Source organism: Heliconius melpomene, chromosome 13 (assembly GCF_056956725.1).
Source record: "Heliconius melpomene rosina isolate 202511_hmr_F chromosome 13, ASM5695672v1, whole genome shotgun sequence".
NCBI classification, from domain to species: domain Eukaryota; kingdom Metazoa; phylum Arthropoda; class Insecta; order Lepidoptera; family Nymphalidae; genus Heliconius; species Heliconius melpomene.
In genome coordinates, this window is record NC_140401.1 from 16537531 (window position 1) to 16665934 (window position 128404).

Consider the following 128404-nt stretch of genomic DNA (forward strand, 5'->3'; position numbering starts at 1 on the left):
GTAAGTCACCGTTTTACATTACTTTTTTGTGTTTTAGGTTATTTGGGGTTAAAAAATAATAAAATTAAGGTAAAATAAAATTTTGTTTTTATGATGATTTTTATAGGAGTATAATTATTAGTTTTAATTTTATTTACTTAGATATTTATTAATGTAATTTTACATACAGATATTTTTTCATAGAAAAATAGATAACGAAGCAGACTTATTATTAGGTTTAATATATCTCCATGAAAATTCACAATGTTTGACTATATGGCCATTTTCTTCTTGCAGTCTTATTAGAGAAAGCATGGTTTAAAATTTCATAGCTTAACATAAAATATTCTATATTATACTCTGAATGAAATATTTATGTTCCATATTAAAATAAAAGTTAGTGAGACAACGTCTAAGAGTAAACGCTATGATTTTGGCTTCAATTCTGAAGAGGCATGGGTAGTTTTGCCACTGAATGATGTCTCGAATTGAGACGAAAAATCAAGACATGTCTTGACACTATAGGAAAAAGAACGCTCCCTACCTATCAATACAGAATTTTGAAACCTACGCTCAATAATAAAATATCATTAATATTATTCTTTTGCCGTCATTACCGATATTAATAAATATAGAGATAATAATTACATATTAGATAAGTAACGTATAAGTGGTTTATGGCTTATGGTGGGGTTCAGAGGGTAGATCGGTAATTAACAAAATTACCCAACGATAGCTTGCATAAAATTATTAATATCTTTATCTTGTATCTAAGACAATGGGGTCACTCCCTTTCCAGGTGTATACTTTACTTTAAACAGATGGTGTAGACTTTCAATTGTATAGAATAGAATATTATATATTTATGTTATTTTGTTGTTTTCTTGATGTTATTTTCTTTTATGAACCAAAACTTTACTTTTTGGTTGGATGTTGGATGGATTAATATTATTAATCCATTCTGATAAAAAAGTTAAATATTTTCATTTTAATTATATCATTGTTCTTATATATTTCCTTTTTTTATATCATTATTAAGCATTTGATAATGATTACAATATTTATTTGCGCGTATGGATTTCATAAATAAATTCAGCATACCGCGCTTGATTTAGGAGATGAATGAAACAAAAAAATATTGTAACCAAAAACAATATGAAAAATCAATGAAATTTAAGCCGTTCTTATTTACGATAATCGATTTCTTGTATTAATTAGTAAGTTATGCATTCTTTAATACATTCTGAACTCTACATGAAGGTGTCTTTATACGGTCTTCCGTACGGTATAGGGTTGAATGAAATTACCTTTTTTCCAATTAAATAACCACCTGGGCCGTGCTATACCAAGACGTTGGGGGCTCTCAATAAATTACAGCCCAACGATCTCTGACCACCTTTAGGGTAGACCATAAATTATAATTGTATATCCTTAAATCATAGTATTTGTTAGATTTTGATAGTACATCAAATATCTTAAATAGCTATACGATTATTCATAATCAATTTTTCATTTTGTCTGTCAGATAGGTATACACTGTATCCTGTGTGTACCAGGGTAGATATAGAGATCCTACTTTCAACTCTCTCTCTCCACTTTCGCTCGAATTCGATGCTTTATATTTTGAAACTCAATGCTGCCGCTTGTAGATTATTTATTTAATAAATAATTATTAATAAATCAGCTTCACGCTGTATCCCGCACACAGCAGGGCAGGTAGAGGAAACCTCGTGTTAAGACACTCTATTCCCCACTTTCCGCCGAATTCTGGAGATATTGCGTGTTGAGTGGCGGATCTCAACGCCGCGGTTTTGCTTCGACACCAGAGTGAAAAAATAAAAATATGAATTTCCCTTTCCTCAAGTTGGGATCGAACCCACATACGGCCGATTTTGCAGTACACTTCGTGCCCCTGTGCCACTACTTGCCTCTTTAAAGAAGTATATTACATTTTTTTTGTATATAACGCCATCTGTTATCGGGTAGTGAAATTATTAATTTTGATTGCATTAATCACTTACCAAGGTAGGATACGATGGTATCTTAATAAACTGATATATTAATATACTGACTTGAGCTTTGAAGTCATCTTTTTGTAAAAACAATTTTTATATAATTTTCAGGCTTAGTTTGTTCTGTAAGTAAATATTCAATTCTGTTATACATACATTGTGGGCACTAGATTATTATCGGATGGGCACAGACCGCCCAGCCTATCAATATCGATCAATATCGGTCGCTTCAATATCAACTTTTCCTTCATTTGGATGTTGTTTGCTTGGTAGCGTAATCTAATATGTTTGTCTAGTCAGCTCGGAGAAACATTTAACGAAAAAAATGATATAATAAGCCAGTCACGGTCCAGGGGCACAAGCGTGTAACTGTAAACGCGACAGGTTATGGGTTCGATTCCCACTCGAGGAAATTAAATATTTAATATTTTCATTTCCTCGCTCTGGTTACGAGACAAATTGCGGAGTTGAGTACCGACACTTACCACACAATCTTGCAGAATTCAGCGGAAAATGGGCAACGGAAGTGCCTTAACGGGATCGGAGGGTCTTAGCGCTTGGTTACCAAGCTAAAAAGAGTATTACCTCGCTAATTATAAGTGTAAAAAGATATTTAGTACTGGCTCGTAATCGTTCTAGTTTTAATCTATATATGTAAAATCGAAAGGTCACTCACTCATCACGAAATCTCAGAAACTACAAGTGCTAGGAATCCCAAATTTTGCATAGGAGTTACTTATAGGACGTAGGTGCTCGCTAAGACGGAAATTTGCAATATTCGACTTCTAAGGGGTTGTTTTTGGGGTCGAAAGTTTGTATGAAACTTCGTTACTACAAATGCTAGGAGTCTCAAATTTTGCATAGACGTAGTCATGGAGACATAAATTAATAATAACATAGTTCACGCGGGTGTAACCGCGAGCTGGCCGCTAGTAATTATATAAAAAAATACTATCACTTCTAAATTCTTCTAATAAATCAAGTAACTAACATAATAAACGATAAGCACCTTTAGAATATTCTTTTCAATACAAAATGAACAGACGAAGAGTGCAGATGTACGAGTACATACAAGCTGCTATGACAATGGTCAATCAGCGCGTGCTCACCCCAACTTAATTAAGCTTTTTGTTGACACGGCTATTATATTTATAAAAACAACTTTTGATACATATATTTTTCGTGCCTCTTAGATGTCTAAGAGATGCGGGTTCGAATCCCGATATGGTCATATTTTTATACGTTTTCTGAACCTACCTGCTGTTCATTTCATAGTACAGCATAACAATAGTGACTAGTGACATCAACTGTACCATTATTTATTTGTCATCTAATTTTACGTTTAAAATAATACATCCTAATATTTGACTTTATTTTTTAACTCTACATTGCATATATTATTAATACCTATACTAGAGGAAATAAAATAAATCATTCCGTTCCCCACGTTCCGAACAAATTGGGAGACAGAATTCATTGGTGGAACTCAACGCCGGAATTTCTCTTGTTATCAGAGCGAGGAAATATATATTTATAATTAAATGGTAGTGGAAATCGAACCTACAGCGCCTACAGTCAGACGGTTTGCCCTTGCGCTACAATGTTTTATTTTTAACTTTATCTTTTGTTATTTGCCAAAATTGCATACAATAGCATCATAAATTAACAAAATCAAGTTTTAAATAACTAAAAAGGATATTTTTTTGCCTGTTTTGCATATAAATGTGTTAAAAATGACTCCTAATTGGTCAATTGTTGTTTGTGGTTTTTTAAACACCTTTTGAGTAGTTGGCACGAGTGGTGCACAAACTTTGCTTTGTTAAAGAAAACATGTACAATTGTTCAAATAAAAAAATGAGTTCTACCACTCCACATGTTATGTCACGAAAAAATAAGCGGAAAGATACACTAATATTTAACACTTATATTAAAAACACTAATATTTAACTGTTAATTGTTAAGTTCCCTCTGCCTACCTTGCTTTGTGCGGGATAGAGCGTGAAGCTTGTTTATTTATTTTTTATAAATATATATAGATATAAAAAAAAATGATAGAATAATATTACTTAAATATAGAAAAAAAAATGTTAGTTTTTCTCATATAAAATGGGCTTACCAAATATTATTACAATTACTGGATAGTAATTATATCCTATCACTAGTATATGAACAAATAATAATTAAATCCTGTACAGATATTGATTGGTGCGCGTGGAGTGCGCCGAGATAAGAGTAAAGCTTAATAGCAAAACCTCTTTAACGCGAGTTGCATGTGTCATACATTTTATAGTACAGAAAAAATTATATATAATGAAAATTATATTTAATAGTAAGTCGCAATAATTTTTTTTTGTTAGTTATCGGCGTGGAGAAGGTAATTGCTTAATTGATAATAATTGGCTATTGTCTCTTTTGTATATTTATTGTTAGCTCATCAGTCTAAAAAGTTTCTGTCATATAGTGTATTGAGAACATGAAGAAGAATTTGATAAAAACTAAACGTGATTAACAATTATTATCGCAACTTGAAAATTACATTGATTTGTCGTAATTACAAAAACTTACCCTTCTGGAAAGATATGTGGGGTTGAATTTTGCTACTCAACACGAAGCATTTCGAAGTTGGGGTGGAAAATAGAGAATGTAGTAACTTTAACGAGTGAAGGGTGAAGCTCAAAAATTAACAAAATATTAATTTTTCAGCGCTTTTCATATGATGCTGCTGTCTTCTGTGCTGTGCTAAAAATTGGCTTCAATTAAAACATAAAGATAAAATAGAAGATGAATTATAAAAAAAATAACGGGTTACAATTATTTAATAATATATTTAGTCATTTTCTGGGGATGAATTAACCCAAAATAAAATTCATTGAAATATGATAATCCATATATAATTAATTGTTTTATTTAAAATTATATTTTAGTGCAAATATCTAACTGCGGAATATTGTAGTATAATACCTGCTATCTACTTATGATCCTACTACGCCTTAGTGAATTGTAAGTACTTCTACGTGAAAAATATCTTGCTAAGTTCTTAGCGCAAGGCGTTGCGTCGTTTACTTAAGAAATTATACTTGAGAAAGTTATAAGTTATAGTAGTTTTTATTTAGTTAGTTTTTATTTAAAGCTTTACTAAAAATGATCGTTGAAACTTTTCCAACATAGAAAAACGTTCTAACTAAATTTGAAATAATAATTTTATATTTTACTGTAATAAATAATAGAAAAAATATCTTATTTTACATTTATTTACGATATTGTTAAAACTTTTACCTTTCCGCTGGACTTACTCTAAAAAAATATGATAACTGAGGAGTATGTAGGTGTGTTAACTATAAGAAACATTACGCGTTGAATTACGGAACTTAACGCGGCGTTTTTTCTGTTACCAGATCCCGGCCACGTTAACAATCAGACTATATGCCATTGCCAACGCCGCGCTGACTGTCCACCAGAGCGAAGGATTGAAAATATTAACTCACCCTGTTGTGAGACTGAGCTACAGCTTTTAAGCTAAAAAATGTGTTACTAAGGGGAAAAAGCCAAACTTAAAGAAGGTAATTATAAAGACAAATGAGGTCGTGAGTCGTGATCACGATACTCGTAACTCATGCTTTCAAATAAAACATTAATTTATTAAAATTCTCCATTCTAAAGCTAAATAAAATTCGTGTATTTAAATGTTATAATCTAAATAATTCCCTCTAGCCAATAATATATAAATATTAACAGTAGATTTTAAATAGTGAAGCGAAAGCTTCCTAGGTTTGCCTGGGAACCACTTCCGTTCCCCACTTTCCGACGAACTTTGGAGGATTATGTGTTGAGTAACGGAACTCAACGCCACGCTTTGCCTCGTAAAAAGTTAAGATCATAATATATTATGAAACTGGCGAGAGAGCAATAAATTATATTTTAGGTTCAGTCACAAGATCGAGAAGCTTTTAAAACTTTTAACATTCTTTTGAGCTATAAAAAAATATGTAACTTTTTTATTTATTGCATATTTAATATCAATGTAGCTTTAAATGTTGGAGTTGTTGAAGTTTTGTTCATTATAAAAAATATATATGACGCCCCAATGGTATCTTATTACAAAAATATGAATTGATGGTTTTAAGTTCAATTTTTTTTTGTTTTTATTTGGTTGAGTAGTAATTATTTATGTAATAAAAAAGTCGAAATGGTCTGATGATGATATATGAAGACGGATGATTGAGCCTTGGACTGCCTATTACTAAATATAGCAAGTCGAGACATCTTTTTAATGTGATTTGTTGCAAAAGCAAGTTTTTAATTTTTTGAACTATTCATTATTTATATTGATTAATATGCATTAGAACAATATATGCCTAGATTTTGAAGCAGTGATTGCACAGTAGTAAATTCGTTATGAGTTTTATTTTATTCGGGGAAATAATTGTATTTATTCCCACTTTCTAGCTCTAGTAGACAAAGCCCGCTGTTGGACGCAAAGTAGGGCAATGCATGGAAACGGGGTATCTTAACACTAAATTTCCACTGACTAAACAGAAAACTATTTTACTTGATATAAAGATAAAAAGGTTCCCAGGCTCCGTTTACCTACCCTGTCATGTTAAAAATACATAAAAATGTATATATTTTTACTTAACTAACAAAAATTGAAACCAGAATTTATAATGCGTTAGTGAGTCATTGGGAACGGAATCCCTCCAGCAATCAGTACTGACTCACTCTTCCCGCTAACAGCTTGTTTGAGAAATGTTCGTTTTTCATTTTGGCAAATTGGCGTATCGTGACAAAGACTTAACTGTATTATGCAATTTGAAATGTGATTTTACTTCTCTTTAATGTGTAAAATATTGTTTCTTTTAGAGGAATTAACTATGTTTTCTACCTATTATTTTGTATTAGCTAAATGCTGCATCCCTCATATAGCCGGGTAGGCAGGGAGAACCTAGAATTGAGACATTCCGCTGTCCACATATTGATTAAATTTCAAGTCATTGCCAGTTGACTAGCGCAAGGCAACGCCACGCTTTGAATTGTGACGATAGCGAAGAAATGAAAATAATTTGATCCGAGTAGTAATTGAACCCACAACCGCTATTAACAGTTAAATGCCGTGCCACGATTACGCCACGATGCTCACGGATTCTATTTGTAAAGAATCCTACCCATTTATGGAAAATGATATTAAAATATCTTAATAACTTAAAGGGTTAAAAAACAAAACTATATTAATTATTAACAGGTTTTATTTACCTTTAAAAAGCGTATTCTTACATCAATATAGTATGTACTAGTATTACATATTAAAAACAAATCAATTAAAATAATATTGCTTGGCAGCATACATTTTTCATTTGACATTAAAATTAGAAAAAATGTTTATAAAATTAAATTACATTATCTGTTTTCTGGTAGTAGCTGCTCATGAGATCATTTATTATAAAAAAAGTAAATTAAAATCATACAAAAGTTTTACTAAATATGATAAAGTGAAATTAACGGTTGTATTAGAAGACATAGAATGAATGAAGGTATTTTCATATCCGATAGCACGGAAGTCCATACGAGTATAAACTATTAAAAATCTTAATAATGAAATTTTAAATAAAAACCCAAAAAGTTAATTTGGTGCAACACTGACGTATTTGCACTTTTTCATTATTTTTTTTATTAATTATCCAGTTTAAAAATCTTTATGTGAGACATTAAATTGTGTTTTCTTGAATAACTATTTTAAAATAAACATTTTTGTATTATTTATATAATATGCATTATCAACAAATGTAATTGTACTGAAAGTTAACATCGGTGGTTACAACTTAAGTAACTACTCCGGTGGTCTATTAATGATTATACATAAGTAATATATCAATAATATACTATTATAATGAAATTAAAATGTAATATAAAATCGTGATTCTAAACGAATGTACTTATTGAATTATATAATTATATGGCCCATAAAATACTTGACACAGATAAAAAAGGAATATAAAAATTGATAATTTTAGAAAAAAAAAATTATTTTAGAAAACATTTTAATCTATCTTAATTCTAAATATTAATAGGAAGCTTTCATTTTTCATAGCTGTACTTAGTTTAGGTTTAGGCTCTAAAGTCCAAAACCTAAGTCTAATTACGTAAACATTTAACATGCGAAGTTAAAAAAACATTATTGCCGAGATCACAGACTAGATTCTAAATGAAAACATCTTAATTATATAAAAAGCAGCTTCACGCCTTTTCTCGCATATCAGGCAGGATAGGCAAAGGGAACCTAGTGCTAAAACACTCCCACCTCCCCGCTTTCCGCCCAAAATTAAAGTCATTGCTCGAGAATTCAGCGGAAAATGGGGAAAAGAAGTGGTTTAATCCGAACAGAGTCTCTGAACAGTAAGTTCCCTCTGCCTACGGTGCTATGTAAGCGATGCAGCGATAAGCAATAAATTCGGCAAATAACAGTTTGAGGATCTGTTATTACTATTAATACAATATACTTCTATACGAAAATTCAATTTAAGTATAGAATACAATAAATGAATCAATTAATTGTATTATTGAAAAATATTTAGTATCTATAATTTTTTTAATATAATAAAATAACTTAATTTTAATTTTTTTGAACCAAATACGAATAATTTTGTTAGCCTCTAATAATTAAAAAAACATTAATTTTGACCTAAAACTAAATGAAAAGGCGTTATTTTAATAAATATCTGTGATAATATTATTTTTAAAGTAATAAGCTAGGTAAAAGATAAAAGATTTTTTTAATGTACCTTTTAGGGAAATCAAACCTACTAAATCTTTGCTAAACTATTTGAAATTATAAAATCCTTCAATGGAACTATTGAAGTCATTAGTCTACATATCTTCTCATATATATAAAAACCTACACTTTTAGAAGTACCAAACCCTATTTATATTAAAATTTAATAAATTGGTTCTTTTTAATAATTTAAATCTTGATATATGATATGCCATTTCATATCATTTTGTAATTTAAATTAATTTTCTTTGTCGCTCGACGCCGTGTCCGCGTGTTTCCTCAATGTCCAGTAATCTGTAATAAAATAAATAAATATTTAGAAAAAAATATATATTATAATAAAATAATCGATATACAATTTCAATTTTAATAACTACTAGTGGTCACCCGCAACGTTGTTTTCATGAACCATAAAAGGTAAGATTTACCCACAAAATACCTCCCCCCCCCCCCAAATTTTACTACCATAGGATTAGCCCAGAAAATACACAAACATATCTGTTCAAACTTATTATTCAAGTCCAGGCCTTATCAGAAAATATATCCAGATATTTCTAGATACTGCGCGGGAAAAAAAGAGATTTCCTAAATAAGAATTTAAGTAATAACTACCACTTTAAGCTTTTATAACTTTTAAATACCAAACAGTATACTGTATACCAAACACCCACGATCATATCACTAGGTTCTATTGATTTTACGTCTTATATTTCAATTGATGGAAATAAAACGAAATCTTCTAAATTTTAAGCTTTAAGCTCACTAATTTTATTGCCCACACAATTGTAATAAAAACAAAACGTTCCTTCGAATCCTTGACTTATCCGAAATCAGGTAACTTAATAACCTTTGTCATTTATCGATTTTTACGACGACATAAATATACGTGGATGTCAATGAAAATCGTAAAACTTTACTGCCCTGATTGCAATCTGCAGTTCATTTTTCAAGAACAATATCATTTACTTATTAGTAATTTAATAAAGCTTTTATATAAAAAGTGTTTATTTGTTTGAGCGCGCTACACTCTGGAAGTGATAGTTCGAATTAAAAAATATTTTTGTATTGAAAAGTATTTACCGAGGAACTCTATATATTTTTTTTAGCTTCATGCAGGAGGATCTAGGAACCTAGTGTTAAGACACTCCGTACCTATTAACACATATCCGTTCTCCATTTTCATTGTGCATTTGCATTGCGTGTCAAGTGGCGGAATTAAACGCTGTGCTCTTGTTTCATTACGTCAATTATTTAGATGTTACCCACCATGCCTAAGTTAAAAGTTAGCTGAGACAGTAGAATATGCCCTGTATCATATACAACTCTTAATATTATTGTCGTGACTAGAGTAACGAGCTGCAAGTAAAAGTTACATATTTAAATAAAAAATAAAGCTGGAATATAATGAGGATACTTTGAAACCAAATTATGAATTAATAAATTTTACGATGTGTCCGTAATCTCTAAAATTAATAAAAATTATCATAAATGTGCAGGACATTTACGATCTGGATGCTTTTTTGATATTTGATCTAGAAGTCTATATTTTATTTTAAACTCACACTGTCTTTAAACTTAAGTATAAATTACATTATTAAAGTTTGTATCTGTGTATATTATGAAATTAATAAGATTTTTATAAGGAACTTGCAAAAAAATGGTTATACTCGTAGGTTAAAAAGTCATAATTTTATCATTTTGGGCTTTACTCAAATTTTTTAGTCCCTTAATTTTATAGATAGGGTATTTCTATTTTTGTGATAAATAAAATATTGATATTGTAATAGTATGACTAATTATATTATTACATTAACAAAACAGTTATATCATTTATTTTGCAACATCTAAAAATCTATACTACTAAAGTTTTCTATTTGGTTCAGCCCGCGAATCTCAGTAACTATTGGCTCTAATTTAAAATTTCCTTTTGACTTAGATGGTCCATATATCTAGGAAGGCTATGTTATATATAACAACCCGGCTATCCCTCCAATGTTACTTATTAACTTGCATACCACCGCGCTGTCGAAGCCGCAGGTTTCAGCACTTGCAGCTAGCAACATAAAAGTACAAAATAAAAAAGCTTCTTAGAACTAAGGACGTCAGCTTAAATAGTTTCTCACTTTGATTCGCCGCAGGTTTTGTATTTATCTTTCAAATCGACCCGTTTTGATTTACACGTATTGTTACGAGACACGCCGTGGGTATTATTTCCTAGTAACGTTGCTAACAATTGTATTTTACGTGAGAATTACATACATTTTACATAAATTGTATAAAGCGTGAGTGCGTGTAATGGAAAACTGATAAGTAATCTTTTGAAGACGATACAGTTTTATATTTCAGATTTTTTATTATTAATATTCATATTACAGATACACTTTTGACTAGTATTATAGTTTAAAAATATTTTCGCCGAAATCTCGATGCATTGCGTGTTGAGTGGCGGAACTCAACACCGCGCTTCATTACCAGAGCAATAAAATATTATTTCATTCCCCCAGGTTGCATCGAACCCATAACCGTCACGTTTACAGTTACACCTTTGTGCCACCGGGCCTAAAGGGCCTAATAAAGAAGAAATATTTTATTCCTGAATTGTGAAAAAAACTATAATCTTTTAACATCTAATTAAAAATACAATAATCCTCATAACAAAGTGCCTTAAGAAAGTCACTCAGGTAGTGGGTTTGATTCTTCAACAATAGTCAACTACTTGAGCATTGAGCATACAAATATTTGTGTCAGCCACAAAAAATATTGAACCTGCTTTCTCAATATATTTTTTACTATTATATTAAAATAATAACTCACAGGTATATTTAGGTTTATGTCGAAAAAAGATTGATTTTGATTGATTCGAAGCTTTTTACCGCATAGCACCGGCCACTAGGGTTGAACAGGTTGTGGTTCGATTCAAAACCTTTCCCTCTAATGTACATAGAACCCACTACCTTCGCGCTCACAGTCAAACGCGGTCCCAATATTATAAGTACTGCTCCACCACAGCCACACAAATAAAAGAAAACGTCAATTTAATATACAATTGCAAGCTCTATTTGATTAAAGTATCTAACCGGGTTAGAACGAGACGAAAGCAAAACCTGTTCTGCCTGTTACAGAAAAAAGAACTAAAAGGAAAAAAAAGCGTCTTCGTATTTTATACTCGTATAGCGGCAGCTACCTGAGTTACGCATACATTGTTGAATTTGTTGGCGATGATCTTTTTTAGTGTGGTTTACCGTATTTTATTTTGTTCCTTTTCAAATTGAATTTAGTTTGAAATGTTTATCTGAGTGGCTTTAACTTTTGAGCCATTGTCAGAGTTTGTGGCTTTTAATACCTGTATTTTAATTCTGTTGTTCGATAACGGATTGAAAATTTAAAAAACTTTTGGACAATTTTTTTATGTTAATTTAAATTATTTGTTTTTATATAAAAAACAAAAGTTAAAAAATAAAAATAAATTTTAAATACCTGTTGATTGATTTTGTAATTCAGTGACAGTTTTATAAAGGTTTGAAATATCCAAATTACAATAAAAATAAAATTATTATAATATATTTTTTATTCGAGTACATTATGTATGTATGTCTCGAATAAAAAATATATTTACAGAATTATATTATTTTGTTTTATTTGTATTAAATATTTATCAATTAATTTCCGAGCCATTGCGTGTCGAGTTGCGGAACTCAACGACGCGCTTCCACGTGGACGAAGCCACACTTAAAAGCTAATATAACAAAAAATAAATGTCAATAGAAACTTAACCTGTACACTTGCAGCTACTTTCTCCATACTAAGCAGGTAGAAGAAGACCTTTTCGTATTGTTAAAAATATTATTGTTGAAATTTAATTAAGTCTTACATTTTTATTTGTATAGTAAATTGTTTTTTTATTTTATTTTGTGTATAGAAAATATTTATATCCAATTAGAAAAACACAATATGGCTACTTATAGTAGGTACTATTTATTTTACTTCAAATAGATACAATTTAATTAAGTATTTATATATTATGGATAGATAAAAATATACTCTATATCGCTTTAAACGTAGAAGCTTTAACTTTAAATAACACATTTTTTTTAGTTTCACGTTCAGTTCTACGCTGTATTTCGCAGCAGTACAGACCGAGGGTACCTAGAACACTCCGTGCGAATCTCAGGGACTTTTTCTTGTTACCAGAATGAGAAAATAATTCATCCCCCGGAGTAGGAATGGAATCCGCCGCCGTCGTGTTTACAGCCACACGCTGTCCCACTGCGCTACAGTGGCAACCTCCCGATTTCATCAGGTCAAAAACACAAAAAATACTTTAAAATCTAAAAGTTGCATTTTAAACAATAAAACGTATAAAAATCTAATTTCTCATGTCCTTGCTTCTTCCTCAAAGTGCTGGAGACAATTGAACAAAAAATATTGCAAGTAATATAAAACACCAATTCCAATTATACCAAATGCAATCAATTCAAAGTAATGTTGAAATGTAATTGTCGATTGTAACGATTACAGGTAGTTTATAGTAGGTTAGATTCTCCGAAGTGGCCTTCCGAGAACGCCCAAAGCGTTGTACTTCGCAAATCAGTGGTGAATTACGATCGGGACTTAATGAGCGCCCAGATTGCTACTTAGCATGCTATACACACGGACACGCGACATTTAAATACTTCTAATATATATATATATATATATACACACGCATATATTTATATAAAAGAAAGAAAGTGAAGAATGTGGAGAACATAATACTTATATCACTAGTTTGATACGAGAGAGTCAAGCGAGGTGCTTGAATTTTGGTAACACAGTGTTATGTTGATGATGTTGGAAGGTCACGTAAAATGCAAGGGCAGTCCTCATTCGGAGGGTATTCCTGATGATGTTGATGAAAGAGAACGAGGTGAAAGAGGTAAAGAGGGGCCGTAGCGTCTGTTGCTCCGTTCTCTGTGAATATCATACCAGGGTTATAGGTACGTAGGTTAGGTTATATATACATAATATAGGATTTAGATGTTATTCTTATGTAGCCATCTTATTTATTCAGTGATAGAGCCCTATATAGATACATAGAACTCAAAAAAATCGATAATCTTTTTCTACACAACATCGAGAAAAAATTTAAGCACTTAAAACAAAAAATCTACCTGTTATCCCTGTCCTTCTTGCTTTTATTTCATTTTCGCAAAATATTCTGGCTATTTAAGAAACCTTACAATATTTTAAAGTTTTCGTTTTTTTAACAATTTAAATTCAAATCTTCATGTGTAATAAAAAGTATCAAACTGTGCACTGTCCATTGGAAGGTCTTCTCCGAATAAAAAGCAATAATTAATTTGAACATTATTAACATTATAATGTGACTCGGGTCCTTTACTAAATTTATTGCAAGGGCTCATACTGTTTTTTAAATGATCCTCGATGATATTTTTGGCAAATGACAATTTCGGTCTCCTTAATGATATTATAAGTGTAGACTAGTTTTATTTTTTTTGTAAGTTAACCTTGTTTTTTTCATTAATGATTTCTCCTGGAATCTGGAGCCTGAGGGAATCGTCTCTATTTTACTAATAGTAAGTATTAAAAATTATCAATTATACATATGTAAACAGTATTGAAACACTGTTAGAGTAAACCAATAAAGACCAATATATTATATTCAAGATATATTCCATATAAAATAAATGAATGCCCTGAAACGTAAATACATAAAAAACAAAATACGAGTACACCTTTCCAAATCAAACCCACTGCCTATACAGAACCCATAAAAGTTATTTAAATCATAAGCTTTTTTATACCGGCCACGTGCAGGCTCTAACAAGATTAAGCTTTTCTTTTTTGATAAGCCTGACTTTATCGCACACGTACGCACTTGTTTAGCGAGCGTCGAAATAAAAAATGAAATAAACAATGAGATCTGGCTGTAAAATTAGTATTTATTATAGCTTTTGAGGATTATATTAAAAAATCTTGTTTCATGGTAAAACCTAAACTAAAAGTATTACTTTTATGAGCATAATAAATAGTATTTTTGTAAGGGAGTTGCTTTTAAGAATTATTGTTCTGTTACATATTTATTAACGAAATTAACATTTAACTACATTTAAGGACAATTACAAAGTTTGTGATGTAAATTTAACTCAAAACTAATTGACATTTCTGAGTGCGACTATAAATCTAAAGATTGTTTATATATATAATAGCATCACCATAAAAACGAGCTTAAGACATTTTTTGTCTTTTTCAATAAGTAAAAAACACATTAAAGAGTCAATGGCAAAATAATTTTATGTGAAACCAGTTGGTCTAATAACTATATATATTATACATATATAATGTCTGTATGGACGTATGTATATACAATTCTATGTACCTGACAAAGTTCCTTAACCTGTAACGGTATACGAAAGCCGAAGTCAACGCGAGCCGCTGTTAGTAAACAAATTTAAATGTTTTTAATAATACCAAAATATTTTTATTGCTCAAATATATTTATTTCCTCTATTCTTTTTGTAGGAGAACAGCGTCTGATTGTGAAGGCAATGGTCTTGGGTTCGATTCTTACTTATGGAAGTGATTATGATTAAATTATTTTCATTGGCTCTGATAGACGAAGTGGCGTTAAATTCCGCCATTTAACACCTAAATCATATATCATAATACTAGGATCCCTCTTTCTGCCCTGGTATATGCGTGATTCAGCGCGAAGTTGTTTTTAGTTTTTTTACCATTGACAGATATTGAAATACGTGCTCTATCGACTTGCTGACTACGTAGTTTATTTATTATACTTATCAGAACGAGATATGTTTTGGTGAACCATATTAAATATATGTTAAGTGACACTCGACAACTTATCACGCAAATATCAACGCATGGGTAGCGAACCCATGACCTCTATTAAACGACTTTAGAAGCTTTGAAAGAAATAACTTATATCTTCTTATGGCAGTTGTCAAATGCGATTAGCTCAATTGTTATAGATTAAAATTTAAAGTTTGTTTGTAAGTAAGTATTTACTAAGCGCGGTGTTGAGTTCCGCCACACAGATCGCAATTTCTCGAATCCAGACAAGGAGTGGAGATCTATGCTATGCTAGAAAAGAGCATGAAGCATATTTTTATATATCTACTATACAGGTGATATATATACGTACTATATTGATGATTCCTTAGTCTAAATATACCGGTACGGTGTACCTAATCATACATACAAAATCTTTAGAAAAATATCATATGAAAAATATTAAATTAACATTTTCCACAAGTCAAACTAGGTCGCAGTAATAGCATTGCGGTATGCAATTTCCCTACGTCTTAACTCTTATCCGATAAGCTTAAATCCTTATCAGGGCACGGGCGGTCGTTCACCGGTTTGCGTTGCATTATTCATTATGTGCACAGATTTTTGCATATTTTTGTAAAAAAACATATAAATATTTTATGTCTATGTTTTTTAAAATCACAGATTTAAATGATTTCATTGCGTTTAGTTCAGATATTAGATAAATGAAATAAAATATAAAAATAATTCTGTGATTGGTGGCACGGCTATCTAGCGTTTCTCTGTCAACGTTATGAGTTCTTGCTCAGGGGAATGAGTTAGTACATGTGCTCTCTCTGGTATAAAAAGAGCGCGGTGTTGAATTCCGCCATTCAAAAAGTTATCTCTGGAAAAGGGGGAAACAGAGTATCTTAACACTGGGCTTCTTCTCTTCACCAAAGATGCGTAAAACTACAGTAAAAGAAATGAAAAAACCAAGCTACAGCAACCATCTGTCAGCTCGTCTTCATATCAAAGTCAAAATCACACAACCACCTTGGCATTTCGAAACGGCACATTCAATTTATTTGTACGGCGAATAAAAAAGCTTTTCATTGCTTTCTTTATATGGAATGACACGAGAGTTATCAGTCAACGCGAGTAATGTATAGAGAGCTATCAAATGAAACAAAATGAATGACAGCGCTACTACATTATACCGGACATTACAATAAAACCATTTATTGAAATACTGTTCATGCAATTTTCAATCTTTCCGACTGAATATAAAGCTTAATTTAGATTGAAATTGGATGAAGTGTATTCTATTCTTTTTTTAAGGTACGTGTAATTAGGATTATTTTTTATTTTAATTTTCAATTCACAGTAGTGTAAACCGGCTTCATAAAAACACGTTTACACAAACAGCAACAAGGAAAGGCATATGTATTAAATATTGTTTCATCTTTTAATTCTTTTTATCTAAAAATATAATATTTTTTTATAATATGCAGTATAATATTGATGTTTTTCGTGGCAGAAGCCAATTTGGTATTCTATCTAAATATATAGGAGATTTATTTTAAGCAAAATATGTAACTTTAAACCTTTAGTAGCGTTTATTAAATTTGCTTACATTTTTGCAGTTTGTAATATAAAAAACGTACCATAAAATTATTTAATTTAAAAAGCACGAAAAAAAGACCATGAGTTATTTATTTAAATTTAGAATTAAATTACGAATCTTTACGCTGTGCAACATTTGCCAAAAACGTGTTTGGAAAAAAAAATAAAAGTCAAATTGAAGGGTCAATCCTCTTTAACCCAAACGGAGGTGCGCCATTACGGATGTGTCAAAAGACCATTGCATCCTTTGCCGTTTCATTTGATTTCTTTTTTAAACTTTATGCCTGTCTTATATTTCTTATTTGAGATAGGTATAGATAATCTGGTGTATAGATACTCCGTTCTGAACTTTTCACCGGTCAAAAAATCTACTGAGTGGGGGATTAAACACTTATTCGTACTGTACTCAATCAAAGAATTGTAATTTCAACTTTTTTTTAATAAGCAATTCTTACCTAATATACTAAAAATATATACTAAAAATATACTGATATTTTTCTATAAATAAATGCATTATATATAAAATATTTAAATGTTGATACCCTAATTATAAATAAACGATTAAATACAAGAAAGAAATCAAATAAAAAAACAATATTCTTTGAAGTGTACAAATTACTCTGAGTCATAAAATTAACTTAGCTATTGTTATTACATAAGCCAAAGCTCTTAAATAACAATTACTGAGGTAAAGTAAAATTTAACTATTATTATTATAAAACTACCTCGCCCATAAAAAGAGGAGATCAGCGAACCAGGACTATCCACGGTATTTTATCTAAGTCGTGATCTTTCGTACTAAAACGCATCGGCTCCCAAAGTTTTTTAAAAAAATGTTTTAAGAAAAATACTGCAACGCCATTCTAGTTTGAAATTGAAATACTGTTTGAAAGTCTTCTTATTTAATCATTTGTTATATTTGGGTAAAAATGTGAAACAAGATTAATTGATTTTTACACGATTGGTAATTGAAGGTTCCTTTAGTGACATTTAAAAAAAACAAATCAAAATTACACGAAGGACTTTATAAAATAAAAGAAATAGTGAAAATTACCTGAAGGGCATTTAAATTTTATGGCTTATAATGATATTGGTCACTTGTTTTTATTATTACTGTCGGTTAAATACATCAAGGATTCTCTTTTTACTTAAAAAACAAGAATATTATTATATTTTGTGTTCTTCTTTCTTCAACTTTTCATAAAATTAGTGACTAAATTCTTTAAAATTACTTCTAGACTGAAAGTTTGACTGGAATTTCTAAATCAAGTATTGTATGACATACATTTTCACCTCACTTTATTTGAACAATAATTGCAACTATTTAATAAAATGAATGAAATTTTAATAAAATAGTTTGAGAGTCCAAGACCTCCCATGAAATAATACTCCCATAGGCCGCGATCCCCCCGTCACGGATGTTGGTATTGGTTCCGCATCGTGTACTATGGGAATTTTAATGGAATATCATGGAGACTAGTCGTTCATTGCTTTACTTTAGATGAGCTTGAAAGCAAGAGTCTCTTTATTATATAACTAGGTTTTATCTAAGGCTTCGCTCGTATAGTCAAATGTAAATAACTGTATATACATATATATGTATGTATAAAAGATATATATTTTTATATTTACTTAGATCTGAGTATATTAATTTTTCAAATTGTTTTGCTTACAAACTACTTATCAGAGATATTTACATATATTCTAACCACACAATTTTTTATAAATTCTTACTTTTAAAACCATTTGAATATTAAAAACAAATTTCAAATAAGTTTATTTAATCAATCACCGTATTTAGATAACTAAAAATAAAACTTGAACGAGGAAACAATGGAACAATATAAGGAAGCTCAGCTCCGTCTGTCTGTACGCTATACAGCTTATTGGGGTGAGGTTACTGACATATTTAGTTAGCTATTGTGTAGAGATGAAATGTTTTATGTTGAGGAATATACTTATTTTTTTTGAGTGTAAGATTATGTTTTGGACGAGACTTTTTCGTTTAGTTTTTAAATATATAGTAAACTAATAGTTTTTTTTAAATGACTGTGGATCAGCTTTTACCCAATCCCGAAGAAATGAAAATAAATAATAATTCATTCCATCGAGTGGGGATCGAATTCACAACCGTCGCGTTACAGCCACACGATTGCGCCCCTACGCTACAACGGCCATCAAAAATTTTCTTCCTAGAAAATTACTGTATTGATATCTTATTCAATATCTGCAGAAATATCTATATATCAATGAAACAAGAACTCCTATAGTTCTTTTGAGTAGAAATCGAACTAACTACTAACCAATTCAGCTAGACACATTTTATTAAAGCTTTATATTAATATTCTTTTATAAAGTTCCCTAGGTAACTTCAGTGACGAATATTTATGTGGGAAAAAAAATATTTTTGCATAAGAACTAGTCAGTATTTGTTGAGTTGAATATTAAATAGTATATGTCCTTGAATTCACTTTACACTAGCAAACCTGTCAAATATACGTACGTGTTAATATAGAAGTGCAGTCTAGTAAGAAAATAATATATTTTTATAAGTTTCAAAATACTTTAATTATTAAGATTCTTGGCCTATCCAGAATATAGCAAGGTAGGTAAAGAGAACCTAGTGTTAAGACACTCCTATCTTCACATTTCGCCAAATTTTCAATGTATTGCGTATTGAGGCAATGAAATAAGTTCTTTCTTCCGAATGGAAATCGAACCCACAAACATTGCGTTTTCAATCACTTAGTAATTATTACACATCATTTAGTAATTATTATTTCGGGCGTCTTCTAGAAATCGTTAAAGTACAATTACGTCAGACCGTGGATACCTACATAATGATGACTGGCCAGTGTGTGACCGCGCCTCGATCGTTCACCGTCCTACAATGACTCATGTACAGGATTGAACCTGTACCTCTGAATCATACGTTTTTGTGAATACGTAATCTAATTGTAAGATGGACAGAAAAACTATTTGTTTTTAAGATATAGAAAAAAAAATAGAATTAGCTTCACATTTCATAGTAACACAGATAAGCGATACTAATATTATAAAGCTGAAGAGTTTGTTTGGTTGAACGTTCTAAACTCGGGAACTACCGGTTGGAATACTAATATTTTGATGATGGATACTCCAATTGTCGAGGAAGATTATAGACTAAATGATATGATGTCAATTTCCTATAATGCCAAAGATACTCCCCTCTTCCATTTCGAATGTGTCGTTAAATTTGACCATGCGGGCGAAGTCGCAAGCGAAGGCTAGTATAATGTAAAACCTGTTGCTGACACAATAAAGTAAACAAATCCGATATCGCAAACTTTTTATCACTGTCAAGAGCTTTCCATCGTAACATTTAAAGATTATTTTGACATATTTTAATCAGTAATCATTTTTCAGCGAGGCGCGTCGCCACACCCGTGTTTACAATTCACTATCGGAACCTAACCTAATATTATTATCAATTTAAATATTGTCACCATTTCAACAATACCTATTTATAATTCTTTTTTTTATATTAGTTTATATTTTTTCACCTAAACTTATTTTACGGTTAAACTAGTAATAATTGTATTTCTTTTTAAGTAAATATTTGTTCGATACGTAGACTCAAATAGAAGACTTCGTTTGTTTAACTATTCCCCTATGTTCTCTCTGCCTATCCTGGGCTGTGTGCGAAATACAGCGTGAAAATTATTTATATTTAATTAATTTATTACAAAAGCTTTAAAAAACCATGGTAACCCTATCCCTAGTCGTCTCGTTGTCTAGATTCCATCGGTATGTAGGTTATACAAACACGAACACGACGATATCCTGAAATTGTGCCAGTTTTGATACGAATGTATGCATTGAATAGTTTATGGTAGAATTTTTCCATAACATTTGATTTTTATTTGCGATATGGTGGTTACATATTAGAGAAATGAACCAATGTATATATAATGTGCTATAGTATTTTTTTTACTACAACTAGTGTTAAGACACTACGGAAGAGGGAACCTAGTATTAGGAAACTCCGTTCTCCACGTTTCACCCAATGTTCGAGACGTTATGTACACGAACTCGACTCTGGACTCTCTGGTATACGAATCACAGCATTGAATTATAGCACTCAAAACGCAATGTCTCGAAAAGTTCACGGAAATTGGGGAACTGAGTGAGCGTTAAGCACTACGTTCCCTCCTCCAAAGGTAGGGTTATTTTACCCTACTTTTTTATTATTATAATGGACTAACATAAATTATATTTTTCCATTATTTCCATAAAAAACCTCGGTGTAGGGGAAGATGATATAAGAGACAGGTTATAAGATTTTCAATTACCTGCAATAGACTTTTTATAACCACCTAAGTTGAAGCTAGTATTATAATTGATTTTAAAAAGAAATACAACATAATTGAATATTAAAATTAGCATAAAATTGAACGGAGTTAAAGCAAAGTTATATTTTTATTGTTTTAGTTTTATATGCTGTTATTATAATAATTAGTTTTTAATTCTATACGAAGCCAGTCATCAAAGTCAGGCTCAAAGTGTGACTGAAAACGCGAGTGGTTGTGGGTTCGATTCGTACTCGTAGAAATGTAATATTAATTTTAAATTTATTCTTATACATTTCTAGCTTCATGCACGATACACAAAGAAAGCTGAGTAAACGGAGGGAAAGGGAGGGAGGGGAGGTAAACAATAATTATTAAGGCATAAATTTAAAACTAGTACCATAAGCCATAGCTAGTGGTATTACTTAGCGGGCTAAACTGAGAGAATCTAGTGTCAAGACACTCTGATCTACGCATTCCTACCGATTTCGAGACATTGCATATTGAATAGAGGATTCAAACCTGTCTAACTGCATCGTGTTTGGTATCAATCATTTAATAAAAAAACATATATTAAATTACGATCAAAAATATCGATCCCAAGATCCTGAACCTGATAATAAACGTGCTAGCACTACAGTAGTGTTGGTTCTTTTTGTTATAAAATAATCTCGAACGTGCGTACCAAGTAAGTACTTACTCACGTAGTCAATTATAGGGAACCTGAACGTATTAGCTACTACAAGCAACTAACTATAAGTTGACAAGATTGAAAATAAATTGAATTGCTCTAAGCAAATGGGTAAGCTTTGAAAACGTTTTGGGTAATTTTAAGCTTTGTATTATTTTTACTAAATTTAATATATAAAAGTGGTTTGCATTCATATATGAATGTTGAACATTTGTGTACTTGGACAAATAATTTTAGAAAATGGATAAAGAAACCAGTCGTGGCGACAACGCGACAGATTGTATTATATTTTCATTTGAAAAGTAGTCAACGAAAGTGTCTTAATGGCAACGCAAATTTTAACATTAGGCTTTAAGGTTGAGTGAACTTGGGAAAGGAAAAAAGCTCAAAAAATGTAAAGTAAATATAAATTCGTTATTTGGAATTTACATACATATACTTTTTTGTGATAATTATAGTACACCTACGCTATGAGGTCATAGCAAGTAATATTTTACATATCATCTACAAGTTTTTTTCTAATATCTCAGTACATAAGACATAACTAACTTAGAAATGTAATAATAACTAAAAGAAACTCAAGCAATATTAACAAATAATATGGATACTAATATAAGAATGTTATTTTATATCACGTAATTGCCTCACGAGATTCCAACGCGCGACCGTCGTGCGTAATCGACAGTGGCTATTTGATACGCATTGAACTGTAAAAGATTTTTTTTTAACTTTGCTCATCTGATGTTTTTATATGGGATATGCTCTATAGGACGAGGAGTTCGCCTATTTTAAACTATTTTAGAAATATTACTTAAATTAATTTTATTTTATGTATGAAACTTATATTATTACGAGTATAATTTAATAAACCAAACGCAAATACTTGTAAAAGAAAAAATAGTTTTGAAAATTAACTGTATCTCTTTTGATCGAATTTGGACTTTTTCCTAAGTTGCAACATATTACATTTTAATCAAAAAAGATTTTATTAGAATAAAAATTTATGAATAAACATTTTCATACGAAATTTAGCACACGTGCTTAGAAAACTAAATATATATATATCATCATACAAAAATATGGTCCAGTCCCAACATCACAGACATACATCTCAAACCGATGCCCTTCTTTTTTTAAAGTCGGTTAATAAAACCCTATAATATAAAAGAAGCTAGTTTTAAACACGAATCCACGTGCTCAGATGGCTAAGCTATACCAAGCCGAGCTGAGATACATGCCGCATTCGTCTCGCGCGGTCCTCGACCTCGCAGTCGCTGCACGCTCTTACAACCAGAATAGAATATTATATAACTTCTATGCACCGGGATGAAGCCAGATTTTAGACTATATGTATATTACTTGGATATGTCTGGAAAATATCAAAGATTTCTCTTCTTGGTTTATAAATTATTGTTTTGTTGTATTGGAGTATAGATAGATAGGTTTTGAATGAACTTCATAACATCTAGACACCGGGATGAAGCGAGGTTTTAGTCTGTGCGTAGTATCTGACTTTGTCGGGGAAATATGAAATATCTCTTGGTTTTCTAATATAATATTTATTATTTAGAATTATTCTTAATCTTTTTGCATATATTTTATATACTTGTTTAAAATATTAGTGATTTATATAGGCGACTAGTATAAATATAAATTATAATAAATTTTAACGTCGATATAAATCAAATTCCTCCCAAAAAACACTTCAATAAAAAAAATCTAATTATCTTGAAGGCACGTGGTACCAATTATACATACATATTTTAAAAAACAAATGTAAATCGATAAATCAGTTCGTTCACCGAGGTCGTAACTAACGAATCTATAGTCTCATAATATAATGCCGTACGCTATAAGTTATGGAGTTTTTTTATAACATCTACCTATAGGTAGTTTATGTTTGTTAGCTTCACCTATCCTACATAGAACAGGGAAGGTAGAGAGACGTAGACTTTGCTTGTAGAGTTGTGGAACTCAACGCCGCATTATGTCTTGTTAGCATTGTAAGAAAATAAAATCCTTATTCCCTCGAGTTGAAATCGAACCCACAAACGCACTAGTAACGGTCTAATACTTCACTGAATCACGAATGCTGTTAAGGAAGAGCTTTTTTTAGATTCACTTCACACGTTTTTGAGATATTGCGTGTTGGATAATGGTACTCAACTCTAGACAGGGAAAATTAATTACCGATGCTATCTAAATTAAGGAATTTGTTTGGTCGAACGCGTTTAGCTCAGAAACTATAATAAAAAAATTAAAAAACATTTTGGACCTGGAAAGTTTATTTATGTCCTCCTAGCTAAGCTGCATGTAAAAGCTATAAAACATCATATATACATACCCACGAGCGGGTATCGAACCTACTATCATCACTGTGCCAGGATAGATTAAAAATGTTCTTAGTTGTATGAAGTTAGTTGTAATAAATGAGACACGACATTAGAAGTAACAAAAAACGCAATGGTGTACTAATGACGTAAGGGATCGTCGACCTTTCACTGAGTATCGAGTTTGGGCATTCATGGTTTGAATAACCAATCAATTTATATATAGATATAGAAATTAAGGAAGAGCTACTTCCTTCCCGTTTTTGTTGGTGAAATATTAATGTGGTTATATTGAATTTAAAATTTGGTGACATATCAAATTGGTAATATAATATGAATACTTACACTAATATATCAAAAATGCGAGGCTAGTAGCAGCGGTAAATGTGACTTAAAAGGCGATGTTAGTGGGTTCGATGCCCACTCGGGATAACTAATTATTTTCGTAGAATCTTAATAATAGATTCTCTCTGCCTATTCTCCTATGTTTGGGAAACAGCGTGAAGCAAAACTTACATATAGATGATCCCTAGGCAAATTATCGAGAGTGAAATATCGCAAATGTTTTTATTGCTCTTTTAAACTAAACAAAAATTAAAATAAAAAGCTTTTTGAAACGTATGTGTAATTAAACGTTTAAATTACAGCAATAAAAGAGATTTGAAAATTCTCACCTTCAATATATTTTAACTAATGGTGGTGGGGACCGTCGATACATTTTGTATGAAATGCAAGTGATATACAAACACTGTACAGTGTCTATATGCATTATCAATATTTACGCAACCTCTTGCCTGCACTTGTGCAAACAGAAGGTTATATGGCCTTGATATATTTAAATACTAGTCGCAGATATATGTATGACTAAGAACGTTGAACCTATCCCTGTATCCGTATAAACTTGGTTTAGCCTAATATTAAATAAATTTTCATATATATTGTTAAATTTTGACGCCGAAATTATCGCCGAATTTTATCTTTGTCTATTGGATCTTAATTTTTTCCCAGTGGGAATCGAACGGTCTTATAATTTGAGTAAATTAGTTCTGCATAACATTGCAGTCAAAAGACTAAAAAAAATTATGAGAAAAATATAAGTATCGTTTTGTATCAGAGTGGTTGATGGTCCATTTAAAACAAATACTAAAATACCCCATCACACCGGCCGTCCGTTCCCCTTTATCTAACAATGCATTACGCTCTATCTCTTCATGCCTCGTGGGTTTGGGAAGCAAACATGTAATTTGATGCCTTATTTTATCTCCCATTTAATACAAAACCTAAAACTTCTCATGGTTATACAATTATAGCTTTTTTAACGAAATATTTACTTCTATAGAAAATATTTAAGCGATCACAATCTTTTAAATATGGTGAAATCAAACGAATTACAATACATGTTTAACCTAATGTGACCTCATAAGCCGACAATAGGCCGATCAGCAAAGATACACGCCTATATGAATGCTAATGAACTGAAACGGAACGGGGGAACCACTGTCCATCTGGCCATATATGGTAGATAGACACGCAAATCCGGGTGACTGAATGAATTATTAAAAAGCAATAAATTATAATATAGAAAAATATTAAATTAAGTTAAATATACAGTTAAATTTATTGAATTAAAAGTGGTACAGCTTTGTACTACAATTGACTGTAGTGTAGCTTTCTATATAATTATGCACAATAAATATACAAGTTATATAACCTTTTAAATAAATAATAATTTAACTAACCTGTCATTTGCAATTGCCTTCTGGACGCTGGTGTGCGCGGGGTTTTCGGGGTCCTAGCAGCACGAGGGGTCCTAGGGGTCCTGGGGGTCCTTGTGGGTGTTCTTGGAGAGTTGCCAGCACTGCGTCTCGAAGGTGATCCGAGAACTCGCAAGTCGGTGTTCTCAACACACGCCAACGCCTCGGCACCTGTCCTAGGACTTTCATTCTCTTTATCTTCACAAAACTTCACTGGCGAGTCCAACTTGCTCGGGTTGTAAGGACACTCAGTTTCTACGTCGAAATTGAATCTTCTTATGAACCGTTTTCTATCCCTGGCGTACTGCTCCGCCATGAGTCGCCTGGTCTCATCCCTATCCGGGACTCCAAATAAACACTTGCAGCTTCCACGTCTCCGCCGCGGCGTGTTCACCCTGAGAGCCATGCTTGATGATATTTCGAACCTGCGTTGTTTCGGTGTACGTCCGCCAGCCGCCATGGTCAGGTGAGTTCAGAGAAACATCTGACTAATAATCTCGCGAGAAAACAGCTGTCGGCTGTGAGAGGGACGGAATGCGGGGGCGAATGGAGCACCTGGCGATCAAAGCCGCGCCAATTCTAACCTAAAAGTTATCGGCGTGCGCACGCGCATGCCTTCAGCGTACGACTGACGCTACGTTTCCCGCGCATCGGCCAGCTTCGATTTTGGCACTTGGCGCGCAAACCCCGGAGCCAAGGACGCTTTTTATACGTCTCGGGATACAGGTGGACGAAAAAGGGGCGAAATTTTGTGTAACAATAGTATAGATATATGGTATTATTTATAATAGTGCTTCTTTTTTGATTCGTGATGATTGTGTGACGTCATGCCCAATTTATGGTCAATTATTTTATGTTGTTATCGTACTATTTAGTTTGTATCAATTACAATCAATTTTTTAGTTGTAATCAAGAATTTTAGTTGTTTTTTTGTCAATTAACAGCGTGTTTATTGTGGGTGTAGATATCCTATCGTATAGGTTAACTTTGAAGCTAATTGACAATCTGATATTTCGTGTATCACTTACGTCACATGTTTTTAAGCATTTTACATGTTTTTTTTTCCTGTATTATGTAAAAATGAATAGGAGGCAATTAATTAAAAAACTTTTTATTTTGAATGTATAAATTGTAGAATAATAATGCCTATTTCTAAAGTTTATGTAGTTTTATACCTTAAATAGTGTATGTATGAGCATTTGTTTAGCTTCGCTATATCCCTTACATGGTAGGTAGGCAACGGGAACCTGGGAACTTAGTGTTAAGATATTCCGTCACACGTAGCGGAAAACAACGCCGCAGCTAGTCTTTCTTGACGGAGATAAGTGATCTTCTAAATATAAGCGTGTTAGGCTTTCAACTAATGACTGCACTTCGTAAAGCTTTATAAAAACATAAAAGTGCTTATAAATTATAATATTATTATAATAACACATTATTTGAGTCTGTACCTAAGTTCGTTATTAAGACATACGTAACGTTATTTGGGGCTTGTTTATGTTTATTGCTAGTACGGTCAGAATATATTTTAAATTACGTTGTGTCACTCAAAATCCTTGAACTTAAAAAGGTGAAGTCCAAAATTTAAGTACACATCTCTAAATGAAGACGAGTTAAGCAAAAAATATTAATTCCAATCAAAAAAAGCAATTTCTTAATATACGATACAAAAATTTATTTAACAAAAAAAAACTTGTACAGACGACGACTGACATCAAATGCAACTTTATATAAGAGGATAATCCGGTTACTAGATATTATTATAAAATGTATGTTTAAAAGTCATTTTTATGATCAACAATTTATTGGATGCAATATTCAATTTATTTTATTATGTGATCGAAATGCAATTCGAGATATTGCTGTCGTTAAATTTTATCGTAAATATTGATATGTGTTTTGTGCTTCTTTCTTTGGAATAGAATCTACAGGTTGAGTGGGAGTGGGTTTGAAGATTTAAATACAAATTTGCATCTATGGCCAAAGGCCAATCGTGGCGTAGTGGTACAAAGGTGTGACTCTAAGCACAATAGGTTGTGAGTTCGATCACGACTTGAGGAAATGAAACATTTATTTAAATGTATATTTCCATTTCTTCGCTCTTGTGTCGAGGCAAAGCGCGGGGTTGAGTTCCACCACTCAACGCGCAAGTTCTGTGACTGATAGACCCACAGGCGGATCTACTGAATCATTGAGAAAGGGGTTTTTCGAAATTCGGGAAAAACTAATAATTTTACGGCTTAAATTTTACACACGGACGACGACTAGTCTAATATATTTATAATATGGGTGAACCCACATTATAAGTTATTCCCAATTTTTTCTTGGAGATGAAATTAAAATGCTGAAATATAATATTCTAAGTTTTTTTTTTTTTTTATTGTTATTTATTTTAAAATAACATACCCAAATCTGGGAAGCACTAAAAATATTATTAGATACAATTTTAATAAAATAAAATACGATTATAACTCTATGAATGCAACTTTTAAAAAATTGATATTTTTGTATTATTGTATGGATTCATTCTTGTAAAATCTTTAGTACCATAGCTTAGTAAGAAGCTATAAAACGAAATACATTTAATTTACATCACCAGTTGATAATAAATTACCTAGTACGTAATTAGCTTTCGAAGCGTTTTCTAATATGATCTCGTTACTCTCGCCTGCCTTTTACCTTTTCTGACATCAGTTTACTTTTGCACTAACTTGAAACACCAAGAAGTTATTACTGCTGCAGGGAAGCATGCAAATACTTTTGAAATGTATTTAAAATAAACTTTAGAAAATCATGTTTTTTATGATGTTTCCCGTTATTTCTTTTTTTGTAAGGAAGTAAAGAAAATAAAATGTAATGAAAAAAAAAACGATTTTTTTGTTTTATTTCACAACTGATTTTATAGATTTAAATATTAGTCGTCGCTTGTTGCAATTTGGCAGTGTAACACTGTAAATCTAAAAGTTGTGTGGGTTGAATCCCCATTCGAACTTTAGAAGAGTGATTTATAATTAAATTATTTTAATTTTCAATGTCTCGAATATTAGGCGGAATGTTGGAGATGATGGTTGTTAACACAGATTTTCCTCTGCCGACCTCAGAATATGTGAGAAAGCGAAACCAATCATCTAAATGTATGTTTAATTTCATAGACATCATTACAAAAAGGAGTAGGTTCGACTGTAAGTTTTTTTTTGAAATAACATATCCTACGTAGTTATTTTCAAAGTAGTTTATACTAAACGATGCAAGTCGTCGTCTCAGGTAACATAACTTTACTGCCCATTGTTATTTTACTTACTTAGTAAAGTATCTCTAATTTAGCAAAGATTATACGTTTGACGTCGACTTACGCTGCCGCAAATTATAGGACTTAAGTTTAGTACTGGTCACTGGTAGTGAAGTCACTAAAAATGCAAGCCTTAAAAGATCTATTATTTCGAAAATATTTATATATACATACATTTGAGGTATTTAATATTTTCACGTCCTCGCTCTGGTAGCGAGGAAAAGCGCGGCGTTGAGTTACGCCTCTCAACACGCAATCACTTGTAAATTCGGAGGAAAGTTGGGAACTAAGTATCTTAACACTAGGTTGCCTATCCTGCTATAGGTAGGTATATCTTGAAATTAATTTATTAATCGTCTCAAAATGTTGGTTTAATCTCCTAAAAAATAGATTTTATAATTTAAACAGTGAAATACCTGCCAGTAAAATGCCCGTGCGCGCTAATTGCTTAAGCAAAGTTGACGTAGTGTGCTGCCCCTGCCAAATAACAAGGTACTAGCATATCAAAAATTGTAAATAGTTTTAGGCTATCGTCTCCAGAATTTGGCGAAAAATGGGCACGTAGTGTCTTATCACTAGGTTCCCTCTGCCTACCCTGATGTGTGGGATACAAGCTGATAGGTAATAGTTTTATAACATCTGGAAATCTTATTTTCAAGACACTTTCTATAAGTACAAATATAACAAATTAATAATTAATTTTTTTAACTTAAATTACAGCATTTAAGCCGAAAATCAGCTTTAACTTCAATTAATTCAAAGTTATCACACAGTAAACTCATAAGTAGTGCTCCGGATGTTATTAAGGGATTCCAAAATTTCAAATAATTGATTTTTTTTGGTTCTGTAGCTGTGGTCATATTAATTATGCATTCTTTATAATTAAATCTCCGACAATATCACAGAAGAGACTGGCAGAAGAAATTAATTACACTCTTTCAATTGTGGTCCAACAACCTGCTCTTAGTCATTAAATAAATATTTTTAGACGTCTGTAAAACGTAAACAAATTCAAGACGCTTTCCGAGCCATCGCTTGTTAAGTGGCGGAACTTAGCGCCACACTGGGTCATGTTACCAGAGTTTGGAATTGAAAATATTTCATTCCCCCATATGGGAACGAACCCACAATCATCAAGTTTACAGACCTTAACTGTTTTTTTTTACAATATTACGTATAGAATATAATTTTATTAGGATTACTACTGTATTACTATACAAGAATTCCCCACTTTCCAAGGTTCCCAAGCAGGTGAACGTGTCAATCGCATCTAAATAACGTTCTCAGCACGAAACAGTCATCTATATGCATCCACTCGTAACTCGTATGTAACAAACAATTGCAGTATGCTAATCTAATATGTTGTTGTTATTTCTCTTATTGCGTTTAAAACTTCATCTTTTACATTTAAAACATTTGATGTGAATTTGTGGTAATTTGGAAGAGGTTTAGATTAGGCTTAGGAGTTTTAAAGAATGAGGAAGTCCGAATGTATCTATTTTTTTCTTTCTTTTAGATTTAACTCTTAACCCTAGCGTGACTCTCCAAAGAAACGCTATGGTGTTTTAATACATGTATAATCCGTCAATACAGGTAATAATGATTATTTACACGTTTAGATAAGAAATACATAATTATTTTTGTTACTACAGCTACTTTTCTTTGCGACTGTTTAAAACAAACTGAGCTTTGCTATTTGATCAAATAATGAGTGGCGTCCACTGACAATGAAACTAGACTATGATTTAGATAAATATTCCCACATTTGAAAAGGATGTTTATAGAAACTATGAAAACGTATATACTCTGTTAATTTGTAACCCACAGTTACCTATTAAGTACCAAATTCAATTATAAAGTAAAAAATAAAAACATTGAACATGTCTTATTTTTTTTTTGTTTCACGCTTTGAGGATAAAGCGCATATACACGTAGCGGGGTAGGCAGAACGAACGAAAAGTGATGAGACACTTAATTCCCCACGCCCCGCTCAAATTTATTTTCATATTTAAATAATTTGTAACAAATTATTACGAAATTAACGTAAAGAAAAAGATTTTTAATATTCTTTTTTCATTTAAAATAAAATTGTAAGACTCAAATATAAAACATATTCTACATTAAACAAAAAACTGACGTTCGTGAAAGTATGTCTATTAAAATATTAGCATAATTTCTATGGAATATTTCACAATATAGCGTGATAAAATGGCCACTATACAAAAATTCGCTCGAGGTAGCGACTGCTCTTGAAGATGGAAGGTGGAAGGCTGTCAGTTTGAAAATTACTGTTTGCGTGATATACCTGCTTCCTCTCATTATTTTTGCTAAAATAAAACAACTGCTTAATCTTCATCCATGTATCCCGTTTTTGTTGAAAAACAGAATTTATAAGTGCATTCTCCACTATTCACTAACGGCACGTCGCGTTTTGGTTTCTTCTCAGATATATTAATAAAATGTATACTTTTTTTAGCATCTCACACATAGCAGGATAGGCAGAGGGAACCTTGGAACTAATGTTAAGTTCCGTTCCCATTTCGCTTCTGTGCCTACTTTCCACTGGACTCCGTGGAATTGTGGTACTCAACACCGGGCTTGGTCTCTTTAAAAAAGCAAGGATATGAAATCAATTTCATTCCTGCGAGTAAGAATCGAACCCACAACCGTCGCGATTACAGTCGTAATCTTGTAAGCTTGCGCCACGATTCAACGGCCTCTTACTTACTTAATATTTAAATAATAAGAAAAAACTAAATAGTTATAAGTATTTAGTGTTTATGTGCATGTCTAAGTATATTTTAGTTTCCATGTAGTTAAAAAAAATAAAACAAAAACCAGGAAATACTAGGACAATATATAATTTTTTCCAATTAAATTTCCAACTTCCTATAGCATCTGTTTCCCATAAGGCACGTGTGGATCATTACCACAGTTTGGAATTACTGTAAAATTGCCGGTAATCAATGGAACTGGTAATTGAAAGTGACACGAAATAAATATAAATCAAATATTTTTATAATACATTGCCGCTATTATTTTAAAATTTGATAGACATTTTTTTAATTTTTTTAAAGTTAAAATGTAATTCACAAACTAAGGTAGGGATAATATTTGGTCGGAACAGAAAATAAGTTGCAAGAAACGTGTAAGTAATTTTAGGTTAGCTCGATAAGAACGTATAGCTAATTAATTTGCTAGAGCGTTTCTAAGCGGCGCGGTTTCAAAACCCGATATTTTACAAGTTTTATACTCAATACTCTCCATTTTATATATGACAGAGAAAGCACAGCGAGGACGTCTCTACGCAAAGCCAAAGTGTCAAACCTCTTACAGATCATTGGGATCCCCAACGATTCGAATGGACACTACACTACCACTAACTTTTGTTGTAATAAAATTAAAAGAACTTTAAAATTAAAGCTTCTTGTATACAAAATGTTGTAATTCAATCACGCAATGCACACCATTGTTTCCGAGACGCAATATTGGTTATTAATTTTCGTAAACATATATCCCTTTGAAAACGAACTAACTGTATAGGAAATCATTACCAGCGAAATTAATAATTGAAAAATGGCAACCAATGTCTGAGGTTACGTACCGTGAAATTTGGAAATTAATTTTATGTTCGACATATTATAATGATATAGCGTTTATGTCTTTAAACATAAAGTTCACAATGTTGTCGTTTTTAATAGTCTTTTTTTGGATCAAATTGTGTACAGGCTTGATCGACACGTTTCCCTTTTTGAGGTTTTGTTATGGAATTACATACTTTAGGTGAGTTGTTTTGTTAATTATATATAAACAGATGTAATAAATGTATTAGCTTTATTAATGTCATGTAGATTTTTTGAAAAAGTTTTACTATGATAAGTACAATGATGAGACCGTCGTGGCGCGGAGGCACATCGTCTAAATAAACGCAACAGTTGTGGGTTTGGACAATTTCTTCTGTTGAAGGAATAATTAAATCGAGGGAATAAGATTAATTAAATTGTATTCGATCGCTCTGATAACAACCACGAAACAAAGCAAGGCTTTAGGTTCCGCAGTTCAACACGCAATCTTTTCTATATTGTACGGAAAGTAGAGGATGTGTCTAAAACTAAGTTCCTTCTGTCTACTCTGGTATAAAAGGGAAACAGCATGAATTTAAAAATATATATATAAGCTCAATAAGCTCGCAATTTTATTTGTGTGGGCTTTGTTTTATTTAGAATATTGTTTTCTCCCTATAATATATATATAATATATATTTATAATTTGTTTCTTATAATACTTAAAGCTATCGAAAAGTACAAACAATAAAGTACTTCAAGATATTAGATACGGCTATGAGGGCCTCGTAGAGCACTTGTGTTTTGCAACATAGAGTGCAGTGGGGCAGTTCTCTCATTCACGTGAGAATGGCGGAAACGGCCACAATGAGCACTTGCACTGGCGGTTTCCGGTACAGTTTAAAACAACATTTTAGTTTAACACCTGCTTTTCAAATTTTATATTCTCTATATTTACTGTAGAGACTTTAAGAAATTGAACGCAGCAGGATTCAAACCTGCGCAATTAATAAACTGTCTAAGTGCACAGATCACTACTTAAGATATATGATGTTATCATAATAAACGAAGAAATATTTTTTTATCTTTTAGTAATAGTACTAAAGCCTAAATAAATATTTCATTACTAGTTAGGTACTACTAATAGAATAGAATAACATCTTCAAAATATTATAATATCTTTGGGTACTGGAAATTTCGACGTAGGTAGTGCATGGTTTAATGGATAGAGAGCTAAAACAGTTTGCGATAGCCGCGGGTTCAATTCCCGCTACGTTCACATTTTTATATGTTTCCTAAAATATTTTTCTATCCTCAGAAATCCGTGCCATAAGTCTTTAAAAAATGGAAAAAATAGTCAAAACACTTGTCGTCTCGAGTGCCCCTACCTGTGTCTCGGAAGTGCCGGCGCATTGTCTCACGCCCTGTGACTCGAACACTAATGCGATTTTTTTTCGTCAGTTTGGTGCCTTTATTGTGATATCCTAGTCCTGTGTGCACGTGTACCACCTTCCTTCACTTTGTCTTCATTTAATTTTCTGAATTATTTTCTTGATTGAGCTTAAATGTACGAATAAAAGATTGAAAGATGATGCCGATGTGGCGCTGTGGTTTTGGGTTCGATTCCCATAAGTGTTCTTGAATTATTTCCGTTTACTATCTTTGATAAATAAAAGAGACTTCATGGAAAGCATACAATAAAATGCCTGGTCAGTAATGGAGAAATATAAAGCTCATTTTTAAATTACAAACAGAATCGCTACAGTTGGAACATTTATGACTGTATATGCAATGGATATGAGTTCTATATCGGTTGATAAACATGATTTAATATAACCTTCAGTACTTCAGTAGACTTTGAACTCACTCTCTGTGCCTAAAGGTTTTGGATTAATTCAAACGTTCAAAGGCCAAAACTATCAATTTTTCAATTATATCCAAGATGTATCATATATTTTATTGAAAAAACGAAATTAATTATATGTATTATGTATTATGTATTTTGAATAATATGATAATAGCGTTCTCAAGCAATATAACAATAAAGCATCTAAAATTTATGGAGTCCGTGATTAAAGATGACATTTCGAGGATTTGAAGTCATAAACATAAATCCTAAAATGAGATATGTCGCAGTTTATAACGAAGTCAAATTAAAATATGGTTTTATTTTATGGATTGTTATAAATAAAGGAGTATAATGCATTTTCTGTTGCTCTTAAGAAAATGGAATATTTTTTTATTTAATAATTACATATTTGATTTACGATGAATTCAATAATTCCGTATATAACAGGAAGAAGGAATGTAGCGTTAAGACTCTGTTTCCTCCACTCTTCAGCAAATTTTCGAGACATCACGTGTTGAGGAGCGGAACTCAGCGCCATGCTTTGTCTCTTGACAAAAACGAGTCAAAAAACCGAGTGTAGAAATAAATATATAGGGTCGAGAGTCTTCAAATACGTCACACTATAATAACACTATGATACTGTTGACTGTTCCTTGCTGTCGTGAGGACGACCATCATTTGTTTCAATTAATTAGTCTCGGTAAGTAATAATAAAATACTCATTACTGCAATTGAAATGCATCCAGTGTAATGTAATTATGCAATAAAATGTTAGACTAATTTAAATAACGTATTAAAGCTGATAAGTACAGTATTCTAATTAAATCATTTTATTAAATTAAATTAGGCGGAGAGCAGAGAATGGAAAATGTCTCCGAGAACAGAAACGGAAAATTACTTCATTGCTATATTTCGAACAAGAGAGTGAAACATATTATTAATAATGAGGACAGTCGTGGCGCTGGAGCACTGTAAATGTAGGACAGGTTGTAGGTTCGCTTCCTACTCGAGGAAATGTAATATTGAATATTTTCATTCCCCCGCTCTGTTATTTATTCGTATTATACTATCTAATCTAAAATTTACGTTTAAGATTTATATACCTTTTCTAAATGCAATTAAAAAATTGACACGATTGAAGAGATAAAATTGTGAAACGAGCGCATCGGCGTCGATTCATTTAGCAAAAAAATGTTACCTCTCATCTCAAATACTTGAAAAAGACATAAGAATCCCAACTTTTTGCGCTTCATTAAAAACTGTACCAAGTTTTTGCTCGAAGGCTGCGCACATACGAGTATTGTGTCGTTGGGTATTTCAAAAGAATATACCCTACTATTAAATTAACTACTACATTTTAAGTGCCAAATCTTCAATCTCTATGGCTAAAAGAGTATATGGATAGTAATAATTATATAGATATAAGGCCACATTAAAATAATTACTATTTATTATGAAATATTAAATCTAAATTAAAAAGGCAATTTTGTTTACAGTCAGCCTAACCGCCGGCCGACAGATGCCCGGATGCCAAGTTCCGTTCGAACCTCAACCAGCAGAGCTCTATCTCATAATTAGGCTCTACCTTGCAGTCTATTCGAATACAATATATTTAAATGTTACTAGAAATAAAATATTCATTAGTAAGGATAAAAACAAGCTTTGCAAATCTTTGAATTTCTTTCAATCACACAATTGTTATTGAAAATAATAATAATAATAATAGTATATTCTTAAAGTACTTAAAGTGTTATTCCACTTAAAAAAGATTTTTTTTTAGGAAAAGTACAGTTGGTGGACGGCTTACAATAGGCGCGGTTTCAAATCTTGCTACGTGCAAATTTTTATACGTTTTTCAGAGATAATAATAGTTTTCTTTATTACAAAAATGAACACCCATACACAAGACAATGATAATAATAGATTGATAGGTAAAGAGAAAACGGAACGGAAATGTACAAGAAACGACCTATTCCATGCAAACTTGAGGCATAGTATGTAAGGGAAGAAGGGTTGGGGGTGTGAACAATGATTAAATTCATAGATAATTTAAAATATATAAGTTACTATATTTGTCAACGTTGATATCTTTACCGTTTCGAAATATGAACTATTTAATAGTACAATTTTCTTTAGCCAAATTATCTATATTAATAATATTTATAATATAACTTAACAAACTTTAGGTTCACGCTGTGTTCGCACGTAAAGAAATATATTTTTTAATATTCTTGTTTCATATTTTAGAATTTGTAAGACAGAGTAATAATAATAATATTTTGCAATGCAAAACTGGCATAACCTATTGATTCCTTGTGTCCTTTTCATTTACCGCCTATTTCACAGACAATACTTTTGTCCGCAAACCGGATTCAAACTCACGACCATTACGTTCAACCAGGTATATCCCGAATACACGTATACCTATCAGTATTTTTATAATAATTAAGCCATTCATTTGCAATGTCGTATTGTTTGATGCGACAATGGTCGTTCGTGACGGACACCGCGGTAATACTTATAGTAACAGCTCTCTTAATGACGTTGTAGAGCACGAAATTTGTATGACAATATAAGTTTCAGTTAAGCTTTCGTTTGTTTTACGTTAATTCTTCTTGTATAGAATAGTTGAAATGACAGATTTTTGATAATGAAATAATAATAATTAGTGTTATTGTAAATGTGACAGGTAGGTTGGTTGGAATTTTACTCTAGAAAATGAAATATTCAATTATTTTTTATTTTCTAACTCTAGTAACGAGGCAAAAGCGTGTCGGTAAGTTCCTCAATATGCAGTGCTTCCAGAGTTTACCCGAAAGTGGGGAACAAAAGTGTCTTCCTGGGTAAGGAATATCACTAGGTTCCATGTTTAGCTTCGATTTGTTCTCAATTAAATTACGATTTCTTTAGAATATTAAAATGTATGGTGATGATGTATGGTTAAAACTCAACTGATTTGTGTTTCGTTGATATTACATATTTTTAGCTTCCTAAATAAATCTAAATCAGAAAGAACCTAATTCATCAATTGTTGTTCTACTGCTTTATAATCAAATCTACAACCACCGATTGTGTCACAGTTCACTACTACTATATATGAGCTGTATGTAACTTCTTATAGAGTTTTAAACTTTTATTATTTTATATCAAACACAATTTCCAATACACATCTGTCTATATAATTTATTGCTAAATCTTAGTAACAAAAAAAAACACTTAAGCATGTATATTGTACTAGGAACACGCGCCTCAATAATAATTCTGAAAATGTTTTCTCTACAAACGAACAACTTACCTACTACCGGTCGGATATATTATTTGTATTTTTAAGTACTTCCTAAGAGCAAGCGTTTATGCTATAGTTAATGTTAATTTATGGCATTTCGGCTTTGGCAATATTGACAGAAATCAGTTGAGTTTCAAAATAGGTTTGTGTTGAGTAGAGTCACCATAAATATTACTATTTAATTATGTTAAATTTTCAATTGAAGTAAAAATCATAATTCAAATTATAAGAAATCTAATCTCTATTACTTGCAACAGCAACAAATACTCTTTGTTAATAAATTAATTTATAAGATTTCCTCGTATTATATCCCAAAGTCATATGTCATTCTGTTTTGCTTTCTAACCCCCTCATCATCATCAGCTTGTAATTGTCCATTGGGTTTAAGAATTTTTAAATTAATAAAATTGTTGTACTACATTATGAAAACATAAATATTTTATTTGCAATCGGCATAAGTAATCGAACCCACGACCAATGAGATAATTATAGAGTATAGTATGACTGTAAAAACGTTATATTAATAAATTTATTAACCTTATAACATTTACCAAAATATGATATGGTAACACTAGCGTTAAGGGATTACACCCAGATGTCCAAAACACCTTGCGAGAAAGGTGTTCATAATAAATTTGTATACTATAGTATACTATAGTCTACTATACTATACTACAATACTGGTAGGTACCAGTATTGTTAACCGATTGTCATTCAAGCGCCGACAACGGACACGACGCGGCCTAATATGGCACAAGCACAAGGTGCATTGGGAATGTCAATACGTGAAACGAAAGGATTTTGTGGTTTTTTTGCTATATTGTATTCAAATGTATTAATTTTATTGAATTATTGTTATATTTGTATGTGTAGAATTATTTATACTTTGATTGATTTGAACTAGCTGTCGAAAATAAGAATTTTGAAACGTACATTATATAACCTACTTTTTTTTGTTAAGTTGGCTAAATCTAAGCTTTATATAATTTCTTATATAGTTATTAGCTTCTTTATATTTTTTACATTAATGCAGCAGCATACAATTTAAAATAAAAATCTACACGTGAAAATTCGAGGACAGACATTGGAGGAATGAAATAGTTATCTCTGCTGTGTTTGAGAAAGAAAAGAAGCCTAAGGCTTAAAAAAATATATTTTTCTCAGCTTCACACTGTATCCCGCATATAGCAGGATAGACAGAGAAAATTAAAATAATGCCTCCGAGTGGGAAACAAACTCTCAACCATCGCGTTTAGAATCACGCGTGCCTCTGTGTCACGACGACCTCACACATTTAATACACATTTTGACCATTTCCATATGGTATGGTATATATAAAGTAGCTGCAATATAATTACGGTGCAGGTGTCACCAAACATTGGCGCGTGTCATTAATACTTAGTGACAAAAGTAAATTAATATAAATTAAACTTTATTTCAGCGACCCTCAGTTACCGCCGTCGTCAGTCACGCGACATATTTTGATTAATAGAAAGTATGTAATAAATAGTATAGGAAATGGGATCGGCATTGTGTTTTATGGGGATATGTGAAATTATTATATTGCATGGCATTAATGATACTGCGTTGTGGTGTAGCGGCTGTCTGTAAATACGACGGTTGTGGGTTCGATTCTGACTCGGAGGAATTAATTATTTTCATTTTCTCGCTTTTTTTCTACCATTTAAAACGTAATGTCTCCGAAACATGTTGGAAATTGGAAAACGGATTCACTGTCACACATGTCACCACATGTGTTACAACACTAGGTTCCCTCTATCTACCCTGTTATACGCGGGATATAGCGTTTTAATTTTAAGTTTTTTTAGTTTTACCCCGTATTTCACACGAAGCAGGAAAGGCGAACGGAACGTGGGAACCTAGTGTTAAGACACTTTCCTAGTTTTACCGGAACTCAACGCCGCTTTGTCTTCTGAAAACCTGTTGCTTTTACAGATACACGCTTAGGTCCCTGCGCCACGACTGGGCTCAATAATTTTACTTATGTTTAAAAATATTTAAAGTATGGAGAATTAATATACTTATTATGTAATAGGTATATATATATATACATATATAGGTAAAAACCACATGACATATTGTTACTAAATTCTCGTAAACAACTTATAACAGTCGTTTGGGCAGATGTGGATCACTCTACTAGCCTTTTGTGGATATACACATTATACCCTACTACATAACAGGTATGTTTTTTATTTTATGAGTTATTGATAATAATAATTCGAAATTGTTTTAAATTTTGTTTAATAAAATAACGAATGTCATTCTGTTAGATTGGTTTTTATGGCAATATTTTCGGTGTATAATCTATGATTTTTGCGTCTCTACTAATGATATATTTTTGTTACAGGATTAAAATGTAATGAAAAATAGGATTAAAACATATAAATTAATAAATAAACTCTAATAATGTATGTAGGTATAGCAAAATCTATGAGATGAGGAATATATTTTTTAAAAATCCTTCGAAGCATATCCACACTAAGCCTACCTTTCATTCTCAAACAACAGGTGTTTCGATGACTGGAGCACGCATGATCTGCAGTGTATTGTGTTATATATGCATTTATTATTTACTGTTAACTTAACCAAAAAATATATTTTATAGCTTCACGCTGTATCTCGAAGGGAACCTACTGTTAGGACATTTCGTTCCCCATTTTCCGCCTAATTCTAAAAGCATTGTGTGTTGTCAACTCAATGAAAATATTAAACATTTAATTTTCTATGATTTATGAAATGCAACATTTTATTTTAAGCGTTAAAAAATGAAGTGGTAAGGATAAGAAAATGAGATTAAGCTCTATCATACAGCAGATTCACGCTTTTTTCAGCATAACAGAGTAAGCAGGTTGCCAGACATTTCGTTCGCCACTTTCCACTCAATTATCGAGACATTGGTTGCGAATGACAGAACTCCACGTAGTGCTTTGTCGTGTTACCAGAATTAGAATATGAAATCACTAAACAACTTCCTATAATCAACTGCTTGTAACTATAAACTAAGTATTACTTACATCATATTCTATAACATAAAGCGATAAATAATTGATTGGTGAAATAGATTTTATTTTTATCATAAAGAAACTGTTAAGTACCTCCGTACTTATTTAAGGTAGTGCTTATCTTAAAAATAGATTCCATCTGCCTACTCCTTGCTAAATATGGTATGTTACTGTATTTGGTATACATGGTGAAGCGAAATTTATGCATAAAGAAAACTACCCAACAAAATTTATTTAAAACATATTGTGTTCAAAATTTTTAACTTTATCTCAATTTATAAAGTATAATTATTTATAAGATCTCGAGGAACACCGAAAATATTTGAATTTAATATTGACACGGGAAATAATAATAAAACAAACCTTTACTATAAAAAAACATCGAGACATGTTTATTGTCAAATACAATTATTTAATAAACACTAAGCAAATATACATATATATATAACGACTATTTATTAATAATATATTTTAGTTGTTTTAATAATTTATCGATTTTATAATAATGCTACAGAAACAATATATAGGAAATGTCAAAATCAACAACGTGTTACAGATAAAAAAGGCGTCCACAAATCAAAAAATAATAATCTTATGTAAATGTTCCAAATATTGCCAAAGTAATCGTTTTTATGGATTTATTGTCATTTACACCGGTAAAGTTTTGCAATGTTCAAGTTGTTTGGTCAAAATCTATATTTTAATACATAAAGTTACATAAATATATAAGAAAAACTTCACAACTTTTTATATAATTTATCTCTTTCTTTATAACATCAAATTTGTAATTAAAAAGATTTATAAATATAAAAAAAATACACTTCTAAAAATTTACTCTTACGATATAGAAATATAAAGTAGGCGATATATTTAAACAAAAGATAAAGATATTTCCAAACCAATTTGAACCCACAGATTCAGTATTAAATTAGAATGCCATTTTTAACAGTGGTATCCTACATATTTTATATACTTTTTTATTTAAAACGTACAAAAACAGCACAGATTAAATAACGACTTATTAAACCATAGACAATAAATATGAATGAGAAATCTTATTAATAACTTTTAAACTATATTAAATTGTTTATTGTTTTATCACAATTATTTTATTATTTTGTATGCATATATTAATATTTATAATTATGTTTAAACAGCACCTATTTGAACAATCGGTAGAGCTAGCTGGAATGCATTTTCAATGTATTTTGAGCTATTTTCCGCCTGAAAATAAAGAGAAAACCTAGTGTTAAGTCACTCCGTCTCCCACTTTCTGCAGAATTTTGGGGGCATTGCGTGTTGAGTGGCAGAACTCAACGCCGCGCTTTGCCTGCCTGACACCAGAGCGAAGACGTAAATATTTTATTAAAATTATTTGTTATTAAATTTTAATAACCAATAACATACATACCTCCAAAAATATATTAGTCATATAGTTATTTATTTGTTCTTCATTACTAGAGGAGAATATACGGAGCTTATCTGAGAACTGAGTAGCTAGCTCACTAATATGTTTTGATATAACTACTGTCATCCTGAAAATAAAATCATTATATTTGTAATTATAAGAAGAATAAATATTTGACAGAGCTAAAAAATTAAATAGCCGTCATAAAATTGCAAATTTTACAAAATACATGAAAAGAGCCATTCACTGCACAAATCTTATTACTATACTATTTTTAAATTGTATGTATTATATTCTTACGAATAAAATTGTAAAAAATCTCCCGCAGAGATGTTAACAACGTAAACCTAGCTTGATAATAACGTATGGCATGGTGGTCATGTCGTTGCTTCCAGGTTTCCAATAGGCATATGTTCTAGTCACGTTAATACATTTTCAAGACTAACTCTAGTTTTTGAAAAATGTTAAAATAAATTGTAAAAGCACTTAGTCATAACTTTTTATAATTATTGAGAAGAGTAAAGATTTTGCCACTAGACGCAATGCCTTTGGCCAGTTTTATGTCAGCTTTATTATTCATAAATATTATTTAAATAGCCATCTTAAGACACATTTTTAAATATGGTTACATTACATTACTGACGGCGACTTGGTAGCGCGAAGTTAGCTGTAGAGGGTTGCGTAGATTTTACAATTTTCCTTCTTTATAATTATTTTATTTCCAAGTCAACAATGCGCAAAAGTTCAGAAAGCCTAACTACAGGACGGCCACGACTCGTCGACTGGACTATATCCTACTACAACTTAGTAATCAATACTCACTGTGTAAGCGCATCAGCTTCATCAGCCGTGGACCTTCTGGTCTTCACTAGAAGCATTTCACCAGTTTTGTGATACAATTCCACTGATAACGCCGTGGCTTGTGCTAAACTGCTGACAGCTTTTTTATATATAGATTTCTCTGTTATGTTATCTTGTGTTTCTAACCAATTTTGTATTTCCGTGTATTGTCTGAAAAAAATATATATTAATAACAAATTTATAATGATTAGCTCTATTTAATTTTGAGACTTTCGGTGGCACAGTGTCTGACTCAACTCACACACTATCTTGAAAATTAGAATTGGACTTTAAAACTAGGTTCACGCCAAAGCCGCATCTCCTGCATACATAAGGCATAAGGAATTTGGGTTGAAACATTCCACATATAAATAAAATTTGAACTATATGTTAAATAGCGATAGTCAACAATGCGGCTCACCAAAGCGAGATAAATGAAAATTAATTAACAAAAGAAAAATACCAAAAGTAAAGATACTATACTATACTTTATTAATGGCTGAAATTGTAGTTTTAATCCAATATCTCGAGTTGCTTTCTGCAATCTTTCTAATAACGCGTCAGGTTTAGATACATCTTGAGATATATTTTCATCAATATCATCATCCTCATCGTCATCTGGCATTTCACAGAGTTCTGAAACAAAGTAATAAATAACGTTTTAAACTATAAAATGATCAAATTAAAATTAAAATTGAATTATTCAACACAATGACGCGAATTCAGGCAGTGTGTTATGAACGGAATGGAAACACTAAGATGGATGACCAAATAGGTCATCAACTTCTCCAAATTCTTTATTTTATTCATTCTAAACAATCTGTCTATTTTAATAAAATTCTATTCCTTATGGAGGAACTGAATACAATTATCCACTAAGTAACAAAAACATTCCTCTGACCAAAGATCTCTTACAGTCTTCACAAAACTTAATAAAAAAAAAAAAAAAAGATTTTACCAGCAACTTGTTGCAATGTCTCTTTTATATCTTGTCTCTTATCAGGGTCGGCTGAGCGAAGACGCTCGTCTATTCTCATACTGACTTGCTTTGATAACATTTCTAGTGCTTCTAAGTGGACGAGACCTGGAATGAAAATACAGTTCCAATTTTATTTATATAAAAATTTCGATATCTAATATTTCTGGTGTCTGTTGAGTTTCGCGCTCAACACGCAATGCCTCCAGAATTCGGCAAAAAGTGGGGAACGGAAGCCTACGGATCTGTGAAGTTAAAATAAAAAAAATATATTGATAATATTGATTCCAAAATATTTTTTTATTCAAACATACTACAAGAATTCCTCTACGATTCAAACTATGACATACAAATAAAGCATGAATCTATATAAGCTGTATTCTCTCAATGATACCAAAAGTATCTTATCTGATTAGTTTTTTACATAAAGCTTTCCATTTTTAAATTACAATCATTCTTCAATAAAAAAAAACAAACAACAAATTACCCTCAAAGTCATCAAACAATGTTTCATAATGGACCTCTTTAGCTTCCTTCTTGGCCTCTCGTATCATATCTTCTTCGTCAGCTTTCTCTTTTGCCTCTCTCAGTAATTGTGATAAGACGGGTTTATCACCTGAGTCCAGGCCTAACATAGCCCGTTTCTTGGCTAGGCCTGGATCACCATCTTGGAGGACTTCCATTGTCTTCTTTCCAATAGTTTCGAGAGTGTCTAAGCCACCTGCTATTACTTTTGTACCTGGAAATTTATATAAATAATTAAGTTTTTCGATGAGTATAATTTTTATAATATTACAGAGATTGCTGTGTTGAGGCCAAAGTTGCTCAGAGAAACAGCGTCTGATTTTTAATGTGACGGTTCTGTGTAGGATTTCCATTAGGAGGAAAGCTGGGAGGGAGGCTAGTTATTTTCATTTCTTAACTCTGATAAAATGTCAAAAAACAATGTTGATTTCTACCACTTAACCTGCAATGTCTTTAAAATTAGAAAGTATCTGGAGAATCGTGTATTTAGATACACCGGAGACAAATGATAAGTCATACAATGTTTTTAAATAATATATCCAATTTGATTATAAGCCATTGTGTACTCAATTTAAGCATTTGCATTATTTGAAAATTTTTAGAAAAATAATTTACTTTTTAATTTCTTTTACAAAGGAATTTGCTTTAAGGAATGGAAAAGAAATGAAAGAAAACTATTGCATTTTATGTAGAAGAAGACAATATAAATAAAAAAGATAAGATCAAGATTCAAGAAAAATGCAATGGTTCCATTACATACTAAATACCTATTTATTAAATTGGAAAATGAAGTTGCATCCACAACCATCATAATTACACACAGATGCTATCTCACTAAGAATGTTTACATTATATAAGCAACTTGAGTTTTTAAAAAGACCTACATAAAAAAATTATATAAAAAGTACTTACTAGTAGTTTCAACAAATTTAGTGACACCAGACAATAAACTACCAAATGGAAAAGTACCATCATTACTGTCTCCTTTATCTTGTTTTTCTTGATTATCTTGTTCTCTTTCTGGTGTAATTTGTTTAATTTCATTATTTTTAGATGACTTTCTCGCTAATTCTTCAGGATCTGGGGCCCCTATACCTGTTTCAAGGACGGTTGTTATGCCCTGTAAGAAAAACAAATATTTGTGTAATAAGTTTAGTTTAATAAAATTGTTATACATTTCCTAAATGAGTAATCATGTAAGTATCTCTTACCTGTGACACTTGTGTAGTCAAAGTACTAATACCAGCTGTTGCAGTACTGAGTAACGAATCCACACCCCATCCCCATCCCCAGCCTTCAGATTTTGATGACTGAGGATTTACATTAGTTTGAGAATTAGGTGGTTCCTGAAAAAATAAAAAACATAAATTTTCATAGAGTTTACATGAATTTTACTTTTAAGTGTTGAATACATTTACTCTAGAAGAGACTAAATTATTGTCTACACTTTTGTGACATTATTTTATGTTTAAGCTTCACACTGTATTGCACAAATAACAGAACAGAAGGAACAGAAGGAATGTAGTGTAAGACATTACCTAACCTTTCTTTCCAACTTTCGAGACATTGCTTGTTGAGAAGCAGAACTCAAAACTATGATTCGTTTCCTTGCCAGAGAGAGGATAATGAAATAAATCATTACTCTTATTGGAAATAGCACCTACAGCCACTGTACTTACAGCTAATGCTGTGCTGATAATGGTTATATACAAATAAACAAAATTATCTCATAGGATTTAAATATCATTATGGCCCAGAACTGTAAATATTTATCTTTGAGTTCAATTGGCACTAGTGGGAATGATTTTTTTTTCATTTTAGTCCTCTAATAAAAATTAGATTTAGAATTCAGGCAAAAAGTAGAAATCTGATTTTGTTGACACTATTGTCTTCCTGTTCAGCCCATAACATGTGTAAGCCAGTAAAAACATGTTTACAATTCATGCATACAAGTAACATTGCATAAATATTTTCTATGAAAGAACTATATTATAATGAATTTATTTAATATATATTGTAATTTAATTTATATTTTCCATTATAGTACAATAATAATTATTAAATTATAAAGAAACAAGTAGATATACAGTGTAGCAAATATACCTTATTTGTAGAAGTTACAGTTGAACTTTCATCTCCCCAATCATCAAAGTCATCCCATCCTGAACTTTGTTTTTCACTACAAGCTTTATCTTCTTTATTTAACTCAGCTACAGTCTTGTCTTCTTTTGTGTTTGAAATATTAGACTTTGGCTGTGCATTTTCTTCTACTATATTAAAATCATCCCATCCATCTCCAAATTTATCCTTATCATGAAAATAAATAAAAAATTGTTACTAAAGCAAAATCGTTTCTAGACTATATTACTTACTTCTTATATTATACTACTTGATACTTAAACTTTTTTTTAACATTTTGGATACCTGTTTATTTGAAGATGCAGATTTAGTGGAAACTTTTTTAATATCTTGGTCCGATTCTAAATTATCACTATAGTTTGAGGAAGACAGGCGTTTTTTTCTTTCCTTCTTATGAGGGCTACTGCGGCCCTCGTCAGCACTTTCGAAATCTTCACTATCACTTGACGGCATTATTAGTTATTTTAAATATTTCCTACAATGTTTATTACACCCTTATTGCGATTATTAAAACGTCTTGTGTCAACTTTACTGTCTACGTGTTTGACAGTAGTGTACGACGTTGCGTTTCAAGTAACGATAAAAAATTAAATAAAAACAGTTTTAAATTTCGATTTATTATATTATATTTTTATATAGAAATATAATATTGTATTTTTACATTTGGTAAATTACAATAATGTTTAATAAATACAATTTAATTATTATAAGCGTGAAACGGAACCTTGTTATAATTTTGAGTTCAGTTTAAATTCTTTTAACGTAGTTTTTGTTTAAGTTACTTATATTTTTGTTATCCTTTGTAAAATAGTTTTCCTTAATAGTTAAAGTAGCTATCGTTTTTTTCTTAAATTAAATATGTATTTGTACGAAGCATTGTAAAATATTTAAAAAAGTGAATATAGCTATTTTGGAATATTTCATTACCTATTAGTTATTTAAATTAATATTTCTTAATTTTAAGGTAAAAGGCAAGCTGCATTACATTAATATTTAATTCCTATTTTATTATTCATAATTATTTCAATGAACTACAAGTGTATTTATTTGAATCATAAAACGTTTTAATGGACAGGTACGTTCCTTTCTAATTCTATTTACTATTTGTAATATAACTATTAACAAATGCTAATACTATTGCATCCTGCATGTATTGTATCCGTGTAGACAACAATATAATTAGCAATCGTAATAAATTTCATTTATTTAATGCTTGATCACTTTATTGGTTATTAAAATTAATCGATGTTATTTTCAATTTATTTATAGTGCTCGGTAATGAAAGACGTTTATATAATTAAGGTTAATTATTTAATTGTTATGGACTTCATACGAATTGCAAATTGCACTTAGAATTTCTCTAGATAATCATTATAATATTACTAATTTGTCTAAATTAACTTAATTGAATTTGTTAGATGTGGAAAATAAATGTAAATTACATTTACATTTTTAAGACACATCTTCCATTTAAAGAACTGCAGGTCGTTTGGTCTGCCCATTCAAATTATTCTACACCGAGATAAAATATTTTAATATTATTAAATTAATATTATTAAAATATTTTATCTCAGTGGTGGTAATATACATATTTGATGTATGTACCTACAAAGTATCTGCCACCTTGAAATGCTCGTACCTAACAGCTTTTAAATATTTTGCGCACTTATTTGATACTTCTTACCAGAATGCTTGCATTTCAAAACGAAATCAAATCAGCTTCATCCTGTATCCCGCACACAGGTAGGCAGCAGAGGGAACCTAGCGATAAGACACTCCGTTTCCCACTTTCTGCCGAATTTCGGAGGCATTGCGTGTTGAGTGGCAGAACTCAACGCCGCACTTTGCCTCGACACTAGAGCGAAGAAATGGAAATACAAACATAAATAAATATTTCACTTCCTCGAGTGGGTTTTGTTAACGAAGTGTTCTAGAAAAGTTTCTGTAAGTAAAAAAACTATATCCTCGCTCTGGTAACAAGGTAAGGCGCAACGTTCATTTCTGCCATTTTACACGAAACACTTATTTTCAAAATGAAGCCGAAAGTAGTGAATGGAACATGCCGCTGAATAGAACATTAAGTTTCCTCTAATTACACTGTGGTAAACGCAGAATACAGTTCAGAGTAGATAGAGTTTAAAATACGTATATTTTTAAAAATATGATTAAATTTTAAGCTACATATAGTATCATTTTGTTGTTTAGATTCATTTATATAGTAAACTACAAAACAAAATGATACCATTCGAATACACAAAACGTAACTGAAAGTTTAATTTATTCCATTAAACACCAACGTCATCTAATCCGGGCAGTAATAGTAACAGATTGAATGTATGCAAATGCAAATTGACTTCACAAACCCGACGACGACGGCAGATAGGTAGGTAACGTATATAACACACGCCGCATACGCCGAGGAATGCGCGGCGTACACATGCACCTATATGTGGTCGTAGGCACATAGCGAGGAATCGTAAATAGATTGAATGGATATGTATCTACGTACTTTTTGCTCGTTTCTACTTGTGTTTAGCAATGTGGAGGTAGAAGACGGTGCGGCGGACGTCGGGGCGTCGGGGCGTCGGGCCTCGCTCGTAATGTAAACATTGTGGTCAGCAGGAATGCATTTAGACAGAGGTGCTCGTGTTCGGTCATCGGTGTTCGAGGATATTATCATGAGCAGTGATAACGTGGCGCGAGTCCGCGCGCCAGTCTGCGACGCGGGTTCGCGTGGAGCGGTCGTGCGCAACGTCGGTCCGTGCAGTGTCGTGCGAGCGCCTGTGCTCGCGCTCGCGTACGCGCCGCATTCCATCGTGGGGGCCCTTCGCCGCCATTGGCCGATCCCGCGTGACGTCACTCCTCGTAATGAGGTATTCAACATGGCCGTGTAGCTAGTTCGCGAGTGTGCTTCGTTATTCGTTTGAATGGATTTAATCAGTGAAATATGCCAAGGAGACGAAACGGTGAGATACCCTTGCCCGACGGATGGGATTACGCGAGGGACTTCGATGGAAAACTTTATTTCATCGACCACAACAGTAGGAAAACGACGTGGATCGACCCGCGAGACAGGTAAGTTTTCCGAACAGAAGTGTTAACCCGTAAGAGCCCCATGTCAAAACTTCACATTCCAATGCGATTTTTAGTGTTTTCTGATTGAATTCGCCAACTGTGGCTCCGGTGTGCGCAAGTGGAAGTTTCAGTCTACATTACGACAGTGTTGCAAAAAGTAAACATATTTTTAAAATAGAATAAATCGTCAAAAACAAAGTGTTCTCGCCGCGACGCTGTCGCCAGCTGCCGGGAAATATGCGAAACTGTCTCGATTTCACACGACATTCCACAATTGACTAACAACAAATGACCTAAACACAAATTATGGTTATCATTTTGTTATCCTTTGGAATGTCAGTTCAGTTCTTGTTTTTTTGTATGGATTTAGTATAATTCGTGAGCGGCGACGGAACGCGACTAATGAGGCCAAAAAACTGGTTCACAGCAATGTTAGACTGAACTGGCGCAGAAATAATTCGATGAAGCGCTCGTAGCATCGTATCGGGCATGATGTGGGTCTGTTCGCCGTCGAGTGGAGCGGCGTGTGTCGGTGGGAGACGGAATGCAATGCATAGGCAAGTTGTGCGGTGTGAATGACAGGCCGTAGAATGCGGCCCGGGCCTGCGGCGATGGTCGCGCCTTTCTAAAGCGGCGCAGCGCACGCCTCCCCCGCGCTCCCGGCTGCTCCGCCACCACACCACCGACCCACCGAGCCCGAGTGCAGCAAGCAGGTGCTTCGCAACCACGACGCATCCCTGTTAAATACCGATCATGTCTAGCCATATCTATTTACCATACTTATACACCTGCAGCATTGTCCTAAAAAGTCGACCGTAAACTCCACCTGCACTTGAAACGTTCCTGTCACCGTTAAAATGTATTGATGAATGGAATGGAGTGAAGAAAAAACATAGGCACAAATGGTACTGACATATGTTTGTCATGAGGTTAAACGTTACCAGGCATTACGGTACATTCTAGTTGTTCTTCTTCTGTAAGATACATAAAAACAAGACGCACGATGCTTAAGACATGACCATAAAATGAAATTAAGGTCAAATTCTGTTCCATACCTCCCATACATTACTAACGTTGGTAATAAGCGTTGTATTTTGGAAAGAAATATACGTAAAACCTAAAGGTTATTTTTATAAGGTGAAACTAAATACTATGTAATTTGAAATACTTTAAATTAGTCCATATAAAACAAATAACTAACTTAAATGTATTTGACTTTACGACTTAAAACTAAATTGATTAATCCCAAGAAACATTCAGAAGATCTGGTTTCAGTACATTGACGCCGTAATAAAATTGACCGCTGATACATAACATATTAACGTAAGATTCTTATTAGGGTTGCCAAAGTAACCTGCTAGACTGCTAACACGAATATTTAGAGGCTATCTAAAAGTATATTTCATAGAAACAAGCCACATGTTTAAAAAAAAGTGTTTTTTTATTTAAAGTTTAAATGTAAAATAACTCAAACTGAAAGCATTGTAAAGAATACTATAGTTACAGACTAAGTAATATTCTCTACAAAACGCACACAACAAAAGCGAGCTACTAAGCCAATTTATTAATGCTAAAAATAACTTGCCATGTCTCCAGAGCATTTGATGATATTAACCTTTTAACAGAACTTAAACGAGAAAATGCTAATTAAGAAAGGGTGCCAGGATCACAAATGACTGTAACTAGAGAAGTTGTGTCTTTATTTTTTCAAATTAATTTTATAATTTTACGAACTCATAAATATATCGAATATATGCATTTAAATATGTATTAAGATGTCATATGTGGAGGGACTTTGCGGTTTTATTATTAAGTTAAAAAAACCCTACGATTCGTTAGCTACGCATTTAAATACAGGAAAAACTGTTCATCGCATTGTTTAATAAAGAAACGTGGAAGACAATGATAGTGGATTTATCCAATGGGAATTTGTACGTGATGCTCGCTGCCTATTACTTTAATTATATCACTCTAGTGTATTTTCACTCAGTACTTTGTACGAGTCGCATACCAGTCGTTGCGTTAATGCATAATTCTATGGTACGAGTGAAAATCGCTTTGAATGTCTGTGCGTATTCCTCTAGAGTCTAGGTACACGAGAATCGCGATACCTAACTGCGATGGAATGTTTCAATACAAATTTGCATGTTCATGGCCCATAAGATTTTCTTATTCAATATTTATTACGAGTCCACTTGTGTTTTAATTCGATGAAATAATATTTTTTATGATACAAATTTGCAGCCAGTCGTTCGCTGATTCATATTTTATAAGTTGTATTGGCTGTAATGTAGCCTGTCTTTGAGATTGTGTAACCCAAGTATGTGTAAAACATCTTGTGGATACTTCCCACGCACTACGCACGCCTTCAACCGTAACGCTGTAGGGGCTGGCCATTTTACTGCGTTTCTTGACTCTAATCGAATGCGAGTCCGGTCACTGTGTAGCGTCCCGATATCAGCAATTAACAATATCGATCAACTGGTTGATTGCTGAAATTAGTTTTGTAGGATACTTAAGCAATTGTATAGGTAACTGGAATATGCTAAACAAATAATTGATCCGCAGGGCGCGGCGAGCGCACGCCAAGTAACACGTACAACACTGTTTACTTTGCGCATACCTCTCAGATAAAGATGTCCTTGGCGGTTTTTTAGAGAGACGCGCATCGACTTCGCTGCTATCCACCTATTTGTTTGATTTTTATTTTTTAATTTTCTACGAATTAGTATTAAGTTTATTACTACCATTCTGCATACCAAGAAAGGGGGGGAAAATAATTAATATAATCTCGCGTGAACTCGGACCATAACCCATGTGTTATAAATTACATAAATGACTGAGCAAGAATAATATGTATCGATATTTACTCTCAGGAGTTAATTAAAACATACCACATTCCTTTTTGCATTACATTATATTTTGATCACATCTTTGCTAACATGCAATAGCAGATATATTACTTCGTACAATAATGAAAAACTATATTTTAACATTATATTTTTTATTTGCTATTCATTTATATTTAAGTATTTCATACTCACAGTAGGAATTCTTAAAAAAAAAACTGTTATAAATGCAATAAATTATAGTATAAGCACGTCAGATTTTTTAAAGATGGAAATTTTACATGTTTTATCACCGCGTCTTACCAAAACAAGGAGCTATGATAAATCTTGGCGCTATAAAGGTCATAAAATTTATTTACTTAATTTGCATAAGCTTTTAATTGTAGAGGCCGACCGAGCTTGGTCAAAATAAAAATGTTGTACCCGTTTCCTCTTCAGTTTCAAATATTTCAATATTTGTGTGAAAGTAAACTTTACTGGAATAGTCTTAGAGTTACAATTTCTATGATATGCTATAAAGAGGTCTAATAAAAATTAAACTAATTTGTGCAGTCGTGTCGAAAACGTTATTTCTGATTGGAAAGCAATTAACGAGGTACTTAATTAAGTAAATGTATAGTAGTTTGAATTCAACATGGATCTTTATGTAGTACGAAGAGATGGATTCCATTTGTTTATTTTATTATAATAAAATGTTATGTAAAAATATAACTAATAGATGTAACTGTCGCGTTTAACATTTGAAAGTTTATGATAGAATGATTGGGCAAAAATTTCCTTCTATCAAAATAGACAGTGTAGATTGCGGTCAGTGTTAGGTAACAAAGCCTTTTAGTCGTATCGATTTCTGCGAATTTAGTTGCGTTATTTACATTAAAATTATACGATCTGAAAAAAAAGTCTTCAAATTTTTAGAGTAAACAGACGAGATCGTTATTATAAATAAATTTTGATCCTTGATTTTGAATAAATCATCGGCTGCTTTAAGCGTGGGTGAAATATGTGACCATAGCTGGGTAACATTCTAAAGTCTACCTTGTTCCATAATTGTACTTTGGTATTTGAAATTGTAGTGTTAAAATTGTGTAGGCACCAATACTGTAATCGCTTCGGAATGCTACCACCTGCAACATAAGATGGTACTAGGGCAGTTCAATGTTACGTGTATAATAGGTTTAAACAGCATTTTCGTCTGCGTAATGCATAAAAATGTTTATACGCTTCGAAAAAGTTGGGATTCTTTGGTTCTTGCAGTTTAAAATGTTATTTTAAGTTGTTAGTTACTTACAGAAATAAAAAATAAAATGTTATTTAGGTGTATTAAAATATTATACTTTGTCATATATTTATTACTGAAACTACATCAAATTTTGAACTAATTGCATATTAAAATGCATCTAAATCCAAAAAGAATTTATCAAATCCGCAGTGCACCGTAAATTGCACTCCCTGTTTACAAAGCGATGGCCATTGACAAAACAATGGTGGTGAGGAATTTCGTACCTCAACAAACATCGATCGGTCCCATTCATTTGGTGTTTAGTGTATACTGTTATCAACTACAACTTCCGGTGCTCTAATATCATGAATAGAACTTAATGCCAAACCTTATGTTTAACTTTCTATTGAGAAAGTAACATTTGCGACTGCGATGATGTGGATAAACCTCGTTATCAGTTATTAGACGTTTGTACTTCGGTATGAAAGGCGCCAGTCTCTAATATGTTTTTGAATATCATGTTCATTTCTCTAGTTATTTAACATTGACATGAAATTTTGATGTGCATAGAAAGACATTTCCTGTTATATTAGCCGTTTTTTAAACTTGTAAATAAACAAATAACTTTAGTTAATATATGTATGAATGCCATGTATTTATTTATAAATAACAAGACCAAAATATTTGCATTGAAATATGTATTAATTTAGTCTAGCCTTGATAAAAATGTCAAAGGTATGAATCGCATTCATCTGTTATACTTACAGACTAGTTAATTCGATTATGAATTGAGCCATCGAAAGTTTGTTAAAATCGTGATGTTCACGATACTGTGTCGCGTCGGCCGTCAGCGTGACGAAGTCTGCTGGTATGCGTCGTGATTCAGACGGAAACCTTATATATTCGATTCAATGTTTATGTAATTTACAATCCGTCTGCCCGACATTGTTGTAGATAATATTAACAATATGTATAATTTAGCTTATTCAAAAATCTTTTAGGTTAAAAGTAGGTACCTAAGTTAGTAGTTTCAACGCGGAATTCAATGTCGCGTTTTTCTTGTTATTAGATCAAAATAATTCATTCCCCCGAGTGAGAATCGAATCCACAATCGTCGCCTTTTGCGCCACGACGGTGAATCAAATAAAATAAAACAAAAATATCTATGTATAAAGTAAGTTTCGAAAAACATTTAATTCTAACATAATGTTTGAGAGCCCTCCAGCCGGGCCTGAGACCTTGGTACAGTGACATGACGCGCGTCTCAACGCCACACATTTGTGTTCTCACTCCGCTTCGGAATGCCGTTTGTCAATGATCGAATAACGCGTGACGTCATACCGTCACATCAGCCGCCATACGCACGCTGTCGTCTACCATCATAATTCCAACTATTGTAAAAACAATTTTGGGGTAAATATACGATGATAGCTCGTGGCGTGACGTGACGTGACGCGTCAGGAATGCTCCGGGGCGTTGAGAAATACATTTTATATCGACGTATTGGATCATCCGGTCGGCACGCTTCATCGAACCGATTGCAACTCTTGTTCAATTTGATTGTAGCAGCGCCACACAGCTTGTGTCAGCGATTTGGAATGCGAGAGGAAATCACGTTGACCCCTAACACACTTCCTTTTTCGGAACGGAAAGTCTTATAATATTCCTGTCCCTGCTTTGTTTGACTTATCAACGGAATACACACGACCAATAATAAGCGCGTGACGTCATATACTTTAAATAACCATATAAATTGTTCCAAGCAAAATGGAAGGTTCTGGACGTATAAAACTGAAATTGTGAAAATTTTCAGAAACTCAATCGGAATGTGCATTAACCGAGCTATGCGGATTAAAATATTTCCCGGGCGATATTAATAGATTATAAGTAGGTGTGAGTGTCCGTCTGTCGGGCGGGCGGTCGGGCGGTCGGTCGGTATGTGTGAGACGGCGTGGCACCGCCTCCGAACTGACGGGATATCCAGGATTTGGTAATCGATGTTTAAAAATATTTTGGAGGAATTTGAAAATTTTCAGCTTTATATTAATAAATGCTTGTAAATAAATATAAGCCTATTATATCGTTGTATAATATTGAAAATTATTGCTTTTCCGGTTTTGTGAATAATGTGCTGAATTTATGAAGTTTATAAATAAATATTTATTAGATGAAAGAATATTAGATTTAATATTTGCTCTTTTTAGTTAGTTATAAAATGTGAAGGAATGCTGGTGAAATAATCCAAAGCGGGTAGCAAGTTTCGCTTCTATTTGCGGATTGTGGCCGTGCATTGGCCTTCTGTCGCGTCATTTACCAAAGATTGAAACACCTCATAGAACGGATCTTTCTGAACTTTATTTGTGTATATATATCTCAATCGATTAAAGTTACTTAACCTTAAAAACCTCGGTAATAATAATATTTTTTATAAAATATATTAAAACTAAGAGAATACGAATATTTTTACTCTACTACGTATTACGCAAGTACGGAAATGCGTGAAATTCACTAAATATCTTGAGCGTGCCAAATATTTTGAAACATTACTTAATACTTGTCACCTAAATTAAATCTAGTGACTATACATATACATTGACTCTTAGATATGTACAAAACTTGTAGCGTGTTTTCGTATTCGTGTATTCAACTTTTCCCAATATAGTTGTAAAAATATATACGCAATAATATTTACATTGAAATATATATTTATAACTGGCTTAAAATATTTAATGTCGATTCATTTCTCTTTTCGAGCAAGTAAGTAAAACTTTGCCATTTAAATCTGTATTTTCTTAAAAAGCAATAAACATTCGTATTGCACTTTCATTTATTACGCCTACCAAATCGCCAGTTTGAAGGTGACCCGCCATATTGCATAATGTACATGTAAAAATTTTGAGTTTTTAGTTTATTGGAATAGCGTAGAGGCTGTGTGCGTGAAAGTTGTGTGAGTGTGCGATTAGGGATTCCGTGACACGGGTCACCGTTTCCAAGAACGCGACTCGTCTTGACGTCCCGCTGACAGGACTGGTTTTGCTGAACAGCAACATAGTAGAGTGCAGCCGTCTCGTTCGCACTCACGGTGTCCACATCGGCCGTCTCGCTCGGTGCAAGATGCGCACACGCACGCGCCCTCTGTCCCCTCGCCTCGATAAGCGCTCTGTAATGTAATGGACGCTTTCGGTAGCTGTACGGGAGTTACGAATTTCCATTGAAGATTTGTCGTATCTCCAAACTACTACCACCATATATAGATAACGAAAATGAAATTAACATTACGTATAAATAAATCAATTTGTATATGTATTACATATATCAAATATGGCTCTTTATGTTATATGTTATACATTTAATAGACTAAACCACAGACAATGCGCCGTGTTGATAACTGTATACAAAAAGCACAGTAATTTATCGTATATTTAATCAAATACGTGGTCGTTTAACCTTACCGGACTTCAGATAAATGGGACGAAACAGTCACGCGAACTGAACAGTTTCGTCAGTACTTACATATACTTATAGATATTTCCGTAACATTATGTTTATAATTTTCGTGTTTAAATAATGTTTGAAACTTGTAAGAAATAGAGCGAGGTACTGGCGCCTGCGCACCACGCCCTCGAGCTCCCGGGCATGAAGTACCGGCTATCATTAATTGCTTCTGCTATTATCTGCACCTAGATAGACCACATACTTGTAGTACAAGAACGCCCTTCGATTTATCGTTGCGCTGCACCTCCCGCTTTCTATCGCTGAAATTGCTTGTGTGTTTTAACCATATAAAAACTTTTTATGTTTATTTATTTATTTTTACATTCCATTTAAATGAGATTCAAAGATATGATGGATGTCGATGTCCATACGCGAGCTGAGTTGAATGTATGATTAAGAGGTAGTATTCGCCACGCCTCGTGTCGATTATAATCTGTTATGTAGTGATAATTAGAAATTTTAGTTAGAAAATCAAATATGAGGTACGAACACGGGTATAAATTGACTCTACCGTGCTCTCGGTATATATCATTAGACAACTAGTCAAACTTATGCGGTCGAAACTCGAATAATAACGGTGCTGGTTATTTTTATTTTGCTTTAATGATAGTAATAGGAGCAGTTTTAATAGGTTCGCCCCTTACTTCCCACGAAAAGTAATCACGCTCGGAGCATAACCTATGGGAAAGGTTTGGAGATATTAAAGCAGGTTAAGTTGAAAAAAACGCCAAATATTTTTTATGTTTTAAAGTACGATCAATGACTAACATAAGAAAATTGTAAATATAACAAGCGAAATGTGAAATTTTTGCGTTGGTACGCTCGTGAGGATTACATTAATTTTTTATTATCGAAGCTATGTAAACCCGTACTGTTCGTTTTCATTTAGAAGAAATTGTCTTGCATAAAATCCAAGTAAATGAGATAGAAACGGGTTTGCCTCGTATCATTTCAATTGAACGTTTCTCAGTATTGACAAGAAATAATGATTGTTTCAGATACACAAAGCCCCAAACCTTCGCGGACTGCATCGGAAATGAGCTGCCGCTCGGCTGGGAGGAGGCGTACGATCCACAGATCGGACCCTATTATATCAATCATGTTAATCGTGAGTATCATTTTTGTTATTTTTAATATTTTTAAAGTGTAAAAATGTATTAAAAATAACTAAAGCCTTATAATTGTTTTGTTGGATTCGGAGATTTGGGAAGATTTATTTTTTTGTCTTGGCTATATTGTGAACTTCACCTAAATAGAAAAAAAAAATACCTAAGAACTATAGGAAACACAATTATGCTGTACATATATGTATGTAAATATTATACAAAAAAAATATTCTAGAATAGTAAAAGAATGTCAGGAGTCGAGAGTTGCGTAAAACTGGACATAGCCGACGAGTGACTGTAAAGTCGACGCTGACTTTAACCTTGGTAATTATCTTAAGCTCAACAGCGAATGAATTATGTCGAATTCCGACTTGCAATATATAAAATGGATATTTCTTCTGTCAGCGCATCCAGTAACTAACTTGATATATTAAATTTAAAAATTTAAATGACAAGCTGAAAAATAATTCTATTTTTAATAATAAACCTTTTAAATATTTATTTCAATATCTTCTTGTTAAAGAAATTTTGGGTAAAAAAAAAGTTTTAGGTTTCTTCGACCGTTAAAAATATTATTTATACTAAAAAAAATAAAACATTCACATAGAAGAAAAAGTAAAATTATTTTTTGATTTAAAGTAGTACTAAATGAATAGTTCTTTTCAAACGTAATATTAATTAGAAATAATAGTCCAATTAATCATCGTTATACAAACCGCCATTGCCAGTCTGTGAGCAGCAAAAATGTTGAAATGACCTAACAAATTATTTTAAATAATTTTAAAATCAATCAAACAAATTTAAATAATGAAAAGGTCGTGGTGCCGCAACGACAGCGTGCGACGAATGTATAAGTGTCGATTCCTACTCGGGGGACGGAATTTTTAACATTTTTATAAGTGCGAAATGGGAAATGAGGAACGGAGTGTTAAAAAATCTTTATATGCTGTATGCGGGATAAAAAGAATAATAAAAAAATTAATACTTATTACAGGTTGTAAATAAGAGTAAATTACACTTTTTCAGTTGCCATTAAATATGTAACAAGAAGTGCAACGAGACTTATTTATGACTTTTGGATTATTCAATACGTTTGGTCGTGGGTGAAAAATGCTCAACGCGGGGGGCTCATGATGGTTGCTTGGTGCCTCAGTTAATGTATGAATTAAACAACAGCTCGGCTTATTTATTTACTGTGTTAGATGTTGCCGCAGCTTATATTACTTCGAAGTTTAAGAAGTGATAATATTAAAGCATATATAAAAGAAATATAAATTAAATATAAACCTAATTAATTATTTGATAAGTTTTAATTCACATTCCATTTGATGATTTATATTAATTGTATTCTTGTGTCCTCGTCAGTGACCTGGCTTACCCTACATTCGAGATACACATAAGGATAAAAAAATATTATTATTTATTATTTTATTAATACTAGAAAGTAAATAAACAAGTAGTAAATCATGGCCATCAAAAAAAGTGGAAATGACTCCATAGGTATACTTGCTTTCTTAGTCATATTAAATATAATCATATTTTTTGTCTACACATACGAAACCTTAACACTAATTATGTAAAAACAAAAAAAATACAACTGGTTTGTTTGTACATAAAATATATATCTTGAGTGGCAGGTGTTTTGTATCAGTATGAGTAATAATATATAGCCTTTGAGGCCGTCGTGGCGTAGTGGCACAAGCGTGTGAATGTAACGCGACGGTTGTGTGTTCGATTCCCACTCGAGGAAGTGTAATATTTATTTACGTTTATATTTCCATTTCTTCGCTCTGGTGTCGAGGGAAAGCGCGGCATTGAGTTCTACCACTCAACACACAATACTTCCAGAATTCGGCAGAAAGTTGGGAACGGTCTTAACACTAGGTTTCCTCTGCCTACCCTGCTGCGTGCGGGATACAGCGTGGAGGTGATTTTGAGTTATAATATAATAAATAATAATGTGTATATATAGGTAAGTAAACTTATGTATTAATATAATATAACGTTTATATAATAGTAAGCCAGTACTTTCGAATATTCTCTCCGTTCGACATTGTACATACATCTCAATTATTGTTATTAGCGCCGACGTCATTACATAATGATTTGTCCAAAAAAATAACTACTTTATGCTTATGGCTTTCTATGAAGTCTTTAGTACAATGCCTTGGCTAATTGTTTTTCACTTTAATTAATGTATAGGTTGTAGATTCTTATTCCAGTTGATGCAATAATTAAATTCTTAATACGTATATGTATATATGTATTAACATTTTTTTTATATACACACAGTTTCTTCCAGTAATTATTATAGATATACTGCGAATTCCATTATCTACCACAAAATATATAAATGTTTGTATGAAAAATAAAGAAAAAGTAACATACTTAAGTTAAAATATTATTACGTTGGTTTTTACAGTCTAAAATGAAATGTGAATTAAAATTCTAAATAAAAAAAAAACCTGCTTGCTATACTTAATGTGATAAAGTTAGTAATTTTAATTAAGATCTCAAATCTCAAGGAATAAAAAGAATATTGTTCTACTTACACACAAAAAAAGCTTATCTTTTGGAAAAAATCTCATTAAAATCTGTCTAGCAATTCAGTGGTTTACGACATGACTTTTTCACATGTATAATTGTCAGATAAATCTCAAAGGACAATGCGGCGATAAATACCGCAAAGTGACATTTTAATGATCGTTGGAATCGAAAAAATAAATAATGTCGATTCTTATTGTATTCAGTTAGTTTAGAGCTAACACAAATCATGGAGTTATGCGGATTCCTTATGGCCTAGGAACAGGTGTTTTAGAAGTGCCATGCCAATATACATAACGACGGCTAGATTATATAGAACAAGTCGTTTTTTTAATATGGAAATAATCAAAAAGGCACTAATCTTTAAATATGTCTATATATAAAAATTTTAGTGTTGTATATTATATATTTTATTATTGTATCAAAAAATCTATTTTTTTATATAAAAATATGTAGTTTTTATAGATTGCTGAATATACTAGTATAGTAATATTGATGTTATTTCTATAAAACAGCGCGCCGTGCCTATAACGGTCACACAGAACATTTCGCACGAAACGCACACGCATTCCTTTGCATTATTTATCAGTGCGGGAGCTTTTCCGCCATTTTCTAGATTTTTTTTAACGACCACCCAACATAGACTTTAAACTTTATAAGTTTCGCTTATTTATTACAAAATTTAATTTAACCTTAATTTACTTCAAAATTATACGTATATAAAAAAGTAATGTTGATTAATTATGATAAAAATCATATAATATAATTTTCTTATTTGACCTCATTCCGATTATCTTAGTCATTAAAACAAAAGCATTTTGAAAATATTTCTTATTTCATACCGCTCGTTAATTACCCCCATTCTTGTAATTTAATAAACCTAAATATTTTTAAATGTATTAAGTGAGTTTAATTGTTATTTAATTTATTTTTATAAAGTTAAAAGTCTTGACTTAGTTACCAACATAATTTTTATCGATTGTTATTGCGCACGCGCATTTTATTAGATCAATCATGTTTAAGTTTTTTAATGCTGACGAAATTTTGTTTGCTTCCTATAGATAAATGTTAGAAGATAAATTGTATTTATATATTTACTACTAGAGAATATTAGATTAAAATATTATAACTTTAAATATCTAGACACAATTTTTCGTCTTTTTAAAATTTACTGCCATACGGAACTAAAAAAAAATTTCAATTACTTTTAAATAATAAAATTAATCAAATCTCCCACAAAGCAGTCTCAGTCGAATAATTCTCAAATATTTTACAATTTACATTGCAATAATTAAATTTATTTCCGTTTTCAATGACCATTTGTAGAAAAAACGTCCACTCTGGGAACACGTAGTTAAACGTTACTTTTATTTAAGATTTACGATTGTAGCAAAAATACCAATTGAGTAACGGGACCCGCCTGCCGCCTGCCGCCTGCCTTGAAGAGGTCCGGGTCAGTACTGTTGTACTATTCTTACAGTACTTTAAAACTACTACGCGAAACGTCGTATCACGTCGTTGACAATATTACTATAGTAAATTATAGGTGCTTATGTATATATGTAAAGTTTACGTATTTTCACAGTAAATATCTTAAATAAAACAGTACAACTTCACGCTGTATCCCGCACACAGCAGGGTAAGCAGAGAATATCTAGTGTTAAGACACTCCGTTCTCCACTTTCTGCCGAATTCTGGAGGCATTGCATGTTGAAATATCTTAAATGTTTCTACTTTTTTCGTTTAATACATAATGTCGGAACACTATATTCGTGGAATGAAATGGGAAGATAGAAAAAAGTTCGTTCTTTGTAATTTTTTTATCATTTTATTACCTAAGTACATAAACATTAAATTTAATTTAAATTTCCATTTATATAACACTGTTTTTTTGTCATGTTACATGAAGATGTGTGTTATATGGCCTAATTATTTTCACCTTCATAATCTTTCTGTTTTCGACTTTCGAAAATATTTCAATTTTGAGTCAGCCCCAATTATTATATATTGACGTCAATTGAAATTGCAGTATTTATATTTAATGGCAAATTTTAAATGTCATTTTTGAACGCGTTATTTTTAAATCCGATAATATTATTATATCAGAAGAATATTTTTAACTTAATGAAGTGAATAATCAAAAGGCTGAAGGCTTAGTTACTTATACTAAGTATTTTTTATATTTTTTTTAATTCTTAAACAATCGCCTCGTTTAATTAGAGCTTAAGCCGTAAATATTGCTTTTTTAATGATATTCGTTTTTTGGAAACTGATCTTTGTGGTTTTGTATTACAAAAACGCAACGGTTTTTTCATAATTAAAAAAATTATATTAACTTTTGCCCAATTTCTTTTTTTAATCGTTCCCTGCAAATAATTGCAGTATACATTACTTTATTATCTGTAATTTTCATATTTTGTTTTTTATTACACTTTTTAAATGAGAAAAGTAGTAATAAACATCTCTTTTTTCATAAAATTACAAAAGGATTGTCCGTTGACTTTAAAAAAATTGTAAAAGCATGAGGGCACCCCGACATGCACGAAGAGTTAGATGAAACTAGAAGAGGCGAAAGAGGCATGCAGAGACTGTGTAGCATTAGGCGCCCTATTTTCTCTGGCTAAACCCAGATGGTGTTAAAAAACGTGAAACTAAAAAAAAAAACATAGCTGCCTGTTTTGCTATTAGAAATCAATAAATTATATTTAGCATAAAGTTATTTTAATGATATTACATTGCTTTATTTTGTATAAATTTCATATAAAAATGTTTGCATGGAATGTATTAGCACAGATATATCAACGATTTATATGCAAATTCCGACATCTAGCATTGGGTAAAGATATAGGTGTTTTTATTTAAATCATTATAATCATTATCGTTTCGTTTTTTATTACATTCTTCTTATTTTATAGGTATTTATATCGAGGTTAACGCGAATTTTTAATTTATAATTATTTCTTTTTAAACTTTAGTGTTTTTTCCCGCGTAGCGAGTTAGACAGAAGATATTCAGTTCCTCACTTTCCGAGGATAGCGAGGATATGAAAATAATTTAAAATATAATAAAACCAGACAGACACTGTCACAAAAATATTTGCCTCACAAGGGATTGGAATCTGTAAACACTACAGTATAATCGCGTTCGCAATTTTAAATTCTGATAGCTCATTTCTTGTAGTTAATGGGATCTCTCGTTAGTATAATTACGAGGTTCTATCTTGGTTAAGCTATGTTGCCTGGGGCGCATTTTTTTGCATAAATATTCTCTTGTAATAAGCTGTAGAAGTTTCTTAGATATGACGATAAGGCTTGAAGTTTTAAAGTTAAATATTAAAATATAAAATATTTCAGTATAAATAGTAATTTACCAGTGTAGGAAACTGATACGGTGGTGTAGGTACAATTAAATGAGATAAGAAACTGTCTGACTTGTTGACTTCTTTCTTTTGCGATTCTTTAATGAAATATCATTTCTGAATTTCCATTGATTTTGTTTAGTGCAAAAAAATTGTATTTTTGTTCATTGAAATGATGACATGTTATATTGACAAAACGATTCTAAATTTTAATTTGAATAAAGCTAAAATATGTCTTTTACGTGGCTCAATAGCCTAAGAAAAAATAAACCGATGATGGCACGAGTATGAAGTGAACTGTTCTGACCGAAATATTGTTGTTTATCAAACACGGCGTTGTGCTCTGCTATTCAACACGTAACATTCTAAAATGGCTGAAAAGTAGAGAATGGATTGTTTCAACACGCATTTAGCGTGAAAGTCTGCCTTTCCCGCTAAATGCGTGTTAGATGTATTAAGATAAAAAATAATGTATGAGCTCAGTTGTCTACTAATGTATATTACAGTCATCCACTTTGCATACTCAGTTTAAAGCCTCCAGGTCTGTTATCTAACTATGCGATCACCTGCACAAGTATTTCCTGCATATATCTACTTCATATATTTAATAAGTAACATATTATGTTGTACTACATTTTATATACAAATATTTGTATATGCTAACAGTAATCTGGCGTTTTCTGTTATTTAAGTTAACTAATAAGTGTCTAAAGATTTAAAATTCTCACATATGAGGTTATATAAATAGTTTTAAATAAAATACGAGTAAGTATTTTGAATCAATGACCAAAAAAAGGAATCAAACAAATGTCATTTCCAAAATAAACTTTTTTTAAATATAATTATATATTTACTTACACTATGGTTTTAGATATATTAAAACTTAATTCTGTCTGTGTGGTCGTTTAATAGTTTTTCCAAATACAGAGCTCGTCCGTGTACATTGAAAATAAAATGCTTCTCACGTTCAGCTTAACTTTGATATCGGCAGTATTTATTATCAGTTTTATGGTAAGTTCTATTCTTTTAGAATACCTAATCAGTTCGTGCTTTCCTTCGCATTCCTTTGACAATATGAATTGTAATGTCACAATAATAGTGTGTGCACCTAAATATTAATTGTGTTTTGTTGTTAAAAAATAGATAACTTCAAACGTCGCTATATATTTTTTTTATTTAGTTGGAGTTGCTTTAGTAAACGAAGCGCGGCGTTGAGTTATGCCTGTCAATACAAAATGTCTCGAAAATTAGGTGGAGAGTGGGTAACGGAATATATTAACACTGGGTACCCTCTCTCTACCCTACTATGCGGGTTAAAAAACGTGAAGCTAGGTAGAGTTAATCGAATTAATCATTTATAAATCGTTTCATAGTTTTTTCTTAATGGGATCTAAAATCTTCAATTCCAACAAGTGTATACGTATAGATTTTTACTTTATTGTACTTAAAATGAATTGTAGATATTAACATGTGGTTTTGTTATAATACGATGCCGAAGATTTAGTTTCATTGTTTATACCAATTTACTAGTAATAGACCCAGGATTCATTAAGCTAATAATAGTTTAGTATAATCCATCCATGGTCACATATAGACGGAGTATTGTAAAGTGTTCGAAACGTCGGGATTCCAAATATGTATTCTAAATATAGATTTAGGAGAAAACGTGTAATTTTTATGTTTCTTTTTTGTATTACTTTATTGAGATATACAGTTTCTATATTTACGTCCTCTACATCTTTAAATAACTATTAACTGTAGAATCATTGTCTATAACATGATTATCTAAAAAAAAAACGTAATGTCATCTTGTGACATTTTGTTTCAACAAATAATTAATTTGCATCCTCGTTATAAGATGAGTCAACTTGCATCCATTAGCGTGTAACGGAAGTTAGCTTTAGCGAATTAAATTCTTGACTTCGCTATTAAAATGAGGTGATTCATTTTGTCTAATTATTATTGCTATAGTAGCGTTTTATGTTAATTTAAATGTTTAACATTTTTCTCCCCTGTAAATGGTATGTTAATGTATTTTTTTTACACAACATCGTCGAGATCTCCAATTTCGTATTGCAAAATATAAATCAATATGGCCTTAATATCGATTTGGAGCGTTTTGTTTGGAAATCTACTGCGTTTTAAATTTAAATAACATTTTGTTATTCGAAGAATTACGTGAGGCCCAGTGGGATAACATTTGACAGTAAATACGATGGATTTGATCTTAACTCAGGAATAATTTATTTTTATTTATCTGCGTCTTTGAGGTTCTCCACCCAATACGCAACATCTCGAATTCAGGTGGAAAGTTGAGAAAGGAGTTTTTTAATCTTCGGTGGTCCCTATCTACCCTGGCAGGCAGTTAGAGATAACCTTAGGTAGGTAATATAATATACGTTCAGAAATATAAACATTACATAACCGTTGCATGTCAATACGTCTAAATAGGCAATTGCCGTCCGTAATCTGATTTGAGTGGAATCAGCAAGTCCCGGCCTTGTCGGTATTGAGCATAATAATTGAAAGATCGGCGCACTTTGGATGTCACGCGGCGGGAGGATGGGTGAGGAATGCATGCTCCGTCACAGCTTTTTTATTGCTGAAATACCTAGATTTATTACGGACGTTGTGCTGGTGCAAGGGGTCAATTTATTTATTGCTGATAGTTTATATATAGTTAGTATTGAATATTTTCTGTATATAAAATGGACAAAATCTTAAGAAGCAATTTATTCGCTAGCAGTCCGATAAGGTAAAGATGTAATATTTATATTATAGAATGAAACTTATATTAACAAGAAACGTGGTAAACGTTTTAGAGAGATAATGGGAACAAAATTCGATGATATTTCATATAAACATTCTTTAACTACCGAATTTTAATAAGGCCTGTTAAAAGCGGAAATAACTAACTAAATTGTTAATTTAAAAAGGTATTTCCTAAAATGATAACATTGATTTATTGCTTTCAAACGACACGTTAAAATTCCAAACAATTTCAACGAAAACATATTATTGTGCAGTTTCGCTTACCTACGCAAATAGTATCGGAGGTATGTAGGTAAACAGGTTATATCAGATTTTCAATTGCTCGAACAAAATTGCTTGTAGTATTCTAGTGACTTACTAATAATTTGTGTTAATCGTAGTAGTTTGCTATATTATCGTTTATTTTAACACTTTCAATCGAGATGTTTGTGAGTTCGATTCCTATTGAGGAATGTTTGGGTATATTTAAAAATTGGATTTGGACAACCATTTTTTTTAAAGACTAGAAAATAATAGGCCAGTACTGAGAGGCATTAAGTTCTTACTTTCTATTTCTAAACATAAATAATTATAAGTACCTACAAAAATAACAACAATAATAAAATCAATTATTTTCATCGTATGATTCGTATGAATTTCTTTTTAATTGAATATATCATTTTACAGAACTGTTAATGATTATTTATTATTGATATGGAATACTTTTATACATTCTTTTATAATTAATGATAAGGAAGCCTATTTTTTAAATTATGTCTGAAGTATTTAATATAATGAAATTAATAATTAATATAATGAAATAAAAAATTGTATTCTTTTTAATTACAGCCTAAATATTTATCAAAATAATTAAATTTATGATCGAAACGATATTTCGAAAATTTAAAATTCTTACAAAATGTAACAATAACTTGTTGATGATAAAAATCTTTTTTAATTAAGAAAACATGTGGTTAGCCAGTCTCGCAAATACGAATTTTGGAATAAATAAAATAGTTTCACGTCAAATTTCCCTTATATTGTATGTTGAGTTGCGGAATTCAACGCCGCGCTTTCCTTACCGGAGTTAGGACATTGATATAATTTAAATATAATTAGTAATGATAATGATTCTTGTTACTTTTTAACGCAGTGCACCAAAAACAATAGAATTATCAATGGAATTCAATTCGTTATCAAAATTAAGCCTAATTGTAGATTTATAAACATTTCTATATCTATATAATTTTGTTCATAATGTTTTTATATATAATTACTACTACTTATTAAGAAAGTGGGTATCTTTCTTATACATAGTGGAGTCTTGTATCAATCAACTTTTCTAAGGTATTTTGCGGAGAGAATTTTCTGCCCACGTCATCTGATTACTATCAACTGTTATCGTTACGTATGGTATTGGGTTACAGAACCCGACGCCGCATTCAACTCACCGTCACAACCATCGGAAACTGTCTTCAGTATCTTCACAGCAGAATTTGTATCTTGTAATATTTATTGGAAACATTTGTTATAGTTCCTCAAAGTAATTTTAACTTTAATTTCTACATTGTAGTCCACATCTATTTCACGGCGTTACAGGCACAATGGGTGAAGATAAATTGCTTAATTTATTACTATTGGCATGTAATTTATACTTTGGCAGGAACAAACCGAAGTGTCTCGCTGTACTCGCTATTTGAGTAACGTAGCCAATCAGTCTGAAAGTGAAATATGTGCCAAAGGTGAAGGTTCAATATTAATATAATTAGTTGTTCTCGTTTTTTTTATTCATGAAAATTGGTAGTTTTCACTAAGTTAAGTACTGTAAAGGTTTTATGGTGTAAAAAATTCTATCTTAAACTTTTAAAAAAAATAAAAAGTTTTATGTTGTTCTGCCTGAACTCTCCGTATCATCAAATCCGGCTCTATAAAACATACGATTCCAATATATATATATATATATATATATACGTTGACATATTAATTGCATACGTAAGCGTCACCTAATCTACCAGTAATTCGTGACGATCATGTGACCGCGATAGTGAAATTCTTTCTACGTAACTGACGGTATGTACGCTGTACGCTGTACGCCTTGACGTATATCAGCGATGATTATAACACCTAATGATTGATATCGGTGTTGTATGGCTTTCAGAAATTCCATTTAAATGAGAAATCGAGTGATTCCATGCGTAATGCGTTTGTTGGATTGTTTACTTGTACAAGTAGTTAGGTTACTTTTTTCTTTAAGTTCAGCTTTTGTGGTTTGGGAGGGTATGGTGACCTTCCGTTTTAGGATGCATTAAACCGGAAAGCAATACTTTATTTAGTATTTTGACGTAATAAACCTTACGAGGATATTAATGTACCTATATTAATATAAACATCCCCTTCTAGTGCAATTTGAACCTAGGATCATAGAGTTCAGCCAGTCTTAGATATATAATTTTTTCCTTTTTTACGGGTTATTTTAGTTTTTAATATAGTTATTCCTATTTTATTCTTATTAATTTAACGCAAAACATTTTTGACTTACAGAGGTGACGCAGCTTGAAGACCCGCGGCTAGAATGGCTGAGCATTCAGGAGGCTATGCTGCGGGACTACCTCCACACTGCCCAGGAGGCCCTGGAGGTGAGTGCCAAAATGCGTTTTTCTTCCAGTTCAAATTATATAACATTTTTTTTTTTATAAATAAAAAAAATCCATGTAATCCTCATTTTTCCTTAGTTGGGGAACGACTGATTGGTCACGATGCTTCTAAATGGAGTACGTTATAATTTGTCACCTCGAGATAAACAAAGATAAAAAACACTTTAAAAAAATTAACAGGTTTTTTAATTGTTCTCCATTCGCCCATACCTATCCGTAATTTATTATACTGGCATCCGTTATACATTAATGATAAACAAAATATATAGCTTTTGCGTGCTCGACCAAGATTCAATTAAGAGTCCAAGTCATTTTTCTACTCATCTCATCCTAATCTAAATCACAGGTGAAAACCTGTTATATTTAGTAGCTCAATGAATCTTTTAAGCAATTGACTTTTAACAACGCTGACATCATTTTGGATATTCTAAATACCAATACTTGTGTTAGAGCTATTTTGTAGTTGGTAAAAAGTCTGTGTATTTTTTGAGGACGGTTGTGGATCCACTAAGAAATATCTAAATTAGACATATAAAGTAGATTTCCTGTTCGGGACCGTCAAATCGTGGCGTTAAGTTCCGTCAGCCTGAAGTTTCAGAGTGTAAAAAAAACCATTTATGATTAAAAATAGATTGTATCAATTTAATGGGTTATCTTTAATGCGTACTCAAAAGAACATTAGGCGATCTTAAGTCTCTTGTGCAGATAACAAAGGAATGCGATGTCTCTGATTACAGATAAGATAGCGAATGCTTATATTGTTTTCTATTGAGCACGCAAGATAGGAAAATCATATACAAGTACCGCTTAAAATACAGGTATTCTGATATTTTTTTGTCTACAGAAGCATATTTAATTGTTGGACTTTAGAGTGATGACATCTTATGGCTCCTTGGTTATAATATTTATGTATTACAATACGCGGAGGTTATAGGTTTGCAGCCCGTTGTTTGAGACAGAAAAACGGAATAATTAATAATTAAATTCTCTTAGTCTCTTTTGCCTCTAGAATTTTTTAAGCTTAGAGTATTATCAAAAAATCTAACGAAATATTTAAATGAAACCTCATAATAACGACGTTTTAAAACGCAGATCTGCCCCACTATATAGACCCGTGATATTTTTGTATCATTTACCCGTTTTCGTTGAATTGAAATGCTCAAGAGATTTGCTAAATACATCACGTCCGACGCTCGCTCCGAGAATCCCGTTATCGAATAACATATCTGCATTAGTTTGGTAACATACGTGAGAAATTTAATGGCAGTCTCTCGTATTTTGATCGAGAATAGTAGAGGACAGTTATGTCTTCATAGTTTTTTGCACTGTAGAGAAAACCTTGTGTCACTTCATTCTTCATTACGTGTATTGAAATACATTAAGTATTTCAATACAAATTTGCCCGAAATGCTATTCGAATGTAATAATTAGTAATAGTTATAATTCTTTAAAAGTAGAATAACAGTTTAAAAATATATTAAAAATAGTTATAGTTAATAAATAAATCTTTATATCTTTCGAAATATTTAAAAGATTCTTTGTTTAGACTGAAGCAAAGGTCTCAGTTTGGTTAGTATTTTTTTTTAATAAAAATTTAATATAACAAATCAATTTGACACATGTCAAATCTAGACGTAACCTAATCTGGATTAGTGATAACCTTTAACTGACGTCAATTGATCGACACTGATGCGAGTAAACAAAAAGATGAGAGTCAATGTGTGCTTGACCCGCAGTCAGTGGATGTTGATAAGTGAAATATTCGACCCTGGGATCCTCAGTCTGATAGATTTGATAGAAATTTATTGTATTAAATAAAATTTGGTGATTTACAAATTAATGGGAATAAAAGGTCTTTATGTTTTTTTGATATTCTAAAATTAATCGTAGGGTACAGGAGGAACATTCCGCTTGTGGCCTTTTTGGACATTCACTAATAATTTTTTAAATTATAGTTGTTCATTTTTAATATTTCACTAATAATAATGACAGGGTCATTACAATATTTTTAAAGTGAGTAAGTAATGAATGAAAGAGAAACTTATTAGAAAGTAAAAAAAACGTCATTATCTAATTATTTTTCCTTATTTTCACTACACCTTCCTTAAATCGGAATTCTATAGTGAATCAATACAAAAGTATTTGAATGCTATACACATACACTATCTAACACAGTTGAAGTTATATGCTAATATTTATTTACGACGACTTATTGTAAAGTGTTTTGACAGTGACACAAATATGGCACTTTTGTCCAAAGAGTTAAAGACCGTATTACTTTGTATTGTAATGGAAAATTTTACCCAAATTTCGCGTTCTAGATATGATAGGAATTTGCTGGATTTCAACCGGAAAAGCTTTGCATACCAACATTATTATATTCCGCTTTGTCGGTTTACAGTTAGTCAGTGCAGTGGTATTCACACACTTTTTTAAAATTTATATTTGTATTGTAATGAAGGAATGACGTGAGATGGGGAAATATATAGGATTTTAGCTTAGATTAACTTTTAATATAATATTTATTCTTAGTGTCTTGTTAGTGTCCTAGTATTTTGCTAGTAAAGTGTAAAACTATATGAATTATTGAGATCTAGTTTTACCTTTCTAAAGAGGACGACTATGTCATCAGCTGTTCTCGTAATTGTGGTGTATTTTCAAAATGAATAATATTTTAGAGAAAAATTACAATAATATTGTAATTTATTATATTGTTATAACTTGCAGTTTTTAAGTTCTGAAAATCGTACGTAATTCATTTCTGTTTTCTGTCATTGAAATCTGCATTTGAACTACGTAAATATAGGAAGTATTTAGATTAAGAAGACGTAATATAGATGTATTATAATTTTTATAAACAAACAATACGTCGACGAAACGGATGTACGAACGAGTAAACATTTGTCAATGAAACTTTTTTTTAACTATAGGATTTTTTTTAAATGACCTCACGAGTAATACAAGACCGTATTACGTGCGTCACATTTATTTTTCTTTTTAATTTACAAGAACATCTCTTATGCAATGGCCGTATTATATACGGATATTGTAAAATATAAACATTGCTTTCATTGCTGTCGACCTTCGGTAGGCTTAAAAGTTGTCTCAACCTGTAACCTGTTTACAAATAATATTGTTACGACAATTTGCACTGTCAATTAGTTTATTTAATTAGTGAATTCATTTAGTGTTTTGAATCTGTTAATGATATTTCTCATAGAAATACTTATTTTATAGATGATTTGTTTGACAAGAAAAGATTAAATAAGAACGTCACATACTTTTTATTGAACGAGCCTTGTTTTTTTTTTAATTTCATGGTTTATCTCGCAAATTTTATGGTAGGCAGAGAGTATATAGTGTCAAGACTTTTTTCCGTTTTCCGCCCAAAATCGAGGTATTAAATATTGACTTGAAAAACCCCCTTCAGGGAAATTGAATCCACAACCATCGCAGTTACAATCAAACATCCTCACTGTTTCATGGCGGCCTGAATAGATTTATTAATGAAATAAAAACGTTTATTATAACTCCAATTACATTATCTTGCCTATGACAGTACTATTTGTTCTTACATACGATAGATATAGAAGTAATTATAAAATTCCAGTCTTGTAAAATTTCACTCAGCCATAATAGAGTTCTTTCAGTATAGCTAGCTATACGTTCATTCCTTGTCTGTTATGGCGGCATACTGAATTCCTTGGTTCGTACCAACTAGTTTGTAAGCTTCTGGTCGGATGTTGCGTTCCTTTGTATGATTCAATCATTCGATAGCTGTGCTGGGGTGGTGGGGCTGGTCCAGTTCGCGGTAGTGCGGGTTCCCTGAATAGACACGTCGTGGTCTGTACGGATTAGTTTATGAATTCATTTGTATTTGTTTTGAAATTGGCTTTTATTGTTTAATTTTCTTGTCAAAACCCAGGAATATCGATATTTATGTATGGGTTTGGTTTATTATCAACATCATCTGTATCCCGCACTACATAGGGTAGGCAGAGGGAACCTAATGTTGAGATACTCCATTCCCCACTTTCCGCCGAATTCTGGAGGTATTGCATGTTGAGTAGCGGAACTCAACGTCGCGCTTTAACCCGGATACAAAGCGAAGAAATTAATATCTATTTAGTTTATAAATTAAAAAATGGTTTATCATGTACCTTTATGTCACCTTTTAAAATATTTACAAAAATATTTGTTTAGGTACACTAGTAAAATTGAAGCTTTTCACTATATTCTTACTTTTCGGTAGCCGGTTGACATAATCAGCTCCACCTCGACCCAACATGATATCATCTAATGAATGCAAATAGAATAATTTAGTTTATTTATTGTTATGTAATCACGACTGCACTGAGTACTGACCTGGCCAATAAAACTGAAGTAATAGCCTATTACTGGCAAGAGCAAAGGCCTTTCGAAGTTCTTAGCTGAGTGGGAGGTTCTTTATTCTGTACAAGCAATTTCTTTAATAGGTAAAATTTGATTAAGTCAGTTAAAGTTTAAAAAAAATCTATACTTTAAGTTTCTAGTTATTTTTAAGTTAGTTTCTAGTTATTTTATGCTATTAAAAGGTAAAATAAGACAAAATTCTAAATGTATTTATTGATGCGAAATATTTTTGCAACTTTTTGAACCAACACCTTTACTAAGAATTCATTTTTTTTGTTACTTAATTATAACATCTTAAAAACAAACACATATAATTCTCATTACGATGATATAAAAATTCAGCGAGCTTCTTACCTCAGTCCTCGCTCCCCACATACTTGCACGGTAACACCATGGCCGATACGTGGAGGCATGCGTGCATGCAACATTGTAACAAACACTATTCAATTTAACGTCACCCGATATCCATCCTTATGTCTTAGTTCTTAACTATTATATCTCTGTAGTAGTATAGTCCATTCTGAATACCACCAGGTGGACGGTTGCGCAAGGAAGATGTGACGAGGTCCTTTAGATTTGGCAATGCTTACATTAGAGTGAAATAGTTCCTAGAATATGAAATTATAACTCGATGTGACATACATTTCATTTCACAAGAGAGCAGGAAATATCAGTGATATGTAAATACGGCGTCCTGGTTCAAATGGAAAGTACCCAACTGAAAGTCAGGTTATGGGCTTAAAATTAGTTAAGAAATTGCTTATATTGAAAATAGAAATTAATTATATAAGAGCCTTAAATGATATTTGTTTGTTTTCAACAGAAACAAATAGTATAATATTTAAAAAAAAATTTAAACTCAAAATGTTCTAAATACCGCTCAAGTTCCCACACATTACTTATATAATATCACACAAAATTAAAACACAGACTAAAACCAACTTTTTCATAATATCCTAATAATAAAAACAATATTCTTTAAGTCTATTTGCTTAGTATTCTTTGCCAACAATTAGTACTAGCTAACATCAATTTTATGACACCCATCTAACCCTTTTCATACCCAGGGTCAAAACATTTCGCGGAAGGCTCCTCATCTCGCTTCCAGGAAAGGGCGCGCGTGCGCACCGATATCGTATGACGGCTATCCGGTTACGGGGGACGAAAGGCTTGCGACTGTGATAGTGTTACTTTTTAAGGATTGACGATTATATTCACACGTTTCTAAAGATCTTATGGAGTACTTTTTTTTTTTCGTAAACGTATAAAAAAGTATTTTAAGTTTTATGCATTTTCTTCGTTCTTATGTATGGAATAACACATTAAAATATTAAGAATGTAATATAAGAGTGTGAGTTAAAAATAAAGTTATAAATAACTGGAATAAAATTGCATTAAATAATAATGTTCTTACACTATCACTTTGTGAGACACCTATGAGTCCTCAAAAAAATCATAAAAACATGTCCTTTTTAAAAATAATTAATATATATAATTTTTTTGTAACCACAATATCCCATTTGTGCGCCTAACGTGTTTTGTATCTTTGGGCCCACTTTTGTCTAGTAGGCCGCTTTGCTTTTCTAAAACGTAGGCGCTACTTTTTTATTAATGGTTATTTTAAAGCTATGTGTAATAGAAGATAATATTTTCCCCTTGGTTACGCCATGGAAGAGTACATACCTACTATGTTCTTAATTCTGAATACATTTCGTTTTAAACGATTCAACTGGTTATACTTTGAATATTTCTCTATAATGTAAGGTAGAGATAGTATCCTAACATGTTATTTAAGAAAGACAGGAATGGAGTGTCTTAACACTAGATCTCTTCAGCCTACCCTGCTAAATGCGGGATACAACGCGAAACTAAAAAGATATATTTAAAAAAAAACAACATATTTTATTTTAACATGTTATTCATATTCCATAGCAACTACTCGTACCCGAGTAGGTACGAGTACGTCACATGCTCCTAATTAAACAAGGCAAGGTTTATTTTTTCGCTTCCATTTAGTAATTCGATCGTAGTCAGTTTCGGGCTAATGTTGATATAATGATGTCACCCGTGCTCCACCAACACAGTCGAGCCTATGTTTATTTTTTATCTCGTCATGCCGGATGATATGTCATTAGAATATTCAAACGCTTATATACCACAATGCTTCATAATTATCATCGGTTGTCACTGTAAAAATATGGAAGAGAATATTTAAAAAAATATTTTCGTTTGAGTTTAGAGTTCGAACCTCATTCGGGGGACTAAATTTCACTGCTCTGGTTGATCGAACGCGACGTTGAGTTCTCAACATGAAGGTTTCCTCTTCTTACCTGCTTTTGTCCTGTCCAGCGTGAAGTTAAAAACAATGAGGATAATGCTAGAATATTTCTATAAGGTTTTTTTGCTTTTGTAAAGTAATTTTTTTATCGCTCATTTTCAATATATATAACATCGCTATTTAGAAATTGGATTAAAGAAATGTCGTATTAACACTGATAATAGAGATAGTGTAATTTATTACGTTATATTCTTGGTATTACTGCAGGAGTTTAGTGTTCCATGTTAGTCATTATTTATCTACTCAACGCCTTTTAAAAATATTTTGATACTTGACCAGAAATTAAAAAAATAAATTAATTAAAGTTTTAATTCGTATTATTTTGCTCATTTAAGAAGGTAAAGCACGCAGTTGAGTTGGACACCTCAACTCCCTGACTTGAAAAGTAAGCGATTTTGTAAAATACATTCAGTTTAGAAGTCATTATAAAAGTGCTGCAAACATATACATATCTAATAATAATTTACTTTATTAAATAAATACATAATATAGCGCAGTTCGTATGTAGGTAGTTTATGTGGTAGAGAACCATATGAATTATATACAATTAGGTTCACATAAAAAATAATATAGTATAAATATAATATAGTTTCTTAATTGCGTTACCGGCAATCTGTTTAATTTCGGTATTTTATAAAATATAATAATCTAGATATTGTATAGAATACCGAACTATACAGATTGCTAGTAACGTAAACATTTGAACAGGCGTTGAAAACTCCCTGTGTCCTTGCTTTAAAGATGCAATTATTCAAATGCCCGCCTCGAGAAATGCTAATACATATTTGATTGCGCACACCCTGAATACTTAGAACGGGTAACAACTGGTTAACTATACTTGTACACACTTTGTGTTTATTATAAGAAAATGGTTATTATGTATAGTTCAATGTACTTGCTCAACCACAATCACATTTATTATATTAATAAAGAAATTGATTATTGATTGAAGAAAGTAAGTTAGCTATATCTTTCTTTATATGCTACAAACCATGAAAGTCCAAAGATTACGTTCCTTTTAAATTATAAAGATTATATATAACAAATTGTATTTAGTTCAGAACAATTAATTTTACTCTATTGGAATCCTACGAAAATATAGTTATGATATCCAGTAACTACTACTGGATATCATAACTATATTTTCGTAGAATTCCAAAACAATTCGATAAAATCTAAATACATCGCGTTTCTTTAACCGGATACTATAACAGCTGAAACATAAAAACAAATTCAAATCACAAAATCGTTTCAAAACCTGTCCGTTCAAAAAAACCAAAATATCCAGGAGTACCAAAGAGGTAGCAATTTGAAGTTTTGGTGGTTTTTATTGGTCAGCCTCTAATTATACACCTACATAGGGTGTTTGATGCCTTCGATCGCTTCGGGCTGAGGGCGTATATTTTCAATCTCGGAAGCTAAAATTACTGAATATTTATACTAATATCGGACTTTTGGAGGATTTGTCTTTAAATCAAAGAAGTTATAGTAAGTAAATTATTTTTTGCGTAGAATTTTAAGTTTAATGTAAACTTATAATATGGAATGTGATATTGTTTTGAGCTATCAGATCAGGGTAGGTAGAGGAACTTTCGTGTTAAAACACTCCCTTCCTTATTTTCCGCTCAATTTTTAAAACAATCCTGCAACGTATAAGTGGGAGAATTTACGTCACTCTTTGTTTTGTCTTAAAACCTAAAAACTTTTTAATTTTAGGGAATATTTACATAACATTTTTTAAAGGCATTACAGTTTTCTTTCATATTTAAAAATATAAAATATGAGATTTCTTTAGACATCCTAAATGCTACAATTTATATCTTTCGACTTTTTATTATTTAAAATATAATTGTTGGGGTCGGGATTTGGATCGAGTTCTTGCCTTGGGGCCAGTTGCTTGACGGGCTGAGCTTCAGTAATATATCAAGGAAAGGTAGAACACAAACAGAAGTGCAATTATTTCAATTTGTTAGTATTATTTGTTATACGATATAATTGTACGGCTTTCAATCATCTTTTGAAAAGAAAAGTAATTAAAGTACTTCTGCAGGATCAGAATAAATATAATCTTTCTACATATAACAATGTATCTGTATACTACGCAATTGAATACAAAAAAATATACTTATAATCCCAAGTCCGTACTTGGGAGGAAATACTTAAAAAAAATTACAGAACCCATGTTGTCTGGATCAGATCAGAAGTTCATCAGATTTATTAACTACTAAACCAATAGGCTAAGCTAACAAATGATAACTAAATAACAGAAATGATTAATTTATAAAAAAAAGCTTGGATGCCTATAATTTACACAATATAGGTTACAAAAACACTTTCTCGGCTTAAAACGAAATTTTTAATTACGCTTACTGGAAAACGTTCAATCTTCGGCATTTTTTTTCCTCTCACACCTTGGCTTTCTCGGAAGCCGATTGCGTTCGTTACAAACGAACAAATGTCACCAGATGCTGGTGCGAGTCAAGGCTGCCACATTCTGCTGTCTTCATTCCATTCGCGTTGGTCATTTTTTTTGTTAACCGTGCCAGTCAAAATGTTATAAGGAATATGGGGAATGTTTATTCTTATTCTCATTAGTTTTTGGTATTGTTTGTTCGATTTATATGCAGATTTTGCTATTGCTACCAGCTTCAAATTGTATAACACATATGGCAGGGATAGAAGAGAGAACCCAGTAGTTCGTTTTGTTATAAGAACGAGAATGTGAAAATATATCTCCAAGTGGGAATCTAACCCACATCTGTCACGTTTACAATCAGACGCTATATCAACACGTGAAGAAGGCTTCATAGCTTTGGCAAAGAGAGCTTAAGATTTATCATGCCGTGTTTGGAATAGTCTTAAGAAACTTCGGTTAAATATTAGAAATATACTCCCTAATTAATCTTGAATCCACAATCGTCGTTCAATTTACCGCTCATGCAGAGCCTTTGTAACATTAAAATTGAAGTTTATTAATTCAATTCAATTTCAGTTAATTTCAATAAACAATTTTTATGAAGATTTAAACGCTAAAACAATTTGAATGTTAATGTTTCACAATATTTTAAGAGCGCCTGTCGTGAAGTTATCGTTTTTTGTGGCGGACTTTGTTTTACGAAGGCTACGAATTATGTTCCCGGCATTACATGAAACCAACTGGCTATAAATATTAGTTATGATCTGACCACCGTCTTACGCTCCGGGTGGAGATGTACCGGCTTACACGTTTATATGCTTATATTTTAGTTATTTGAATATATTATAGTTTGACTTTTAGTTTACATTTACAGCCTCGTTCGGTTAATTCACATTAATTTTGTAATAATGTTAAGTATTTGTGCTGATTTAATAACAATAAAAAACTAATTGACCTTTTATTAATTGTTAATAATGAAAAAACTGGTATTATATATTTTTTATATTATGCATTAGTTTTGACTCAGTGGAATCATATCTAAATTATTCTTATAAAGTTAAAAATTGATGTGAAATATTTAAACCGAACGAACAGTCGAACAGTCACATACGAAGCACCACTTAGGTGTGACTGTAACGCGACGATTGCGGGTTCGATCCCCACTCGAGGGAATGAATAATTATTTCTTAATATTTTCCCTGTGGTAATTCATTTTTTCCCTCAAAGTGAGGAACGGAGTACCTTAACACTAGGTTCCCTCTGTCTACCTTGTGGGATACAGCAGGAAGCGAGCTGATTTAATTTAATTTTAATTTAATATAACAAAACTATGCAAAACTAATAAAAAAATAATAATAAACACGTAAAATTTGATCCACCCATTGAGTGCGATGTACCTACCAACGGCCGCATTCCTTGTGAATCTACAATACGATAAATAACGGTCCATTTATCACTCGCATTGTTTTGTCTGAATCATTATCGGTGTAATTTGTATCGTACGGTTTTAACTCGCAAATCCTCGTTTTGGAATTTTTGTATGGCTTATAATGGCTACCTACGTACATTTTGAATTTTGCATCTATTTAAATAGTAGCAAAATATTTGCTTATTTAGGCAGTAAGTTCAATTCCCGTTTGGTGAAAACAATTAGAATGCTATTGTTTTCCTGTTTGGTACACAACGTGTAGCGTTGGGCTGCAGTCTTACGTGTGTAATACTTTATCTCTAGATTAGCATTGCGAAAGAAATTATAGGATTATCTGTAGGTACCTATTTCACAATAAATTAGACTATAGATGAAATAAATAAAGTTAATTGTTTTGATGTTAACTCGGGTATTTAGAACTGTGTCTTGTTTAATAAAACAATAACTCTAAGCTATGTCCATTGGAGCACACGAACGAAACGGCAGGTAAAAGTTAGTTCTTTCGCCTCATCATCAACCCTTTCTGGCCACCGGGGGATCCTCATGCTTTTTACGTGACCCTTTTCTAATATCATCGTAAGCCGAGGTATCCTACCTCTCTTACCACTCACATTTACTTCATATTGCTTTCCTTGCCGTTGCCAAACCTTCTGAGCACGTTCTTCCTAATTCTTATCTATTACTCACCGTGACTTCCTCGCCAGTACTTACCTATCCCTATGTATCTCTTCATTGTGAATTGAAACAGCTAAGCTATCTCCGCTTATACTACTAAGAGATCGCTTTTCTACAAAAATTAAAATGATGCATTGAAAAGCTTTAAGTATACCTATACAGAGAAGAGGTATATTACATCAGTTGTCGCAACAGAAACTAATATGCATATCAACACATGAGTGATGTTACGCGCACATTAACGCCGTTCAAATGAAGCCAACGTGTCCCTATGATAGTTATTACACACAAGATAAACATACGTTCCAAGTTTAATGCATTTCTCTACCGGATAATCTAATTCCATCATAAATTATAGTAAACGTTTCAGATCGTAAAACCATGGGATGGTTGCCTCCGATCGTTCTTTTTAACTTTATGAAATCTATTATGGCGTTTTGGAAAGCCTTATTTGAAAGTAGGTACTTTACGTTAAATAGAGACGAGTTGTTTATTTTTATGGTATGTTTTGTCACTTACATTGGGGTATTAAAAGTTTTTTTTTTGTTTTATTTTTGTTTTATTTTTTTTGTTTAATTTATATCTAGTGATGAGTCACTTTGTAAAATGTGAATACACTGCTATAGAGTTTATTCTAATGCAAGTATTTACATTATATAAAAATATTTTAGGTAATAATTGCATTGAGTGATGAAATAATTAATTAATTAAAAATAAAAAAATATAATTATTTATTAAATTGGAGGTTGTGAGTTTGATTCCTCTGTTATGAATTATTGTCTTCGCTCTGGTAATTGTCTACTAGACTGCACTGCAACTTTAGAGTTCCATCTCATCCATCGTACGGAAAAAAGAGTAGCAGGAACGCGGTGTCTCAACACTACATTCCTATGTCTACCCCTTCTTTGTGCGGGGAAAAAAGCATTAAAAAATGGATATCATTAGCTTATATTCTTGTCAACAACAACAAATTATCATACGTAGAAGCTGGTTATACCATTAGCATAATATAATAGATACAAATCATCAACGTTTGCACATTTGTCATCGAAATCGACTTTATATATTATAGTATGCATTTATATACAAACGGACCAATTTAAATATATTATTATAATCTCTATGATATATACGATCACATTTTTTAATAATATTCTTGACGTTTAGAATTGATTTAAAGTTGGCCCCTAATGATCTTATGTTGTAAATGTTGATTATCGCTTAGTATGGGAAATATTGTATAATTTTTACATCATTTTAATGAGCATTTACATTTTTATGTTTATAATTTTAATAAATTATTTTTCATGTAAAATATTGTTTCGTTAAGAGTTTTTGCATTTTTCGGAAGTGTTATTGAAATCCAACATAGAACACTTTAAAATTAAAAATAATTCTGTATAAAGAGAAAAATAACAAATTAGATACATCTTTTTTCTGGAGATAGTTAAAACACTACATTCTCTCTTTCCCGTACAATTTTCGATATTGCTTGTTTTGTAGTAGAATTCTACGCCACGCTTACGACGCTGCCCCAATTTTACATTAATATAATTAATTTTATTTCAAATTCAATTTGTTCATTCGTTCATAATAACATGTAAAAGTGATGATTTTACGACAATAATTTATCTATAATAAAAAAAATAGATTCCTTATTACAATATTTATGGAACGCACGGCATACCTACACTATTCTATTATGAACTTACATTAGATTTCAAAGCAATCAAAGCACAAACGTTCTTTGACCGTTTCAGTACAGATTTATCAGGTTGAATGCGCTTATAATAATAAACACGTCGGCATGCATTGCCCTTCATATTTGAGTATACGTATTACTTTAAGGTAGAGTAATACAGTAAAATCTCTTTTTTACAGAACTTTTTTTTAATGATAGAAAATAACACAAATGTATTTTTAATTTTTATTTTGAAGACGTTTTAGATTCATACCATTTAACGGTCTATAATTAAAAAAATTACTAATCTTTTATTTATATATAATTTTTAGTCACTATAATATAGTATACTACTGCATTCCACTAAATAAAATAAACAAAACCACTTTTAAAACATATAAAACAAACAGTAAACCAAAATACCAATTGAAATTGATCGACCAGTTAAAATTTAACTGTTTTCTTAAATTAAAGTTAATGCTCGAGTACAATCAGCCTAAAATTTAGGCCACGTGTGACATGCATGGCTCATACATTGGAATTCATAATAAAAGTCTTTCGATGCACTTTGAAGAACTCTTAATTCCTACATTTCAATACGCAATGTGACTCATACGTAAAGAATTTAAATTATACTTGTTTTATTTTGTTTGTTTGATACGAGAGCGTCGATCTAGGGAACTTTCTTGGTATTTTGTAATGATGCAGTTAGGCCTAAGGTATGAGAGTAATGTTTGTGTATAATTTTAGCCTTAAAATGCTCTATAACGATGTTGGTTCATCGAAATATCTGAATCGTTTGTTACTAGTTGAAACCCTTTTGGGTTTTTTTAAACTGTCAATCTATTATTTTTGAAAATTTTTAAATTACTTTTTATGTAGATGTTAACAACGTTTCCTATACATTCCATTAAAACAAAAGCATATAACACTTTTAAAATAAAACAAAGCTGTATAGAAACGTTGTAATACAATATATCAGTTAACAAATCGAGATCTTTTGTTCAAAATAAACTTTATTGCCCCCAGCCATAGAGAACTACCCGCTCGCTGGCTTCGTTATCTTACTTATTGGAATTTTAATATCAGGCAATCCCGTGTCGGAACTGCCCGGTAGCGGTTTAAAATACTGAATTTATAATATAGAATGCATATTTTAAACTATTGAAATCATTATCGGACATGTTTATGTTTTTAATAAGCGGGTAGGTGTACTTCGTGTTGTTTACCGAAGGTATTAAATGGCTTCTATAAAAGGATTATAGAGTTACAAATTGAACTTGTCTAGATTATTTTGTTATTTAGAACTTAAGTGGTTTCTTAGGTGCAGTGGTTGATTATGTTAAGAATATATGGTTGTAGTAGGTTATTAGTTTGTTCTTTGTAACGTTTTGTAGGAGATTGGATTATTTTCTTGGGGTAAAACAATCATTTGAAAGTTAATACAAGCGTTATTTCATTTTAGGATTTAACTATAGATGCTGGTTCAGATGCTATGTTACAATATCTAAAACAGCATTTCTTTTTCCTAAGTGTGGAATATTTTTTAGAAAAACGGAATTTCAACCCGCTTTCAATTTTTGTATGTTTTCTAAAAAAAGTATGAATTAATTAAATTAATATTCAGCATATACTAGTGTCCACTATATGTGATCTCCCATCGATAGTACAACACGTCCCATGACTTATCTTACTCTGTGCCGTTTGGTGGCCTTAACGGCGTTCAGATAACTTTTGTATATAAAATTTTATTTCCTATATAAATATTGCTTGCTTAATGTGTGCTTACAACGAATGTACTCAACAGATTGTACTAAATTTATATTTAAACACATTTAAGTAATCATGTCCACATTAAATTTTATAGGGTTTCGATTTGTATATGTATGTTTATTTTATTAGAAAATAAATAAAAGTTATATCTTTTTTGTTCATCTTAAAGGTGTTAGTTAGGTGGTCCTTACAGTAGGTTATTTCTCCCAAATCTGCTGCGTGATAGTGCGTGAAGCTGAAAAAAGGTAACAACTATTCTGCAATGAGTTCTGATTGTGAAAGTATAGCTTTTATATTAAAATAGAAATATTCAAAATGTGTGTAGTAAGTTCATTAGTATGCGATGTTGATATAAAATTTAAGTTTCAAGTTTTGATATAAATATGTTATTTACAAGTCGATACTTGACTGATTTATTTGCAATTTAGGGGAAATGATAATTTTAGGCTGAGGTTTGAATCGGAATGATAATTTTAGGTGTGGACAATCACTGTACTTTTTTAAGGTTTGTGTTTTTATAGCATTCTTTGGTGGGTAATACCAATATTTTTTACCCTATAAGTATTAACTATTTATTTTAAATTATTGCTTACTCTACCTCACTGCATAGAGATAGCGATGTAATAACTTTTTAATGACTGCATCAGGGGTCGACTAAAATCGATAAGTTGTTACTATAGCAACTAGCTTGATATTGCTAAACATACAAATTGCATAACATGCAATGTTTTTGTGATAATGCGATTATGAAGTTTCACCTCGCATAAATCTGAAAAAATGGGTGAAAAAGAGGACCAGAGTATTTTAACACTAGGTTCCTTCTGCTTTTTGTAAGCTTTTAATAATCTTATATGAAAAGTAATTTTCTTAAAAAAAATTCTACTTCATTATATGAAATTTCAATAGTAGAACAGGCAGGTGGAAACTACAAGTATACAAATATAAATCGTTACAAGCAATTTTATCTCTGTTATTCTCGTATTCGAACGAGTTGGAGGCATTTAAATAATTACAACGTACAGACAGACAGTGGCACTGTTGATAAATTATATACTGCGGATGACTGATTGTGGAGATGTGGACGAAATTGGTAGGCAATTGTGTCTGTACTGTGACGCGTGAGAAACAACGACCGCCTATTATTATTTACAATTTTTATCTTGTAATTGAATTTTGAAATATGCCCGTTTCTTAATGAGAAATGAAATGAATTGTTCCAGAAATGTATATATTATAAATTTATTTCATTTATATGACTAAAGCCGTCGTGGCCCATGGGTTCAAGGGTGTGACTGTAATACGTCAGCTATGGAGTCGATTCTCATTCTGTGGAATGAAATATTTAATAAGTATTTTTATTTCCTCGCCCTGCTAAATAGTTGAGCCACTCAACACGCAATGCTTCAAGAATTTGCTGCATATAACTATTTGATTATTATAGGCGCGATGGTTTTCCCTTCGATATTTATTCGAGGAATTTTTATATTAAACATGAACAGGACATACCTATATGAAAGCTGGAAAATTCTTGCATTTTCATGTCAATGTGCAGATAATGAATCATCTCAGTGACGGAACTGAACACCGTGTATTACCAGTGCGGAGAACGTAAAATAATGAAACACATTTAAAACGCTGTAATGCTTCATTGACTCTTGTATACTATTTTAATTGAATTCAACATTTAAGTTTTAGAACTACATACATAAATAGGTATACCTATGAGAAATTAGATTGGTGGTATAATTAAAGTTTTATTCAAATACCGTCTCGTATCAACGGGCGCAGCTTCCTGCGTGCCTCAGATGCTTTTTGAGAACATGTGCACACCGCATTACATGGATTTTACGGCTTTTTGCCTGACGTCGACGCGTACCGTCAGAATAGACGATTCGAATACATTTTCCTTGTAATTTTAATGAGCTTCCGAATATGACAAAAAAACTGTAAAAAATATTAAATCCACGCAAGATATTCAAACAAGCTTATCAAAACTAGAATCGATCATTTTATTACAATAAAGTTAATATAAATAAATGTAACTTAACACAATCATACAAGTAGAGGTACAGTCGTAATAAAAATACATATAAATGAACAATAAATATAATAAGCGATTCGTATTCAATTACAACGACGGGGAAGACAGATAATTAATTGTGAACCATAAAACTGAAGCCATCTTGTGGGGAGCTATAATTTCAGATGGTGCTGTTGACGGTACCGATCGTAAACTGTGGAATCCCCAATAATAAACATTCCGTCTCTTTGGCCATTTTATTGTAATTACTCTCCGTTTTTTTTGTTCTTATGTATTTAAATATAGCGGTTGGTGTTTTAGATTCGACAGTTTCGGATTCAAATTTGATATTTTTTTTTTCTTTATACATCTCTATTAGGGATAGATAGAAAGAACAAAGTGATGCGTCACTCCGTTCTTTGCTAATTTCGAAATTGAATCGTTTTATATTTAAGTATCATTTTAGAAAATTATTTTCGTTTTGTCAGCTTTAACGGTTTTTAATTTTTTCTACTGTCTTACGTTTACTTCTTGTATGACCGGTGTGTAATGCAAAAATCGTGTTTTTTATTTAATTTAAAAATACTGATTCAATTTTTTCGTTTTTCAAAAACGAGTTTTACTCGAAAGTTTTTAGTTTGCAAAAAGCGACTTTTCGAGGTATTATCTTGGATCATAAAAATATTACATACGAGCCAATTCAATAACCCCTTATTTAAGGCAATTGAGTTGAAATAGTTGAAAAAATATATTATTTTTATTTCTGTACTAGCTAGGCCTGGTGAGTTCGTCTGTGTCGGAAAGTTAATTGATATAACTATTTTATGTATGAACTATAATACAAATACACATAATTATTATAGTTTAAAATATATTTTGTCATATTTCCCACGTTACTACATTTGTTTTTCCATAACTTTTTAATGTCAATTTTATGGAAAGTGTTTGAACTTGAATTTTAGTTTTAATAGCTTTTATATGAGCCACTTTAAATTCTCCCATTGAACGTTTAAATCTATTTATATTTAAAAATAAACATTTTATGTCGATTTCGTTACTTTTTAACTAAGTGTCTATATTAACGTCAATTTAAACTATTTTATATGTATTTATATATTCTTTTTTATATCATTTTAATAGTTTCAGTCGTAATTGACATTTTGATCTTATTCGTTTACCAATAAAGATTTTAGAAGCGGTCATAAATTCTATTTAAATAAACTTTTAAATATGAATTCATCTACTTTGCATAAAGCTGATGATTTAAAACATAGTATGCTCGACTACCTGGAATTCCTAAGAGTAATTATGATAGAAATATCTACAAAAGTCAGCTTCAGGTAGAAGGAACTTAACGATAAAACATCCTGTTCCATATTATCCGTAAGTAACTCGACGCCACTTATTTTAGTAGAACAGGGAAATAAAAATTATTCAAATACAATCATTCCTCTGAATAGGAATCGAAACTACTACCACTACTTATACGACCTCAAATGTAAATGAGTAGGCCTTTTAAGACCAACTAAAGCGTGTAATATAACAATTTTAATATAAAATTTATAAATATATGATATAATTTTTGAACGTAAACCAGATGCTGACACAAGTAGGACATTGACATAATGATAAACATCAGGCCCATGATAAATGTAATGCAGCATTATACACAGGTAGGTATACAGATATATAATATATTAATATACTATATAATAATTTAGAGATCTTAAGACCTATTAGTACCTTGTATATATTTTAAATATAAGCATTATAACTTAACTTGTAGAAACAAAGTTCAACTCTTTTTGAATCTGAAATTTGACTCCACAAATAGTGTAATATGGCAATTCTTCAAACAATCACGATCATTATAATAAACAAAATATCTAAAATAACGACTGATTACAGAATAACAGCCTTTATACGAGTACTAATTTTGTAGACTTCTAATATAAGTGAACTTACCCGAGATACAAATACCAAAAATATATGTAAATTAATAAATTTTAATACATTAAGTCAGTACTAAAATTTTAAACTCTACGCCGGTCCCGCCCATAGTTATAAATAAGTAAGGAATGTCACCCGGACAGGAGCCAGTTTATTTGTTAACTTATCCCAGGTGGAACTTGTGAGATAATAATCGTTTGATTACAGTCTTTATTTGTATGTGTATAAGAGTTAAGGCCGTGGACTTTAGTTACAAGGACACTGGACGACTCCTGTGCTACGCAGAGATTAGACGGTGCATTGATAGACATACGTGCTGTATAATTAATATTGACTTCAGGTTTGCTATTTAAGATAAAATATTAAGAATCTTCATAAAAAAATATTTATTTTTGTCTAAGTTTATATTGTAAAGATGTGTATTATTAGCATATAGTGATTTAGATAGGTTAAATACAACATGATAGTCCTAATAAAATTAAAAAATAATGCTTAAATAATAAGTACTTCTTAATATTTCGTGATAATTTTACAGGTTAATATATTGAAGTCAGTATTAATAAAGGTGTTAATTAATAAGATATTTATCAAGAACATCCTAGAAGATATAAAGACAGGCCACTGTAATATATACATATATATACTCTACAAAACGTAAAGTTCTTTAAAACATTTATTAACTACATCTTTTAAAAGCATTTAAATTTCGTTCATTTAAAAAAAAAACAAATGGTATGCAGTTCCAACTCATTTACATATACGCTTAAAATAAGTCAATTTTAGATTAAAGTGACAAAAAAAAACCTGTCACCGAACAAAGGTCGTGTCAGTTGTCAACAATTTATGATCGAGAAAGTCGCATTCCACGGCTTCGAATCTTATTACTTATGAAAAGGAACAATATAACTATCCTATGGCACAATAAAATGATCTGTAACACGTGGTCGCAAATACTATAATTGTATGGCTTAAAAATCCCATGGTTAATATATACGTGACATTTTTGAGTGATTGCCCAAATGAGATGGGATGGGATTACTTCTGTTAGTTCAACGGTCTGAATGATGGGTCATATAGCTTTTGTGGATTCTTGTTTAGATGATTTTTGTGAATCAATCTTTCTATTATAGTAATCATTTTGTTGATTAAAAAGACAATGAGATTTTTTCTTCTCTATGTTAATTCGTTGACTTGAGCAAAACTTCACCTGGAAACTTTGAAAAACAGCTAGAAAAGACTTAGTATCTTCATAATTTATATAGAAATTTATTCTATTTTCTGATTTATTAGTCGAATTAGATGTGGGTAGAATAGAAAAGGTACTTCAATGATGTACAATACACATCCTCCAGTAAATAACTTTAATATAGTCAATAACAGTAAAAAGGTGCTAAATGCTTTGTGGCACTTGTAGAGTCTCTATATTGGACTATAAGTAAATCTTTAAAATAAATAAAAGCCTTTATAACTTCAATAAATATTAAAATTTTAATTTTGAAGAACTTAATTTAATATCATCGATTTATACAATAAGACCTAACTCTATCAGAGGTATTGAATGATATTTCATCATAAGTGCATTAAACTGCTTTGCTTATACTACATCACATTGTGGTTTGGTTCAAAGTTAATAGCTTTCTTGGGGAAGGCTGTGGTGGAGGGGCAGAGGGGCCGGGGGGAGGAAGGACGGGGTGCCCGTCCTCGACCTGCGCGGCCTCGACGTATGCGCATTGTTCCAGCTTGCGTTACTCATAAAACGAATAGGGTCACCAAATTGTTCATACAAATTTAAATATGGTTTTCGGAGAAGGAAAATTATGTAAATTACTTAATAATTTACATAGCGAGCAGTAGTAGCTGTAAAAATTACACCTGTCGTCATCAATTCTCATTAAAGATGTGTTAATCTGTAAATTTTTTCAAAATTCATTTTATAATTTATGTCTGTTAGGTGGGTACAAGAAATAAATTACCCAGCTTCGTGTAGTAAAATGTCACATAGACATCGGCACCAGCTACCATTAACAAACTTATTCACACGGTGATGATCTCTTACAACGTCCGGTCTGCTTAATAAAAAGTCTCTTGCATACTCTTTGGTATAACATATTATTTATTACCTACTTCCACAACTCATTAAACTTGCGCTAATCTATAATCGATTATATTCCTTTATAAAGTTATTAATTTTGTACTCGGATCGTCTTGGAATGAACAAATAATGGGCAGGGCGAGGTTGCATCCGGTCACTCCTTTGTCAATGTTAGGCTAAAACGATTTTTCTCTAGAAGAATCTGTTTAAAGTACTTTAAAATGAACATTCATTTCACTATCAGTGTTCTTAATTATCTGAAGAGTTAAGGAGAACTTTTAAACTTGTTATAAGCTCATTTTTATACAAAAACTATACCAAATGCATTGGATTTTTATCAAAAATGTTTAACTGAATTATTATAGTGAGTATTACAAATTTTTATATAATTGTAGGGAAGAGTCCCTAAATCCCCCATTCCATAGCGACCCTACCTTCCGTAACCCGAGATTGTTTTTACAGAGCGACGCGTGCGCAGGCGTCGAACGACCTCCGCGACGGACCTTGAAGCGAACGCTTATGTGATTCCATAACAATACTAAATATGTACGTCTTGTTACGTTTGCTTTAGTATGCAATGGATAGGCTCATTGTTTATTTTTTACTTTGCAAAATATAGAATGAACCTTAATATTAAATCTAGATAAAATAAAATATCTAGTTGGTATACGTTTATTTCTAATACATTTATGTATGTTTGTAAGTTTTTATAAGTATTGCATGTATAATATCGAAACGAAGTATCACACTTTTTGCTATATATTAAAAACTCCTATACTATAAACGTAAAGTGATAATAAACATTTGAACCTACAACCGTCGCGTACATCCCGACAGTCCTCCACTCATCCAGATAGCTTTTATCGGTACAGATATGATATGCATTCCTCGAGAGACACACCCGCCATCTATCTTACATGGCGTGGGCGCCAAGTTAAATGTGTAGCTAATTGTTATAAATGTTACCATAATTAATTTAGTCATGCCTCTAATAGGAATAACTTTGAGACAGTATATATTTTACGATTGGACACGTCGTGGTGAAGCGTCCCACTTTTTAAACGTGTACTAAAAATTTTTAATGTATTTCAAATGTTTGTATATTTATATTTTTTTTATACTAAGATTGTGTAAAAAAGGGATAGAAAAGCAGAGAGAACTCGGATCCGACCGTTCTGCACTCCACCTGGGTGGTTTTTCCCCATTGCGGGTTGATGTGTGGAACTCAACGCCGCTCGTATCAATAATTATATATAATTTATTATTATATCGAATATAATGGCGATTTGCAGTATAATTTTTATTGTGCACTTGCGATAACAATATATACCTATTTTTTTTTATCAATTAAAACTTTGTGAGTCAACTTCGCGCAATTAAAATGTGTCTGCCTTAAATATTTTTATCCACTCGCGCGATGCAAAAGAGTATGTACATATATATATTTGTTCGTATATAGCGTTGTAGAGATCAATTTTTTACTTATGTGATAAGACATAACTCTAAAATAACTTCCAATAGTGGAATACACGAGAGATAATTAAACAATTTACTTCACAATATAGAAATGGGTTAACGACTGCTCCAACAAAGGCAAGCCACGCCACGCCAGTAGTAAATAATATAGCATAATATGTATCGACATTTGCGGCCCCAATAAATATTCATAGAAAACCCCTCGGGGTACGATCACTTCTCTCCTTGTTAGAATGCTACTGTCAGACTATAACTAATGCTGGTAATGTATTTCAATATTTTACATGGATTGAGGCCGTCGCTGCCTAGTGGATAGTGTCTGACTGTAAATGCAATGGTTGTGGATTCGATTCTTGATTTTGGAATGAATAGTTTTACGTTCCTCGCTCTCTTCTATATAGACTGTTTCGGCTTCTAAACAAAATCTCGATATCTGATGGAAAGTGATAAATAGTGTTTTGATACTGAACTCTCTGTGCCTACTCTATAATAAAATGTAATCTCAAATAACATAACTAATACATATATTTAAAAAACTACTTTCGAGATTCCTCCATTAAAATTTTTAAACTATATAAAAATCCTCGACGTCTATAACTGATACAAAAATATTATTAATAACAGATTGATAGCGACGTACCTATTTCAAAAAGGAAACTGGTTCGAATATCCGTTGTAGTTATTTTATTCAACACAATAGACTATTATGATATTCCGAACAAAAGGTGGCTGGCACGCGAATTCCTAGTACTGAGATTCCCCGCTCTAAGAGTGAGATTTTTTTTCCATTTCTCACGAGGGTATTTCCTTTTTTTTTATCGCATTCCTAAGATATTTGTGGATGGATGCAGGTATACGTTTACTATGAGCGTCTCGTCTCTCGTCTTATGGCATTCGGTAAACTATTAAGTCTGTTAGAAAAATAGCTTCACGCATATAGTAAGAAAAGCAGAGGGAATTTAGTGTTAAGGCACTCTGTTTGTGTATTTAGAATCGAACCCACAACCGTCGTGATTACAAGTCGCCTTTTAATAATTGAAAATCGTAGTAGGTAGATACAGTATCAACAGTATCTAGTAGTTGTCATTATTATGTATATTACCATTATTTTCATATCATTTCTGTGGTTTTCTTTATCACTTTGCCTAGAATTTGAACATATTATATCGATTTTGATGTCAGTATCAGCAATTTAAAAAAATAACTGATATTTTACAGTACTGACTTCTTATTATGTATTTTGTAAAAACATTTCATTATTATTTTTAATTTAAGAGGAAACAACCAGACTATATTTTATATAGCTAAGCTTCATTATGAATTGTCTTAATAGTCTACGGTCTATAGACGCCTGACGGTTCACAACACGCCCGTCGAATAGCGATTTAATATACAATTATAAGATACTGTACGGAATTTTTATGTTTTTTATTGCGTTGCCGAAGAGATAAGTTTTTTTCACATAATATTCATAAACATTCTACAATTTAACTTTAATTTTAAATATATTTCAAAATATGTAATTTCAATTTCAAAACGCTGGATGAATAATTATTCGCTTAAAGGAGCAAAAAATTGTTTTATATTAAGCTCGATTCAAGATATCTCAACGTGTATAATTACGTTATATGTGGAAATTAATATTTTTTTTAAAAATTATAGCTCTTCATTTTTATCTGTTTTAGTATAGTTATACCTATTTAATTGTAATATAATAGTCGATTTTAATAGTAATAATAGGTTACCAAACTAAATTCTAATTCTGATAAAACATTTGATTATTGTCATTTTATAAAGTTTAAAATGCAATTATTTATAATTGCCGTTCACAATTTGATGAGCATTTTAAATGATAGGTTGATTGCTTCAAAATATTTAAGGAATCCGATACCGAGCGGAGATTTGAAATTAATTTCTAAGTAAAACCAGTAGGTGGGGTTCATTACACGCTCGCGGGGCATAAACACTTTTAATAAGATTATAATAATTTTGAGAGCCGTAACTAATCCTTTCTGATGCGAGTTTTATAGCTTTGGAATTTAGAGATGGCGTCGTATTAAATTTTACTACGCCCACAGTAGTATTCATTACTGCTATGATTATTATTTAACACTCTGTTTTTTTTCTGTCATTTTATATTCAATTATGAAACCACTTAACGGGGTTGCCATGCGAGCTATAAAATATAGTGATAATAAAAAGAGATTATAAAAAAAACATTAAATTGTCATGTCTGTGCGTCTCTTGTTCTGTGGCGCATTCTTTCTCCGTAACACCGGGAGCGCTCGTCGGCTTAATAATAATATGAACGTAAAAAACGAAAACGTCAGTTTCGAGCGCCCGCGCCTCTACCCGGCCTTCTGTCATATTCTTTTTTTTTTACATGTCTTTTTATCTTTTTTACCATTGCTCGGTGCTTCTCGTATAATCACGTGTAACGCTAGACTGTATTCAATGCGTATGTTGTTGTTAATACGAGTAAGCGAATAGGAATATTAAATTCAATTTGTGAGCCCGTTGTGGCGCGGCGTGACTGTAAACGCGATGATTTTGGGTTCGATTCCCACAGTAAGTTATTTTTTTTAGGTATAAGACCTAGCACGGTGTTGAATTCCGCCAGTTAAGAGAGTGTCTTAAGCTCTCCTCTGTTCTGTTACATGCCGAATCCACCATAAAGCTAAAGAATATATTGAATTTGTCGAAACCGGTCGATTATTTCATTGTATAGCGATAAGGCCAGATGGTGTGACGGTTAATATAGCTGGTGGTACATCTGACCAACCCGAGTTCGATCCCAGCATGGTTCCACAGACGATGTGCTTATATAGCTATTGTCTTCTAAGAACATGCTATAGTAATAATTGCATTTGTTCTTAGATCGTTCCTTCTATAGAAATTGATCTACGAATGCAACTTACATTTTTTAAAATTTAAATTTCATATGTTTTTGCTATTATGAAATGTGAAATAAAACACGAGTTTACATGTCAACGTCAGCCTATTTTTATTTGTGTTTTGTTGAACTGTCATGTATTTTGACATGGTGAGATAAACTTCATGTACCTTCTATGTCAATAGTATGTGTCAGGCAGTTTCTTCTAGATTGATTTGTGGCTAATACTCAATACAATTTTTTTTATTCGGTGGCTGTTTCAAGGCCATAATAAGTTTCTGTTTATTTTATTAAATTCACATTAGTTAATTTGAATAAAAACTTTGTAATATTAGTAAACGTGCTCACAAATATAATTAAAATATCAATTGTCTAATATAATAATAAAATCTACAAAAAAACGCGCACAACATAGAAATTCCTCACGAGTACCTTCCAAAGTGAAGTAAATTTCAAAATATAATCTCCACAGTCACCCGATACCACATCTGGCGGGCTGACCAATTGGGGAGCCGCGCTCCAGCCCGAGGGCCCGGGGGCCGGCGGGCGTGAGGGCAGGAATGTTAATCGCATCCAACTGCCCGGCCGTACAATAAAAACGATTTAACTTAGATTTTGGATATGAACTTGCTACGTTCTGGTATTTTTTTGTGTGGTGTTTTTTTTTTTATTTTGGAAAATATTTGGCTGTACTACTTACTATCTTTAGCTTGTTATAGATAATATATTTAAATAAATATTTTTATTTTTTTATAACATATTTGTAATATTTCAGTTCAATTAAAATAATAATGGGACAACAAAGAAATGTTTACATATAATTTAACACATTCCTCTATAATAAGGCGGTTGCACACGTCATACAACTGTATAATGGTCATTCAAAACAAATTGTTGGCATTCTTTACATGACCCATACAACATTAAATATTTATTGCCTCATATATGTAGCTAGCATTATATAGATAAAATTTTTATATTTATGTATGTAATAAGTCAATGCAAGATATATTTGAGTTATCTACATTTTCCATTGTTGGCAGAGAATTCGAGTAACAGAAAATAAGTAAGAAATTACTCCGTTTCTCCACTTTTCGACGTTTACTACTTCGACTTTCCTTATTGTGTGATGATTGATTGATTATATTTAACATAATTTTTTCCTTTATCAAACTGGATGAAAATATTTTAAACAAACATATTTGCTCTATATGGGAATCGAACCTACAGCCATCACATAGAGGAAATTCTTTCCAATTGCGTCAGAATGGCTATAGATATGTAGATAAGCGTTTATTTATAAAGTGGTAATTTACGACAAGGTTAGTTACGGCGTAAAGAATGACTTATCTATACTAATTTATATAACTCACATTGCAAAAGATGTTCTAGAAACTAAATTTTATTTGTTTTATTTATTTAGTATTTTTACTTGTTCAATCAAAACTATTTTTACACACTTCTAAAGTAATGTTTAAGCATGCGTCTTAAGTTTTTATTGTATTTTTTAATGTGAAATCTTATTTTTTATGTTTTGGTTAAAAAATATTTGTTTTTATTTTGAAATGAGCATCTTAATGATTATTTAAATGATAACCTAAAAAATAATAAAATATCAAAATACTACAACTATTATAAGTGAAAATTTCTACGCTCGGTTTCCAGTAGATAGGCAAAGAAAAAAAAACTAAAATTAGTTCCGTGGGGCTATAAGTGTGAAAGAGATAGCAAAATGAAAGAGTACAGCCGGTTAGAGAGAGTGGGAAGATGTAGTGAGTCGAAATGTAACCGGTCCAGGGGAGGCAGATGTCTTAAACCCCTAAGGCAATACATATCCAAACAATAAGAAAATTGTAAAAATTGAACACGTTGCTATATTAAATTGTATTTAAAACATATATTTAGTTTATAGAAGTATATGTAATTTTACTTGACTCTAATGGAATTTCTAATTTTATAGTATTCTAATGCTTTATTACTTCAATTTCTGTTGGCGCTATACGGCAAAAAACTCCGAACGCTATTAGTCGCACACATGGTGGAATGTAGGCAGCGAGCCAAATTACCTGTCTGTCTGTACAAACTCGTTAAGGTTGAATTTTATGAATTAAATTACCTTTATAAGACGACTTACCATTTTTTTAAACTCAACTCATGACGTTCAAAAGTGACGCCGTAAAGTTACAAGCAAGTAACCTGAGAATATAACAGAGTCGTATAAGTTAGCAATTTAAGAAGTCCTATAAAGTAGGATAATCATTGGCGTAGACTTGAAAGCAACATGCACCGTTCTACTTAGGTATGTGAAAAAATAAACATGCCGGTGCATGTGGCTCGAGAATTATGCGGTTAGTTAGATACAAAAAATGTACTCTGAATCTTTACGTGGTGGAAGGACGCTCGTGAAATGCTTACGTTATAGGTAATACTATGTTTTAGATGAGGAAAGCTTATCTATTTATGTTTTTATGAAAACAATACTGTTTCTGCACCTGATTATAGCAACTACAGACTTAGGATGGGAAGGATCAGGACAGGATTGCAAATACGTGTGGAGGAATTCCGGAACAAAAATGCGCGCGTCTACCTGCACCCGCACCCGCACCCGCGCAGCGCCCGCCAGATGTGCTCGCATCCCGCGCATACCAACATTGAGCCATGTAAATTGTTTACGTGGAAAATCTGAGAAAATCGCGCGCTAACTGCGCCTAACCGCATCATTGCGACGCCGCCACATGGGACTTTGTCAGCTTTTTTGCATTCCGAGCTGCCGGCGTCCAGCGTCCAGCGTCCAGCAGCTGGCGATTAAGGCAATTGTTTAAAAGTAGCATTGTAGTAACCGAGGGGAGAGTTTCAATATCGGGGTTCAAAATAAAGTAATGTCGGAATTCGTGGACGATTCGCGTGCGGACCCGGGACGGCCGGCGAGGTCACGGGGGTCCGTTACGGCCGCGGCTGCGGAGGGGGGCGGAGGCCCTTCGGAGAGATCGACCTCCGAAATGCGCCCGAGATTGCATTCTTTCGGCTGCGCGGGCGCATTCCACCGCGCGCCATCCTCGCTCGCGCCGCGCGGCGCTCCGCACCCGCAGTCGACGCGCGCCCTTTTGGGGGTTAACATGTGTCCGCTGCGGGCGCTCGCCATAGCCCGCATGGAGCCCGAGTACGGCGTGAGCGTGGGCCCCGCGTCCGCGCGCCCGCCCGGCCTGCGCGTGCGCGACGACGATGAGCCCCAGTATCAGAACCTGGACGAGCTGCGCAAGCGCCCCGAGTACGCCAACCTGGATGAGATCAGCCGCGAGTTCGGTTACCGCCTCTGTCCCGAAGGACAGAACTTGGAGGACGAGGCAATCTATGAAAATATACTGTCAGTGCGTCAAATTCGTTCCGCGGAAGTGCGTTTAGTGCCGGTGTCCGAGGTGCCGTACTACGAAGGCCAAGGTTACGTGGCGACGCAAGTTCTCAGCAGGAATGGCACCTTCCCGCAGTGTCCACCGCACACTTGGAGCCGGCTGCAGCACGCGGGCAGAATGACCGGCTCCTTGCGGCTATTCACTGTAAATATAAATGTCTATACCTTCGTTATATAAAAACAACATTCGATTCATTTATTTTATTTAAATATATTTCTCTCAACTCCGACGACAAAAATAATCTGTTAAGTAATATATTTTTGCGCTCCGGACCGGTGATTGTATAAAATTTTGATTTCTTTAAGCAAAACCGGATATGTGTACGAATGATGAGGTTACTTTTTATGCGCATTCCGAGCAAAAAGTTGTTGCTCAGTATAATATATAATACCGTATTTATGTCGGTCGCAAAAAATCACCGATGGAATTTTGGTCTAATGATTCGTTAATTTTCATGGTGACTTGATGAATTTCGTATGTACTTGTCAAGTATTGTGGTCTGTGACCCCCAGGCCCCACCAGATGTCGCATATTAGTGTTTATTTACAATCGCATATTAGCTAAAATCATGTGGTTTAATTATGTACAAAAACTCTTGATGTTTCGCACGCATCTTCCACATCGTGCGGAATAAACAGAAAGAACATGGCTCTGTTATGTATATATGTACAGTGAGCGTAACTCGGGCTAATTCATTGTTTTAATTTTTTCGCTTTGCGCTGGTAGACAAATCGCGGCGTTGAGTTCCGTCCGTTCCGTCAATGTAAGAGGGGGGAAAAAAAGAGAACGAGGTGTCTTACCACTACGTTATACCTGCCTGTAGGGAGACATATCATATCCTTACGGTACGTTCGTTATATTTACGTTACGTATACGTGGATTGAAGCGTGAAGCTATAAATATATTTTATTATGACAGAATACGATTCTGTACTCTATACTACATTATAATTTTGTATATTTTTTTTCTATTTCAAAATATAATTATCTCATCCCGCGTCCGTCTCGCGTCGGTTAATTTGAAATTATTTTAGTAGCCTAGTAATTTAATTTTAAATCAACATTTGTTTTGATGAAATTCGCTTGTATTTTAAAAATTTACATACTTATCTTTATAATTTTTATAATTTTAACTTAAAAATATGTTATTCGGCGAAAATGTTATTATTATCACAAATTAAATCAGTCAGTTACAAAAGCATCACTTAAAAAATTACGAAATTATTAAGATATATTGTTAAGAAAAATTGCTAATTATGCTATTGTATGAGGAAAATGAGTCTACCTTTATTGCTTATGCAATATATACAGTATATACTTAGTTGTTAAGAATATTCCATACTTTTTACGTAACATAAGTATTTTCATGTATATTTTTAGGCGAAATGAGCCACATTTCTCTAATCCCATCTTTAAAATTCAGAATTCATAGCACTTCTCTCAACAGCCCAAAGAGTTTATATTCTATTGTTATATTAATATTGTGTTATTTGAATAAACTGCCAATATTATTATTTATGAATTTTCAAGTGAGGTTAAAATTTACGTATTATTTATATACAATATGTTTATACATATAACTTTATCAAAAGATGAAACCTAACTCTAACTCTATTGTTCACAGGCAAAGCGGGAGATGTACGATGTGAAAAAGCAAAGGTTATGTCTCGCGCAAGATGAATACAAGCACCTTAACAATGCCTTATCTACTCTGGCAGCTTCTAGGACTAGCTGTAAGTTAATAATATTATTATAAACCAAGTATTAAAATATATATTTAAATTATTGATAATTTAAACCCTCGAAAAGGGCTCCAGAAGACTGAAAGATATTCTGGACAAAGTAAGTCACTTTTCAAGTAAAAAATAACTAAATCAAAATCAGTTCATCCGCTTGGGAGCTACGATGTCACAGACCGACATACACATTATACACATACACGCCAAAACCTACATACACAGTCATGTGAAACTTATTACATCCCTTATAACTTATAGCGTTGGTTGTTAAAAAAAGACTTAAAATTATTTTTCATAATTTTTATTCTAGAGTGATAAAATTCTTAAACTATTTATTTATTTCAAAGCTAAGATAAAGATTCTATTATTTTAAGTATTTTGTTTGATAAAAAGTGTGAAAACGTTCAGCTTAGTGCTATCTTTTACAACTTCCGGTATTACTGCATTTCTAAAGAATACTTTTGCAGGTAACAGATTATAAATTAAGTGCTTTAAGCATTTTCTAAATTACAGGTTGTATTGTTATAAAAAAAAACTTTTATGGTACAAAATGTTATCTAGAAATGCCAGTAAAAAATATGATGGATATTAAAGTAATATTTTATTAATGTTTATAACAAAATCTACAATAAAGGAAAGTATAATTTTCTTAACTGATAGAAATTAGGTAAGGAGTATTAGATTGAAATTATTTTTCTTCAAATAAAAGTCGCACATACTATATTAATAGGCACATAGTAATGTAAAAGAGAAATTCCAAATAAAAGGCATTGTCTAGTAAAGTTACGTATCAACTTTTGGTCCGCCATAATTCTCAATGGCTTGCACCAACATTCAATTCCTTTTACAATTCTATACAATACAGTACTACGATACAATAGGATATATGATTATTCAAGCTGGAAAGGTCATATCATCTTGCATCTAGCTTAAATTGAATTAAATATATATGAAATTTTATATCATTTATTCTGTTGAGAACAGAGTGTCTTGACACTAAGTTTATAAATGGAAATAACTAAGTCTAACCGCGGGTACCTACAGTTAGTTGTATTCTCTCTAGTTCCTCACGTTAGGGCGGTCAACCAAGCAAACTCTTTAATTTTATAACATTAATATCAATATCAATTGCTCAGCTTAGTATGAAAAAAAGAAAATATCTTAAACATATTTGTCTTGTAAAAGCTAAAAGCCAATATCAATAAATACAAAACGACAAGACGCGCTTTATCCACTAGATATGCAAATGTCCTATGATAGCTTCTTCAATGGGATACAACATTTAGAAAGGAGTATATTATGCAAATATTGTTCAACTAGGACCAGAGCACGCCTCTGCGTTGGCCTCAGTATATCTTTTATACCTGCTCTGTGTATTTATAACCTGTATTTATTGTTTGAAAAATTATCTTATGAAACGAATAACTATATGATTAGTACGAGTATATAATTTTTTCATCTTCATTTTTCTCATATTTTATACTTGTAATGAGAGACCACACTAGTTTTTGTTTTTTTTTTATTTAGCCATGTTAAATATGCCGTACGATACATTTTCTTTTTCTTAATAAATATTGTATTGAACCTGTGACTGGAACCAGTTGTCACGCTGCAGTATTTCAATTATAAAAATATATATTTTATTTTAATTTTATATGACTTCATAAATGAACAGTTCTAGTGTAATCTAAGTTCAACTTGAGCAATTATTATAATAACAGCAATTTTTAGAATTAAGAATAGTTTAGTATAATGCTTACTAAGAAATATGAATATAACTATATATCTATAGAAAAAAACTACAGAATAGATTCTAATAGATTTACATTTATTTCAACGTATGATTAACATTTAAGGAGCCTACCATAAAACAAACGTGATTTTTTGCCTATGGTACGGAACCCTTCAGGCGCGAGTCAATCTCGCCCTTGGCTGGTTTTTAAGGTACTTATTTTCATACAATTTTGCCAACAGTATGTTCATCAACCACATCGGTAACAACGACATCTACAACTTCTCGCCACGATCCAGAACAACTGCGCGTAGAAGTGACTCAAGCGAGAGGAAGGGTCGCTCAGTTGAGGAAGGAACTGAGGCAGGCGAGAGCAGAAGTGGCATGCGCGAGACGCGGTGTTGATACACTTGCTGAGTGAGTATAAACTAGAGAATTGTGTTATTTTTGGTGTGATATAACCTATAGGTAGATAGACCTATAGATCAATAGACTGCCCAACATTAATTCAATTTGCATATGTAGTCTCTGGTATTGGGGCATTCAATCAAACAAACTCATCAATTATATTTCTATAGATTATAGTGAATACCAAAGGCCAGAGAGGAGGGACGAACATAACATAAACTAGTTTGTTAAACATAAAAAATATAATATTTCAATATTGATAATTGAATATCAATTGCACTTTTGAAATATGTTTAAACATTTTCTTCTTAAATGAAATGTATACAATTTACACGTGGTACATCTCATGTCTATTATTTTATATGGAACTATAGATGATAAATTGCCGAGAAATGGTTTAGAGGCTACAATATGTACAAAGATTGACAGCACCTATTCATAATATTCAATAGATCTGACCTTTGTTCTACGGCGTGCCTAGTGTCTACTACTGATGATTTTTTCTAAAGCTTCACGCTTTATCACGCTTATAGGAAAGTGGGCACAGCCAACCTACTGTTAAGATACTCCGATCCCCACTTAACTTACTAGATACTACGTGTTGAGTATCGGAACTTAACGCCGCGCTTAAGACAAGAGCAAGGAAATGAAAATAATTTATTCCCTCGAGTGGGAATCGAACTGTTACGTTACCTCATAATATTTTTAACGATTATTGTGACAGGCAAAACCAAGAACGTGCTAAGATCACGCGCCTTGGATTCTTGGAAAATTCAAGTCATGTCGAACATTCCGATCTACATGTAAGATTTGTACGAGTGTTCCGAGGTCAATGGGTCAATTATGATTGATGATGACGAGACGTACGATTTTATTTCTGTTCGCCATTGTGTACAGTTATTGATAGATGCCAGATATTAGAAACTTTATGCCTGTAGATTATGGAGATATTTCTAGAAATTTGTTTGTTGGTTTTTAATACATTTTGTGGTGATGCAAAGTGTGTCTATTGATATATCACTTATTTTTCACTTGGAGTTTTTAAGAGGAAAATTTTTCAGTGGATGGTGGAGTCGTCCTAATCGAAAAAGGCTGAAATATTTTTTTTTAAATGACACATTGTTACTCATATGTCCTTCAATCTATAGTCGTTAATCGTTAAATTTAAAACGAAATATATCTTAATTTACTTTTTATGTTTCAGAGTGGAGCAAAAACTGAGTGCTCAGCAAGGATGTTACAACATCACCGAAGCCCAGGCTATTATGACTGAACTTAAAAACGTTCAGAAATCTCTCACGTCAGGAGAGAAAGAAAGGGCAGATCTTATGCAATCACTTGCCAAGTTAAAAGATGATTTAACAAGGCTGCAACTAGCAGATGCATCACCAGATCTGTCAACGTTGAGTCTACCACAGGAAAAACTGAGTACAGCATCACAGACTGACCTTTGTGCAGACTTAGTCCCAATTGGTACTAGACTAGCAGAGATGGCGCGGGTTCGCCTACAATATGATGAAGCTAGAAAACGGATACAACAAATTCAGCAACAATTAGCCGATTTAGAGGATAAAGTTCAACCTGGACAGGCTGAATCTGACAAGGATAGGCTTTTACTGTTCCAAGAAAAGGAACAACTTTTAAGGGAATTAAGAAGTATTACTCCAAGAACGAGGTCTAAACAAGAGATGAGTGATATTCAAACCGAATGCAAGAGATTGGAGCAAGATTTGAAAAATGCTTTCGAAATGTCCAACAAATGTATAGCAGATAGATTGAGGCTACACGAAGAGAAACAATTGTTATTACAACAATTAAAGGACGCGTTAACTTCTATGACGACTTTGGAAGGACAATTGAAAACGTTATCAGCGTCTACGTTATCAGTGTCGAGTAGTTCCAGTTTGGGATCGTTATCAACGGCTAGTAGCAAAGGATCGTTAAGTTCGGGGATAAGCTTTACGGATATATACGGAGGTCCGCAGATAGCAAGTTCTTTTCAAGCGGACAAACCTATTGATATGGTTGATCTGCATCGAAGAGTGGAAAGGTGAGTCTATTTTTATATATAAACAAATTTTAAATAGATAGGTACTTATAACGAAATTAATTATTTTTAAATTTTGAATAAATTTTAAGTTTTCATTACATAAACTAAACTAATTATTTACATTGTTTAATTGTGGACGAAATTGAAAGCTTACATTTTACTGTCAATTTTGATTACGTGATTAATGTCGCGTTTCTATTTCATTCCACAAAAATATTTACCACATATCGATAGAGATAATAGTTCATTAGCTTTTATTATATTTAGATATCGGAACATAATATTATCTTTGTTAATATAAGGTAATCGACATTCCAATCTAAATCAATGTTTCATAACTGCAATAAAGTGAACCTAACAGTAGTTTATTAATATCGTGTTATTGCTACTTTAGTTCAAATATTATGATAATTTTTAGAATTATCGAGGTTTTGCGTTTCAAAATTGTACACATTATGAATTAAAGTATTATTTTTTATGGATATTTATGAATATGATTTCTTTTATTATATTAATAACAATTAGATACACTCGTACTTACTACGAGAAAATTCTATAATAAGTAATTTTTATTAAGTTTTTCGCAAACATTAAAGTTTTATTCTCTACCAGGTTACTCCGCGGCACAAGTTTCCCTGATAGCGCTACACCAGGCACCAGCAGTTCGTTATCACAGCCATCGTTATCACCAAGAAGTAGCTTATCATCAGCTAGCCCACCACCGCCACCGCCATCTTATCATCAGGTATGAAAACTATAGGAGTATATAGAGTTTTTTGATGGATTTAAGTCCGTGATTTTTTTTTTGTAACCAGTGTAAAAAACAATATAAAAAACATTAAATAACTCCCGCTTAACTCACAACTATCGACTTGACCATTATAGTACGCTGTGACACTGCTACAGAGTCAAAATATGTTTATATGGCGAGTACCAAATTTTAATATACTCAATTTGTAGATTAATTTTAATTTTTTTAATTAAATTTGCAGGTAGAAAGACAAAGGCGGCAGCAAAGGGAACTAGAGGAGAAATTGGCTGAAATGAGAATAGGTGTAGCTACAGGACTCAACGAAATCACTGGCTTATCTACCAGTGAGTAAATTTAAAATTAAAAAATTATTAAAATATGTTTTTAATTGCTATGAGCTTATAATTTCGTCAAATATCCCGCCACATCAACATCTCGAATAAATACTACAATTTTATACAGACAATTGTACGTACACAGGGTTATTTTGGAAACCTTGTATTAAGATGAAGTTACGTATATATTTACAAGTATCTATTGAATTAGAAATAGTAGTTTCTAAGCTTAGTGCTTTCGGCCAAACGAACTCTTCACTTTTATAATTGTGTAAATAATACATTTTATTTTTTCGCAGTTCCCGTTCAGCTACAAGGCCCAGGACGACCCATCGAGCCGTTGTCTCCCATATCAGAGACGCCCCCCAAAACGTCACCTCCCACCCCGCCATCACCACGGACTCCCTCATCTAGTGGTAACGTGTTCTATTCCCGATAACGACTTATCATAAAGATGAAATACTGTGCGGTGCCCGACAGTGTCGCTCTGAAGTTAGGCTTTCTTCAATTTTGCGCATTGTTCCCTCGGGAAAAAAATAATCAAAGTAGAAAAAAATCTGCACAGCCTTCCACAGCTAATTTTATTGCGGTTACTACGTAGACTTTATATTTTTATCTAATTTCATTTGAAACCAATTGTATTTTATACCTTATTTGAAACTTAATGGTTTATATTTTCTATTTTATTATTTATTTTGTAGGTACTAACACTAGATCAGTGTCAGCAGCAGTGAGCGATGAATCGGTGGCAGGTGACTCCGGTGTGTTTGAAGCGGCCCAAGGGGGCGATGCTGGTACGAAGTTACTTTATTATTTAAAGCTTTATATAGTCTATCATTTATAATATACTGGGATAACACCACCACGACATCACAATATGTGTACAGTTAGATACAGTACTACTGCAACACAGTGGCCTTAATGGCTGTCGATAGCGACGATTTATTATTATTATTATTTTTTAGCTATCACAGCTTTGTGCTATATGCTATATGCGAGCACATAGCATGGTAGACAGAGGGAACTTAGGGTTATCACACTACGTTTTACACACACCGCCTAATTTTCAAGTTATCGAGTGACGAATCTCAACGCCGTGCATTGTTATGAAAGCGAGGAGATGAAAATGATATGTCTCTCTAACGAGAACTAAACCCACAACCTTCGCGTCTAGAATTAGACGATGCACCACGACGACCTTTAGGTTTAATTATTTAGTATTCATGTATATTACTACTTACAAATACATATTTAATCTTCTAATTAACATTTATCATTGTTACAGTAAACAGTGCGCAAATTGAAATCAAATTGCGATACTGTTCAGATGAAAGTGCTTTGGAAATTGGCATTCTTAGAGCAAGGAATCTACACGCTTTGTACATTGATGTGGGGACTGAAGTGTAAGTATATCGGTATTTTTTTACTTGTAAAGAGGCTAAGAAGCGTTTGGTAGTAAATAACGCGAGAAGTGGGTTCCCATTCGAGGAAACTAAAAATTAAATATTTTCATTTCTTTGCTCTGGTAGTAAGGCAAAACGTGACTTTGAGTTCCGTAACTCAACACCAAGGTGTCTAGAATTCAGTATAAAATGGAAAAGATGAATATTTGAATATAGAATAGTTGAATATATTATATCTTAATCTTATTCTTGGATAAGTCATTTAACTCTATTAAACCATATTTAATTGCTATCTTCTAATGCTACTTCCTTACATACATACATATACATTGATGGTTTTACGAAACCCAATAAATAAACACAAAAAATGACTAACTAAATGTCTTCTTCTTTAGTTCTGTTCGAGGTGCCCTCGTCATAGGCGGTGGTGGCGGTGTAGCATTCAGCAGTGCAGCGCTGCAGTGGCGCGGCGTTACCTTACTATGGAGGAAAACGCAACGCGCTGCAGTAAGCGCTAAAGCGCTTAGGGCTGCAACTTTGCAGATCAACCTCTCCGCTGGTGCTGAGTGCCTGGTACTTATATTTTATATTTTTGTGTATATTTGTTTATTATATTTTTTTTTATGCTGGTAGTATTTATTACATTTTTTTAATGTTTAATTGTTGCTTTGACTTATGACATTATATAATTATAAAAATCTAAGTTTATTTAAATATTATATAATACCTTATGCAAAAATTTTCGTTGTATGTCGCCATTTATAATTTAAATTTTAAAAATAATAATGAGATAGATAACACTTAAAATAAAATGTATCTTACTTAACTAATGTTTGTTTGCATAATTATTTGGTGTGAAATAAAAAAAGGATACTTGCCTACTTTTCATTAACTATGTGTTATGTAATTTTCTTTCATTATTAAATCTGCCGTTTTATACCAGTCTTTAAAATTATAAATATAAATATGATGATAAAAGCCAAATTTGAGTATTCGGCGTCAACGCCTTGAGTGCCTTGTGAAGAATATAGGGCGAGAGCGATTTAATACTGATATTTTATAATTTTGTCAATAAATTACATAATCTTCTTCCAAAATCTAATAATTAATTTATTTCAGGGTTGCACACAAGTCAGTTTAGCGGACTTCGATCCGGATACAGTGTCTCAGAAGTGGTATAATGTATTAAGCTTCAGAAGTATGAGACGAGATGAGAGCTCGGATGAATCTACTGTTATATCTTCACAAACTTCCACTCTTACTAGGAATAGAGGTAAATATAAGTTAATATCGACTGTTAAAATTAAACTTAAAATAAAAATAAAATACTGTTATAATATAAAATCAAACCAAAGTTGTGAGTCCATTTCCACTGCAGGTAGTGGATTCTTATTATTTCCTTGCTCTGGTGCGCGGCGTTGCATTCCACCACTCAACAAACGATATTAAAGTATGTGGGGATTAGAGTGTCTTACAATTAGGTTCCTTCTGCCTACCTTTCTATATATATGCGGGATACAGTGTGAATACGTTTTATTTATTATAAAATAAATAAATCACCTTTATGTATTTATTTATTATATTTAATTTGTTTGTTTAGGTCCTGAGAGTATGACCGGAGCAGAATGCAATGTAGATTGTGAGAATTCGGCATCCGAAGATGAAGAATCAAGAGAGCCACTTAATCAGGTATAATTATATATTTTATAAGTTATTTATGTTTAATATTCTTGTTTTATTTTGTGGATTGGATGGATACTCATCTCTTTTTGTTGTTAATGGTAATATATAAAATCAGTAGCTAAAAATATGTTTTAAAAAATTATTTTATTCAGATTTATTGTTAAAACAAAATGTACTACTATTTAAAAGAGATTGCAAGTCAAAAATCTAAATATTAAATAATTGATTACCTCGAGTAGGAATCCAACTCACAGCCGTCGCATTTACTATCATACGCTGTAATCATTGCACCAGAACTGCCTTAAACAGATAATATTTAAAATTAAATTAAAACATTTAATAACAGATAGTTGAAGAAGACTCCTTCGAAGACTACATACCAGAGGACATTGTGTTAGAAGATGAATACTTGCCGTCGACCGCTGAAAAAGAAACTAATACTGAATGCAATTTCTGTCCTGAAGGAAGACAGCTGCATAGACGGTGAGATTTATTTTTTTATTACATATTTATATGTAAAGTGAAAAAAAGGGAAATGAGTGTCAAAGTTGGTACAGTGAGATTGATGAGTTGTGACCGCTATAAAGTTAGGCAGGCAGCACAATATCTGAATGTTCAGAAAACCTAACTTTAGGGCAACCGCGGCTCGTCACCCGTACTCTGTATCTATGAATATTTCTAGAAGTAAATAATACATAATTATGCTATGCAGCGATTATCTAATTAGGAAAATATTCATCTATGATAACTTTATTTTTATGAACTTCTATATCTTCACTACAAAACAAAAAAACACGTTTTAACCAAAAAAAAAAAATATATCAAAATTACAAAAAAAAAGAAATAAGATAAGTTTTCAATAATATTTCCCCACAACAGATATATAATAAGGCGGGAGGCGGACGGAAAGCCTCACGAGGATATCGCACTAGAGCTATAGTTACATACCGTCCATATGTATATCTGTATATATTATATCTTAGGTATGTTTATTGTGTAAAGTGTGAGCTTGTTTTGCATTCGAAATTAACATTATTAATAGATTGAAATTATTAATTATATACCGTCCTGTAATTATTGAGGAGGACAGGCAGGTTAATAAAAAGTATTAAGACAGATAATTTTTTATTATCGCGTATTCATATATCGTAAAAGATAAAACATTTTATAACGATACAGTAATATACAACTGTGTTGCTGTCAAAAACCGTCAATACAAAAGTTATATGAAATTTAAATAGAACCAAATAATAATGTGAACCACATTATGAAAGATAATTGTGTATTTGTTATTTTACATCTTGTAAAGTCACTTTTAGAGAAGTCTAGCATATTCTTTTATGTAATATTTTTAGACAAAGAAAGCATAATGCTTGCATGACAAGCAAGTAAAGCATGGCATGAAGGTTATGTGCGTCAGTCACGAAATATTATATATATACTAATATACATACATATAGCATGGTTTGAAAATTGATGTTTTTTAAATATATTTAGGATGTTGATTTTTTTGTATCTAATTAAATATTTTAATGTATAAATTGTTCAAAGTAATAAGCATATAAATAATATGTTTTTTATCCTTTTTTATTTTTCGTTCTTTCCCGCAAAATAAACATTAGTATGCCACTTGTTAGTTGCTACTAGCATATGACGTCATAAGTTACCAAATAATTATCATCAACGGTTTGCAATTTTTGGACCATTTCAATGATTTTTTAAATGTTTCTATAAATAATAAAAAGAAATTAAATAATCTTCAATATTACCTTTAATATAAGTCAACATCCTTAATAACATATAATAATAAAGTGACTTCTGTAACAATTAATTGATCATCTTATTATTAATAAAAGATACTTGCTATTTATTTATTAATTAATTATAAATGTTATTATTTATTATAGAAAAAGTCAACAAGTAAGCTCAAATCAAGAAGAGTCGCTCGCGACTATAAAACGATCTCAGACATTCTCACCACAACCACAAAGTATCGGCAAAGGGCAATACATTTGCAGGTAATAATAATAAATTATAATTTATGTATTAAACTACCTAGAGACCAGCCATGGCGCAGGAGCACAAGCGTGCTACTGTAAATGCGACAAGTTGCAAATTCGACTCCCACTCGAGCAAGTTATATATTTAATATTTTTATTTCTTCGGTTTGTTAACGAGACTAAAGGCGGTGGCCCAACTCGTAATGTTTTCAGAATTCGGTGAGTGTCTTAAATGTAATGGGAATTGAGTGTCTCAGGTTCCCTCGCATATCTTGCTATGTCCACAACAGGAGAGAAGCGGATAAAGCGTGAATTTAAAAATAATGAAATGTAACAATTTTTCCTCCATTTTCAGGCTAAATCGTTCAGAATCTGATTCATTCATGGCGCAGTATTCCCGACGAGTGACATTACAGCCGCCGTCTGTCGGCATTCCCTTCGATAGGAGTGTGAGGGAGAGACGTTCTTTGAGGTTATTATTATATTTTAATATATTAGTAGATTTATATAAATATATATTTTTTAATATACAGGGACGACAAGAGAAATTAGAATATACATACTTTTTATTGCATGAGTATTTTTTTAAGAATATATATATACGGTTTGTCTTGGCAGCCTTAAAAGCCTAGCGCTTTTTGAACTTTTCCCAAAACATATATCTCATATACGAACACTTAATATAATATCAATTATAATATTTATAAATAATTTTTTCACACAAAAATAACCACCTAATACCATTTCCAGGTGGGGTCGAGTGCGAGGCGGTGCTCGTAAAGTGACATCCAGGTCTAAATCAGCCAGAACTAGCCTGGACCTGTCGTTAGACCTGCACGCGCAACACGCCCGCCTGGCCGACTTGAGACAGGAAATCACGCATCTAACTCAACTTAAGAAACGGTAAGGATAAAGATAAAATTATCCTGACACAGCTGTATATGTATATATACAGCTTGTCGCTGTATCACGCATATAACAAGATAGGCCTAGGAAACTTGTGTTAAGACACTTTAAGCCCCAAGCGCTGCATCGCTTTCGAGGCATTGCTTATCTTTGTCTTGTTATTTGAACTTACATATTATAATTAAACTTATTATATCTCTGTGGGAAGATTTTAACATTGCTAATAGATAGTTATGAAACATTTAATTAGAAAAAACAAATTAGCTCAAAATAAAGTTTAAGCAAGCTTAGAAAATTAAATAAAACATTTTAACATAAAAATAGTATACATATATAATGTATTTGTATGTATTTTGTATAGTCTCGAAGAAGCCTGCTCCCGCGGTGACCCCACACTCGCACAATGGGTGGCGGAGGACGAAACACTGCGTAAATTGATCTCTACGCCCGTAGAGTCAAAGGACAGAGTGTCCAGACTCTTCCACAGGACATGCAGAGAGATCTACCGGCTGAGGAAATCTAGGCAGGGTGGCAGGAAACCGGATTTAGTCACTTTTAAGTGAGTTTTGTCCTATTTTTTTTTTATTTTCACACTATCTACCCAACTGGACAAAACACTCCGTGGATAACACAAATTTTGAGACATTGCGTGTTGAATAGTGGAACTCAATGTCGAGCTTTGTCTTGAAGCAGAGCCAGGACTGGGGGAATCGAACTAACAGCCGACGCGTTTACAGTCAAACCTTGGTAAAAAGACATTTAGACTCACAATTATTTCAATATTCAATTTCTTTTTTTTAGTTTAAGTGTTGTTGTTGTTGACGAGAGAGATTGAGATGTTTCTTAATTGCTTAATGATTGTATCATTTTTTTTATAATCATTTCGCACGTTCCATTATTATCACTAAAACAACAAATTATCTCCCCAACAGAGAAAAAATGGCGTTCTTTACACGCACCAAGCAAATACCGATACTACCAGACGAGGAAGGCGAACTATCAGACGAGTGGGAAGAGTTAGAAGAGCGGCGCACACCAGACGGTAGATCTTCCAAGACTTCCTACGAACGACGGGAAACGAACCCCGAACCTGTGGAATGCAAAAACCCATGTATACAGGAGCCGTGCTACGAGAGTATTGAAGATGCGAAGACTGAAGAGAGGTATGAATTTGTTGTAGATAGAGTACTTGGTGTGCAAGTTTGAATGGATTAGATGGATTTTTTTATTTGTATGTATTTTATATGGATATGTTACGGAGCTCCATAATCGTAAACTATCAGATATCCGAAACAAAAACTATTTGAACCGTAATATTTGTAATTTCATGTATTATTGTATAATTTTTGTAAGTTTAGATGTGATATTTTTTATTATTGTTGGTTGCAGGATGATGAATAATGTGTCATTTGTCATGTTTTTAAAAAAAGATGTAAAATAGAAACTGTTCTATTTTCAATTTTTCAAAATTTAAGTTAAAGTATATAATTATATTTATTAACTGTATGTCTTCTATGTTACATTATACACCTATTTGATTTATCATTTAATTTCATCTGATCTATGTTTGGTATTTTTATAATATAAGATAATTAATTTTATGAAGGTTGGATCAAATATGGCTGAATGTATTGTATCTGAGAGTGGACTTAACAAAGAATTATAATAAAATATGTATATCTAATTATGATATTTATCTTTATTAAACAATAAATATTTTAAAAACTTATATTTAAGTCTGTTGCAACATTTTGTTTTAATTATGCAATTTGTTTTTTTCAAGTTTTTCAATTACCACTAACTTCACTGAGCAAGCACTTTTTATTCTATAAAATAAGAAAACATAGTAACGACAATTTGAAACACTAAATTTTAAATTACAATTTTGTAATATCATAATGAGATATACTTAGAAAACTAAAAATGGCACCGAAAAAAATCACTTATCCACTGTGATCACTATTGCCTTTGAGATTCGTAGATTGAAGACTGAAATGAAGTAATTATATATATTATCTATATACATTCTACACGTAAAAGGGGTGCCATAAGAAATCATTTACAAAAATATATATTTCATGTATAGTATTATTATGTATTTATATACAAAAGGCATAAAGTATGTTGTTATGTGTTTACGCTCAAGGCTGGTAGGCAGGCGGCGCTAAGTTCCGCATCTCGAAAACTGGACGGCGGTGTGTAGGGAACGGAGTGTCTTAACACTAGATTCCTTTTACCCATCCATTGCTATAAGCGGAATACAGCGTGAAATAGCTATGTACAAAAAAATAGTGCCTTTTCGGTGCCTTATGTTGTGCCATAGCCGGCAAGCAACATTGGTGTACAAAGTAGAGTATGGAAGTCACAAAAATATGCCAAACTTTGTTTTTTTTTAATAATAATAATGGTGTACATACGTAAAGACCCACCGGGCTTCGGTTATATATAATGGATTCCACCGAAACGACTTGATAGGCCAAAAACGCTTTGTAAATACGGCTGCGAATGAACAGTGGGTCATATTACTTTGAACATGTTCTTTTGTAACATCAGGAAATTTATTGAGATTAGACGTTAGTACAGCGTTTGATTTGTATAATGCAGAATTATCATGTATAGAATATGTACATACGTACATTACACAATAAAAGGATAAAAAATCTAAAAATATAATTAAAAATCTTAAAATTTTATGGATTTATTATCTTTATTTTTCTGTAACATCAAAAATATGAAATTACCTATAACTAAATCAAACATTGTACTAGTGTCAAAATTACATTTGCTATGATTGACGTTGTCGTTGATAAAGATTAAAAATGTATTTTGTATTTTTCTTTAAAATAAACTCCAAGAAATAAGCGTGGCTCACATCTGCCTTATTTAAATGCTTTTTAAAGTATACATTGGTAACAATAATAATTTTCGATGTTATAGTAATTTATACAATATACTATAGTGGTATGATTTTTTATAATTTACTAAAGTATTTATTTCCAATGTTGGATGTTTTTAATTCCATATAAAAATTTTACTATTTGATCTGAAATGATACTGGCAGACATCTCAATATTACGACCTCGTACGTAAGATGTGAATTAGTTTTTAGTTGTAAATTTTTGTAAATCATGTACATAATACGAGATTAAATCTGCATTCTTATTTTTACTTTAAAATTTATTACTAAAATATTTTTTTATAAGATCTAGATTATAGATAGACGCAATAAGTAATGTTACATTATTGTATAAAAAAATGTATATTTTTTATGCCTTTACTTGAAGTTTATACATACATAGTTTTGTAATTGTTACAAGGTGAACATTGATTTGCCAAATTAATTTAATGTTTTAATTTTTTCCATGAAAAGGGATTATATTTTGTAAAGATGCCAATACCGACGATAGAATGTTGATATTAATAAAACGTGAAAATAAAAATAATAAATCAATTAACTAATTGTTTGATTTTACTTTCCTTTATATATATATATTTAATTAAATAAAATATAAGGGTTGTCGTGCTCTAGTGCAGCGGCAGAGGTGTGTGATAGTAAATACGATACTTGTGTTCGCCGCTCAAGACGCAATGACTTGAGAACTCGGAGGAAAGTGGGAAACGGAGTGTCTCAACATAGTGTCTAGACACTAGGTTTCTATTCCTCTACCCATTTTTTACAAAGCTTAAAAAAATACTTAAAAATTTTACTTTATAATTCATATATTTTTTCAATCACATTTGTTTTTTTAAAATACAGATGAAATAAATAATCTTAACATATATAACTCCTAAAAGTCAAAATTCATAAAAGTAAAACTAGGTAATATCAATAACTATGTAAAATTATGGTATATACATACGTATTAAATACAGCATACTTCATACAAAGTAAACCTACAATGAATACAAACATGCGATTCTAATAAAAACTTCCATTAAAATTGTACTAATTACAGAACAACCTCAAATATTTTTATAAAAATGCGGCGCCGACATTAAAATTCCATTAAATATGACGCAGCAAAAAGCTTAAAATTATTTTAAAATGGAACTAGTACATAGTTGCAAAGACAAATGGAATTTTATATTTTTTTCAGCTTTACGTTTTTTTATACAACGGGATAGCGAGGCAAACTCCATCTAGTGTTAAGACACTCTGTTCTCCACTTTTCACTGGTTTAAAAAAATGGCGTATTGAGTGGCGACACTTAAAATTACTGCACACTTACCTTAATATACTAATATTTAAGTGTTCTATTTATATTCAAGGAGGTATAATATTTCTACAAAATATCCTAATTGCCTCCAATAGTTCACCACGAAATAGCAGTAGATTGTATAACGCGTTTTACAATGCTAATGACACCAAGAGTTCTTTTATGAATTACTGGAAGTTTTGTAGCATATTATTTTTATCAAAATTAAGCCAAAGGAGAATGAAACTTTTGGGCTAAACATGTATTACATGTAAAGAGTTGAGATGTGGTCTAAAAAATTTGTCATTTCTCTTTTGAGCGGAAAGTGGAGAATGCATAGAACAAAAAAATACTTGCCTATACCCTATTCAATATATTAAAGAAATACGGACAAAAAGAAAACATTATTCATATAACATTATTTTCTTTAATTATCCCAACCCCTAACTACAAAATAAGATTTAAAAAGCCTTCGTTGACTACAGTTAATTATTATATTTTATTCACCCCCTGGGAACCCCGGAAATGAGTTAAGATTATCTTAAATCAAGCGCCGCGTCGTTAGGAATTAGGGTAAAAAGTTGAAACGACAGTTTTTATTTTAATTATTTTTATTGGGCATATCAGATTCGGTAGCGCCGTTAGACTGTATCCAAGTGGAATTATTTCTTTATGGGGGTTGTAGCTTATTATTATTTTTTTTAATATGGAAAAATTTAAATTTCTAATTAAAATTATATAGTATGGCATAGGTATGACATTTTTTTATAAAAAAAGACTATTAAAAGAAAATAGTGATTTTCACCGCAATTAGTAAATTTTTTTACGCGGTTTTTATTAAGTCTACTTTTTGCTTAGCTTAGCGTGTTGAATGGTGGAACTCAACATCGGGCTTTGCATCGTTACCGGGGAGAGGAAATGAACAGCAACACGCTTTTGCGCCATGACAGCCTTGTTATTCGGCGATATTTGATTTGGCTTGATGTTATGTGATAATTCTTATCATAAATCTAGAGGCCATCGTGGCGCTGGGGCACAAGGATATGACTGTAACTCGACGGTTGTGAGTTCGATTCCCACTCGATGGAATGAGTTATTATTTATTAATATTTTCATTTCTTCGCTCTTGCAACCTACAAGACAAAAGCCAAGCCAAGCCAAAGCCAAATAAGCCATAGCCCGAGAATTAAGAGAGAAAGTAGGTACGTCAGTAACGAAGTCTTTATACGAGGTTCCCTCTGCCTACCCTGCTATGCGAGAAGTAGCATTTTTTAAAGAGATTTGTAGAATGTATGTATATAAATATAATATTATACGAAAAAATTCAAGATTATTAAAGTTGTTTTCCTGCACTTATTCCTATTTCCATACCTTTATGCTTATGTTTTGTGGAAGTTGATTGCTCTAAATTACAAGATTTGGGCGTAAATGGACTTATTATTTGACAGATTCATTGAAGCCAAGTTGCCCAACACTACAACGTCTGACGCGACGGTCGTGGGTATAATTCCCATTTGTGGGAATGAGTTATTTTCATTTCCTCGCTCTGGACACAAGCCAAAACGTGGCGTTTGAGTTTAACCATTCAACACGCAATGTGTCAAAAATTGGTAACATACTTTGCTATGCGGGAATCAACCTGAAGCTGTTTTTGTTATCAAATAATATAAAAAATCAAACATTTTCACACAGCAGGATAGGCAGAGGGAAACCTAGAGCTACGACATTCCGTTCACTATTTCCGGCAAACTCTAAAACCATTGCGTGTTGAGTGCCGGAACTTAACGCTGCGCTTTACCTCGACACCATAGCGAAGAAGAAGGCTCTATTAAAAATATCTCAATTAAACTTAATATTACCTATTTCCAAATCGCTTCACAGTACTAACTTAGCCCACACCCCTGCGTGACTGGCCGCCGTCACGCGCCGCGTCCTCCGGAAACGTCCGGACGTCGGGGGGGACGAACAATACACCCTGTTGGTATTATGGTAATGCTGACCGATAGCTGTAAGCTATGTTATGTTTATAGCTGAAGTAGAAGCAAAAAAATGTATGTAAAAAAACTGATTGCTACGGAATTATTAGTTAGTTTAGCTTTTTTAGAGGGAATCTAGTCTTATCACACTTTGCTTTTTTTGCATACTTTTCACCGAATTCGTGGCATTACGTGTTGAGTGGAGGAACTCAACGCCGCGTTTTGTCTTGTTGCCAGAGATTAAATATTGCATTCCAATTAGTGGCAATCGAGCCCACAACTGTCGCGTTTACAGTCGGTATGCAGTGCCACTGTGCCACGTTATTATACGTAATTATTATTTTATATACTTAACTATTACTTAACACTTATAGCAGGATAGGCAGAGGGAACCTTGTGTTGAAATACTCCGTTCCCTACAAAAAAGTTGACGTGGCATTATGTTGTGTTTGCTACTAAAGGAGAACAATGCGAAAGTTTTAAAAAAAATTTGCACTTAAAAATGTCTAAAAATATAGTTATGCCAAAATATCAATTTTTAGGAGCAAACATGGCCAACTAATATTTATTTAATAGTAAAAAGATCATATTTAAACGTATTCTAAGAAACAATCCTTTTGTTCGGCGTTAAAATCTTCGAGCTTTGTCATCGTTATAAAATCTTACAATAATACATTCTAAATCAATATCAATTATGTAGGGATCGAACCCACTAACCACACCATAACAACCACTTTCAATCATAAAATATTAATCCTCAGCTTTCCTACAACTTTCTTCACACACCTTTCAATAGAATTTACTTTCAAATAAAATAATGCACGATAAAATACACAACGTCACGTAACATGTTCTAAAAATATGAAAAGAAAGTGAAAATAGATGGAAAACACAGAGTCGTGATTTCCTCCAGTCCACAATGCCCCACTGTCACAGCGGCTGTCAGGTATGTCATTTGACTCATGCGCGCGCGGGCCCTGAATACAAAGCCGCGGCGACGCCAGACGAGGTGTGGCCTCATTGTACACGGAAATATGTTTTTTTTTACTGGTAAATAGACTTTGCTATCAATTAAAAAAATGTGGCACGTTTTTCTTTTATATCTTTCATGTTTATTTCTTTTATAGCAGGATATATAATATGGTAGTCAGAGGGAACCTAGTGTTAAACGTGTCATCACAACTTTTTTACTTTTCCCGAATGTTATCGGTTGGAATCCGATGATACTTTTGAAATTTACTCTTAAATTTAAGTTTCTCTAGTCTCGGCGCAATATCTTAAAAACTGGACAGTATATGAGGATCGTCTTAATACTAGTTCTCACTGTCTACCTCGCTACATGCGGGATGCACCGTGAACCTACAAAAACTGTTTTTTTTAAATTAAATGAAATATTTAGAAGTTTCCTAAAAAGCCACCTCTAAGACTCGGGCCGCACACAATATGGATTTTAGTAAGAAACACGGAGCGACACTTATTCTTATGCAAGACAATATTCTAACGCATGCGATAGCGTTTTATCGACGATTCCTTCCTATTGTATGCATATTTAAGTACTTCGCCTGTGAGAATTTTTAGTGCTAGTAATAACCAAATATAGAGGATTGTCATAGCTATATAATAATAAATATAAAAAATAATATAGCCATTTAATAATTTTATTAAATTTTATCTTTATGTAGATTATTTATATCTTTTTTGTTTTTTGTTAGCTTCACGGTGTATCTCGTAGATGACAACATATTATAGTTAGAATGTAGGCAAATTTAACATGGAAATCTAGTGTTAAGACACTCGGTTTTCCTATTTATACACACTAGGTCGTCTAAAGTAAGGGGAGTAACCCCTGGTCGCTGATGGCGAAGCGTGGCCTCCTTCAATACTATTATAGCTGCACAATCCCCTGTCTACCTTGCTATAAGAGCGAAAAAATAATTTTTGAATAAAAATATTATTTATTTTGAACCCTTCACACAATCCTAATTGAGTAACTACGTTAAATTTCACATATATCCGTCAATATTGGCAATTGCAGCTAATATAATTTCTTAAGCTTGGAAGGCTTAACTTTGTATTACAAAGTGTATGCATTTTGTGTCATGTGTCAACATTTATTATAACTCTATCTATATGATACATATATTAACGAATAGCGGACTCCACGCGGCTTCGCCCGCTTGAACTATAAGAATATTTATGGAGTAAGTAGTTAAAATTGATAAATATTTATATATAACCTGATTCAGAAATCGAACCTGAATCTGTATAAACAAAGCATGTAGATAAAGGTATATATATCAATTTATTGCTTAAGCAAATAATAAGCTCCATACATTTAAATCAAATAAAACAACGAATATTTCCTAAATGAACCGATATAATAAAAGTCGATTAATTTGTCGGTTTGTTCAGTCTATACTCTATAGAGTCAGTCGCATTGAACTGGCTGGTACAGTAATGGTGCCGGAGCAAGCCATTCGTAATGATTTAGCAAAATATCACAATAGTAGGGTGTGTTCAAATTATACTTTACAAAATCGATATAATACAAATAGTATAATCATTCAGTAAGCCAATAAAAGATAGTTGCTTGCAAAATTGTATCGATAGAATTAATTTGTTAATGATTGATATCCATATAACTTTCTTCTCTTATTTTATACATGTATTGGTCGACGATAACGAAAATTGTTTATTTTAAAATTGTATTTTTTTTGTAATGTCTTCTTCCCTTCCCGCTTAAATTTAGAGACGTTGCGTGTTGTGATGGGATTCAAATTTCGAAGATTTTCTTTTTACAAGAGTACTTAAATCTATCATAATTGTTCAAATATATGCAAAATACAACTCTTAAAGCCGTACATTTTGGTAATCTTTGTACTTTTAATACTTAATTCCTATATTTAATTAGAACCTGTCTTACCCCTTAAAGGATCTACGGGGGGTGGCGCAGTGGCACGTGCCGACAGGTGCCGGCGCAGCTGTCTAGTTTATAGACCGTAACTGCATTGTAGATGTACTGTAGTCCGCTTGAATTCATTTCTAAGACGCTTTTGTTAGCATCACCTGTGTCTGTTTATATATCAATCATTGTTTTTCGATGAAAGGAACTTAACGCCGCGCTTTGTCGTTTTACCAAAGCGAGAAAATCAAAATATTAACGCCACGTCCAGATCTCTTGAATTATAATGTATAAAACCGATATCCTTGTTAGGAAAACCAAATTTAAAATCTTCGATCAACTATGTACTTAGAGTAAATCGAAGGATAATACTTAATTGTATCTTTACAGTTAACGTCGTACTTTTTAAATGGAAAAACGTTTATTACTAGTAAGATGTTATTTAAAAGGCTATGACTTTAACCGAATGTCGTGTAAGTAAGTAGCTAAAGTTAGTGTGTAAAGTTGTCGTGTAAGTAAGCGTTAAAAGTGTATTAAGTATTACAGGTTAATAGAAGTGTAAAGCGTGGAGATATTGAAGCAAATTGATAATAATAGATGATGCTATTGAATGAATGGAAAGCTATAAACTGCTATTGACTTAGATTAACTTTCATATTATAATGTTTGTATTGTCATCCAAGCTATAACAAATCAATCCCAGATAATTATGGTGGAAGTTGTTGACTATTTGACTAAATCCAAAGGGTAGGATATTCTTTTAGCAAATTATGTAGAGTCACAGTTGAAAAACCAGGGGGGGGGGGTCCAGGGGACCTAAATTAGCCTGGTGCTCATCCCAAAATATTAATCTAGTAACAAAAAAATAACAGAATTAGAAATAATAAGAGATATACATATATTTCAGCAATACCTAATTTAATTTAGAGAGTTTACTCTCAAAACCTTGGTGTCGTTTTTTGATTTCTAATCTTGTTAAAAAAATATCCTAAAGGCCTTGTCCATAATAAGATTTTTGAGGAAAACTTCAAATTTTGTTTTCTTTCTGAATTGCAATGAAGTGCAATGTATTCCTTTGAAATGGGTTTAGAACCCATAACCAAAACGTTCCACCAACCGTCCAACCAGCCAGCCGCTCCAACAATACCACAACGTCACCAAATATGTTATTCAAGGTATTTTTATAGAAATGACCATTAGCTGGTTATCGGGGGCGTGATCAGCTCGCGTGGGGTCCACTCCACGTTTCGAGGAACCTCGCGTTTCGCGTGGCGAGGACGGTAATAGCGGTGATTACTGCTTCATGTTTGACTTAACAACCAAATATGATTTATTATAATAATGGCCTACTTTATGGCATGGTGGGTGTCATTTTTTTTTTTGTATATGTAGAGATTTTATTTTTTCTTTAAATTTGTTTGGTTTAAATTTCTTTAAATAAACATTTTTGTTATTACTATTTACTAAATTATAAAAATAAAGAATTTGTTTGATTGAACGCGGTAATTGAAGGAACTGCTGGTTCGAATCGAAAAATTATATTACTGCTGGATAGTAACTAATCATTTTGAAATTATGAAATTCACTGTACCTGCGGTCGAAGTTACTTCGGGCACTAAGAATATACCATATGGCATAATCAACTCTCAATTACCATTGTCGAAACAGGTGAAACCGCAAGTAAAAGTTAGTTTTCTATCGAAAATAACTGTAGTATCTGTTTCAGTGTTGAGCAATTCTCTTATATGTGTAAAGGCTTGTATATTATCCATTTGAATAAAATTTAAAAGCATTAAATTAAATTTCAATGCATTATCACTAAATATAATAACTTGGCGGCAGTAGGTACAATAATACAGGTTATTATATAAGTACGAGTACATGCTAAAACATTTCAGCAGTTGTAAATCACATATGAAAAGCTATAAATATAAATAGTAATACAATAAATCGCTATAAAATATTGATTTAAATCGCAATAAATTGTTATAGTGTATTATGATTTTACGTGTTGATAACATTGCTTAATCTAAACTTCTATATGTATATAAAATATATAAAGTTCTATATAAAGTTTGTTTGGTTGATAGCGCTAATCGTAGGAACTACTAACAGGCCACCATTCAAAAGGAAAAGTCCATTTTTTTTAAGGAAAAAGGAAAGTCCATTTTTTGGTTATATTACATCATAGTTATTTTCATTGGACTGCGGAGGCGAAGCCGTACGTAAAAGCTAATACTAAGATAGTGGTTCAAGTTAAATAATTTATAACTTTACATACCGTATTAGTAGTCCGTGTTTCTCACTTAATGGCTTCGTCACGTAAAATAGAGAAGGCATGATGAACATTGCCCAGGTAAATATAAAGTAACACCTGAACGGTACGTCTAATAACATCAATAACCACCTGAAAAAAAAATTGACATCTCAAAATATACAGGTTGGAAGCGATATTTTTTGTAAATAATGAAAAAGTTTAATGTTAAGTATAGAACGATTTAGAAGTTTAAAACTTCCATGATTAATTTACTCTACTTAGCTCATAAAAAAATATTCCAAATATTTTTTAAAAAATCCAGGTAGGAATCGAACCCACAATCGTTGCGTTTACAGCCATACGCTGTTGCTGCGTAATGACAAAGTCGTAATGCTTATATAAATAAACAGTAGCATATTTCTTTACAGGACAGCTGACTCTAAAGTTACTTGAATTTTAATCAATTTACTATGGTTTATAGAAGTTTTTGTTTTCATTTGTTGGTCGTAATACACACATGTTAACAAGACGAGTTCTTATTAATAGGTAATTACGTAGTAAATGTGAAACGTAGAATGTAGTGCGTTGTCACTTTATTGTCCTTAATTGAAATTTTAGCAAAAATCCCTTTGTCGAGTTATACTCGAAATGGATTTTGGAATTAATTTTGTAAATTTATTTGGTGGTGCTCGCAACTTCGCGCTGTAAGAGTTCCACATAAGACGTTCACTGTAAAATGCTGATAATGCTGAGAAACTTTGGTTAAAGAGACATTTTTAATTTTTTTATAGTTTAGCTGGTCTACAGTTGTATACCAGGCATTATAGGCTATCTATCTGTCAGCCGATAAATAACAAAAACGTTTTATACCTATATAAAGTTTGATTTCCACCCGACGGTTTGTCCGCGGCGTTGAGTGTGGAACTCAACCACGCAAACTCACGCACCTCGAAAGACAAATAACAAAGTATTTTAAATAGATTTCCTGCCCAGTGTTCTCCTACAAAACAGAAAAAAAAACTAAGTAAAAAAAATAAAAAGTAGTAACACGTAATTGAGTCCAAAATAATCAACAACATTGAGAAACTTGCCAACTGTACTAAACTCACCTATAATTTACAGTACCACAATAATAAAAGTCAATCGATTACGAACATTTCCTTTCATAATTAATCAAAAACATTTTATCTTATCCAATCATAAGTATTTAACCATTTAAATTACTATTAAAATTTGTTCAATCAAAATAGATACAGTAGTTAATACCAGTAGCTGTTATATAAGCATTTTTGTATTCCACATACTTTTATATTAAATTTCTAGAGAAAGAAGCTAAAACTCTCCTTATCTTAAGGAAATATGATTGAATTTTAATTGGAATTAGTAAATAATACTTGTTTCACATCATAAAAGACTAATTCATTGATTTTGATTACTGGATTAGGAATTATAAAAAACCGGTTAGTATTATTTCATTTAATACGTAATATATGTAACTGTTGTCGGTTGTTTATTGTCGATATTTGATAAGTACCGCCTTTGGTCTGATTTGTTAAATGAGTGATAGCCGCTGGAAATGAACCTGTTATCGACAGACAAAATAATTATTTTTATATTTATCTTTAGTTCTAAATATAAGGATAATAATTTTATAACTCAAAATAACAATAAATCTGTCTAGGTATATTTTTTTGCTCTACAATTTTTTATAGCTTCACCCCCTGTATCCACAGGATACCGGGATAGATAGAATGTAGAGGGCATCTCTTAACACTCTCAAGAAGTGTCTTGGACTAAACTATTTTCCGTCCAATTTTCATGTTGAGTGGTGGAACTCAACGCCGCGCTGTGTATTGTAAACAAATAGCAATAGTAAAATTAACTCAATGCTTTGGGTGGAAATCGAACCCACAACCGACACCGCTGCGCCAAGGCGGCCTCTCTTAAACCGTAAATTGTTTTTAAAATACTAGAATCGCTATAGACGTACAAACATACGTATGTATTTATATTATAGATAGTTGTTTTGAGTAACGAAGCGTAGGTAGCAACCCATTAAGCAAAAGTAAGGTGAACGCACTGTTTCGACTACAGCCACATACACTGACTCACCAAACAATGGAATATATGAGTTACACGATTAGATAGAACGTTATAGTTTCTATGGGCTATGTATGATTTGCGCACAATATTTTTATTGGGTATCCAACACCGAGCATTGTAGGCAGAGGGTACCTGGGAACCTAGTGTTAAGACACTCCGTTCCCGTTCATTAAGAAATTTTCCCATTTTATGTCGATTTCTGGAGCCATTGATTGTTGAGCAGCGGCTTTACCTGGAAATGGAAATATTAAATATTTCATTTTCTCGAGTGGGAATCAAATTCACTACCTATCGCATTCACAGATTTTTATTGTGTTTTTTTGTAAAATAACTGGTCACTGGGGTTATTTTAAATCAATTTACAAGTTTTTAAATGGAACACAAAATGAAAATATAGTTTTTTCCCAAAAAGAAACTAACCTAAACCCGTATATTTTAACTAATTACAGCCCGAGATTGCGATCGCGCCTTAGAAACTTATAAACTCGCAATGAAGTTGTAAAATTTGTAAGATTCGAAAACTTTATAGTGAAGTATAAAGATAAGAGCACTAAGTGCTAATTAATAAATTTATGAGTGGACTTTTTTATATTTTTACATACTTAATGAGGACGAAATGAAATATATTATGTTATATATTTTAGATCATGTATTTATTGCTTTATTTAGATAGTTATTTAGTTTATTAATTTATATTAACTGCAGTTAAATGAAAATAACAAAAAGAGCCAACCCACTTGCGGTCACCGATTTACGGAATATTCAACGACAAAAAATATCAATACGATGCAGTAGTTCCTGAGATTAGCGCGTTAATGCAAATTAACTCTTTTCTTTATTTTAGCTCATCAATTAAACATGGTTAGTAAAATCACAGTTTCTATTCTACATTCCAACTTGGAATGTCTTTAAGACTTCCGGAAAGCGGAGTACGAAGTGTTTTAACACTATTTTCCGACTTCTTTACTATTAAATGCCGGGTCGTTAAAAAAAAAAATGGTACGTCATCTAAAAATTACTCATTATGAGCAATCAGTTCATTTGCTTATTTTCTTCCCACACATAAGAAATGAATGACAATTGTTTTGCTTGACAAAAAATATTTGACATTGATATGTTGTGACACGGTCATTACAATGAATAGTTTTGGGTTCAAATCCTACACGTACTATTTGTCATTTTTATTAAAATTAAAAAAAAAACGAATTTATACTTATTTATTAAATTAAAATAAAATTATATTTTCATTGCCTCGCCCCGCTAACAAGATATCACGGCGAAAATTGGGAGGAAAGAACGGAACGGAGTGTTTTAACACTAAGCTCTCTCTGTGGTTTGGCCGCCTATTCATAAAATATATTTATGTACGTACGTCTTTAGTTAATCAACAAAATCATAATACAGAGTACTGGGTATAAAGTATTAATGCAACGGTATAACATCCTTGTTTTAATGAGAAGTTTTAATTTACGGTGCTAAAAGAAAAAGATATAGAAGAGTGGACCTTATTTCTATAAAAATAGAGCATATGATTTTTTTTGGCAAGATATATGTATATATTTGTATCACATTGTTAGTTATAAAGGATTACATTAGGCAGGAAATGAGAGTAAGTAATTGGTGGGATTTTCATTTTGTTTTAATTCACAACTTGTTTTTTTTTAATGCAGATGTCACGACGTTATTTATATTTGGTCTTGGTGGTCTCAAGTTCGACGCCTCATATTTATATAGATTCATGTTTTCGCCTAATGTTAAGACACTCTGTTTCCGTTTCACGCAATTTCCAGGCATTTGAGGGTGGAGTGAGGAAATGGGAATAATTCAATTCATTGTCTCGAGTGACTAAAAACTGTTTCCGTAAAAACGTTTACCAATTTGCTTAAATAATTATAGAAAAAACCTTTAGATAATCATTTTCTATTAAATCAGAATTTATTTATTGCCATTTTTTTATTAAATAAGTGTTAGCTTAGTAACAATAACATCATTTGGTCTAACAAACGACCAATGTTACTGGGAATATAGTAATTTGTACGTGAGATATTGTATTGTACAAGCGTGAGTGTATTCGACACTTTCTATTTCTTCGGTCTCATACGAAGAAATAGAAAGAAATACGGCTTAGAACTGTCAATTTCAAGTCATACTAAGCATGTGAGTGAAGTACTGTGATCTTTCTAGAATTATCACCTGCAATTTGGGGTCTTTAGGGCCTCATTAGCAGTCAACAGCTATTAAATCAATAATAAAATAAGTGAAAATTTCGAAAACAGAAGTTTCCATTTTAAATGTAAAGCTGGATTAGTGTACGCCATTTTGCACCTTCTGTGTCAGAATTGAGTGAAGAGTTTGGGAACGGATTGTTTTAACACTTATTTCTCTTTGCATATCCTGCGTTATATATAAGAAGTGTGAAGGTTAGAAAAAGGTGAATATTTATTACATATAAAAATATCGAATAATATAAATTATTGTTAAAATCGATTCGATAAGAATCGATATAAAATCAATAAAATATAATTTTAATGTTATTATAAAATGTAAACGATTATTTTATGGGTGTTTAAAATAGAAACGTTATTCAGTAGTTAATTCTGTAAAAGGTATTAATAAACGTCTTATAACTTAGTTTATTAATTTTAATTATGATAACGTTCTCTTTATTAATTTTATTATTGATTAAATTAATTGTTACCTTATTATACCTATCACAAATTCTTAATCTGAACGGAGTGTCTAAATACTAGGTTCTTGGGTTCTGTTTACCCTGCTACTTGCGGAATACAATGTGAAGCTAAAAAAGTAAGATATTAAAATAAATTCGAAGACAATGCGCGGAGTTGAATTCCACATCTCAACATAACATGGAAAATGAGTGGAAAATGGGAAATTATTTTCCCATTTTCCATTTTTTTTATTTAAGCTTTATGCTCCTTTTACGTAAAACTCCATTATATTCAAATTTGTTTTATTTTTTATTATTTATATCATGCTAATAACCTTATCGTAGTGCATTTACATAATATAATGTTTTTGATAAGTTTCATGAGGTATAAGATAAATAACATTTTATATGCAAAAACTCATGTATAAATGATAAACAAAAACATGACACTAGAAAGAGTAATTTATTTAACGAATTCAAATAATATTTTATATAAGAAACATATTTTTTTTTCATTTATTCTTTCCAAATAAAGCGAAGTAGAA

The 128404-nt window shown here is 32.0% G+C and overlaps 3 protein-coding genes across 5 annotated transcripts; 1 reads left to right on the forward strand and 2 right to left on the reverse strand.

The window, feature by feature from the left end:
- Nucleotides 1–7216: 7216 nt before the first annotated feature.
- On the reverse strand, nucleotides 7217–26900 carry LOC146533175 (uncharacterized). The gene is made up of 2 exons (XM_085196868.1): nucleotides 26240–26900; nucleotides 7217–9051 (listed from the first exon to the last, which is right to left on the reverse strand). Exons 1-2 carry the CDS (start codon nucleotides 26712–26714, stop codon nucleotides 8996–8998), a joined length of 531 nt encoding a protein of 176 aa, XP_085052994.1. The 5' UTR covers nucleotides 26715–26900; the 3' UTR covers nucleotides 7217–8995.
- Nucleotides 26901–41631: 14731 nt separating this feature from the next.
- Nucleotides 41632–50039, reverse strand: LOC146533176 (protein FAM114A2). 2 transcript variants are annotated; one of them, XM_085196872.1, is made up of 10 exons: nucleotides 49665–50039; nucleotides 47120–47323; nucleotides 46228–46362; nucleotides 45929–46136; nucleotides 44979–45230; nucleotides 44474–44599; nucleotides 44004–44151; nucleotides 43498–43686; nucleotides 42679–42802; nucleotides 41632–42491 (listed from the first exon to the last, which is right to left on the reverse strand). In XM_085196872.1, the coding sequence occupies exons 1-10, from the start codon at nucleotides 50037–50039 to the stop codon at nucleotides 42417–42419; spliced, it is 1836 nt and encodes a 611-aa protein (XP_085052998.1). In that variant the 3' UTR covers nucleotides 41632–42416. The 2 variants fall into 2 exon arrangements, with proteins under 2 accessions (XP_085052998.1, XP_085052997.1); XM_085196871.1 differs by lacking the exon at nucleotides 49665–50039 and adding an exon at nucleotides 47441–47705.
- Nucleotides 50040–50089: 50 nt separating this feature from the next.
- kibra (WW and C2 domain containing protein kibra) lies at nucleotides 50090–115212 on the forward strand. 2 transcript variants are annotated; one of them, XM_085196870.1, is made up of 20 exons: nucleotides 50090–50230; nucleotides 58792–58901; nucleotides 70094–70188; nucleotides 100375–100483; nucleotides 102464–102638; nucleotides 103834–104679; nucleotides 105292–105424; nucleotides 105672–105774; nucleotides 106065–106181; nucleotides 106467–106559; nucleotides 107051–107168; nucleotides 107564–107741; nucleotides 108288–108441; nucleotides 108769–108857; nucleotides 109198–109334; nucleotides 110759–110869; nucleotides 111207–111323; nucleotides 111602–111754; nucleotides 112119–112316; nucleotides 112690–115212. In XM_085196870.1, the coding sequence occupies exons 1-20, from the start codon at nucleotides 50103–50105 to the stop codon at nucleotides 112961–112963; spliced, it is 3438 nt and encodes a 1145-aa protein (XP_085052996.1). In that variant the 5' UTR covers nucleotides 50090–50102; the 3' UTR covers nucleotides 112964–115212. The 2 variants fall into 2 exon arrangements, with proteins under 2 accessions (XP_085052996.1, XP_085052995.1); XM_085196869.1 differs by lacking the exons at nucleotides 50090–50230; nucleotides 58792–58901; nucleotides 70094–70188 and adding an exon at nucleotides 98206–98895.
- Nucleotides 115213–128404: the final 13192 nt, after the last annotated feature.

Bases quoted from the DNA above. Each gene is read 5' to 3' on its own strand.
- LOC146533175 (XM_085196868.1), bottom strand. From the start codon at position 26,714: ATGGCGGCTGGCGGACGTACACCGAAACAACGCAGGTTCGAAATATCA. The intron at 9,052-26,239 runs GTTAGTTAAATT...ATTTTATTACAG, and splicing joins AAGGCAATTGCAAATGACAG to ATTACTGGACATTGAGGAAA.
- LOC146533176 (XM_085196872.1), bottom strand. From the start codon at position 50,039: ATGTTGAATACCTCATTACGAGGAGTGACGTCACGCGGGATCGGCCAA. The intron at 44,152-44,473 runs GTAAAATCTTTT...ACTTTGTTTCAG, and splicing joins GACATTGCAACAAGTTGCTG to AACTCTGTGAAATGCCAGAT. The intron at 42,803-43,497 runs GTGAGTATTGAT...TTTTATTTTCAG, and splicing joins GAAGCTGATGCGCTTACACA to GATGACAGTAGTTATATCAA.
- kibra (XM_085196869.1), top strand. From the start codon at position 98,221: ATGTCGGAATTCGTGGACGATTCGCGTGCGGACCCGGGACGGCCGGCG. The intron at 105,425-105,671 runs GTATGAAAACTA...TTAAATTTGCAG, and splicing joins CACCGCCATCTTATCATCAG to GTAGAAAGACAAAGGCGGCA. The intron at 106,560-107,050 runs GTACGAAGTTAC...TCATTGTTACAG, and splicing joins GGCCCAAGGGGGCGATGCTG to TAAACAGTGCGCAAATTGAA.